The sequence below is a fragment of the Pleurodeles waltl genome, chromosome 9 (genome assembly GCF_031143425.1).
Source record: "Pleurodeles waltl isolate 20211129_DDA chromosome 9, aPleWal1.hap1.20221129, whole genome shotgun sequence".
Lineage (NCBI taxonomy): Eukaryota > Metazoa > Chordata > Amphibia > Caudata > Salamandridae > Pleurodeles > Pleurodeles waltl.
The window spans coordinates 447,620,188-447,764,366 of NC_090448.1; positions in this window are offsets into that span (position 1 = coordinate 447,620,188).

The following is a 144,179-nucleotide window of genomic DNA, read 5'->3' on the forward strand; positions in this document are numbered from 1 at the left end:
ATTCCCCTGGGCATGGCCATTGGGCAAGGGGGCATGACTCCTGTCTTTGCTAAGACAGGAGTCATTTCAATGGGGGTTTGGAGTAAATAAAAATGGCGCAAATCGGGTTGAGGCGAAAATTTTGCCTCAGCCTGACTTGCCCCATTTTTTGGCGCCCAAGCTCCATATTCCCCTACGCCGGCGCTGCCTGGTGTACGTCATTTTTTTTCACGCACACCAGGCAGCTACGCCGGCTAACGCCGGCTAACGTCATTGAATAAATACGGCGCCCGCATGGTGCTTCAGAATGGCGTTAGATTTTTTGACGCACAACTGCGTTGGCGCAGTTGTGCGTCGAAAAGTATAAATATGGCCCGAAGTCTCTGAAGTCCTCTGTTTCAAAATCATTGTCTTGCCGGCTTAGGTGAATCAGGAACAAAACTCTTGCTCGATTTGCAAATGTCACAATTTGGTGTTCATGGGAATGTAGTTGCTTTTACACACTTGTGGAAATGTAAAATTGCATTGTGCATATTCCCAAACGAAAGCCTAAATCACACTTTCTCAGCAATGTTGAATGAGCAGTCTACAGACACAGCTCCATTTTAGAAATATATGAGTATCAAGTGCAGCCACTTAAGATCTGCCTTCCTTAAGGAATCATTATCCCTTCATAAAGGCACACACACATTCTCTTTCTAAAAATTGGATGTTGAGTTTCCTAACATTTAAAAACGTGATCGGATATATTGAGCTGAATATCACGCATTATGGAATAACCACAGACACAATATCCTCTGTAGGAGCAGATTAAGTTAGCTCATTCTTTAGTGATGTGAAAAGAGAACGGTTTTTGCTCACTAGTATTTCTCAGCTCGTTTTCATTGTGAGTATTGAAATTTAACCTTTGATGTGCCTTAGGCCTATATTTAAATGAAAACTCCTGATTTTGCCTTGAAGTGTTTCATTTTTATGAACTTTTCATGTTTAATAAAATGTAGCTTCTTTGCACGTCTTTAATTAAACTTGCACACAATACTTTTTGTAGGAGAATTTTCAATTAAGTTCTAATTTTAGTAATCAAAAAAGTAGCGGTGCTTTCAATACTCCAGTTTTAATTTAAAAATGTGACATGACATTCCAATTAAAATGCTCAAGAGTTGCATTGTAGCAGAAAAAGTCAATTACGACTGATAATCAGTTGAACTCGACGACCCTACAAATGAGAGTGTCTTTTTCCAGGGCAATGGGTTAGGATTCTTCTCATCCTTAACAAAAATGAAATATTTATTTTAAAAAAATTGCAGTCATTTTGAACAAGAAAGGCTGCATGAGACTATTCAAAAGAAAGGCCTCGCTGCAGTATGTAAGTCATTTCTTAGCGTCTGCTGCACTTAATGTTATAACACTTGAATTTCAGGCAACCTTGTCGACCTGTTGCTGTGGGAAATCTAGTAGATCGTGCCTGCACAGGGTTACTCAAAAAATAAATCACTGACATACAAATTGCCGTCAAATGTATAGAACCAATCATTTTGAAACAACCAGTTCCTGCACCTAAGTGTAATGGAATAGCACAAGAAAAGTCCTTTTCAAAATCACACAGTTAGGGTTAGTGTATTTTTAAGGTCAAAATTGCTCAGTTGATGGGTGGTGGAAGATGGAGGGTGCAGCAATGTGGTGACTTTTTCACCATCATAAAGTTAGGATTAGGACAAGACAGGACGCTTACGGGCGTGTAAAATATGGTGAAAATTCAAAAGCCTGTAAGATTGTGGTATTCAATAGCATTTCGCTGGTACTTTCCATCCAGGGAAGCTCATGTAAAACTACTCTTAGTGTAAATACTTTTCTAGATTGGGAAAAGAAAGGGAGGGTATACATTAATTGATCAATTATAATGCTCACTGTTACCCCAGTCAGATCTCCTGGCAATATGCAAACCCAACGAGTGAGGAGCTTTAAGCATGGAGACCAATGACTTTAGATAGAAAATAAGTGACTTTTTAACAGTTCTCTGTAAATCCTGTGGAAAGAAATCAGATGAGGATAATTGGTGGCTAGTGATCTTTTAAAGAGGTGGGCCGTAAATATGGGCCTTGAACATGACCAAGCCATGTGAACTGTACTTTATCAGGTTTTTCACATAGCGGCGGCTCCTTACAGTGGGTATGGGGCTCTGTCCCTCCCAAATTTCCCCCCTACTGTTATAATCAAAAAGTGTCAGCATGTTACAAACAACGCAGGTAGTTCAGTAGTATAGCTGTTACTCTCTGACACCTGCTCTGAGCGAGAGGCAAGCAATCAGGCATATTTTATAGGCATAAGCCCTAGAGTGCAGGTTGTTTTTGGGCTTACCTCCTTCCAGCCTTGATCTTTCAGGTATGAGCACTGTTTGGCCATCCCTCCTGTGATGTATTGTAGCCGTGCTGAACCAAGGAGGCCTTTGGTGCTAAACGTAAAAGCCCTGTGCTAGCCGAAAGTTGCAAATCTGTCAGCAAAGACAAGTTCAACCATTTCCCAGTTCGCAACTGGGTGGGATGAGATCAGCAAAACCTGAATGACCATATCCGCCCAGTGCCAAGTCGGGAAACAGTGCTCATATCTGGTGTACAGATTACCTCGCGAATGAGAGGAGGATGGACCATAAGGCAAAACTGTTGTAAAGAAAGTGTGCACTTAAAAAATAGAAATATTCAGCTGAATAAACATGTCTGAATCTTTTTGGAAATATGGAATATTCTGATGTGTGCTTTTCTCGTTTATTTACGTAATTTATTATTCTTATCACTAGCAAAAAAAAAGAGTTTTGGTCAGTTTCTGTGTTAATACTTTTCTTGTACATACCTACCGTTTAAAGAAACCGAATGCAGTACCATGTTAATATGTCCATTTGCATAGGATGCTTGTTGAAATACAAGAAATACATCAATGCAATAGTTCTTCTGAGAAGCCAAGATAGCGCAGGTGTTTTAATTCAAAATATTAATGAGTGTTTATGTATTGTGAATAATAATTTTATGTAGAAAATAAAATAAAGTAGAAAAATATTGCACGCATTTGAAAATGTGATTACGAAGAATGGCCACCAATGTTAACGAAATTTACTAATCAATGATTTAACACTTATGTAATGTTGAATATATGTTAGATTAATGCAGTAATATGTCATATTAAGTGGTATGAATTAAGCTTTAGCTATATTTATTGTAGGCCTTAAATTAGCTAGTGTCTTGGCCTACCTGCCTGGCCTCATGTAAAAGCTGGATTTCTTAGCGTCTAATAAAATGGATGTTCCAGAAAGTTATACTGGGAATTTCTATTGTATTGTCTAATGTGCTCATAACAGAAGCTTCTCGTGTGGACTGACTGCTAGGAGAAGATGTTCTTGCTAATGAAACATGTTATGTGTAATGTGTGTGAGACTGACTTTCCCAGGACAGGAACAATGAAGATACTGACTAGAGTAGAAGTTGCAACAATATTGTTAACTGACAAGCCGGGTGATGAGGATATTGAATGACAAATCAGTCAACGACATGTGAACGGAGTAAAATTAGAATTGATAGACTTGAGATTTTAGTTTTATTGGTTAATGTGTAAACATACGATTAACTGACCAATAGAGATTTACGTGGTAGTTTTAACAGTTTTGACTTAACAAGAATTCACAGAGAGAAGACAGACTTTCACCCCGTACATTCATTCAGCCCATTTCCCATTTTCTTTCTGACTGAAAGGTTACTACTTTCTTATGCGTCTTGACAAGAGACGTGCTTAACTTTAATGCTTAAAGACTGTGCCTTTCTTGAACTTTGATGCTAAAGCCTGATGCCTTGCTGATCGACTGATGTCCTGAGGACAAAGACTGATTCTGCTTTGCTGATCCACACTGAGGATAGAGATAACGAAACTGTGATTATTATGCAGGTACCAACTGCACTGTTTTGATAGAGCCATAGTTAGATGTTTTTTCCAAATTTGTGTTACTAAATTGTTTTGCATGAAGCCCAACATGCTGATGCTAATTTGATGTTAGTTAAGGATTCTCACTAATGAATTACGATAACAGGGACTAATGCTTGGTGAATTTCTCTGCTAAACTTCATGTACATAATTACATTAACCCAGTTGACTTTGCTACTGATTTGCACTATAACCTTAGAATGTGTTGTTGTACAAGCTTTGATTAGATTACGTTTCTTCAGTCGCTTTGGACAGCCAGTGTTGTTTCTGTACGTGTTTCATTTGATATAAAGATTAATTTACATGACCTTAGCATTGTTAATATAGGGAAATGAACATTATAAACTTTTACTAAAAGGTGAGGTTATTCATGACTGGAAGATCATGGTGCGTGACAATTACTGACTCCATTGATTATTGATGTTATTGATTGCTAATGATTATTGAATATTGTGTATTGATTATCAATTATGTACTGGAGCTATGGTAACAGCATCTTAACTGGGAGTCAAAAGGTTCATCGACCTATTCACGTCCCCTTGCAAGCTTACTTATCAAGGCCAGACGCGCTAACAGACATGGCAGCAGACTGATGGTTAGTCTCCTTAGGAGCTTGCCATAGATGACCAGTACAGAGTGACAGGTGTTAACAGAGATAGTACCAGGATTGAAGGTCCCAGAGGTGGTAGCAGAATTCATTATTATTGAGATTTGGATTTTGTTTTTCAAGGATGATTATTGGAGAGAAAATGATGTTCTCTTAAGTCCAGAAATGACATTCCCAGATCCTGGATCCTGCTAATGGTTGTTTGAGGATGTTCCCGGCATTCTAGTGACAGTGTGAGTGAAATAGGTTGCGCTTGCACAGCGTATGCAAATCGCAGGTGAATTGTGAGGTCTGTGAGGGTTTTAAGGAGCTTGCGTAATCCAAATGAAGTTGTAGTAGGAGTGTGCGTACTCCGCAGTGTGAAAGTGGGGAAGTTGTTGAACTTCACATGTGTGTGGTGCTTTGTGCTAAAAAATGTCCACATAGTTGTTGATGTACATAACCTGCATGGTCTAAGACTCTGGAGTATCTTTAAAGTGTATGAGACACTTGGTTTTATGTTGTAATCTGTCTGGTTTAGTAGGTTGATCGGGCGTGAGCAACAAGTCAGAGTGTAAGTATAAGTGAGTGAAGAAGTAAAATTTCGACTGAGATTTGGCAAGACCTATGTGCACCAGGACAGACCCATTGATCAGCTGAGAGTAAAATTTGCAGGTCGAATTTTGCTTGCGAATCTGGGAGACTGAGAAAGAAGGAGTAGGTGTAAGTGCGGGAAGAGCCATCAGTGAAAAATCCGTAAGGTTTCTGAACCGATTGTGTTATCTTTGCTGTAGTAAACCAGCAGATTTGTTTTCAGTTTTTGGTATTTGATTAGTACTCTCAATTGTTGCATTAGTTTTGTGTGAATTGGAGTGAAGGAGGACAAGCCGCAAGACTTTGTCAGCTGCAGTATGTGTGAGTGTGACGTCATTGGAGCCGTGATGGGATAGGTCAGTTAGTGAGAAGGGTCGCGCTCGGATTGGCAGCTGTCCGTGAGAGGCAATTGGTTGAGAAAGTAGGTGAAAGGAATCTTGGCACTAGAAGTCGCTTCATGGTTTGATTTTGAATAACAAAAAGGTCGAAAAGATGACATTTTTCAAAGCAATATAAAGTGCCATAAGGGGAGATACATATATTACAATGAGTGTAGGCGAGGCTACACCACCAGAAGGTACAACGGCTTACATAGTAAAGGAAGAGAAGGGTGTCACGCATGTCTTTGGCTAAAGCAAAGGTGCAAATTGACAGAGAAAGATGGGAACTTAGCGTTTCCTACAAATGGGACATTCAATTTGAGGGTTTTGAAGGATTTACGCATGGTGCTATGTAAATCGAAGCCCCTTCGGAGACCAGCACAGTTTGAGTCATTAGCGATTTGGGAGCTAGTAGCCAGACAGCAACTGAAATTCGAGAGGAGGATGAGAAAGGCAGAGAAGACTCTAGTGGAGGCTAGATGGGACTGTGTTCAGAAAGCATGGAGGAAGGAGACTTTGCAAGGGATAAAGGCCCTGATTTATACTTTTTTGCAGTGCATTTGCATCATTTTTTTATGCAAAAGCAGCGCAAACTTACAAAATACAATTGTATTTTGTGTGTTTGTGCCACATTTGCGTCAAAAAATGATGCTAATGCAGCGCAAAAAAGGTATAAATCAGGGCCTTGGTTGTTTCCGGCAATTACACAGGAGAATGAGAAGGAAGGAAAGAAAGCTACTAGGAAAAGTAATAAAAGTCTGTCCGAGAGTAAGGAGGCTAGAAAGTCTTCAAACGAAGAGGAGGACTCAGACTATGATGAGTTTCTTGCACAGTTATTGAGAGATTGACCACCACCACATACAGTACATGAGAATGGCCGAAGTACCAGTGTTGATCCCACAGCTCCAAAACAGACCAATGGAACAGTGAGTATGGTGTAGGTTAATGCTAGCCTGACACAGAATGCGGTGCAAAGTGGTCTCAAAGTGCCCACCACTCCTGTAGTGCAGACCCAGGTGCAACCGCCACAGGTTCAGAGAATTTATCCTGATGTGACCATTATGGAAACATTTTTTAACTTAGTGGTGCCAACAGAACAGGTCTACTTGAGACCGATACTGGTTCAGACTGAAACAACTTCAATTTTACTGCCCCAAGTGCAGCCGCAGGTAATGCCAATATTTGCTCCAGTAACAGGGACACCGTCAGATATGACTCCGATGATGAATCAGAATATGGGAGTTACTCTCCCATAGAGCTAGGAGCCAGAGCAGCCCCAGATGCTATATCGCTACCTATTACTGTTGGTCCAGCTGTACCATTATTTGCACAGAAGAAGCTGACTGTAGGTGAACAGGTAACAATGTCGCAAAACCTAATGAGGGAAGGACATAATGAAATTGCTCAAATAGTCTCTCCTGAGGGACAGACTTTTGATGGATCAAGCTCATTGCTATACCTTAGTCCATTTGTTGCACTTCCAAATACGGTGACAGGGCCAAACGTTAGCCAGAGGTTGAAATTCTTGACAGCGCAGACTCCGAATACAGTTGCATAGCCTGTGCCACCAGTCTAAGCAAGTAACATCTCATTATAAGGACTGACAGCTGAGCAATTAACTGAATGGTTAGACAAGCTGAATACCCCACAGAGTGCCCCTAAAGGAGAGGAACATTTGAATTATACTAGTCTAAGCATGGAAGAGGGTGAACTCATTGAGGGAACAATGGGAGTGAATAGGTTAGAATCCTACACAGAGGCATAATTGAGATACTTGTGCCCAAAGATAACGAGAGAGGTGAGCAATGTGCATCAGAGACTAGCATCCTTGGCAGAGAAATACGGCATAGAAATAGAGAAAATGAAGCATCTGAAAAGGAGTTACAGATTAGATTTTGAGGGTAAAGATTTTGAACACATGAGATCTGCCGGAATAAAGGCACACCTTAAAGAACTGCTCCAAAGTTCACAGACCTGGTGAGCATTAGAGAAATGGGAAGGCAGATGGGTAAAAAAAAGAGACAAGAGAAAAAAGGATCCTTTGGAGCTGACTGAAAATGGGCAGCAGGATAAAGATCCTGTAAAGATTTTACCAATGAGAGAGATTCCAGGGGGGAATTTTGCTCATGTTCCATAGAGCAGAAGTGGCATTCTGTCATTTACAAATGATTATCCAAAATTGTGAGAAAAGCCAGTAGAGTGGTATAAGCAGACAGACAAACTTGTGAAACTTGCGAAGTGTTTGTGGGAAGACTTGAACACATTACTAGAGATAGTGGTTCAGGCTGATCTGTGCATCGAATGTAAGAGGAGTGTAGATTGGCCAACAAGTGAACCAGAGAGAGACAAGAATACACTTACACCATATCCTGAAGTAATGAAATATTACTATAAGGTGATTACGTTTCTGAAATCAAGAATTTCGTCCAAGAATATTGATTGGCAGAGGATTGACAGGACAGCTCAGGAAGCAAAGGAGTTGATTCATGCGTATTATGTGAGATTGTTGCACGCATTCAAGCATTACAATGGTACAGAAACAATTGAGGCAAAAGACATGTTTCATTTTGTGTTCAGATTTGTGGAATGACTGAGACCTGCAATTAACCAGATGATTAAGAGTCATTTGATTTGCTGGAAAGCAAAGCCGATTAATGAGGTGTTGCAGTATGCAAAATACTGTAGTGATGAGACTGAGTTGAAGCAGAAAAAGTTGAAAGAAAAGGTGATGGTGATGCAGATTAGGGTCACTCAAACAGGAGTGAAAGGGACTTTTCCTCAGCAGCAGGGAAACATGATGTTTCAGCCTCAGATGAGAGGTAGAGGTTGTAGAGAAAATATGAATCGTGCTCCAGACTTGAATACTGTAGTGGTTCAGAATGATGTGCAGGGAATGAAGAAGTTATTGCCATGTCACATTTGCGGATCCGTTGGACACTGGAAACAGGAGTGTCCAATGATGGTGCAGAAAGGTGTTGTCTAGCAGAGTAATTACATCAATGTAATCCAGAATGTGAGAGGACTGAGAGTGAGGGGTCCTAATCCAAATTTTCAGAATAATGTGAATCAAAAGCAACATTTTCAGCCCATGCAGCAGGCGCAAATGCCCCGTGCACGTCGCAGTTGCAGCCGATGCAATAGCAAGTTCCCATGGTACCTAGACAGCAAATTCAAATACCTCAAGCCCCGACGGAGCAGCAACAAATGATGCTTCCTCAGCAGGTCACAGGTCAGACGCATAACAGAAATAGTAACACAGTGCACCAATTCCCGTTACACAGTGAGAATGGAATAAATGATGAACGGACGAGTGATAGTTCAGATGAGGAGCCAGGTGTGCTTGCAACTTTCCTAGACGTAGACCAAAGAGGACCCTATGTGAAGGGAAAAGTTATGGGTCACAAGGTTTCATTCTTGGTTGACACAGGAGCTACACACTCTACAGTGAGAAGCGCAGACATTCCAAATTTGCCCCTTTCAGGAAGAACAGTGCAGGTTGTAGGAGTAGAAAACCAGTATGTGACAAACCCAATTACAGATCCAGTTCAAGTGGAGATTGTCAATTTTCAGGGATTGCATACATTTGTAGTCTGTGATTCAAGTCCGGTATCCCTATTGGGAAGAGACTTGTTGTGTAAGACGAGGTGTTTGATTACTTTTTCTAATGATGGAATTAAGATTCCGACGAATAGTAAAGATGAAGAGGAACAAGCCCTAGAAATAGAGTGTGAAGCTACAAATGAGGAGTACCCTTTGATTGAATTTTTCCCGATGTTCACAGTGAAAGAGCTTCATCCTGATTTGCAGGGAACTGTTACAGAGAAGGTGTGCGATTTGACAGACAAAGAAGTACGTTTGCTAAAGGGAGTGGAGCCAGTCAGAATTACTGTGTAGCCTAATGCAGTTTTTCCTCATCTTCTGCAGTACTATATGCTGCAAGATGTCCTGATGAAAGTAACCCAGTGTTGGAAAATGGGTTATTGGTAAGGGCAGGTAGGTACCTACACCTAGCAACAAGCCACTAACCTCCACCTAGGTACAGTTAGGTCTCAGTAAATTAATCCCAGCTCAACCCTTGGTAGCTTGGCAACGAGCGTCAAGGCTTAACTTAGGAGACAGTGTGTAAAGCATTCAAATATCACAAAACAGTAATTAAATAAAACACAGGAAACAGTTTAAAAATCCAAAACCAATTTATAAAAATAGTTTATATTTTTATCTTTAAAATGACACAAAAACGATTAAAATCGGTTCAGGGGAACCGGAGATATGAATTTTTAAAGTATTATTATTTTTCTAGCGCTTAGAAACAAAAAGCGCCAATCGGGTCATCTGGTTGCACCAGGACCGGGACAAAGTCAAAGTTTCAGGCCGACCGCGATGGAGCCCTGCTCGGCTACAAGTCGCGGGAGGCCTCGGTTGAAAAGTTACCTTCTGACTTAGGCCCTCATTCTGACCCTGGCGGTTCTCTACCGCCAGGGCCAACGGGGGCGGGAGCACCGCCGACAGGCCAGCGGTGCTCCCTTGGTCATTCTGACCGCGGCGCTTTGGCCGCGGTCAGAACGGGAAAACCGGCGGTCTCCCGCCGGTTTTCCACTGACCTTAGAATCCTCCAAGGCGGCGCAGCTCGCTGCGCCGCCGAGGGGATTCTGACCCCCCCTACCGCCATCCTGTTCATGGCGGGAAAGCCGCCATGAACAGGATGGCGGTAGGGGGGGTCGCGGGGCCCCTGGGGGCCCCTGCCGTGCCCATGCCAATGGCATGGGCACGGCAGGGGCCCCCGTAAGAGGGCCCCGCAAAGTATTTCAGTGTCTGCCTTGCAGACACTGAAATACGCGACGGGTGCCACTGCACCCGTCGCACCTTCCCACTCCGCCGGCTCGATTACGAGCCGGCATCCTCGTGGGAAGGGAGTTTTTCCCTGGGCTGGCGGGCGGTCTTTTGGAGACCGCCCGCCAGCCCAGGGAAAAACTCATAATACCCTCCGCGGTCTTCTGACCGCGGAGCGGTATAATGGAGGGCGGGATCCTGGCGGGCGGCCTCCGCCGCCCACCAGGGTCATAATGAGGCCCTTAGTCTTTATTTTGAAGTTTTTTCTTCACCGGGACGAACCTGCCAGTTGAATCCGACCTCCTGGAGCCCTTGTCCGGATACGCGATGTGGGTTTCCTCGGTGGTGATTTCTACCTTCGGACTTAGTCATTTTTTCGAGATGAAAATCCTTCGACCGGGGTAAACCTGGATCTTGATCCGACGTCCGTGGAGCCCTTCTCGGATACGATGGCTGGGAGGTCCCGGTCAACTTTTTACGTTCGGACTTAGTCTCTTTTTCGGATGTTTTTCTTTACCGGGAAGAACCACGAAGTCAGGCCGGGTCGCGGTTGAGGCAAGCCGGCTAGAATTTCCGCGGCGGGTCGGTCCCTCTCTGGAGCTTTTTTACAAAATTTGTCAAATCTTCTCCAAACTTCTGGGGCTTCACCCAGATGTTCTTTTAATGTTCTTTTGGGGCCCACAGCTCACCCCAAGGGTCCAGAAGTTCTGTGATGGTCCTTGGGGGGTGCGGACTTCAACTCCCAGAATGCACCTGGCGCAAACTCCTTTTTGGCCACTGGGCAGTGGTCAACTGGTCTCTTTTTTAGGAGTTGGTGCAGGGGACTCTGGATAGCAATTTTTCACCTGTAGCAAACAGGGAGTCCCTCCTTGAACCAGTTGAAGCCAGGCAAAGTCCTTCTTGTGGTGAAGCCCAAGTGTGCAGCTGGTGCAGTCCTTCTGAGTGCAGGGTCCAGGTGCAGGCCAGGGGTCCAGCAGGGCAGTCCTTCTTCTCCTTAAGTTCCTTCTTCTTGAAAGTTGGCGGGGATCTGAGGTGTGGGGGCAGGTCTGCCAGTTTTATTCTTGCTCCTGGGTGAAAAGCAGGGGGGCCCTGGTTCTCCAATCAGGTACAGGGTCGTCCCCCTGTGATGACCACTTCCTGGGAAGTGTGGCAAAAATCCATCCCAAAAGGCAACAGTCTCTAAAAATCCAACATGGCTGAATCTGATTTTTGGAGGTTACATCTGGCTGAGCCCACCCACTGGTGTGGCTAAAAATCATAAACACACCCCTCTCCTGCCCTCTCCTAATCTAATCAAGGGGGCACCTAGCTGTCTGGGGTTGCAGGATGTGGGGGTGTTGCTGGGTGCTCCAGATGTCCTTCTCTGCCTTTGAAGACTAGTTTGGCAGCCCTCCCCCTTCCTGCCTCACCATCTGCTGAGGGGAGATTCTCTCCCCCAAGCACATTCCTTTGTGTGAAGCCAGGCCACTTCACACCTCATCAAAGTAGCCTGGCAGAAGCTGCTGCAGGCTGGCCAATCAGAGCACAGCAGCAAAAACAATGCAGAGCTGAAATTGGCAACTTTTTAGGTAAAGTCTAAACTTTTTACCTGAACAAGTTATATTAAATCCAACAATTGGAAGTTGTGGGATTTATTACAACAATTAATGTGATACCAAATTCTTGGTATGTAACATTTAAGGAGACTTTAAAATTTAAAATAAAGTCTGCCCATTCTAGCCTATGAAGGCCATTTACTTCCATGAGGGAAAAACGAATTTGGCTGTTTTTACCTCACCAGGGCTTATAAATCTATTTTTATAAAGTCCCTGCTTATAGTTACATGGCACCCAGCCCTAGGGGCACATAGGGCACACCTTAGGGGTGACTTATATGTAAAAATAAGGTAGTTTAAGACTTTGGAAGTACCTTTAATTCCAAAGTCGAATTTGCATATAACTTTAATTTAAAAGCAGCCAGCAAGGCAGGCTTGCTTTTAAAATGACACTGGGCACCTCAGCAGTGCACCTAGGTGTGCACCACCTATGCTGTGGTCCCTAAACCTACATGCCCTACCATATACTAGGGACTTATAGGTAGGTTAACTTAGCCAATTATAATTAGCCTAATTTGCATATCCATTTTACACAGAGCACAGGCCCTGGGACTGGTTAGCAGTACCCAGGGCACAGCCAAGAGTCAGTAACCACCAGTACCTATCCAAAAAGAGTGGGGGTGATCAGGCAAAAAAGGAGGACTTTCCTACACCCAGATAATTGCAGACTTTGTAAATCAAGGGGTTCTGAAAGAAGTATTAAGCAGTCCATGTAACTCACCAATAATGAGTTTGAAGAAGCCCTGTGGGAAGGTTCATATTGTTAAAGATTTGAGAAAAATAAATGAGATTGTGGTCAAATGTTGTCCCGTGGTGCCAAATCCAGCTGTGATAATGTTCCAGATCCCCTGTGATGCCGAGTGGTTCACTGTTATCGATCTGTCATAAGCATTCTTTTCTGTGCCTTTTCATGAGGATAGTCAATTTCTCTTTTGTTTCAAATTTCTTGATCGAGTCTATTGCTGGTGCAGAATTCCTCAAGGGTTTTCAGGGTCACCTTCCATATTCAATCAGATCTTGAAAAGAATTTGGAGTAGTTGGAATTGCCTTTCCAATCGACCTTGGTGCAGTACATTGATGACTTACTGATTGCGTCAAAACAAGGGACGAGTGCAAGTATGATACGATTGCCCTGTTGAACCGTTTAGGAAAGAATGGTCACAAAGTGTCTCTGCTGAAATTGCAGTACTGTCAGAAGTATAGAGAAATTTGGGCCATCAGATTGACAAGGGTTCAAGAAAGATATCCAGAGAAAGGATTACAACCATATTGCAGATAAATCACCCGACAACACAGAGATGTCAGGATGTTTTTAGGGATGGTAGGTTATTGTCGCCAATGGATTCCGAATTTTTCAGTCATTTCAAGACCATTGCAGAAGCTGACTCATAAGGAAGTCATTGATCCCATAGTGTTAGACCAGGATGAAATGAAAGCATTCACTGAATTGAGAGTCTGTCCAGGACTCCAGCGCTGGGTATGCCTGGCTACACAAAATCTTTCACATTGTTTTGTCATGAGCGTTATGCATTTTCTTTGTCGGTCTTGACACAGATCCATGAAGGTGCAAACCTCCCAGTGGCACATTTTTCAGCTACTTTGGACCCAGTTGCAGCAGCCTTACCGGGTTGTTTGCGTGCAGTTGCAGCAGCTGGTCAGAGCCTTACACAGTGTGAGGGCATTGTGATGAGACATCCCCTAACTTTAATGGTCCCTCACTCTATTGAGATTCTACTCACAAGGATGAAAACCCAATATTTAAGTGGTGCGAGGTTGACTAGATATGAAACGAGTATTCCAGAGTCACCAAATGTGTCATTGAAAAGATGTACAGTGCTGAACCCGAAAACCTTACTTCCGAGTGAAAATGCTGAAATTAAAAGAGGAAGATGTTGAGCAGGATTGTCTTGAAGTAACTGATTTGTGCACAAAAACGAGACCTGACATTGGAGATACCCGATTGGAAGAAAATGATCAAATTATCTTTGTTGATGGTTCTTGTCTGAGAGACAATACAGGGGCACTGAGAGCAGGATACGCTGTATGCACACTTACAGGTACCTTGGAAGCTTCTTGGCTTCAAGGAGTGTATTCTGCTCAAGTAGTGTAACTGGTAGCCCTTACTAGAGCGTGCCATGTCTCTGCTCAGCTAAAAGTTACAATCTATATGGGTAGCCAGTATGGATTCGGAATAGCCCATTTGGTCAGTTGTGGTCACAGAGAGGTTTTCTGACCTCTTCTGGTTCACCAGTGAGAAATAGTGAGAGAATTAAAGAATTGTTACATGCTATTCAAATGCCTGAAAAGATTGCCATGGTGAAATGCAGTGCACATCTGAAGTCGCAGGACTACTTGTCATTGGGAAATGGATATGCAGATCATGTCTCAAGGTTTTGTGCACTGAACTGTAGATCGTTCAAGGACAAGTAGGAACTGTTGCCTGAACAAGATGAAACTTTGACAAGCTCTGCATTGAGAAGAACTGAAAATGTTGCAGAATAATGTTGACAGGGAGGAAAAACGTTCATGGAGAAAATTGAAATGTGTGCAAAGGCAAGATTAATTGTGGGTTTCAGAAGAGGGTCAATCAGTTTTACCAAATAGCCTGTTGTCTCAAATGGCGAGATACTATCATGGTCAAGCACATAGTGGGAGGGATGCAATGATTCGTTTGTTCAAACATGATTGGTTCAACCCAAAGTTTAGAAAAGTTGCTGAAGCAGTTTGCCATTGATGTGTCATTTGCCAACAAATAAATGCAGGGAAAGAGACATTGGTTGACTTGAGCCACACTGAAAGAGCAGGAGGTCTATTCAGCAGAACGCAAATGGATTTTATTGAGATGCCTGTGAGTGGAGGTTTGAGATATTTGTTGGTGATTGTTTGCATCTTTAGTCACTGGCTTGAAGCTTACCCTACAGGAAGAAATGATAGTCTCACAGCAGCGAAACTAACTGCTTAGGGAACTGATACCACGTTTCGGATTTCCGATCTCTTTAGAATCAGATAGGGGAAGTCACTTCAAGAATGAAGTAATTAAATTACTGTGTGCAACACTGAACATTGAGCAGAAGTTGCATTGTAGTTACCGCCCTGAAGCATCAGGACTAGTGGAACAGATGAATGGTACATTGAAGTCAAGAGTTGCAAAGATGTGTGCGTCCACAAATTTGAAATGGCCTAACGAATTGCCTTTAGTGTTGATGTCAATGAGAAACACACCTGACAGGAAGACAGGATTGTCGCCGCATGAGATCCTCATGGGCAGAGAAATGAGGTTACCAGCGGTGCCTGCTGTATTGCTACATACACTACGTGCATGCGGCAGCACTACATGCAAGGTAAACAGTGGTGCAGAGTGTGGACCATTGGCCTCTGCTTTCATTGGCCTTCGCTTCCATTTTGGTTCACGACTCCATTTTGTCGAGTCTGGTTCGGTGCGTAAGGCACTGTTCTGTGTTTTTCCACAAGCTTCGGCAAGCTGAAGGGTGGGGTGTTTTTCTGCTCAACTTCGCTCCATCTGCCTGGTACGAAGGGCGCTATTTACATTCCACGAGCTATCAGTTAGAACAACAGGGGGATGCGCCTGTACACAAGGAGGAATGCAAGCTTCACCTTGGAGTCCTCTCCTGGGAACTTGGCCCGTTCTGAGGAGACGTCTCGAAGGGTGAACAAGGTACCGCCGATTGCACAATTTGTAAAGGAGGGGGTCTTTTTCTAGAAAAGACTCCTGGGCGTTAGTAAATACTATAAAAGTTGGGGGCCTGGATGGGCTGGTTTAGGAACTCTCTCCTGGGTTGGACGCAACGCCAGGAGGACTGATTGTCCCGAACAGAGGCTCCCTGTGTCAGCTGATTTGGGTTCCCCAGCTTTGTGTACGGCGGAGGGATGCAGACGCTCTTTTCGGTGAAGCTTTTCAATTTATTAAGTGTATTGTGTGTGCACGCGTAATGTGTACTTATTCTTGCAGTCATTTTCATGCTATTGAGCATTGAAGTATATTGTGTGTGCGCGCGTAATATGCACTTACTCTTACAGTCATTTTCATGCTATTGAGCATTGAGGTATATTGTGTGTGCTCGTATTATATGCACTTACTCTTGCAATTATTCACAGAGTGCTTATATCTTTATCATTATTCTCATGTTATTCTCCTGATGTATATATATATATATATTAGTGTGGTTTAGTTTTGCTAGCTGAGAACTTGCCCCTTAAATAAACTTGATTATTCTACTTACGAAGGTGTTTGAGAGTGATTGCTTTACATTGTGCCTTAAAATATCCTGAAGTGCATAGTTTTGATATTCTGAAGAGTAAAGCAGCACAAATTGGCGTAGTCGGCAGGATTCAAAAAAAAAAAAAAAGGGGAAAATGCTTAATAAGATCAAAGCGAGCTCAAAAGCAGGTTCTCAGGTAGCAAATCCAGACATAGAGATACCGGGGTGGGAAATCGCTCCGTATAAACTATTAGCTCAGGAATGGTCACGTTGTGCTGGTTTGTGTGAAAATTGGAATGCGTGTATGTTAAATGTGGAACCTGAAGATCTTCTCATTTGTTTACGGAAAGTTTCGATTGACAAGGGAAGGGAGGTTTGTGCGTTGGGGAGGCGAGGCTGGATCTTGCTTTCTGCTAACCGAAAGTTGTATGAAAAATGTTTACAGTTACAAAAAGATCACGAGCAGCTGGAGAAGGAGTTAGTGGAAGCCCGAAATTCCTCTACCATGCTAGCTTGTCAAAATAAATTATTAAGTGATAAGTTGGAAATGTACCAACTGGTTGCAGAGAGAACGGCTGTTAGCGTAGCTAAATATAAACACAAGAAACGAAGAGGGAAAGTTAATAAAAAGAAGGTGCATTTAGCTATCTCTCAGGCAGGATTAGCCTTTGACCCTGAATTTTGGGATGGAAACATCTGGGATACATCTGATTTTTCAGATGGGTCCGGGGGCGATGACTGCCAAGATGTTAGACAGGAGAAGACAGAGCGCAGGAATGTTGTCCGTGCGCAGCCCATATATCGGCGAAAGTTACAGCATAGCCCAGCTAATCCTGGAGGGGTGATGTTGGATGCCCTGGAGGATTATACACAGCAAGAACTAAGTGATGTGATAGACAGATTTCGACAGAGGTCTGGGGAAACATTGCTTACGTGGTTGGTGCGGGTGCACGATATGGGGGGCCAGGGGGTCCAATTGGATCACGGCGACGCCCCGAGGCTTTGTATGTTAAGTACAGACCCGGTTATTCAAAATGAGTTTAGAACCTATCCAGGGAATGGTCCCATGACCAATTTGTTAGAGCTAGCGGCGCAAGGGTGTGCTCAGAAGTATCCGACAGAGTCAGACTGGCCGCCTAATGATAAACCTTGGTACACTTTGAGAGATGCAGTACAGAGATTGAAGGAAGAAGGGATGAAAACAGCTATCTTTATGGGTAATGCCCATGATTTGATGAATGGAATTTTAAGTGTGTCTGTGCGAAACCGGCTGATTAGGGCTGCTCCTCCTGCATATAAGCATGTCATCATGACTTTGTTAATTAATCAGACAGGTAACCCATTGTCTCAGGTGGTAGAAGCGGTGCGTGAGTTAAGTGATTTAGGAGAATGGGCTAAGCCAGAGAGGAATTCACGGTCTGAGAATCGTACTGATAACAACAGGGTGACAAGGCGAGACATGTTTCAGGCCTTGATGCGAGATGGGGTGACCAGGAATGAAATTGATGGGATAAGCACCAAGGACATGTGGGAAATGTATCACAAACGCGGTTTGGATAAAAAGGAGGGGAGTAGGAAAGGGAACAAGAAGGATAACAAAGTGGTGAACCAGAGAAAGGCAGGAGGGGAGGAGCGTGAGGGTGAAAAGGGAGAGAGAGGGAGAAAACCCCACAGTAGAGAGAGATCCCCAGAGGACGGAAATTGGGAGGAAGAGCACCGAAGCGCAGAGGGAACCCGGAGCAGGGAGAGAGACCGAGAACTGACAGGTTCTGGGAAAACTCGAGGAAGAGAGTGGGAGAGGGAGCTGGTAAGCTCAGAGAGGTTGCGAAGCAGAGACAGGGAGGAGGAGTTCCCTGAGAATTACCGCAAACTGTATCCAGATTTGACTTGGGCAGACTCTGATGTGCGCAGAGTGAAAATAGATTAGGAAACAGGCCAAACTCCGGTGCAGGGATGGGCTCGCAAAGATAACAGACCTCATGTCAAAGTAGAAATTTATTGGAAACGTGGAAATGTTCAAAAAGTTCGAGCCCTCGTTGACACCGGAGCGGAGGCCACTTTGATTCATGGCAATCCGAGAAAATTCAGGGGACAGTACTTCACCATTACGGGATTGGGCGGAAAAGAAACCCCGGCAGTGCAGATAGTGGTTCCCATGAAAATAGGGGGACTTCCAAAGAGAGAATACACTGTCCTGATTGTGCCCATTCCCGAATACATTATTGGAATTGACATTTTGAAAGGGATGACCCTACATTTGGAAGATGGATGTTATCAATTTGGTTCCAAAAGATTTATATCAATAGCCGCCGCAAGGGTGGGGCTGTTGAAGATTCCTCCGGTAACACTTCCCCAAGCTACTAAAGTGATTCAAATGAAACAGTACAGAATACCGGGAGGACATGAGGAGATTAGCCAGACTATACATGATTTACTAGAGGCCGGGGTAATAGTTCCCATCACCACTGCGTGGAATAATGCCCTCTGGCCTGTTCGTAAAAGTGATAACAGTTGGAGGATTTGCATTGATTATCGCCAATTGAATAAACATACACCTCCTCTGACTGCAGCGGTCCCAGACACCATTACCTTGATTGAGAACATACAGAAACACAGTGGGACTTGGTATGCAACCATTGACATTGCCAATGCCTTCTTTACGATACCAATAGCTACTGAGAGCCAGCCTCAGCTGGCATTCCAATGGGCGGGGCGTCAGTACACCTTCTGTAGATTACCCATGGGGTATTTACATAGCCCCACTATCTGCCACCGGCTGGTGGCAGAGCATTTGGATGAAGTACCAGTGGTTCCTGGAGTGCAAATTTCCCACTATATAGATGACGTGATGATGCAGGGAGAGACGCAAGAACAGGTGCAAATTCAGCTAGACAGGGTGGTGGAACATTTGCAGAATCAAGGGTGGGAGATTAACCCCGAGAAAGTGCAGGGACCGTCTCAGAGCGTGAAATTTTTGGGCATTCAGTGGAATCAGGGACACAGAGAAGTGTTGCCAAAAGTGAAACAAAAGATTAAGGAATTCGCAGTACCGCGAAATCGGAAGGAAGCCCAGAGTTTTATAGGACTATTCGGGTATTGGAGACAACATATACCCCATTTGTCTCAGATTTTGGCCCCATTGTACAAAGTTACACGAAAGAAAAATGCGTTTGAATGGGGAGAGCAGGAGCAGCGCGCGTTTGAATTGGCGAAAGACGCCATTCAGCATGCTTTGGATTTGTGGCCGATTCGAGAGGGAGACATTGAATTGAATGTGACAGCCCAGGGGCAGTATGCCAATTGGAGTTTATGGCAAAAACAAGGAAGAAAGAGGGTGCCCCTGGGATTTTGGACAAAGAAGTTACCTGAGGCAGGAGAGCGGTATACTCCCTTTGAGAAGCAGCTGCTGGCCTGCTATTGGGCCCTGGTTGATACTGAGCAAATTACACTGGGACACAATGTGATTTTAAGGCCTGAAATTCCCATCATGCAGTGGGTGATGAGTTCCCCAAAAACTCATAGAATTGGACATGCGCAAGAAGCCAGCATTATAAAATGGAAATGGTATGTCCAGGACAGGGCACGAGCGGGTCCAAAAGGGACCGCCGTTTTGCATGAGCAGGTAGCGCAGGCTCCAGTGGAGAATTCCGAAATGTTGCATGATGTACCTTCAGTGTGTGAATCCCCAGTAGGGTGGGGCCAGCCGTTCGCAGACTTGTCTGCAGATGACAAAAAACATGTGTGGTTCACAGATGGTTCAGCAAAATATGTTGGAGCGAAAAGGCACTGGAAGGCAGTGTCCTATAATCCTGTTACCAAGAAGCTTTTGACAACTACAGGACAGGGAAAAAGTAGCCAGTATGCAGAGCTTTATGCCGTGTATCAGGCTTTAAAACAGGAGCTACCCGGAAAATGTCACATTTATACAGATTCCTGGTCTACTGCCAATGGGTTAGCCACTTGGCTTCCCACGTGGCATGCACATCAGTACAAAATCCATAACAAAGAGGTATGGGGGAAGGAGTTATGGCAGGAGATCTGGGAAATGTTACCTCAAAGCACCGTGACTGTCTATCATGTGGACGCTCACTGTCCAACTGATTCATTAGAACGATGGTTCAATTGTCTTGCAGACGATCGAGCCAAGATTCAAGAGGCTGAAGTGGAGGCGCAGAGTTCTGATTAGGTGGGAATGGCTAAATGGGCACACCAGAAATGCGGACATCTTGGAGAAAAGGCTACTCACAGGTGGGCTGAGATTAGAGGGATGCATCTTCCCCTAGATTTGATTAAAACAGCGATCATTGAATGTCCCATTTGTCAGCATGCACAGCACAGACCGGTCCCACAGGTGGTGAGAGGCCAGCTAGGTAGAGGTAAATTGCCAGGACAGATTTGGCAGATTGATTACATTGGACCAATGCCAGTGAGCAGAGGGTGTCAGTATGCCTGCACCGTGGTAGACACTTACTCTGGTTATCTCATAGCCTTTCCCTGCAAGCGCGCAACTCAACAGAGCACCCTGAAAACACTAGATCTGTTGATTCTGTACTATGGAGTGCCACTCCAGATTCAAAGTGATAACGCCAGCCACTTCAAGGGCAGACTAGTGCAGGACTATTGTGCACAACGCAATATTGAGTGGATTTTTCACATACCTTACTACCCACAAGCAGCGGGACTGATTGAGAGAATGAATGGGTTGCTGAAAGAACAATTGCGTAAACTGAATGATGGGACACTGAAGGGGTGGAGGGATAATTTGTATGATGCTTTGCAAATTTTGAACAACCGACCCCTTACAAATGCTGAGACACCTCTCATGAGAATGCTCACACCTGCTTTACAGATTAATCCGTTTACAACGAGCAATACCATTGTGTATTGGGAAACAGCTCCAGGAGCTTTGGCCCCATATCGAGCTACACCAGAATCTGCAGGACTTGACTTACATGCTTTACACATGCATCGATTGAAACCTAGAGACATCACTCTGATTGAAACTGGGGTGGGAATTCAGATTCCCCCTGAGCATTACGGTCTGATCGCCCCTCGATCTGGGCTTGCCTTGAGGGGCATCCAAGTTTTAGGAGGCGTGATAGATGCAGACTACCAAGGCGAGTTGAAAGTCATTCTCTTGAACAGTGGTGACACAGACCTAGTGGTGCAACCTGGTGATCGCGTTGCCCAAATTGTCATTATGCCGGTTTATGGAGGTGTTGTTAAGAAGGGGAGCGCCCCAGCTCTTCTCACTGTGAGAGGCAAAGGAGGGTTCGGATCTACTGACAAGAACCCAGGGGCCAAAGTGTGGATTGAATCCCCAAATAACCCTCCTCAACCCGCTGATGTCATCGCCACTGGACCAGACAATGTCCTGGTAGTTATGCGACCTGGTCAAGACAAATGGGAACATGTTCCAGCTGACAAATGCTATCTGCGAGAATGATAATACGTGTTTTGTCCTTTGTTCTTTTCAGATCATCCTGTGGAGTGCCTGTGCCATGAGTGTGGTGTATGGAGCCCGTTCGGGAGACTCCACCGAGGAGCGGGAGGGGCTCATAGCCCAAAAATTCAACCGTCAGCCGCAGATGCCAACGCTGTTGCATCAACCGAACAATGTTTGGATTCATCTAGCGCAGGAAGTGCTGAATATATCTCACTTCTGTATGAGTAACATGCAAAGCGTTCAAGATTTGATTACCACTTGTCTAGTGGCAGTGCCCACTCCTGCTGCTGTATTATTACACATCTTTAACAATACAAACCAGGATGGAATGGTGGATGTGAGTGACGTTCGCTCCCATCTGTCACTCTATGAGTACTGCCGTCATTGCCCGGAGGTGGGCAGGCGGTTGTGGAGGAACATGACATCTATACTCATGTTTAACATCTCAAATGGGGATGTGTGCTATTCATTGACCTGTGATCCTATGAAAATAGGTAAATGTGCTCAGCTCAAATTGGAGAAAAGAGACAAAAACTTAACTGCTGCACAACGGATGTTGTGCCACTCACGGACTGACCTAACCTGTTTGAATGTAAATAATTCAATGTTTTGCCAACATGTGGTGCCTGCTGCCAGCCACATTCAAAATGTTAAGTTGCCTAAAGGTTGGCTCTTTTCTTGTGGTAACCTTTCTTTTACTTATATTCCAGCCAATCTAACCGGAGGGCCTTGTGCCTGGTCACGCTTAGGCTTTCTCATGTTTCCCATGGATACTGCTCTACACCCTCGCTATACCAGAGACACTATTCAATTACCTACGGACTGTGATTCTGAAATTTCATTGCTGTCCAAAACAGAATATGTTAGTTTAGCTAGTTCTATCGTAGGGGTGCCAGGACTTGCAGTATATAATACCAGAGTTATTAATAAACTTGCATGTTTAGTAGTCAAGAATATTAACTATACATCAGCTGCCTTAGCTGAGCTGTTATTAGATGTACAGGGAATTAGAAGAGCTGCTTTGCAGAATCGCGCTGCTATTGATTATTTACTGCTTAAACACAACCATGGCTGCAGTGATTTTGAAGGATTATGTTGCTTCAATTTATCCGACCACTCCATATCAATCAACTCCCACATAGAGGCCCTGCATAAGTTGGTGAAGGGGGTGCAGCAGGATGTTGACAAGGGGTGGTGGGATTGGGCTTTTGGATGGCTGCCTAATTTAGGCCAACTGCGTTATATCTTTGGTGTAATCATTATCATAACAGTTATTTTAATTTCATTATGTTGTTGTATTCAGTGTGTGCCTAATCTTCTATCTCAGTTTCGCCCAAGAGCATTGCCATTTCAGCTTATAGGATATACTTAGTTGTAAGTTGGCCAAATGGTCCAAGGGTGGAGATGTATTGCTACATACACTACGTGCATGCGGCAGCACTACATGCAAGGTAAACAGTGGTGCAGAGTGTGGACCATTGGCCTCTGCTTTCATTAGCCTTCGCTTCCATTTTGGTTCACGACTCCATTTTGTCGAGTCTGGTTCGGTGCGTAAGGCACTGTTCTGTGTTTTTCCACAAGCTTCGGCAAGCTGAAGGGTGGGGTGTTTTTCTGCTCAACTTCGCTCCATCTGCCTGGTACGAAGGGCGCTATTTACATTCCACGAGCTATCAGTTAGAACAACAGGGGGATGCGCCTGTACACAAGGAGGAATGCAAGCTTCACCTTGGAGTCCTCTCCTGGGAACTTGGCCCGTTCTGAGGAGACGTCTCGAAGGGTGAACAAGGTACCGCCGATTGCACAATTTGTAAAGGAGGGGGTCTTTTTCTAGAAAAGACTCCTGGGCGTTAGTAAATACTATAAAAGTTGGGGGCCTGGATGGGCTGGTTTAGGAACTCTCTCCTGGGTTGGACGCAACGCCAGGAGGACTGATTGTCCCGAACAGAGGCTCCCTGTGTCAGCTGATTTGGGTTCCCCAGCTTTGTGTACGGCGGAGGGATGCAGACGCTCTTTTCGGTGAAGCTTTTCAATTTATTAAGTGTATTGTGTGTGCGCGCGTAATGTGTACTTATTCTTGCAGTCATTTTCATGCTATTGAGCATTGAAGTATATTGTGTGTGCGCGCGTAATATGCACTTACTCTTACAGTCATTTTCATGCTATTGAGCATTGAGGTATATTGTGTGTGCTCGTATTATATGCACTTACTCTTGCAATTATTCACAGAGTGCTTATATCTTTATCATTATTCTCATGTTATTCTCCTGATGTATATATATATATATATTAGTGTGGTTTAGTTTTGCTAGCTGAGAACTTGCCCCTTAAATAAACTTGATTATTCTACTTACGAAGGTGTTTGAGAGTGATTGCTTTACATTGTGCCTTAAAATATCCTGAAGTGCATAGTTTTGATATTCTGAAGAGTAAAGCAGCACACCTGCAAATGCACTTAACATTACGGATGGTATGATGTTGGATTACTGCAAAGGTCTGGCTGATGTGGTTTGCTCTTTTTCTCAGCAGGTGGAAGCCACCACACTGCCATCGAACCATGACCCAGGACACAACCTGAGACCTGGGGAATGGGTTGTGATCCAAAAACACATGAGAAAGACGTGTTTGGAGCTTTGTTGGAAGGGACCTTATCAGGTAGTTTTGATAACTACAACAGCTGTGAAGTGTGCTGGAATTCCAGTCTGGATTCATGCAAGTCATGCGAAGAAAGTGGCATGTCCACTAGATCATGAAGAAGCGTTGTTGAGAGTACCAACAACAATGAGCGAAGTCTCAGGGCCGGAAGGAGAACAGGGTGGATCTGAGACCGGATCTGACCCTATTGAGAACGGTTCAGTCACTCCTGTGAGAGACGAGGGAGGAGACCTCCAGGAGGGTGACGGAGAGCCTATCTAAGTGAGGCAGCAGGAGAGCCTACTCAGAGGAGGGCTTTCCCAAAAGCAGACAATGTTGAGTGACAAACAGAGCATTTGCTAGACCTAGAAGGGGAAGAAATTGAGATGGATCAAAGTCAATGTGATCTGACTCCTACTGAATGGGTTGCAGGTCCATCAAGAGAAAACACCACAGAACAAGGAGAAGGTTCAAGTTCGACTCTGAAGAGAACACTGACAAAGGGCCCACTGAAAGGAGATAAGTGGCAGAAGTCGCAGATAGAAAAAGGGAAAGAAGTGGTTGTTGAACCAATAATCAAAGAAGAAATAGATACCACAAGGAAAGAAGATCTAAGTGAAGGAGATCTGAATGGTGATCAAAAATTGAAAAGAAAGAGAATAGAAAGTGAAGCTATGCAGGTCCTGAATGGGTGTATGCAACTACGAACGAATGACATTAAGAGGTTTTGTCTTTTTGTTTTGATAGAGAAGTTCCAGGTCAGTATTTTGGCATGTGAAGGAAGCTAATGAACTGAACTGTTGAAAAGATTTGAGAGAATTTTTTTAGAAAGGAAACTGTTGAAAGTAACCGGAAAAGACATTGATAACCTGATTTAACTTTTGAAACCTGATTTTGACAAAGCTGCCAACAGATTTTGACAAGGGATCCTGAAAGTGAAACTGAACTGCTGAAAGAAGAGTTGTCTATTTTTGATTTTTGCTGCAAGTTTTTCTAAATTTCTTCTGCTTTTTGATCCTTTACAGATCGTGAGTAACATTAGCCAACAAGGTAGAGATGCTAGGCGCTGTAAATACATGAGAATTGGTTTGGCCATTATGTGTGGGATATTGTTTGTGGTGTTGATTGTGCGTATGTCTGTTCTTGATAAAAGGGAAGCCACACATACTTCTGCTCTTGAGATGACTACTGCTCTAACTGCAATAGAGAAGTTTAGGTTAGATCAGAAATATTTGCATTAGGATACTAATGAGCAGGGAGAACTTTCTTCTAATGTTTTCTATCGCTTATTGAGTGAGTATGTTGAGACAATGGATGCGAAGGATTGCTTTGTGTGTATGTAGATTCCTCCATCAGTCGAGGAAGGAGTCACCTATCATAGTCTACCTTTAATCTACGTGATGAATTGTAGTCTGTTACTAACAAGATTTTATAACCAGGAGTACATTCAGTACTTTTGTTCGAATTACGATGTTGTATTTTTTCCTATAATTAGGTATTGGAGTAGAGTAGCTAAGGATAATGACATTGTAATAGTTAGAGGTTTCTTTGAACCTACATTGACGTTGGGACCAGCTTATGAACATAGAAATAATTTGACATGCTTGCTTACACCTTTAGAGAAAATCTTCTTAGATCCCACAGATGACAGGAGAAACGCATTAAAAGAGAAATTGGAAAAAGGTCTAGAGAAAAGAACTTACAAAAATGATTATACTTATAGTGCAATTAAAATGCAAGGGAAATTAGCTTTAGATGCACAACACATAGGGAAACTTTGTATATAGAGGCCTACGTCGTGCACTGACACTTTATCTGTGGGAACGAGTGAATGTAGGCGTGTGTTTTTGTTTCAGAGTAAATGGACGTTTATGTTGAATGGACAGGACCCTGCAAATCCAGGGATTTATTACATCTGTGGTCTTAATGCTTATTACCGTCTTCCAAGAGGATGGTATGGGACATGTTATTTGGGAATAGTTTTCCCAAAGATTTATCAAATGGAGGATCTGAAAAAGTTTCAGAAAGTGACTGAATTACATCAGAAGAGACAGAGGAGGGAGTCTTCTTCTGCTATAGTGGGAGATGTATTGGAGCAGTGATTCCTTCAGTGGGAGTCACTCTGAATTCGATAAAGATTCAAAAGTTGTCTACTACTTGGATAACATGCTGACAAATTTTTCAGGAGCCATACTCCTGATAGATACTGAATTAGCTGCTGATAGAGCTATGACTCTTCAAAATCATCTTGCTTTAAACATTCTTTCAGCGAAGGATAGTGGTGCCTGTAGAATTATTAATTCTAGGCATTGTTGTGTGTATATACCAGATAACAGTAAGGAGATGAGAGACTTACTTACTAATCTAACTAATGCAAGTGCTGATTTGAAAGAATTGAAAAAAACACGTGTTTGGGAAAAGGTTGACCAGGGGTTTGCTTCAGTGGGAAAATGGCTCAGCAACATTTGGAATGGGATTCTATTGAAAATATTACAGAGAATATTAATTGTTATGGTTTGTCTATTGGGGATATAGGGATTGTGTAAATTATGCAAAAGGATTAAATTGAAAAAGTCAAAGAATAATCAGAGGAAGGAAGAAAAGAAAAGGGAAAAAATGTATAGCAAAAATTCATAGGGAAAACAAAAGTATGAAGAGATTGAATTGTCAGAATTTTAGCTGGTACAAAAATTTGTGGGTAATAGTTAGTGTGATGACATATTTAGTCATCAGAGGAGGGATTGCTAGCACAGGTGTTTTAATAAAAATTATTAATGAGTGCTTATCTATTTTGAATAATAAGTTTATGTAGAAAATTAAATAACATAGAAAAATAATGCACGCATTTGAAAATGTGATTACGAAGAATGGCCATCAACGTTAACGAAATGTACTAATCAATGATTTAATACTTATGAAACATTGAATATATGTTAGAATAATGCAGTAATATGTCATATTAAGGGTTGTGAATTAAGCTTTAGCTTTATTAATTGTAGGCCTTAACTTAGTGAGTGTCTTGGCCTACTTGCCAGGCCTCATGTAAAACTGTATTTCTTAGCGTTTAATAAAATGGATGTTCTAGAAAGTTAAACTGTGAATTTCTATTGTATTGTTTAAATGTGCTCATGATGGTCCTGCTAATGCAACTTTTTATGTGTAATGTGTGTGAGACTGACTTTCCCAGGACAAGAACAATGAAGATATTGACTAGAGTAGAAGCTGCAACAATATTGTTACCTGACAAGCCGGATGATGAGGACATTGAAAGACAAACCAATCAACGACATGTGAATGGAGTAAAATTAGAATTCAGAGATTTGGGATTTTAGTTTTATTGGATAAAGTGTGAACATACAATTAACTGACCAATAGGGATTTAGGGGGTAGTTTTAACAGTTTTGACTTAACAAGAATACACAGAGAAAAGAAAGACATTCTGCCCTTACATTCATTCAGTCCATTGCCCATTTTCTTCCTGACTGAAAGGTTACTACTTTCTTATGTGTCTTGACAAGAGACATGCTTAACTTTAATGCTTAAAGAATTTGCTTTTCCTGAACTCTGATGCTGAAGCCTGCTGCCTTGCTGATCGACTGATGTCCTGAGGACGAAGACTGATTCTGCTTTGCTGATCCACATTGAGGATAGGTATAACGAAACTGTGATTATTATGCATATTTGCTTTTTCTTTCTAGGCACCAACTGCCCTGTTTTGAGAGAGCCATAGTTAGATGTTTTTTTCCAAATTTGTGTTACTAAATTGTTTTGCATGAAGCCCAACATGCCTATGCTAAGTTGATGTTAGTTAAGGATTCTCACTCATGAATTACGATAACAGGGACTAATGCTTGGTGAATTTCTCTGCTAAACTTCATGTACATAATTACCTTGACCCAGTTGACTTTGCTACTGATTTGCACCATAACCTTAGAATGTGTTGTTGTTCAAGCTTTGATAAGTTTACGTTTCTTGCACTGCTTTGGACAGCCAGTGGTGTTTCTGTGTGTGTTTCATTTGATATTGAGATTGATTTACATGACCTAAGCATTGTTAATATAGGGAAATAAACATTCTAAACTTTTACTAAAAGGTGTGGTTATTCATGACTGAAAGGTCATGGTGCGTGACAATTACTGACTCCATTGATTATTGATGTTATTGATTGCTAATGATTATTGATTATTGCGTATTGATTATGTACTGGAGCTATGGTAAGAACATCTTCACTGAAAGTCAAAAGGTTCATCAACCTATTCGCGTCCCCTTGTAAGTTTATTTATTAAGGCCAGACTTTCTAACAGCCTCATCAGTCATCATAAAATGGGAGACTCTCATATTTAGACCAGCAAAAGGTATATATTTCAACCTGGCACAAAGCTACAAGTGAAGCTACAAACATAATATAGAGCTATGGCTCACCAGTAACGAAAAAATGAATTTAAGCAGCAGGTAAGAAAAGGAATCATTATATGGCCCACCATATTTATTTTTCTTCCAGGTACACATCATGTCAGAGGTCTTCAAATTAGGGGGAACTGGCCATCTTCCTGGGGAGGGCTTAATGGATCAGAGGGAAGGGGTGGGGCCAGGTTCTGGCTAAGAGAAGCTTCATGCTGATGAAGTGCTTTACGTGAAAAGAATGAGTGGCAGTAATCCACTTTGTAATGGGCCATTACTGACACCTTCTGTCATTTATATCCTGGTAGGAAGTAGGGTCCAAAGGGAAGGGATTTCAAATATTCCTCAAACCTCACACCCACCACCCTCATTTCTGATAATCACACTGTCGATACTTTTACACTTTAGTAAAGCCTGGCTGGCCACAATTGTATGGTTGGCAATCATGCATATGATACCATTTTAAAAGGGGGTAACATAACTGAATTGAAATGTTTAAATATATTTGGACACATTTGAACATTGCTAATTTTATAGAATAATTGGGGAAAATCCTGGGGGAAGGGTGATTTTTTGTAATTACATGGAGCAGGACATTACAAAGTTTGAAGATCACTGCAGTACATGGTGGAAAAATTGCGGCCAGTTGTATTTCACCATCCCACACAATGGCTTTCACTTAAGTGTGACCCAAGTTGACAGGTCACATCCACTACATTTTTAAACAGAACATATGCCAGAGATCCTGTGATTATACACAGGGAACATGGATGCAGCCCAATCAGATCCCCGATTAGAAACCAGAAAAAAATGATCTGTAGTGCTGGTGTTAGTCATCCTATCATATTGATGACTGCTCTGCCTACTTCAGACTTTGAGAGGTTATGCAAGAGCAGTACTGATTCAGCTACTACCACACCAATTTGTGAATGGCCAAACTGCTGGCAATTATACTATGCCTATTATGACACAGCATCCATTCCTGGCAGCATCACCAAAGGAACTGCTACGAAATATAAAAATGTGTGACCCTTGTCCAGTTACACCCTGCTCTAGTCTTTATCCTGCTTTCCTTTTCTGTCTCTCTCTCTACTTCCACCCACCTCTCCTTCCCCTCCATGTCTATCCAGTTATCAAGAGAAAACAGAATGAATGACTCATAAGTATACCTGCACAGTAGTGGTCAATGGGCACTAAATGCAGACATTAACTGCACTCAGGTTCATAAAATATTGACAACATTTGCTTTAAATGGTGGAGTCATTGAATGTACACAAAGGTTGACTCCATGTACACATGTTCTAGAAAAAGGAAGCCCTCACGTACTACTGCATAACAAATACTGATAGTACCTGGAGGCATGTTTATAGTAAGCTAAATGTAATGAGGCTGTTAAAATACAGGTCATGTGGCTTGGTCATGTTCAGGGGCAGTATTTATGCCTCACCCCCCATAAAGATCACCAGCCGCCACTACTTTCACATTTAACTTACTATGAATTTGGCTTGAAGAGGTAAATCTTACTTCATTTAATTAAATTTGAAACAAATTTGAGATATCGGAGTAGAATCTGGGCGGTGAAACAGGTGGTGATAACACCTGGATTGAGCTCTATGTAGTCATCTGCTGAGCTTGTTTCTGAAGACCAGCGATCCAAATGTTAATGACAGCAGAAACATGCTTCTTCTTACATTACATTAGGCCAAGAGGTCAGGGCCTATTAAATGTTTAAAAACGTCTATAAGGCAAATGTCAATGCAGTGGCAGTACTTATTAACATGTTTAGATAGGTTTCATAGTGGCCTCTTTTGTTTATTCAAACACCTAGATTTTTATATGATTTAAACCTTTCCATGTTCTCCTTTTCGAAACACCATGTGCCGTTTTACTGATTTTCCAACCAAAGACAATAATTTTAGATTTCCTGCTGTCCGGCTCGTGGGGGTTAAAAGGGGCGGGGTGGCACGTGGCAGGGGATATTAATAATATAAAAATAGTTTTAAAAAAACATACCTGCCAAGCCGTGGCGTTCCTCCGTCCCCTCAGCAGGCCAGGCTTCCAGCCTGCCCTGCTGACAATCTTGTCTGGATCACCCATCCAGGGCGCTCCCAAACAGACTGGGGGCCTGTGCCTTTTCTCTCAAGCCCGGCAACACAGTGCCGGGTTGGTAAGAGCACAGTGTTCATGTGTGTTTGGCCTGCCCATGACAGCTGTCCAAACACACATGCGCACCTAGGGGAGCACTCACCCTCGTCCCCATCATCCCCCATGGCCCTGCCACTTTCACAACAAAACAATTTCATTGTTAAAAGTTTGCAGAGGCTGCTGTTGGCGGGGGGAAAGATCCAAGGATCTTTCCAAACCAGTAGGTGTTAAATCCAATAAGAGAGGACTATATAGAATGATTCTTCTGGCTATAAAGTCAAATCAAGGAGGTCACCCTGCAGAAGGTTTGTCTATTTAAATATGTAACCAGGTGGCTGTTGAAGTCTCTGTGGTAGCTGAAGGGAAAGGGGACTTTCTCATCCTTAAAGTGGCCTTCCTGCTGGGGAAGAAGGAGATGTCCTCCCACTTTTAAATGATAATATCTATATAAACCTTAAAGCAGATAAAAAGAAAGCCATATTTTAAACTGTACTGCCCATGGTCCGTCCACAGAGCCTCCTATAAATGGACATTTGGTTACTAATGGGAGATTTTAATCTGAATGTGATCCAAATAGTTGAAGATACCAACTGGCTAAATCTTGATGACTCCTTTTGGAAAATTCTGGCACTTAGGTATAACTATTTGATTAAAGATCCACAAGTCAAAATCCTGGCTGAGATAGTAGGCAGCATGAGCCTGAGAGTCCTCAATGGCAGAAAGGTAAACAAAGAACCAGCGGTCTGCGCCCATATATCACATCAAAGGCTAGCCACTATGGACTACATGTGGGGTTCTACCCCCATTACCAGCTGAATATAGATTTTGAGGTAGTTAAGAATGCAGCCAGTGATCATGCTATACTGGTAAGCACCTTGTTGACTAAGGGAAGCAGGCTGAAGTAGGTGAAATTCCTGGGAACCCTGGCAAAAGTGGAGCCCCTTAAAAGAGTAAAGTGGTTGATGGACAAATGTGATTGAGTGAGAAGTATAATAAAATAATACTTGGGCAATTGTGTAAAGATGAACAAGTGACCCCCCCCCCCCAAGGATGACTTGTCTATCTATCTAACATTGTTGTCACTTCGTTTAGTCAAAGATGGTAAAGCATGTGCCAAGGAAGCACATTACAATGACTGCAATGCCCTTGGGCCTGACATTTGGTTCCTAAGAAGGGACCTGAACAATGTCCTTAGACAATGACGGGCTACAATTCTGATACCTCTTTAAAAAAGGGAAAAAATGAAATCAGAAGAAGTTATCAGGCGATAGACGAAATTATTTATTTGAAGAAAACCAATGAGCAAGGCTCCATGAGGTAGTCAAGGCCACACAAGTCTGGACATTTTGGTCTTTGATCAAACAATTATGTAACAGGAACTTTCAGTCATCTGCTATAATGATCTCACTGCAATATAAGTACATCAAACAATTATATGTAATCATGCCTGTACCCACTCTTGAAGGCAGAGAAATAAACCTTCTGTTAAAGGTTCCCTCAGATGATCTACCAAATCCTTTACATCATGTTAAAAAGTTATGGATATCATCAAGTCGATTCATGAATTAGGGGTTCTTTGTCCCAATGCCATTTTTTTCTGTGATTTTCAAAGTGGTGGCACAAGAACAGGCAGACGTTCTCTTTCCACTCTTTAAGTACTGCTTACTCAGTATAATCATTACCGACAACTAGAGAGGCTCATGTTGCTGCACCGTCATTAAAAGGGTCCCTATAATCAACCAATTAAATAGTCTAATTGTCTTGCAGGACCCAGAAGGCAAGGCATTTTCTAAAATTGTGAGCCTGGAATTATAACAAAGGATGATAATAAAACAGCCCATTCCAGTCACCTAAACTGGTTTTGGAAAAGTATTCTCCATAGAAAACAACATCTTCTAGGCAAGCCCCGCAATTCTATGCCGCCTCCATAAATTTTACCACGCCCTTTAATAGAGTGGACAGCGGAAACTGAAGTGTAGTATTCTCTGGCATTTTATCAGAATGATTATTGGCCTTTATTCAGATACTTGGGTCAAGGTCAAAGTCTACACCAACTGGATTACAACTGAAAAATCAATACAAAAAGAGGGCTAAGCTTAGTGTCATGCTTGGGAGGGGGTCTGATCTGTACACCATGATCAATTTTATAATAAAAGTATGGAGACGGTTTTAGTGCCATAAAAAGACGTTCAGTCTCTGTGAATAGCAGAGAATCTAGAATTTTTACCTGGAGCATTTACTTAAAGAGGATCGCAAGAACAACTCCTCTACTAGGCATAAGCTCTCACCTGATAATTTTATAGTCCAGTGCCATGGCCACTAGAATATCCAGGTTTGTGCATCATGCTCACCAAATTTCTAAAAGTAGTATCACAGAAAACAAGCATTGGCAAAGACAATCTGTCTTGTTTTCCTAATGTTTGTAAGTTTCCGATGTTGGCTTTGACAAGGCAGTACAAACACTGGCAAACAAGCAGCAGCAGACAGTGTAGATGGAATGCTATTTTATATACGTTTAAGGTGGCCCTGACTTTGAATGTAGACATGTGGTGGCAGACATTTTACCAGTACGGAAATTACATTCTTGGATGGCCAACCATCATTTTGTATACTTGCAAGATGACTGCCGTACCTACCACATGAAGGCTATATTGTAAGGATAGAAAATAGCATTTCAAGATGGCTAAAATTATTTTCTATACTTTCAAAATGGATACCACATTGTGGACAGCTGGCTAGCTTGAGGAAACATAATGGCCAACATTCTCGTTATTTGCTTTACCATTGATTATAAAATAATATTGCACGCATAGCTAAGTCATTAGCAGTGAGCTTTTGTCATGAAATTATGGTCACCATGTTGCGTTTACTTCCATCTTGGCCAACGTGACAGCTGGTGGAATTCTACAAACAAAGCCAATAGTGGCAACGACAGACAGGAGACAGATATCAACATGTAACAGTGTTCAGTACCAGCAGTGAAAGGATTGATAGAGAGCAATACAGAGTCAGTAGAGGGAGGAAGGGGAACCGAAGATGATTGGGGAGGGTTTGGGGAAGAGAGACAGATGAGGAAAAGATGGAAAACTAGAATCACAAGGGAAATGAGAGACGTAGAGTGGATGAGGCATGACATGGACTCTCAGAAAGTACTGCAGTGCAAATAAACAAGACAAAAGCAAAAAGGTAAATAGTTAATTACGTCCAAAAATGAAAGGATGCAATTAAGCAATCAAAATATAAGATGAAAGCAAAATGTTACAGTTGCGAGACAAACAAAAGCATATTGAAAAAAAAAAAAAAAGAAAGTGAAACAGGAAATTCAAATAGGCAAAAAATCCATCCAGTTATGAGAATGGGACTAACACAAAGCCTAGTATGTGTTCAATTATTGTTCACAATGTGCTCTGCTTCAGACATCTAAACGCTACCTGTTGCAAGAGTGTGCAAACACTGAATAAAAAGGTATTTGGGCAAATACACATTTCCGCAGTATCCTCATACAGACACAAGCAACTAAATTTCCCTTTAAGACGTGTTTTGCCTAATTAGCAATATGAAGTGCCCGTCCATCGGCCAGTGAGCTCAGGATGCTGGGGGTATTCATTAAACCTAGGGCAACTCACACGGAAAGCTCCGAATAATATTTGGAATTTCAGATAGATTCACGGACGCCCGTCCAAGACAATTATTGAGGCATTCTTACTTTCACCCTTCAGTAGGGGCTTGTTCCATTCCAGTCTCATTTCAGATATCACCAATACCGGTCACCACTCCTGCTCTGGGCCTTTTGCTGCTCCCTAAGGTTTATATGGGCCGGTGAAAAGTTTGGCATATTCATGAATCAGTGTCAGCTTCATTTGATTGTTCGCCTTAATGCTTTCCCACAGGATGCTTCAAAGGTCACATTTGTGTCACCACGGGGTTAATGAAAGAAATGATAAAACGGTTTATGTAATACCCTCCTTTAAATAAATATGCATATTGCTTGTCATATTTTGATGCAATTCATGATTTGGTGCTCTACAACTTAACTTTCGGCAGGTTAGTGGTGAAAGAGAATTGGCCAGAGAAGAAGAGAGGTTCACTTTTTTAAACAACTGAAAGCAGTGTCATTACATGTAGTGTATCAACCTGTATCCTGTCTCAGACCTATAGATTTATTTGATTAATTAGACAGATTTCTATCAAGAAGGGTGGACAAGGAAAGAAATATTGATATTAAAGCACTATTTGTTAGTGAAAAATTTAAAATAACTAACACAGAAGATGAAAAAACTCAGATGCTGTAGTGGATCCTATTTAGTTTAAGTGGGAATCAGAAGTTTAGCTTAGCCTTCTGGCTTGCAGGCCTGTGCCTCCATCACCTAGTGACTTTTAACCTACTTAGCTTGCTCTGTTTTAGCCTATTTATTTAATTATTTTTTTCAGAATGGCTGCTATGTTTATAGTTAGTGAAATGTTTTGATTTTACGTTATCAGTGCCACTCTGTAAAGGTGTCACTATCATCATCAAAGTTAAGTGAGATACGTAGGTATTCACATTATGTCCCTGTTATGCTGCAGTGACTCGTTCTCAGACAAGACTGGATAATAAAATTCTGGCTGACGTGAAAGCCTCATCTGAAGGCAATCCTCTCACCAAAAGAATACCCTACAAAGTATTCTGACCACATCACTGCCCAGAATGTTTCCTTTGCAACAATTCCTGGGGTTGGAGATTGCGTGATATCCAACCAAGACCAGAGATTAGCTCTCATCAAAGCAGCGCATGATGTTGCATCTGCTCATGCTGGTGTTGCTGTTACAATAACACTCTTGCATGAATGCTTCTGGTGGCAAGGTCTATACAAACAGTTCTTTGCTGTGACATTTGCCAGCAAAGGGCTCAAACATCAAATGCCACCTGCAGACATCCCTCTTAGTGTCTAATAGGCCACTACTATGTGTGTACCTTGACCATTGTGGTCCCTTACACCCTGATAGTGCATACCAATACACCTTAGTCGCTGTTTCCTCTTGTTCTGATTTCTGTGGGTATGGTCACAGTGGTCAACTAATGCTTCAACTGTTATAGATAGCTTGCTGATCTTTATTGGTACATATGCTGTTGCAGCATTCCATTTGGACCAGGTCCTTGCTTTTGCCTCTAAAGCATTCAGGGACACCATGGGGACGATGGGTGTTGAGCTCCATTACTCCTCACCTTACCATCTCACAGGTAATTGAAACATGGAGAGGAAGAATTGAGATCTAAAGCAGTCCTTAATAGCTAGACTATTAGGTTCAGGCTACAGTTGGTTTCATCACCTAGATGGAGTTCAGAGAGCACTGAATAATCGGTCAAGATAGTTCTTGGGAGGACACACACCTTACGAGGTTTTCTTTCGGATACCTATGTATGTCCCAGATCTAGATGGCACTGGTTTGGTGGCAGTAGACACACCTTTTTACATAAATGAACATCCCACTGTCTTATAGAAGCCTCAGCAATTTTGTGATGAAAATTCATCTGCCAGTGCTGCTATCTTGGGAATAAGGGATTTGCCAACAACTTATACGAGCTGGATTCCTAAAGTCGGGGATCTGGTTTGTGAGAAGATTGCTGTGAAGAAGGAATTTGGCCCATCATACAGAGCACCAGCCTAAGTCCTCGGAATACAAGGTACCAGAACTGTCATTTTACCACCGCTGCCTGGTTCCAAACCAAACAGATTTGTCTACATTGACAACATCAAAGTACACCATGTGGCCGATGCTGCACACTAGACCCAGAGGTCTCTTGGGTAGTTCACAATCCCTTCTCACTACCCAACAGGACATACCTCTTCAAAGAAGAAATAACAACACTTCTGACTACACCAGCATGTACAACAATGCTACGAATGCCTCCTTGAGCTTGGGGAGGGTGGAAAATGAGCTTTTGTAGATTCCTGTTACACTTCACTGACAGCAATTGTTCAAGATGTGGCTGTCTTCTACTCCAACTCAACACAAACTGATGACGTTGATTACTATGAACCTCCACGCATAGTGGATCCATCCACCTGTAACGCATTGGCTCCTGTGTTTGCAGAAACTGCTTCTGGTTATTTCATCGACCTTGATAACTTTTTTTTAACTTCATCCATACCTGCAGCTGACAATGTTTCAAAGACACATAAGATGTACATATAGTTTAAAAATAACTATTTAGTTTATCCATGGAATTATCTGTGTATATTTCTGACATGGCTTGCTTTTCTGTAATGGATTGGTTTTGTGAATGTTTTCTTTCTCTTGATAAATGGTCATCATCTTCCTGAACACTCTTCTGTCGAGCCAGTGGATGAAGTTCTAACGTCATATCTTTCCTCATATAAGGTCAAAAGAGAGTTGTCCCTTGTGAATTTTACTGCAGTACCAATTCCAGATGGGATTGTGTGGGATGAAGTTCTATTTGAGATTTACGTGCCCATTGAGGTCATTCAAATTCCATATGTTTTCAAAATTTGAATGATTGATGTAATTGCACCTGGTGTTGTTTCTGATGACTGGGATGTTCAAACAGTTGATTCATTGCTTGCTGAGCTGCAAGACTACACTGTATTTGAAAGTGATGATGTGTACACTAACATAAAGGATTATGGGGAAATGTTCTGTTATAATATTTGGGGACATTACTACCTGCATGGAACAACAAGACACAGATCAATATTTAATTACACACAGTGGGAACACTATTCTACTCTACCTGTGGGGATCCCAAAGCATTTTTTAGATACATTTGCATATTTTTCTGGGCATGACATTATGAATGAAGGGTCATACTACTTCAAGTTACTATCTTCTAAAAATAGGAAGATTTTGCTAACAAACACTAAATTGATCTATTCAGATTCCTTTGTCTCCTGACCTGCAGTTGAAAGATATGAATACTGGAGAAACACTATTGAATGTATAAAGTGTATGGGGAACACAAGATTGCCAGATTCAGGGTAGGGAGGCTTTGTTTAGAGCATGCCCTTTTCCTGTTCAAATTAAGTGACACAGTTCAGCAGAAATCCTGCCTAGGGTAGCAAAAATGAAGGAAATGAAGGCGCACAGTATCCCCCTGCTGGCCAAATTCACCAATTGGCAATCCTTCCTAAATGTCACAGAGGAAGAATTAAATGCAAAGGGTCAGGATGGTATCATCACTTTCCAGTCCTGGCAGATGGTTATTGTGGCCAATGGACACAAATGGGTTTCAGACATGTTTTGTTAATTCCTTAGGGGGTTTTAATATTAGCTGGCCAGACCCTTGCTTCGTCTCGGGTAAACACTCGGGTATAGTTACCACATACAGTGTGGGTAAACTGTGCCAGCAATGGTTACAGACGAACAGCTCAGCAGCAGTTAAGAAACCTCTTCATTTCCTTTCAGAGGAAATGGACTTGCAGAAATTCTTGTTAGGTCTCAGGAAGCCCCGCTCTAAGAGATTCTTGTACGCCATAGACAATGAGATCTGGAAGCTTTCGCAAATAGAAGCAGCTGCACATCTAAGGCAGATAGATATGGAAAATTTGGGAACGTCTTTAGCTGTTGTTGATGATGGCATGAATATTCTGTCCAACAGAATATACACCCTGAATATTATAGTGTCATCTGCAATTGACATTATTCAGAATGACATGTCCCTTCCACATCATGGACAAAATCAGCTGCATTCCATCATACAGTTAAGTTCAACATTACAAATTCTGAAAGATGGCTATGTTCCATGGAAATACATTAACTGTACTGACCTGTTTGCTGCCTTTAATTTATCCAGGAAACAATGGCTAAAAGGGAAGCAAGTTTCACCATGCTTTATATAGAAAAGTTAGAAAAGCTGCCTTTCACGGTTGCAGAAAGTCCATCAACAATATGGCTAGTACATGGAATTATAAATCTGCCCATTTCCACCTTTCGTTTTCTGAAATGCTTGAAACATCTTGCTGTGGCAGATATGAGTGGCTAGGAGATAGCTATATTAAAGATGAGTGGAGTTGCCCTTTGAATACATATGTCTGAACAGCAAAACAGCAGTCTTTCTCAGCTGAAGCGAATGTGAGACTACTGTTAATCATTCTATGATTTGCAAACAGGTGTCCCTTCATGGCCTTTGCAATGCAGGGGTCGCAAACCTGGCCTGTGTTCTATAGGGTACTCCCGTCCCTTTCATTCATCCAATATTTCATATACTTTCAAATGGAAGTTATGTGATCCTGAACAAACTTGTTGTGGTATGAGTCCAGGAACTGCCTACGCAATTTCAGTCTGTAAGATTGTAACTTGTGGACATTTTCTATTCTCCCCACACAAGAGATAAGAGTAGCAGAAATGTGGCCTCACATTGATACTACTAATGTAAATTATGACAAGCTAAGCAGACTATAGATGCCACTCTTCCAGAAACAAGTTGCGTTGACATCGGCTAGAGAGAAATATGTTCTCCAGATAACAAAATCATCAGCAGAGATATAATCCTTATTAACTACCAACTTCACCAAGCACTTTGGAGAGCTGATTTCCAGGATATTTAACGCCTTGAGTACTATGGGGATTGTGCACTTCTTTAAGGCTGCTAGGTCTGGATTTGTTTCCAGCTTCCAGACTGTCTTCAGAGTCATTCCATCGGCTAGCTATTCACTATTTTCAAGCGTGTTTGGCGGCTTTCCAGTGGCTTTGGCACTGATTAGTGGGATACTGCTGCTGCTGTTCTTGATACGCAGTGGTTGTGCCTTCTCAGCTAAGCGGAGTGATGAAGCTACTACCTATAGCCCAGCTGTGCCATGATCGCATGGTGCAGTTCTTTGGTGCTCCATTGCTGGAGGAATTGAAGCATAAATGGTCATTGTCATTCCGACCCATCCAATGGTGCGTGCAATCTGTCTTCCATTGCACCTGGTGCCTCTTTGAATGTCTACCTTTGGTGTTCCTTGCTGTTCTGCCAGTGCCTCCTGTGGACCAAGAGTTGCTGGTGTTCCCAATGAGGGTTCTTTACAGTCTTGCCCCATGAGACTGAGGCTGATTCGCAAGGCCACCTATGAGCCACCCATTGTCAACAATCTGGCTCCTTCAGGCACTTTGGAGGGTACTGCCTTTGTGGGTGAATCTGCTCTTGAGGCTGCTGCGCACTGCTGCTCAGTGGACCTGTCTGCCAATCACGTCATTGATCTGACGGTGTGGAGTCATTCCTGGATGCACTTCCTTTCAATTACTTTGGAGACATTCTCCAAGATAATGACTATTGTTAACTCATTTGACCATTGGATATGTTCCAAAATTTCAAAAGTAGTATGCCAAATTGCCTTATTGATAAGATTTGCTTTGGTCTGATGTGCTGATCATTGTTGACTTTTTTATCTATTTGTATGTTTTTAGCTGTTTTAACCCATGTTTAATTAGTTCTAACATGTTTTTAGCTCAGAGCATTTTAGCTTGGACTCATCCACCTTCTCTGGCGTCATCACTGTGTCGTCATCCTTGTTCCAGCAATAGGGAGAGTGTAGTGGATCCTATTTAGTTTTAGTGGGAATCAGGAGTTTAGCTTAGCCTTCTGGCTTGCAGGCCTGTGCCCATGTTGCCTAGTGACTTTTAACCTACTTAGCCTGCTCTGTCTTTGCCTATTTATTTAATTATTTCTTTCAAAATGGCTGCTATGTTTACAGTTAGTGAAATGTTTTGATTTTCCGTTATCAATGCCACTCCATAAAGGCGTCACTATCAGCATCAAGGTTAAGTGAGATACGTAGGTATTCCCATCATGTCCCTTTCCCACTTACGTGTGACAGGAACATAATGTACTTTTGGAGGGAATTGTTTATATTATTGCAACCCAAGAATGCCTCCTTATTTATTGTTTGCGAACATGCCTGCAACAGGGGTCCTACATGACGCAGACTAGGCTATCAGATTGATTCCTACCACCTGCCATCGACACCATCTATGCTGCACGTCACCTCAATGCAGGCCCAGCCTTGGTGTCACCACGGAGTCTGATCTGGAGACCTCATTCCAAGGTAATGAGGGATGGGGGACACTTTTTATGGACATGGTACTGGCAGATTAGGTTTATCACATCTAGCTCTCTTTAGATTAGAGATTATGGTGGTCATTCTGACCCTGGCGGTCTTTGACCGGCAGGGCGGAGGACCGCGGGAGCACCGCCGACAGGCCGGCGGTGCTCCAATGGGGATTCCGACTGCGGCGGTAAAGCCGCGGTCGGACCGGCACCACTGGCGGGCTCCCGCCAGTGTACCGCCGCCCCATTGAATCCTCCACGGCGGCGCAGCTTGCTGCACCGCCGCGGGGATTCCGACCCCCCCTACCGCCATCCAGATCCCGGCGGTCGGACCGCCAGGATCCGGATGGCGGTAGGGGGGGGTCGCGGGATCCCTGGGGGCCCCTGCAGTGCCCATGCCACTGGCATGGGCATTGCAGGGGCCCACGTAACTGCACCCGTCGCACAGCTTCCACTCCGCCGGCTCGATTCCGAGCCGGCTTCATCGTGGAAGCCTCTTTCCCGCTGGGCTGGCGGGCGGTCTGAAGGCGACCGCCCGCCAGCCCAGCGGGAAAGTCAGAATGACCGCCGCGGTCTTTCGACCGCGGAACGGTAATCTGACGGCGGGACTTTGGCGGGCGGCCTCCGCCGCCCGCCAAGGTCAGAATGAGGGCCTATGTTCTCCAAGCTAGGGTTTTAAGATTATTTTACATTTAATGTTCTTGCAAGATGGTTGGGGTCTTTGTATTCATGACTCTGGTCTTTACAGTTCTGTGTTCTTACATTATTCATCACCCTAATCTTGCAGCTCAAGCATTTTACAGTAGATTTCAATCCTGTTAATAAACCTATTGAACACTTTACTGTATCTACTTCATTGCCTGTGTTAGACTGAGACTTATGTTTCCTGTGAGAAAAGGATACTTTTCGTTCCACCACGACTCCTCTGAGATATATCACTCTTGAGTCCATCCATAAAAGCTGCCAGAAATCACCTTTTACTGTTTGTGTTTTTGGTGAGGTACTGCTAGTGAGCCGCCGTGGTTGGGCCAACAGTTGTGACTTGTTGTAGGATTGGCCTAGTTGCCTAAAAACAAAAGGGCTGTCATCCTTAAACCAGCAGCCTCACTTAGGAGCAAGAGTCCAACTATGACAATGCCAACGGAGCTTATGCAGATAGTATGTATTCGTGGTTTTCATTCGTAAAGAGAAAAAAAGATGAAGTTGAATCAAATCAATGTTTTTATTGTAGAAAGGTGTTGTATAGCTCTTTTAGCCATGTTTTAGACACATTGTTTTAGCTTACCAGGCCTGCCGCAGTGCACCTTAATCCAGTTACATTATATTCAGCATTGCTTTATTTTTCTAGCAATAACCACATTTGTGGTGCTGTTTTATTTTCTTTAACTCATTGTACTTTCGCCTAGGAAAGCATCACGTTCCTAGCAGGAAATTTGTTTCGCTTTGTGCTTTCTCCAAGGCTACAGTCAGATAGGTTGCTGACAAACGTTGGTTGCTGTGTCTCCAACATTTACAGAAAACACACACTCATGTGTGGGGACTATTTCTTAGAATATCAGCTGTTTTATTATAAAAACACCCCTTTGTTGTAGACATGTTCGAGGGAGATTCCAGCTGGATGACCACAACTGTATGCTGATTGCTTTTCTGCAGCTACTTGCTAAGACGGCCGCACCCCTGATCCAAATGGGCACGATGTCTCTCTAGACTTCAGGTAGGAGGGATGCTGTACCCTCAGGGGGGAAACTCAATGGGCAGATTAGGCTTACTACGCTGTGCTCAAACATAGTGTAGGTAGGAGAAATATCTATCACTCCTAGTGACAGTATGGTAGGACTGTTCTTGTGTTTTACTTTGTTAGTCACCTGCTTGCTTTTATTGTATTTTCTCATCCTAGTTATTGCAATACATGCTTTTTTTTATCTAAGATGCAGTTCCTTCAATAACTCCTTATTGAACTATATTCTGCCTCTGTTGTCTTTGAACTGTATGAGACTTCTGGTAACTGAGAGAAAGGGATGGGATCTGATCGACCATGATTTCCCTGAGGAGTCTTTCTTGTCAGGCACCCAGTTGCCACAATCATCTCGGCCAGAGATGAGACGCTGCTAGTTAGCCAGAAAACCTGGAAAAGGCCGACAAGAGTCACGTGGTGTGGAATCATACTTAGTACCCACAATCCATGTCATCCTATCTCCCAAATCCCGTAGCCTCATTAGCATGATGAGAACCTACGTGACATGGCGCTGCGAACTTTTGGTCAGGCACTAATATTCGGATCCTCCTGAGTATCTCTGTCTCATCTCAGGCTAAAGACACCTCAATACTATATATGTAGACGTCCGTGGTATTGAGGATTTACTCCTCAGGTAAACAGGTATTACTTGTCTGAACATACATCTACTATTAAAATGGCGAACCCACAGTGGGTAGCAATTGCAGTAAATATGTGACCACCCCTTACGGATCATTTATTGGCTAATGGCCTAATGGCCCAGGGGGGTCCAGTCACATTGTGGAGGCTCATCCAGCCTATAGAACAGAACGTTTCTTACTCTTGGGTCACCTTTCCAGCAGTAGATGGGAACACAAATACATGTCACCACTACACACCTGCAAACCATCCGTGCAAAATACAGAGCTTATGCTTATTGAGAAATACCTTTATCTTATTAAGTCCATAATAACTGGCTTGATGGCGCTCAATCACATACAATATTACATGTTAGGTTAGGTCCTCTGAGCAATGATGGCCCGACCTGGCCTTTATTGGCCGCATATACACCACATCCTGATGCAGCAACCTTAGAGGTAGCTGAGGTTTACCACGTATATTTAGAACTCACAACAAAATACAGACTATTAGTACAGTTTGTTATGCAAACATTAAATACTAACCCAGCACATGCTGCCCCATTGCAACAACATCTAGTCATGCCAGGCATTAACCCTGCTTCTATACATTCGACCATGGGTAAGGTACAAACAAAGCGGGAGGAAATTTTGTTTTGGTTAGCTCAAAAAATAAATGCGCTGGAAGCAGTTTTTTACCATACAGGACCTCAGGACAAACAGAGAATTCTCACTATGTGCTTGCAATTCGGGATGGTTCCCACAGTTGATAACTGCAATACATGGGGCATGGTACTTGCCATGCACTATCCTCAATCATATTAAGCAACCTTAAAGGTGAAGCAGTTGCACTAGCAGTGTGCATCCCGCTCCAGGACATTCCTGTACAGGATCAAGAAAGTGAGCTACCAAAGATTATTGCAGAGACCTATTCTAGTATTGGTCGACCAGACCGATTAAACCACAATTTCAAGGCAGATCAAATAAGGATACTACCAAGCAAGTGCCTGAAGGTTCCAAAAAACACTGGGATAAAATACAACAAACACCTAAAAAAGAAAGGGGAGAATCTCCGCACGCGGAGACCCCACAAAATAGGTATAACCGAAGAAATGGGGATAGTATAAAAATGCCTGACAGATATCAATATACTGAAACACGCCAATCTTGTTTCTTTCAGGACTCACCGGAAAAACGCAGTGAGAGAGGTGGGCAGTCAGAGTAGAGAACTGAGTATGTGAAACCGAGAAAGGACTCACAACGCCTGGCTGAAGTTTCAGTTAAAAAAGAAGAGAAACTTCCCCAACAAAAACCCCAATTAAAAAATAAAAGGTGGCAGCAGGTAAAATCCGTCATGACACTCAAGAAGATGGCTTTACTGAAGAACAGGCAGTGGGCATTTGCACTGCTTGACAGTGCAGCAGAGGTCACAGTAGTTTGCCAGGATCTTCAGGTGCATCTGGAGGTGAAAGCAACTGATGACTTCTTAGAAGTTGAGACTGCGGGTATGCATGTCTCCTCAGCCAACAGGGTGTATAGAGTTACTATTTAGTTAGAAGGACACATTGAACGTAGGATAGACACCATCATTTGGAACCACGTTGTTTCTATTTATGATATTTTGCTGGCTAAAAAAGATTGGCCGCCGGAATTCATCCGTGATCACCCTAATGGAGAGGATGTAATTGAAAAATCCTTCTTGCCTCTTGTTCCCAGAAAGCTCGTTGAAATGCATGCAATTGATTGGGCAGTGACACAGGCACCTGTGTTATATCGCAAACATGTAGGGTGGGATGAAGATTTCCCCTACCACGTAATATTAATAAAATCCCAACCCCAACCTCAATACCCAATAAAATATGATACAAAAGCACCTATGAGGGAAATCCTCAACCCATTGGAGTACCAGGGTGTCATTGAACCCTCGGACTCATCTATGAACTATCCATTATTTCCAGTCGCTAAACCCAACCATTTATATAGAATAGTCTTAGACTACAGACATTTAAACAGTCACACAAAAACATTTGCCACACAAAATGCACACAGCACAGCCCTTGTGAACAATATAGTGCACAAAAAATACAAGACAACCATGGATATATCCAACAGGTTTTTCTGCCAAAACATTGCACCTGAAAGTAGGGACTTTACAAGTTTTAGCACCCTTTTCTCTACAAAAAAATCCTGCAGACTCCCACAAGGGTACAAGAACAGCCCAGGACTGTTCTCAGCTCGTGTAACATCCATACTACACAACATTGACCCTGAGGCGGTGTCATAGGTGGATGACACTTATCTCACAGACGACAACCTCATGCAACATTTAAGATGGGTAGCCCACAATGTTGTAGGAGTTGCAGAAATCGGCTACAAATTCAACTTCAAAAAGTGCAAACAGCCTTCCTCAGCGTCCTTTTCTGGGATATGAATTGATGAATGTGGGCAGGAGTCTGGTGCCCCAATTTTTAGAAAAATGCACACAACTACAACCTCCAAACACAATAAAAATACTCCAGTCAGTGTTGGGATTTTTAAACTTTGGCAGAACATATATTCCAGATTATTCACAACGCATTAAACCATTGTACAACTTAATATGTCCTGATTATACTAGCAAATTTTGGACAGTCGAACATACACGCATTCCAAAAGCTTTGCAAAAAGAAATGCTTAAAGCAAACCACTTGCACACAAGGGACAATAAAAACATTTGGTCATCAGGGTAATTGCTGGTGCCATAGATTTCACCTATGTGACATTTAATGAGGGTGTGACCGTCCTAATTGCATATAAATCACACTTATACTCTACAGCTGACCAATGCTTTGCTCCCACCGAGAAAATCCTCACTGCTGTTCATATGGCGGTCCTTAAAGAGAGACCTCTTGCCCAGGGGAAGTGCATTATTGTCATATCCCCGATTCCAGCCCTTGAGGCTGTTACCAAAGCAAGTGTTCCAAATGCTAAAGCATTACATCCACTTTGGATCCAATGGGCAACGTCTCTGACAGCCACTGATGTTGATTATGTATTTTGACTCTAAATTACAGACTCAAGAATTCTTACAATATGAACTTGAATACCCATTTCCAGCAAATACATTGCCTACTGAACAATATTATAGGATCTTATACACTTATGGTTCAGCCCAACCAGCAATAGGAACCAAACATCAGTCCTCTGCTGCTTGCGCAGTCGTGAGTGGTTACATGAAGGATGGCAAGTTCCATCCTCAAAATACTTACACGCAGACACTAGCAGATTGCACTGCACAACTTGCAGAGCTCAAGGCTCTGGTGATGGCACTGGAACATACGGATCCTGAGCAGGTGACTTTGATATTACGTGATTCGTACTATTGTGTCCCGTCCTTCAATGAATATCTGCATTACTGGCACCCAAATGGGTTTAGAGATTCAAACTCAATACCGTTAAACATACACTACTGTGGGGAAAAGTAGCAGAGCTGAAAGAAACACTACCAAATGTCCATGTTGTGCATACACTAGGACATCAGCATGTTGGAATACACATTGAAGGCAACACTCTGGCTGATGAAGCAGCCAAATCAGCAGTAACACTGGCTCCTGTTGCTGCAGTAACTCATTCTGAGCTGAAAGTGGATGATGAAACACTGGCAGCTGTGAAAGCTTCGGCTGACAGCAAGCCTTTACCTAAAGCAAATCCTGCTAAATATTCCTATCGGATGGCAGGCTTGTTTGATGCACCGGTAACAGTACCAGGTGTGGGAGTTCGGGTAATTCCCAATATAGACCTAAGACCTAAACTAATAAAAGCAGCACATGAGGGAGTTGCTTCTGCTCATGCTGGTGTGGCGGCTACAATTTCAATATAACAATCACGTTATTGGTAGCCAGGTCTCTACTAACAGACCAAGCAGTATGTCCTTTGTTGTGACATCTGCCAGCAAATAATGGGGACCACCGTGCACCTACGACACAGGGGAGAGGGAGGGAAAAAACAGTGACACACACACGCAATACCCCCAACCCCACCCTCACCCACTACAACACACACAATAATACATCATCACACATCACAGTTACACCCCCCCAACCCCTCCTGGAAGAATGCAAGGACAAAAGGAAATGAGTCGAACTATTGTGATATATTCAAAAACATGATTCAAAAATATTTACAAATATATACATTTATACTATATACAATTAAATACACCAAGAATACAAGTCCAAGGTATTCCACCATCATAGTCCGTGGATCACTGGGCCCAAAAGGCATGGGCGAGGCCCGCACAAGATACCCGAACAAGACGGAGAGAACACTGCAGGGGCATCAGATAGAAACAAAACAGGCACCTCAGGGGGAAAGGAAGGGGGGCACCTCAGCCCGTTGAGTGCACAACGCAAAATCCACAAGGGGGCCCCATGCCCACTGTTCAATCCTGGGGAGTGCAAAGCCACAGTCTCTTAAGTCTCTACAGTGGGTGGTTTACCCACTGTTCAATCCTGGGGAGAACAAAGCCACAGTCTTTCAAGTCCCTACAGTGGGTGGGTTTCCCACTGTTCAATCCTGGGGAGTGCAAAGCCACAGTCTCTCAAGTCTCTACAGTGGGTGGTTTGCCCACTGTTCAATCCTGGGGAGTGCAAAGACACAGGTGGTCATTCCAACCCTGGCGGTCAGTGTTAAAGCGGCGGTAAGACCGCCAACAGGCAGGCGGTAAAAAAAATGGAATTCTGACCCTGGCGGGAACAGCCAACAGAGACCGCCACTTTAACACTCCGACCGCCACGGCGGGACAAACAAACAGCGCGGCGGTCACCGCCAACAGACAGGCGGGAGCCAATGTACCGCCCACTCTATCACAACCCACCAATCCGCCACCTTTTCCGGGGCGGTAGCCCCGCCGATAAAAACACTGCGGAAACAGACATTACGAACGGAAAACGCTCACCTCTACACACTCCACGAGGAATCTGGACAGCATGGAACCCGAACTACACATCCTACCAGCTATTGTCTTCCTGCTCCTCTACCAGGAGCACGAACGCCGGCGCAGAAGACACCGGTGAGTACTGCACCTACGACACAGGGGAGGGGGAAGGCAAAAAATTACGGGCACACACATACGCGACACACCCAGCCTCACCCTCACCCACAACTACATACACATCAATGCAGAGCAACAACTCAGAGTGACACCCCCCAAACCCCCCGGAAGAATGCAAAGACAAAATAAAATGTTCATGAATTTTGAAGTATATTGAACGGCTAAGTTAAAAAATATATCCAACATCTATAACTATATATACAAATGTAAATTGTCCTGTGCAAATTGGGTATCAGCCATTGTTCGTGAGCCAATGGGCCTAAACACATGGGCAAAGCCCACACACGATACCCGAATCCATTGGAGAGAACACTGCAGGGGCATCAGATAGCAAAACTACAGGCACCTCAGGGGGAAGGGAAGGGGGGGCACCTCAGCCAGATGAGTCCACGACGCCAGATCCACGAGGGGCCTCCATGCCCACTGTTCAATCCTGGGGAGTGCAAAGCCACAGTCTCACAAGTCCAGACAGTGGGTGGATTGCCCACTGTGCCATCCTGGGGAGTGCAAAGCCACAGTCAATCAAGTCCAGACAGTGGGTGGATTGCCCACTGTGCCATCCTGGGGAGTGCAAAGCCACAGTCTCACAAGTCTCTACAGTGGGTGGATTGCCCACTGTGCCATCCTGGGTAGTGCAAAGCCACAGTCAATCAAGTCTCTACAGTGGGTGGATTGCCCACTGTGCCATCCTGGGGAGTGCAAAGCCACAGTCAATCAAGTCGATTACAGACTCCACTGGTTCTGGAGGAGGCATGGTGCCCAGAGTGCTTCGTGCAGCCCTGCCCGACACAGATCCGGCCCTGCCCCTTCTGCCAATGGGCCAGCGGTGCATGAGACTGCGGTGCCCTGTCCAGCGGTGCTTGACTTGAAGGGCCCAGCGGAGCAGTGCAGAGACGGCGGTGCCCAGCGGAGCGGTGCTTGACTTGAAGGGCCCAGCGGAGCGGTGCTTGACTTGAAGGGCCCAGCGGAGCGGTGCAGAGATGGCGGTGCCCAGCGGAGCGGTGCTTGACTTGAAGGGCCCAGCAGAGCGGTGCTTGACTTGAAGGGCCCAGCGGAGCGGTGCTTGACTTGAAGGGCCCTGTTCAGCAGTTCTTGAGACGGCGGTGCCCTGTTCAGCGGTGCTTGTCTTGAAGGGCCCTGTTCAGCGGTTCTTGAGACGGCGGTGCCCTGTTCAGTGGTGCTTGTCTTGAAGGGCCCTGTTCAGCGGTTCTTGAGACGGCGGTGTCCTGTTCAGCGGTGCTTGTCTTGAAGGGCCCTGTTCAGCGGTTCTTGAGACGGCGGTGCCCTGTTCAGCGGTGCTTGTCTTGAAGGGCCCTGTTCAGCGGTTCTTGAGACGGCGGTGCCCTGTTCAGCGGTGCTTGTCTTGAAGGGCCCTGTTCAGCGGTTCTTGAGACGGCGGTGCCCTGTTCAGCGGTGCTTGACTTGAAGGGCCCTGTTCAGCGGTGCTTGACATGTGTCTCCAGGGCACCAGATCCGGCCATGACATGGATCTCACTCGCCAGCCGACATGTGGCTGCCGTGCCCTTCGTGCACATCTGTCTTCTCGCTTGCAGGGCCCTCCTGTGCTGCCGTCCCGGGCCCGTGGGTGTCCTCCTTCACCCCTGGAATGGGGCTGGTGGGGCCCTCCTGGGCAGCTCGCCTGCTGCCGGACTTGTCGGGCGTGCTGCCCTTGCCACCCTTCCCTGCTCCTCTGTGGCCCTTTCCTCCCTTTGTCGGTGTGCCAGGTGGCACCCCACTTCCTGACGGTGCCAGGGTAGTGCCCTTGGAGCCTACTGTCTCTGGCCTCTCGCGCCGGGCACTGGCTTTTTTGGCTTTCTTTCCAGGGGGTGGGCTGGCTGTATCTTTACTGCTAGCCGAAGTAGCTGGCTTTGAAGGTGTTGGACTCCAAAATCCTTGGACTATTGTCCTTGTAGGTCCAGGTTTTGTGGTGGCTGAGGTGCTGGTTGGAGTCTTATGAGATGGAGGGGGTGGTCACGTGATGGAAGCAGTGGGAAGGGTAGGTGTAGTGGGTATGGGAGTGGAGGAAGAGGAAGAGGATGTGGTTGTAGGTGAGTCAAGTCTGGTGTCTTTGGGTGCAGGTGCTTGTGCTGGAGGCTGTCGTGAGGTGGATGGCTGTTGGGTGGGTGGCTGCCTGCGTTTGTGTGGTTTGGAAGAGGGGGTGACAGACACACTGAGAGAGGACACAGGGGACGTGTAAATGGTAGTGGGGGTGGTGACTGCACGTGTGCGGAGTGTTCTGGTGGGTGGGTGTGCTGGTGATGGACGTAGTGGCTGATGATGTTGTGCATGCAAGTGTGAGTGGAGACGTCACAAGGAGGGAGGAGGGAGACGAGGAGGAGGGGGACACAGAGGAGGCAGTGGCTGTTGGCATGTCTGCATGTGGCTGTTGCTTGGGTGAATGCTTGTGTGATGTGTGGTGCTTATGTCTGGATGAGCTTCCCTTGGGTGTTGAGGTGTGTGCAGGCTGGTCTGTAGGTGTGTCTGGGATAGGCAGAGGTACAGGGGAGTGGGACTGGGTTGAGGAAGTTGGAGGAGGGAGGCAGGAGACAGGGACAATGGCTGCCGTTAGTGCTGAGGCCAGAGCGTTGAACGATCGCTGATGGGCAGCCTGACCCGAATGAATGCCCTCCAGGTATGCATTACTCCGGTGCACCTCCCTTTCTACACCCTGGATGGCATTCAGAAGGGTAGACTGCCCAACAATGAGCGTCCTCAGGAGGTCAATGACCTCCTCACTGAGGGCAGCAGGGATAACTGGGGCAGGGCCTGAGGTGCCTGGGGCGAAGGAGATGCCCACCTTCCTGGGTGAGCAGGCACGGGGCAAAGGCTGAGGGGCTGCTGGGAGGGCGGAGCTGGTGCGCTGGGTGGCGGCTGTACCTGTTGTTGCGGTGGGCACGGATGTTGCCGCCACCACAAGGGAGCTCCTTTCCGAGGACGTGTCTGTGTCGCTGGTGTCACCACGTGTCCCCGCTGTGGAGCTCCCCTCGCCCTCCGTCTCACTGGTGAACTCCGAGTCGGTTGCATGGCCCTCCATGGCCATGTGAGATGCAGCTCCCTCGTCCTCCGATGCCACTTCTCCTCCGACTGATGATGCTAATGCACACATAAACAGGAAGACCACCAAAAAAAGGGGGGGGGAGAAATAAAGACATGTTGAGTGCATGCATTGGCGACACAGTTGGCGGAGAGGACAGACACAGAAGCCCCCTGCACTACGCCGCGCACTTGGGGTACACTACTCAATCCGTGGGACATGGCCTACAAGCCTATGGACGACAAATCCACACATAGGTGACACAGGGTCATGATTAGCTGTACTAGGCAACCTACAGAGGTGGGGGCGGGGACACAGGGCCATGCCTAACGGAGGGGCCTAGCCTATGGAAATCGCCCTGGCCTAGGGTTTGCCACAGCCCTCCTCCCCCACCCAGACACCTCCACTGCGCGCAAAGTCAGCAGAATGTATTTGTACTCACCCCCTTGTGTCTGCTGTGATGTCCTCACGCGCCCATCCAAATCGGGGTAGGCCACCGCCAGGATCTGGGACATCAGGGGGGTCAATTGACGAGTGCCACCCCTCCTACGTTGGGAGGCCATCCCCAGCAGAGCCTCAGCGGTCTTCCTGCTCCCGCGGCGGATGTCCTCCCACCTCTTGCGGCGGTGGGTGCCCCGTCTGTTGTGGACCCCCAGGGTCCGGACGTCCTTGGCGATGGCACGCCAAATGTCGATTTTCTGATGGGCGCTGACCTATGTGACATGTACAGGGGGAGAAAAATAAACAATCATTTTCTGCATGCTCGATGTGAGTGGCCCCCCATCACCACCCTTGCCATGTGGCACATGCTCTCATCTGTCGTTTGATGCATGCCTCATTCGCTCCCCTCCCCACCATCGTTCATTCACCCCACTCAACCCAGGCATTGTCCACAAAGCATGGTCCCAGTGTACTTACCTGTTGGTCTGGAGGACCGTAGAGTAGCGCATACTGGGGGAGGACCCCATCCACGAGTTTCTCCAATTCTTCAGAAGTGAAGGCAGGGGCCCTTTCCCCAGTCGCAGCAGCCATTGTCTCTTCCAGACCGAGGTCACAGCAGCACTTGCAGTATAGGTCTACTCCTGTGGATGATCAGGTATCGAGTGATTAAGCAGATAGAAAATGGCGGTCACGCCCACGGCGGTGCGTACCGCGACCGCCGGCGCACATCGTAATTGGCTCCTCAGACCCATAGGGTTCAATGTTAACCAATGCGGCTTTGCGCCGCGGTCTTCGACCGCCTCCCGCCACGGTGTGCCACGCCAGCGCATTGACCTCACATCCCACTGTCGCACTTCACAGGTCAGGCAGCCGCCATTTCAAGGGCCCACATGGCTTAAAATCTACTGCGTCACACATACCTAGGCCTTGCATCAACACTCATACAAGCCATTCAATGCATTGAGAATCGTGTACTGTGCAAGCTGTGGGAACGTACCTCTGGGTTGATTGCCTCTGTGCTCCATGTTGTCTTTCCTAGGCACCGTCTGCTGGGACTTGCGAGGAGATGGAGGAATCTTCCCGTGTACAGACCGCTGGTGGACCTGTCGACAATGGAAGAAAGACATGTCATACTGACATACAGGCTTGACAGAGACACTATACAGGAACTGTGTGCCCAACTGGAGCCAGACCTGATGTCACCCATCCGCCAACCCACAGGGATTCCCCCTCTAGTGCAGGTTCTGTCAGTACTCCATTTCTTGGCAAGTGGGTCATTCCAAACTACAGTGGCCATTTCATCAGGGATGTCACAGCCTATGTTTTCCAAGGTGTTGTCCAGAGTGTTGTCTGCCCTGTTGAAATACATGCGGAGCTACATTGTTTTCCCTGAGGTGGGCGATTTGGCTACGGTGAAGGGTGATTTCTATGCGCTTGGACATATTCCCAACATCATTGGTGCAATTGATGGGACACATGTTGCTTTGGTCCCCCCCAGCACGAGTGAACAGGTGTACAGGAACAGAAAAAGTTATCATTCCATGAATGTCCAGGTGGTCTGTTTGGCTGACCAGTACATCTCCCATGTAAATGCCAAGTTCCCTGGGTCAGTGCATGACGCATACATCATGCGAAATAGCAACATCCCTTACCTGATGGAACTACTTCAGAGACACCGTGTGTGGCTTATTGGTGACTCTGGTTACCCCAACCTGTCATGGCTACTGACCCCAGTGAGGAATCCCAGGACAAGGGCAGAGGAACGGTACAATGAGGCCCATGGGCGTACTAGGAGGGTGATCGAGCGGACCTTCGGCCTCCTGAAGGCCAGGTTTAGGTACCTCCATATGACAGGTGGATCCCTAATGTACTCACCAAAGAAGGTGTGCCATATCATTGTGGCCTGCTGTATGCTTCACAACCTGGCTTTGCGTCCCCAGGTGCCTTTCCTGCAGGAGGATGGTCCAGATGGTGGTGTTGTGGCAGCTGTGGAGCCTGCGGAGAGTGAAGAGGAGGAAGACGAAGAGGACGACACAGACAACAGGGACAGAGTAATACAGCAGTATTTTCAATAACATACAGGTAAGAATCAACACCGGAATTTACATTTACTTAAAGTCTCCTGCCTCTCTACTGTCTGAGTTTCCACCCAGTGTATATTCACTGAGTTGTGTCTTTCCCTTCCAATTTCAGAGATGTGGGCCCCACTCCGTGACCTCTGCTTTGTTTCCCCATGGACTACAGCTGTGTGACAGTGGTATGTTGTCATCACAATGTAACTGGACATTTTGGCACGGTTCTGTGTAATACATTTGTTCAAAAATACAGGCAGACTCCAGATTATTTTTGTGCAATAAGTGTGTTTATTAAAGTGTAAAATTTTGGGAAATGGTTGCAATTCGGTGATGGGTGATGGTGGAGGAATGTCCATGGCAGAGTCCAGATTTTCAGTCTCACAGGTGCATTGTCCATATGCCTGTGGAAGGTGGAGCTGGGGCAGTTTAAGGTTGGACAGGGTGACAATGTGGGACAGTGGGATGACAATCAGGGGGTATCTTTTCCTGGCGGGGTCTTGGCATCCTACTCTGTCTTCTTCCTAGATCTCAGGCACCGCTTGCGTGGTGGTTCTCCTTCTGCAGGGGGTGGGGTTCTGCTGGCCTGTTGTTCTTGTGTCGGGACCTCCTGTCCACTAGCGCCGGCGGAGGTGGTAGCCTGTTCTTGGTCCATGCTAGTGACAGGGGCCCTTTGTGGTGCCACATGGTCCCGCAATGTGCTGACTATCTGATTGAGAGCCACAACGATGGCCTTAGTCAATAAATGGTGGTCGTAGGGGTTTGTGGGTGATGTGGGTGTGTGTTTTATATTGTGTTGGGTGTGTGGGAGTGGTGTTAGTATGTGTATCAGGTGTGTGTGTTTCAAAATGACCAATGTGGCAGTGTTTTGGAGCTGTGTGTGTATTTTGACCGCGGCGGTGTGTACCGCCAATGGAATACCGCGGTTGAAAGACCGCCGCGTGGATTCGCGGATCGGAATGGAATGGGCGTATTTCTGTTGGCGTGATGGTGGAGGTTTGGTCATCGCCAGTTTCTCGCTGGCCGTTGGTGTGGTGGACTTTTGTGGATGTCGGGTTTTTGGCGGTTTGCCTGTTGCGGGTCAGAATGACCGTGGCGGTTTCCCGCGGCAGCGGCGGTGTTATGGCGGTCTTCTGACCGGCGGTAAGCGCCTTTTACCGCCGAGGTCAGAATGACCCCCACAGTCTCTCAAGTCTCTACAGTGGGTGGTTTGCCCACTGTTCAATCCTGGGGAGTGCAAAGCCACAGTCTCTCAAGTGGATAACAGTCTCCACTGGTTCTGGAGGGGGCTATGTACCCAGAGTGCTTCATGCTGCCAAAGACTGAGGTAGTGGATAACAGTCTCCACTGGTTCTGGAGGGGGCTTTGTGCCTAGAGCGCTTCATCCTGCCAAGGACTGAGGTAGTGGATGTAAATCTCCACAGGTTCTGGAGGGGGCTTGGTGCCCAGAGTGCTTCATCCTGCCAAGGACTGAGGTAGTGGATAACAGTCTCCACTGGATCTGGAGGGGCCTTTGTGCCCAGAGTGCTTCATTCTGCTCGTGCCGGCCTCAGTAGCGTCAGAGCTTTTGGCGCTCATGGGCCTGCGGTGCATGTGGCAGTGGTGACCTTGGCAGCGGTGCTTGTGGCGCTGATGTCCTTGGCAGTGGTGCTTGTGGCGGCAGTGTCCTTGGCAGCGGTGCTTGTGGCGGCGGAGTCTTTGGCAGCGGTGCTTGTGGCGGCGGTGTCTTTGGCAGCGGTGCTTGTGGCGGCGGTGTCCTTGGCAGCGGTGCTTGTGGCGGCAGTGTCTTTGGCAGCGGTGCTTGTGGCGGCGGTGTCCTTGGCAGCGGTGCTTGTGGTGGCGGAGTCTTTGGCAGTGGTGCTTGTGGTTGCAGAGTCTTTGGCAGCGGTGTTTGTGGCGGCGGTGTCTTTGGCAGCGGTGCTTATGGCGACGGTGTCCTTGGCAGCATTTCAGCTGCTGGCAGTCCTGTCTGTGGCAGTGGGGCTGTTGGCGGTCGCCTCCTGGGCAGCGGGGTTGCTGCTGGCGGTCCTGTCTGTGGCAGCGGGGCTGCTGGCGGTTGATCTGTCTGGGGCAGCTGGGCTGCTGGCTGTCGCTCTGTCTGGGGCAGCGGGGCTTTTGCTGGCGGTCCTGTCTGTGGCAGCGGGGCTGCTGGCGGTCGCTTCCTGGGCAGCGGGGCTGCTGCTGCCGGTCCTGTCTGTGGCAGCGGAGCTGCTGGCGGTCGCATCCTAGGCAGCGGGGCTGCTGCTGGCTGTCCTGTCTGGGGCAGTGGGGCTGCTGGCAGTCGCATCCTGGGCAGCGGGGCTGATGGCGGTCTTCTCCGCCGTGCCGATCTTCTCAGACTTGCTGGTTTTCTTGTGCCCTTTCCCCACCTTGGAAGGTGTCACAATCCCAACTGTACCCCTGGGAGCAGCTTTGGTGGCTGGTGTCTTCCCCCTCTCTCGCCAGGCACTGGCCAACTTTTGATGCTTGACAGGTGGGGGACTGTCCGTGCTGTGGCTCCTTGCCACACTGGCTGCCCTGCTGCCTGGTGCACTCCAGAATCCAGTGACTACTGGCACCACTGGTCCCGCTGATGTTGTGGCTGAGGTGCTAGGTTGGGACCTGGAGAGTCGGGCCCTAGGAGACTGACGGGGTGGGGGAGGTGAGGGTGTTGTAATTTAATAGCAATTAGATTAAGCATTAGCAGAAGACATCTTGTATTTAGCAACTATTGTGAACATTTCACGGAATCCGTTTTGTATTCATGGCAGCCATTTTCTCTGCCACATGTTGCCATGTGCTCGCCATGTGCTCTGTCCTACCTTTCTGTTAACTACTCTTGAAAATCTGTCTAGTGACAAGTTATATTTAGCATCTCCCACTTTCGCACATGCCCAGTAAGATCTGCAGCTGTTAGTAATCAGTAACAGACAGTAATGTGTCAACTAGTCCTTGAAACTGTTAGCCCCTCCTACCTGTCGACTGTGCATTTCCATATGACCTTACATGTATGTAAGTATTGCTTCTATAATTGTACCACCTTATTTTAGCCCCTGCGTGGGTATAAAAGGACCATGCTCTCTTAGTTCAGTGTGCTACTTCAAACATTACCGAAGGGTGCTGTTTGAACTGTAGTACCACCTAATGAGGTTTAATAAACTTTGGGGGTCATTACGGCATTGGCACCGCTGTGCGGCCGCCAATGCGGCCACACTCCTGCTGCCCCCATCACGTCATCCTCGATGGGCCAGCGGGCGCAAACCAAGTTTGCGCCCGCCGGCCCAGCGGGGATGAGGCCGCAACATAGGAGCCGGCTCCTAATGGAGCCGGCGGTGTTGCGGCCGTGCGACGGATGCAGTTGCACCCGTCGCGCTTTTCACTGTCTGCTATGCAGACAGTGAAAAGCTGGCCGGGACCCTGTTAGGGGGCCCCTGCACTGCCCATGCCAGTGGCATGGGCAGTGCAGGGGCCCCAGGGGCCCCAGGACACCCCTTACCGCCAGCCTCTTCCTGGCGGTGCAAACCGCCAGAAACAGGCTGGCGGTAGGGATGTCATAATCCCCAGGGCAGCGCTGCTTGCAGAGCTGCCCTGGGGCATTACATCCGCCGGGGCCACCGGTGCGACCGCGGCGCTACCGCCGTGGTCAAAATACGCCGGGAGGCACTGCCAGCCTGTTGGCAGTACTCCCGTCGTTTTGGCCCTCCGGTTATAATACCGCCAGGGTCATAATGACCACCTTTGTCTTTTATTTCAGTTTCTGTGCCAACTTCTTCCTATATGGTCTGAGGACTTTGTGCAGAGAAGGGCGAACCCCTTGCACTAGTAGGCCTTGCTGAGGCTTACTTCAACAAGGGAAAGAGGTCAGGGGTGGGCAGGAAAAGTTTCTTATGAACACTGGGACGGGTAAATGGATGGGGTTTGGGAGTGGAGGAAGAGGTAGTGGTCGTAGGAGGTGTACGTTTGGTGACTTTGGGTGAAGGTGCATGGGCTGGAGGCTGTCGTGAGGTGGATGGCTGTTGGCTGGGTGTGTGGCTGCGTTTGTGTACCTTGGGAGGTGGGCTCACAGACACACTGGGGGAGGACACAGGGGATGTGTGAATGGTAGTGGGGGTGGTGATTGCACGTGAGCAGGTTGTGGTGGTGGGTGTGCTGGTGAGGGACGTAGTGGCTGAAGATGTAGTGCATGCAAGTTTGAGTGGAGAAGAGACTGGGAGGGAGGAGGGAGACGTGGAGGAGGGGGACACAGTGGAGGCAGTGGATGTTGGTATGTCTGCATGTGTCTGATGCTTGCGTGAGTGCCTGTGGGATGTGTGGTGCTTATGTTTGCCTGAGCTTCCTTTGTGTGCTGAGGTGTGTGCATGCTGGTCTGATGGTGTGCATGGGATAGGCTGAGGTACAGGGGTGTGGGTCTGGGTGGAGGAAGTTGGAGGGGGGAGTCTAGAGACAGGGACAATGGCTGCCATCAGTGCTGAGGCCAAAGTCTGAAAAGCTCGCTGAAGGGCTGCCTGACCAGAATGAATGCCCTCCAGGAATGCATTGGTTTGTTGCAACTGCCTCTCTACACCCTGGATCGCATTCAAAATGGTAGAATGCCCAACAGTGAGGGACCTGAGGAGGTCAATGGCCTCCTCACTGAGGGCAGCAGGCCTGAGGTGCCTGGGGCGAAGGTGATGCCCACCCTCCTGGGTGAGCGGGCACGGGGCAAAGGCTGAGGGGCTGTTGGGAGGGCGGTGCTGGAGGGGGGGTGGCGGCTGTACCCGTAGATGCGGGGGGCACAGATGGGCCCTCCACCGCAAAGGAGCTCCCATCAGAGGAGGAGTCCGTATCGCTGGTGTCAGCTCCTTTCCCTGCCGTGGAGCTCCCCTCGCCCTCCGTCCCACTGGTGAATTCGTAGTCCGTAGTCTCGCCCTCCAGTGCCATGTAGGATGCAGCTCCCTCGTGCTCCGGTGCCACTGCTCCTCCGCCTGATGATGCTAATGCACACAAGTACAGGGAGAGCACGTTGGCGGACACGACAGACACAGAAGCCCCCTGCACTAGGCCGCGCACTTGGGGTCCACTATTCAATCCCTGGGACATGGCTTACAAGGCTATGGCCGATTTCTGCACACATGGATGTCACAGGAGCCTGACTAGGTGTAGTTGGCACTGTACCTAGGTGGGGTGGGGTGACACAGGGGCTGCCTGAAAAAGGGGACTTCACTAGCAAACTCGCCCTGGCCTAGGGGAACCCACAGCCCACCTCCCCCACCCAGACACCTACAGTGCACACTGAATCAGCTGAATGAGAGTGTACTCACCCCCTTGTTGCTGCTGTGCTGCCCTCAAACGCCCATTTAACTCAATGGTACGCCACCGCCAGAATCCTGAACATCAGGGGGGTCATGGTGCGACGGGCAACTCTCCCACATGGGGAGGCCATCCCCAGCTGGGCCTCCGCCGTCTTCTTGCTCCAGCGGCGAATGTCCTCCCATCTTTTCCAGCAGTGGGTGCTCCGGCTGTGGTAGACCCCCAGGGTCCGGACGATCTTGGCAATGGCACGCCAAATATCCTTCTTCTCGTGGGCGCTGACCTACAGGAATTGTACAGGGGAAAAAGAGAAGTTATTACCAACTGCACTGTCACAGTCATTGGCCCGCATCCCTACCCTTGCCATGTGGCACATGCACCATTGTTTCATGCACGCCTCATCCCCCCCCATCTTTCATCCACCCAACTCCACACAGGCATTGCCCATACAGCATGCTCCCAGTGTACTTACCTGCTTGTCTGGAGGACCGTAGAGTAGCGTGTACTGGGGGAGGACCCCATCCACGAGTTTCTCCAACTCCTCCGTGCTGAAGGCAGGGGCCCTTTCCCCAGACGCACGAGCCATTGTCTCTTCCAGACTGAGGTCACAACAGCACTTGCAGTTTAGGTGTAGTGATTGAACAGATAGAAAATGGCAGTCACGTCCGCAGCGGTGCGTACCGTCACCGCCGGCGTACAAAGTCATTGGCTCCTGGGACCCATAGGGTCCAATGTTAACCAATGCAGAATTGCGCTGCGGTCTTCGACCGCCTACCGCGAAGGTGTACAACGCCAGCACAGTTACCTCATATACCTCCTATCCCATTGACCCACTTTACAAGTCAGGCAGCCGCCATTTCAGGGTTTATTTTTTACTGCGTCACACATACCTAGGCCTTGGCTCAACACTCATACAGGCAAATTTCGGGTTATGTATAGTTTTCTGAGTAAGCTGTGTGTACGTACCTCAGAGTTGGTTGACTCTGTGCTGGCTGTTCTCCTCCATAGGTACCGTCCGCTGGGGCATGTGAGGAGATGGCGGCATCTTTGGTGTACAGACTGCTGGTGGACCTGTCGACAATGGAGGAAAGACATGTGATCATCACCTACAGGCTTGATCGTGCCACAATCCTGGAACTGTGTGCCCAGTTGGAGCCAGACCTGATGTCAGCCATCCCACAGGAATCCCCCCTCAAGTGCAGGTGCTGTCAGTACTCCATTTCCTTGCAAGTGGGTCATTTCAAACAACAGTGGTCATAGCATCAGGGATGTACCAGCCTATGTTTTCCAACGTGTTGTCCAGAGTGATGTCTGCCCTGCTGAAACACATGGAGAGCTACATCGTTTTCCTTCAGGTGGAGGATTTGCCTACAGTGAAAGGTGACTTCTATGCCCTGGGACATATCCCCATCATCATAGGTGCCATTGATGGGACCCATGTGGCCTTGCCCCCCCCGCAGGAGTGAACAGATGTACAGAAACCGGAAGAGTTATCATTTGATGAATTTGCAGATGGTGTGTTTGGCAGACCAGTCCATCTCCCATTTTAATGCCAAATTCCCTGTCTCAGTGCATGACGCTTACATCCTGCGGAATAGCAGCATCCCTTATGGGATGGGGCAACTCCAGAGGCACCATGTGTGGCTATTAGGTGAGCGCTTTGGCATTAAAATATTTAGAAGATTTACGATGGGAGGCTGAATCAAAAAAGCCCACAGTCATTCATAATCAAATAATCTTGTCAACAGAGGCTATCCAGGCTTACCTGATGAACGTGACAAACCCCCGCCACCGTTTTGTGCTCACCAGATTGAGGCTGGATACATTCCACCGACTAGTAACCTTCCCAACCATGAATGATTGGAGCACCACCTTGAAGGCCTGCCCCTGTGACGCAAAGGCACTACAAACCACAATCCACGTGGTTTTATTTTGCAAACTGTACGCCAAGCAAAGAAAGCGCCTAGTAGCCCCTCTCTTAAGGCTAATCAACCTCCCTCAGTGTCGTACTGCGTATGCTAGCCTCCAGGTTCTATCATCGATAGAAATGTGTGGAACCTTGGCCAATTGTTTATGCTCCGTACTAAGCACAAGAAAGCGCATGGGGGTAGCAACATAACTTGAACTATTTTAGACCTTTTATTATTGTAAATCATCAAGATTTTAGCCTATTTATTGTATCTATTTATTGTATATTGTATATTAAAATGTAAAATATCGTTACTTTTATGACTTGTTGAAAGTCGAATAAAGTCTTTGTACTACTACTACTATTAGGTGAGCACCTGGAACCAAATCAGTGGGAATATCAGTGGGACAAGGGCAGAGGAACGCTACAATGAGGCCCATGGGCGAACTAGGAGGATTATTGAGCGGACCTTCGGCCTCCTGAAGGCCAGGTTCCTTGTGCCTACATATGAGAGGTAGTTCCCTATTCTACTCACCAAAGAAGGTGTGCCAGATCATCGTGGCCTGCTGTATGCTTCACAACTTGCCTTTGCAACGACAGGTGCCTTTTCTGCAGGAGGATGGTCCAGATGGAGGTGTTGTGGCAGCTGTGGAGCCTGTGGACAGTGAAGACGAGAAAACAGAAGAAGAGGAAATCGACAACAGGAACTCAGTGATCCTGCAATACTTCCAGTGAGACACAGGTAAGAAGACAAACCTGCCTGCCACATGTACTTTAACACTACCGGGGCAGGTTGTTAAGTGCTCTCTGGACTCCTTATAGGTGTGTAAGTCGACTGCAACCTGTACCTAATACTCTAGCTGTTAAGGATTGCTTTAAATCTCAGTTTCATCACTCCACAACACTATGGGGGCATTACAACATTGGTGGTAAAAGCCGCTTACCACCGTGCAGAAAACCGCCAATACACCGCCATTATGACCCACAGCTCGGAATCCGCCAAAATGTAGACACCCACACAAGTCCGCCACACCAAAGGTCAGTGATAAATTGGTGAAAACAAAACCTCCACCGTCACGCCAACAGGAATATGCCCACACTATCAAGACCCACGAATCCATGTGGCAGTCTTTCAACCGCGGAATTCCATTGGCGGTACACACCACCGCGCTCAAAATACACACACATTTACAAAACACAACCAAATTGGACAATTCGAAATACACACAAATGATACACATACACAGACCACTCCCACACACCCAATACAATATAAAACACACACCCATATCACCCACAAACCCCTACTACCAAAATTCCGAAAGAAGGCCAGAGACAGACACCACAATCTACAAACAAGCATCCACAGGCACTCAACACCATCACTCACACAACATCCACGCACCTCACACAACACACCACTAAATATAACCCCACACATCACAACACACCACCCCATGGCACGGCAAAGACACCCCAGGTTCTCTGAGGAGGAGCTCAGGGTCATGGTGGAGGAAATCATCCGGGTAGAGTCACAGCTATTCGGATCACCGGTGCAGCAGACATTCATTGCAAGGAAGATGGAGCTATGGCGGAGAATCGTGGACAGGGTCAACACCGTGGAAAAGCACCCCAGAACAAGGGACGACATCAGTAAGAGGTGGAACGACCTATGGGGAAAGGTGCGTTCCGTGGTTGCAAGACACCAGATAGCTCAACAGAGGACTGGCGGTGGACCCCTACCTTTTGCCCCACAACTAACAACATGGGAGGTACAAGTCTTGTCAATACTGCATCCTGAGGGCCTGGGAGTAGTAGTAGGAGGGCTGGACTCTGGTAAGTCAATTCTCCATTACTATTACCCCCCTACCTGTATGCAATCACACAACCCCACCTCTACTCTCACTCCCATCACCCCACCACCTCACATACTCCCCGCCATCACAACCCACCCATCCCAATACCCAGCACTGCATGCACCACCAATGCATGGACATCACTCACAGCCCTGCATGGACACCCATCACCACAGCATGCACATTAGAGAGAGTACCCTAGCCCACAAAATCACTTCTCACACAAGGCAAAGCAGACAGGGCACTCACAACCATACAGGGCAACACACCCATGCACAAGATGCAACACGCAGAAACTTTAACACTGCATTTACATCCCCACAGGTCCCACACCCAACATCACCGGAGAGGAGGTGCCATCAACAACCAGTCCCCCCCCAGAAGAGGTCCACATTGATGACAGCAGCTCTGCTCACCTGGATCAGGATGACCAACCTGGCCCATTAGGGACCTCCAGACAGTCGGTTACCCAGGCAAAGTCCCATACCACCACACTAGCCTCCCCCCTCAGGAAACACCACCACAGCACCCACCCAGCGGGCCTATACCTCTCTCCCCAGGACACGTCAAGCAGCAGTGTGTCCACCACTACAGGGACCCCAGGAAACCCCACTAACAGAGGACTATCAGGGATCTGGGGTCAGTGGCAGTGGGCACACGGTTCAGTGGACAGAGGCACAGCACAACAGGGAAACTGGGAGGACTGCTGTGCGACAGGGAGAGGACAGTACAAGGGAACGGACTCTCCACGAGGTACTCACCAACATCGTGGGAGCATACCACCATTCCGAGGAGACGATGGCCCAGATACTGGCCAAGTTGCAGGGGACCCAGCAGCTGCAGGTGGGACAGTACCTGGGGATCAGGGAGGACCTGAGGGACAACCACACCACCCTGGTCACCACTGCAGGGGTGTTGGCAGACATGGCCAACACAATGAGGGAGGCAGTGGCACACCAAAGGGCCCCTGACACTAGCCACACCGATGAACGGCCCTCCACCTGTGCTGACGCTAGTGGACAGGAGACCCCATCACAGGAACAACAGGCCACCAGCACCCCTCCCCCTGCAGAAGGAGAACCACCCCACAAACGGTCCCTGCGATCCATGCAGAAGCCAGAGAAGATTGCCAAGACCCCTGCCAGGAAATAAGACTCTCCTGATTGTCACTGTCACCCTGTCCACCTTGAACTGACATTGCTCCACTTCCTATGCCCCCTTGGACAATGCACCTGTGATACAAATAGACTGTACTCTATCCTGGACTTTCCTCCACCATCACCCCAGCCCATTCCACTACCCCCTCTACTTATTAGCACTTAAATAAACACCGTTTGAAAAAATACAAGTATGGAGTATGTCAAATGATTTAATTATGTATTTCTTTAACAATCTGTAGACATTGCAATTAGACTGTACAGTAATGTATACATAGGCATGACCTGTATTGTGCTGCAGTCAATACAACAGGAGCCAGAGTAGGGCACAGATATCTGTGAATAGACATGCAAAGGGTACAGTAAGTGGCCATAGTAGTGGGAACAACAGCCTGCAAGTGGAGATTTACAACACAAAACTGCAATGGAAAGTGAAGTTACAGTGTCTTATCTGTGTGTCACTGGAAGTACTGTCGAATGATAGATGTTCTGTTGTCCACATTCTCATCCTCTGCCTCCTCTTCATCACTGTCCACAGGCTCCACAGCTGCCACACGCCCATCTCCAGCCTCATCCTCCTGCAGAAAAGGCACCTGGTGACTTAAGGCAAGGTTGTGCAACATGCAACGATGATCTGGCACACCTTCTTGGGTGAGTAGCACAGGGAACCACCTGTTAGATGGAGGCACCAAAACCTGGCCTTCAGGAGTCCAAAGGTTCACTCTATAATTCTTTTTGTTCACCCATGTGCCTCATTGTAACGTTCCTCTGCCCTTGTCCTGGGATTCCTCACTGGGGTCAGTAGCCATGAGAGGTTGGGGTAACCAGAGTCACCTGCAAATATCGAGGGATACCTGTTAGCCAGACTCTCACCCTTAGGGCCAACCCCACACCCATATACCAACATGCACTGGGTGGGGACCATGGGCTGACCTATTAGCCACACCCGGTGCCTCTGGAGTTGAGCCATCACATATGGGATGCTGCTATTCCTCAGGATAAAGGCATCATGCACAGACCCAGGATACTTTGCATTCACATGGGAGATGTACTGGTCTGCCAGTCACAGTCTCTGAACATTCATCAAGTGAAAGTTATTTCGATTTCTGAACACCTGTTCATTTCTCCAGGTGGGAACAAAGCCAATCTGTGTACCATCAACTGCCCCAACAATGTTGGGGATATGTCCCATTGCATAGAAGTCAGCTTTCACTGTGGCCAAATCCTCCACCTGGTGGAATACGATGTAGCTGCGCATGTGTTTAATCAGGGCAGACAACACTATGGTCAGCACGTTTGAGAACATTGGCTCTGACATTCCTGCTGCCAAGGCCACTGTCACTTGAAAGGAGCCACTTGCCAAGAAATGGAGCACAGATAGGACTTGCACAAGAGAGGGGATCCCAGTGGGCTGACAGATAGCTGATATCAGGTCTGGCTCCAATTGGGCACACAGCTCTTGGATTGTGGCCCTATCAAGTCTGTAGGTGAGGATAATGTGCCTGTCCTCCATTGTTGCCAAGCCTACCAGGGGCCTGTACATGGGGGGATTTCTCCATCTCCTAATCATCCTCAGTGGTTGTAATCTAGGGGGCAAAACGATGAGCAACTGGTCAGGTTCCGAAATGTCTTCAATGTACAATGCATTGCATGTTGTGACAGAAAAAGTATGTTGATGTTTAGTTCCAAAAAGTGCTTATGTCTGCTGTGACGCAGTTAGGTGCCATGGCCTGCCCCCCCTGAAATGGCTGACACCTGTCCTGTGTGGAGGGACAAGTAGAAATCAAGTAATGCTGCCGACATTTTCCACCGTTGTGGGAGGCGATTGAGTACAACCGTGCAACTCCTCATTGGTTATCATTGGGCCCTATGGGTTACAGTAGCCAATGGTGATGTACGCCGGCGGTGACGGTACGCACCGCCGCGGACGTGACTGCTATTTTCTATCTATTCACTCAATTGCTACCTGACCTTCAACAAGAGAGGAGGTACACTGCAAGTGCTGCTGTGACCTATGTCTGGAAACAACTATGGTTTGAGACACTGGGGAAAGGGCCCCTGCCTTTACCACTGCAGAGTTGGAGAGACTGCTGGATGGGGTCCTACCCCAGTACCGATTGCTGTATGGGCCTCCAGACCAACAGGTGAGTACACTGGGTGCACGATGCATGGAGCATGAATGCATTGAGTGCTGTGTTTGAAGGCCTCGTGTAAAGCGGGTGGTTGAGGGGTCCTGGGCAGCGTGCTACATGTATGGATGTATATGGTGGGCCATGAGTGTAACCGACCGTACGGTATGACTGATACAATTTTCTATTTTGATTTGTCTGCAGGTCAGAAAAGGGTTTATGGCGTGCCATCGCCAAGGACTTCTGCACCCTGGGGGTCTACAGCAGGCGGACCACCCACTGTCGCAAACAATGGGAGGACCTGTGATGCTAAGCAAGGAAAACAGCTGAGGCCCAGCTGGGGATGGCCTCCCAACGAGGAAGGGGAGTCTGTCGAACCCTGACCACCCTGATGTTCCTCATACTGGTGGTGGCCTATCCAGAGCTGGATGGGCGCTTGAGGCCATCACAGGAGCCACAAGGGGGTGAGTTCAGTTCCCAATATACTACTTGCACGTGGAGGGGTGGTCTCTGGGTGGGGGATGTGTGCCTGTTGGTGCCTCTAGGCCAGGCCGGACATTGCAGGGTAGGTTCCATGTTTGGCAGGGGCTGATGCAATCCACCCTCAACCAAGCTAATGGGCATCCACTACTGGGCAGGGATCTGTGGGTCTCAGGTATGCTGCTACTGGTGTTAAGTATTACTGTCCATGGCCTGGTGACTAGCATTGTGACTGGTAGTGCATCGCCTAGTGCGTGGGGCTGTCCCCTATTTGTTGTTGTCAGGAATCCCCAAGGTGCCTCCTGCGTTTTCTGTCAGCATCCCCAGGGACTAGGGTTAAATCATATCTCTGTTCTTGGTTAAACCTTCATGTTTCTAAGTTAACATAATGTGCTGTCTTACACAATTGGTTTTATCAATGCTTGTTTTACCAATGCTTGTTTGCTAATGTGATCAGGTCTAGACGTGCTTCTAATTGGGTGTGGTGTAGACACGTGCTTCTAATTGGGTGTGGTGACTCATCCACATGTGGAAACTCAACTGCTTTCCTGATTGGCTATAAATAGAAGAGTGAAGCATACCTCCCTGCTTGGCTTTGTTTTGTTTCCTGATCTCAGCATCTTATTTGGCAGTCCAGCCCCTGCTGTCATCCTTGTATTCAGGACTTTTGAGGCAATTATTTTCTTAGTCCCTGTACCAGCTGACACCAAGCATTCCTCCAGCACTCCGGAAAAGACTGCAGCTAAGTGACTAGTATTCTCCAGGAAGTTTGTTCTTTGAGCGCCGCACTTTCCTAGAGCAGCTGTTGTATTTCAGACCTCGTATTTTGGCTGAGTGCTTATCTTGAAGAGTCAAATGCATTTCTGAACATTCTACATTATTATTGTAGTTACTTGCCTACATGTGCTTCAGGAAATCTGCTAGAGGTCAGGTACTACAAAAAGTGACAGTGCAATTTTAAAAGAGCATTTACATGACTTTTCTTTCTCTAATAGCATAACTCTTGGACTTAAATTGTGCCATTCATGCCTGTGTTTCAGGTTTGAGGAATTTGCTTTTGAAGGGTTTTTCACACACACAGTGAAACCAAACCAAACTGTGCCACCCTAACTATTTAACCCCAGAGTGGACATTTGTAGTTCTTGGATTGTTTTTGTTCCTTTTAGTTTAACCCTACGCATGCAGGAAAGTTATATGTGATATAATGAATGTCCTTGTTTGTCTTTCTTGTGCATGATAAGTGCAACCACAGTTCTAATTGCAGTGTGCAACAGTGAATCTCTGTGAAGCCAGACCTAGTGTCACACTACTTATTGTTATTGTACTTAGTTTGGGTTTTTGGTAATGCAGTGTTAGTAATTGTGCCAACAGTTATTATTATCCAAGAAAAGTGCTGGAGCATCCCGCTGTTCTTCTACTGCTCCCGTGCCCATATCAGAAAGAGAGATTCAGGCCCGTATTTATACTCCGTTTGCGCCGAATTAGCGTCGTTTTTTTCGACGCAAATTCGGCGCAAAACTAACGCCATATTTATACTTTGGCGTTAGACGCGTCTAGCGCCAAAGTATGGGCAAATAGCGTCATTTTTTTGCGTGAACGCCTTCCTTGCGTTAATGAGATGCAAGGAAGGCGTTCCCGTCTAAAAAAATGACGGCGACGCAAATGCGTCGTATTTATACTCCCGGGCAAAAATCACACCCGGGAGTTGGCGGGTCAAAAAACCCCGCATTTGCGCCACTATTTAACGCCTGGGTCAGGGTAGGCGTTAAGGGGCCTGTGGGCTCAAAATGAGCCCACAGGTGCCCTCCCCTGCCCCCAGGGACCCCCCCTGCCACCCCTGCCCACCCCAGGAGGACACCCAAGGATGGAGGGACCCACCCCAGGGACATTCAGGTAAGTTCAGGTAAGTATAAATTTTTATATTTTTTAATTTTTTGGGGTGGCATAGGGGGGCCTTATTTGTGCCCCCCTGCATGCCACTATGCCCAATGACCATGCCCAGGGGACATAAGTCCCCTGGGCATGGCCATTGGGCAAGGGGGCATGACTCCTGTCTTTACTAAGACAGGAGTCATTTAAATGGCGTCTGGGCGTCGAAAATAATGGCGCAAATCGGGTTGAGGCGATTTTTTTGCCTCAACCTGACTTGCCCCATTTTAAGACGCCCTAACGCCATTTTCCCCCTACGCCGGCGCTGCCTGGTCTACGTGGTTTTTTTCCACGCACACCAGGCAGCGCCGGTCTGCTAGCGCCGGCTAACGCCATTCCATAAATACGGCGCCCGCATGGCGCTTCAGAATGGCGTTAGACGGCGCTAAATTTTTTGACGCTAAACTGCGTTAGCGCAGTTTAGCGTCAAAAAGTATAAATATGGGCCTCAGTTTCAAGGAAGTTGAGTGCACTAACTCTACTATCACTCTGTCAACAACAACCTGCCCCCCGAAGAAACAGGGTGCCTGGCTGGACTGGCAAGACGTGGCAGGTTTTTGTCTTTTTCTCTTCCACTCTCCCTTTCCTTTTGGGACACCTGCTGGGGTTTCAGTGTCCACCAGGAAGGGCCGAGAGATGTTCCAGGAGGTCGGGGCATACCATCGCCCCTGCAGACATCCTGCTTTTCAGGTGAGTGGCCCCTTTTCTCGACAGTTGTGTACGCCAACTGTGGTGTTGTTGCTGACATTGACCAAGTGTATGCTCTGTCTCTCCCCCCCTTTTTGTTTTGTCGCCCTGTCCTTCTGTGTATTATCATCTGGAGGAGGAGCAGGTGCTCCAGCGATTGAGAGAGCTGCATCCCACAGGGCCCAGAAGGCCGAATCCACTGACAGTGAGGGCACCAGTGGGATGGAGGGCGAGGGGAGCACCACAGCAGAGACTGGAAGGGACAGTTCTGAAAGTGATACCTCCTCCGATGGATGATCCCGGGTGGTGGCGGACACCTCTGTGGCCACCCCAACTACAGGTACAGCCGCCAACCCCTGTACCAGCACCGCCCTCCCAGCAGCCCCTCAGTGAGTTTCCCATGCCCACTCACCCAGGAGCGTGGGCCTCTCCTTTGCCCCAGGCCCCTCTGGGCCTGCCCCAGTTAGCCCTGCTGCCGTGAGTGAGGAGGCTATTGACTTCCTGCGATCCATCTCTGTTGGACAGTCAACCAAAGTGAATGCCATTGAGGGCCTGGCAGTGCATTTGCAACATACAAATACATTCCTGGTGGGCATTCACTCTGGCGCGGCAGCCCAACATAGTTAATTCCAGACTCTGGCCTCCTCTCTGATGGCAGCCATTGTACCTGTCTCTAGCCTCCCATCTCCAACTTACTCTACCCAGTCCCATTCCCCTGAACCCCAACCTATCCCAAGTACACATTCAGACCAGCATGCACCCAAGACAACACACAGGAGTGGCTCAGGCAAACACAAGCACCACACATCATCCCAAAGGCACTCACACAAACACCATCTAGAAGCAGACATGCCAACATCCACTGCCTCCACTGTGTCCTCCTCCTCCTCGTCATCCACCTCCCTCCGAGTAGCGTCTACACTCACACCTGCATGCACTACATCCTCACCCACTACCACCATCACGCCTATCTGTACACACCCCTCACTGGCAGTCACCACCCCTACGTCCATGTACACTTCCCCTGTATCCTATCCCACTGTGTCTGTGCCCCTTCCTCCTAAAGTACACAAACACAAGTACTCAGACACCCAACTGCCACCCACCTCACAACAGCATCCAGCCCATGCACCTGCACTGAAACACAGCAGACAGACACCTCCTACAACCACTGCCTCTTCCTCCACTCTCAAACCTTCTCGCTCTTCCCACCCGAGTGTCCCTAAGAAGCTTTTCCTCTCCACCCTTGACCTCTTCCCTACCCCTCCCCCGTACTTCACTTCGGGCTAGGGTGGGCAGAACCCACGCCAGCACCTCAGCCACCCAGTCCACGGCCACTGTAGTTTCGGCAGCTACTACAGGTGTGAGAGGCTCCAAGGAGACACCCATTAGCACTGGCAGGGTGCCTGCACCAGCTGCCAAGGGGAAGGGCAAGGAGGCACCACCAGCTGCCAAGGGCAAGGAGGCACCACCACACAGCAAGGGCAAGGAGGTACCACCGGCTGCCAAGTGCAAGGAGGCACCACCACACGGCAAGGGCAAAGGCAAAGGGCCTGCCTCTGCAGGCAGGAGGGACAGGAGGCCTGGTGCTGTGACAGGATCTGAGCCCCCACCCCCAACCATGGTGCTTTAACCATCCGAGGCTGCAGGGGAAGGGATGGAGCCTCCCCGACCACTGGCAGCACTGCCACCTGCACCGCCACATGCACAGTCACCAGCACCACTGCCAGCAGCAGCAGCCTCAGTGGGCAGCCGTCCGAGGCTGCAGGAGAAGGGCTGGAGCCTCCCTCCACCACTTGCAGCACCGCCACCTGCACTGCCACCAGCACCACTGCCAGCAGCAGCAGCCCCAGTGGGCAGCCGTCCGAGGCTGCAGGGGAAGGACTCGAGCCTAGCCCCACCAGTGGCAGCACCAACACCTGCACCAGCACTGCCACCACTGTGCAGCCGTCGCCGCCGGCGGATGAACTATAGTCCTGCCTCCATGGAGTGTTATGCATCCTATCTACTGCAAATCTTGTGGGTATGACACACAGGTGAGAGACTGTGACCTTGCATGCCCCAAGTGCTGCATCACAGGGCACAGAGCCCCCTCCAGAACCAGCGGACAAAGGCATCCACTCACCCCCTCCTTGCCAGGATGAAGCACACTGGGCACCAGGCCCCCTTCAGAACCAGTGGACGAAGGCATCCACTCACCCCCTCCTTCCCAGGATGAAACACACTGGGCACAAGGTCCCCTCCAGAACCAGTGGAAGAAGGCATCCACTCACCCTTCCTTGCCAGGATGAAGCACACTGGGCACAAGGCCCCCTCCAGAACCAGTGGAAGAAGCCATCCACTCACCCCCTCCTTGCCAAGATGAAGCACACTGGGCACAAGGCCCCCTCCAGAACCAGTGGAAGAAGGCATCCACTCACCCCCTCCTTCCCAGGATGAAGCACACTGTGCACATGGCCCCCTCCAGAACGAGTGGAAGAAGGCATCTACTTGAGAGACTGTGGCCTTGCACTCCCCAGGACCAAGCAGTGGGCAAACCACCAACTTGAGAGACTGTGGCCTTGCACTCCCCAGGACCAAGCAGTGGGCAAACCACCCACTTGAGTTACTGTGGCCTTGCACTCCCCAGGACCAAGCAGTTGGCAAACCACCCACTTCAGAGACTGTGGCTTTGCACTCCCCAGGACATCGCAGAGGGCATGTAGCCCCCTCCAGGACCGTTAGTGTTGTACCATCTTCCCGCTGAGGTGCCCCCCATTCCCCTTCCCCCTGAGGTGCCTGTGTATTTTCGACCTGATGCCCCAGCAGTGTTCTCTCCATGTTGATGCAGCAATCAAGTGGGGCCTAGGCCTATGTGATAGGTCCCTGTCGCCCACGGACATTATGGACTGGGCAGTGCACCTCCATTTGTATATCTGTAAATACTGTTTTTATTTTTGAGGACGTATTTTTAGTTTTTTATCTTATTACACTCACTTCAATCACTTCCTTTTGTCCTTGCATTATCCCTCATCCTCCTTGACCTTTCCTCAGCCTTCGACACAGTCTGTCACCACACACTCCGCACACGCCTCCACGACGCTGGAATCCACCAAAGAGCCCTGAACTTGCTCACATCCTTCCTCTCTGGCAGAACCCAAAGAGTCCGCCTCCCACCGTTCCTGTCAAAAGCCACCTAGACCATCTGCGGAGTCCCCCAGGGATCCTCACTCAGCCCCACCCTCTCCAATGTCTTCATGGCACCGCTCCCCAACATCGTCCGATCCCACGGCCTCAACATCGTCTCCTACGCGGCCGACACTCAGTTGATCCTCCCTCTCAAGAAGGACCCCGCAACCGCCAAGACCAGCGTCCACACCAGACTTCGCATCATCACCAACTGGATGGAGGCAAGCCGCCTCAAACTGAATTCAGAGAAGACTGAGATCATCATCTTCGGCTCCAACAAAGCAGCCTGGGATGACTCCTGGTGGCCTGCCACTCTGGGAGCCGCCCCAGCACCCACTGCCCACGCATGCAACCTCAGTGTCAACACCAGGGCAGTGGGCGCTCTATTGGCGACTAGAATGCAAAAACCCAGCACTCTCAAAACAACATAATTTATGCATTGTGTTGATATATTGTTGTTTAACCTTTTGCATTGCAGAGTTTAATCCTGAAGACTTATTTTTAATGTGTTTACAAATACTGTTCATTTGCAATGTATTGCTGCAGGCTTTCAGAGTGTGTTAGGGTGTGGTCCCTTTCCAGGGCCTTCCAGAGACTTTCCCTGCAGCATGCCTGGGTGTGGTTGTGGGCTGGGCCAAGACTCTATAAAAGGGAGTCAGCCCAGCTCCACGTGATCACTATTCAGAGGTCCCGGTGCAGAGCAGCAGCTACTTCCTCAGCTCCTGTCCCGTTGGCCTATTTGATCTTCCAGGCGTCTGCCCTTCATTCTTCATTGGTGATCCTTGTTCTGGGCGGTAAGACAGTGGTTGGGCTGGCCTCCCAACGCCGTTATCGAGAACTTTCATATTCTTGGCCTAATTCTTTAATGATTAACAGATTGCTTTGCGCGCTACCATTTCTTGACATTTATATGGTGCTTACGAATCGGCAAGACGCGCGATTCGTTTCATGTTGATTTAATCTTGTTATTCATTGCGCGCTACCACTTCTTGACATTTATATGGTGGCTTACGAATCGGCAAGACGCGCGATTAGTTTCATGATGATTTAACTTTGTTATTCATTGCGCTACCATTTCTTGACATTTACATGGTGGCTTAAGAATCGGTAAGATGTGCGATTTGTTTCATGGTGCTTTAACCTTGTTGTTCATTGTGCGATACCATTTTTTGACATTTACATGCTGACTAACGAATCGGCAAGACACGCGATTCTCTCCTCGAGCTTAATTCATGTTGTTCATTGTATGGCACTATTCTAAGACATTTATTAGGTAGTATTTGAGTTGACAAGTTATGTGATTTGTTCCCTGAATCCATATTGTGTTATTCATGGTGCACAATCCTTTTATGGTGTTTACTATATATATGAAAATCTTCAATGTGCGCAATTCATGTTGAAACATTTCAAGAGAACATAAAAGGCCAGAGTTTCTAGATGCAATATTGCATGGTCCTAATATGCATTCTCAAAAAAGGATTCATATGACTGGTTTAAAACTTATTCAGAATGTTTTCCTGATTCTCAATGAAGGAAAGTACTTACATTTTAAAGTTTCATTTAATCCATCTTGATTCCCTTACAGATATCCAGCCATCTTGAAACTTAGTCATTTTAAGCCTAATTCTTAGGTTGTTCATGTTTTCAGAATGACTAGGCTTAGAGTCATAGGGGGTTATTCTAACTTTGGAGGAGGTGTTAATCTGTCCCAAAAGTGACGGAAAAGTGACGGATTTACCACCAGCCGTATTACGACTCCATTATATCCTATGGAACTCGTAATACGGCTGGTGGTATATCCGTCACTTTACCGTCACTTTTGGGACGGATTAACACTCCTCCAAAGTTAGAATAACCCCCATAGTCTAGTATTGATTTTAATGAGATATAATTTTCATATTGTGTGTTTTAACCTTTTTCTTACTACAAGTCTCCTTCCCAGCTGTTCCTTTCCTAATCCCCTCTTCCCCTCTTGAACTCTCTTAGCCTCTGTGATTTATCTATCAGAGTCTTGGAGCTGTTCAGTGGTGGATGTGTTGGGAACGTGCGCAGACCCCGAGGATCTGGTGACTCTGACACTCGGCTTGATACTGGACTCATCGCTCACTATGACCCAGCAAGTCAACGCCATCTTATCCTCATGCTTTAACACCCTTTGCATGCTTCGCAAGACCTTCAGATGGATCCCCATTGAAACCAGAAGAACGGTCACCCAAGCCCTCGTCAGCAGCAGACTGGACTACGGTAATGCACTCTATGTGGGAACAACGGGCAAGCTCCTGAGAAAACGTCAGCGTATCCAGAACACCTCAGCACGACTCATCCTCAACCTCCCTCGCCATGAACATATCTCAGCCCACCTCAGAGACCTCCACTGGCTCCCCGTCAACAAAAGGATCATCTTTAAACTCCTGATCTACGCTCACAAGGCTCTCCACGACGCCAGACCTACATACCTCAACGAGCGTCTAAACTTCTACATCCCAACACACCAGCTCTGCTCCGCCAATCTCGCCCTCACCACCATCCCCCGTGTCCACGTACCACAACCGGCAGCAGATCCTTCTCCCACCTTGCCGCCAAAACATGGACCTCCCTCCCCATCAACCTATGTCTGACCCAGGACCTCCTGACCTTCAGGAAGCACCTCACGGCCTGGCTCTTCGAGCAGTAGCACCCCCCCCCCAGCACCTTGAGACCCTACCGGGTGAGTAGCGCACTTAACAAATTACTGATTGATTGTTTGATTGATTCCTGATCGGTCGGTGTGTTAAAGTGGCTGTCTGTGTTGGCGGTTCCCGCTGTGGTCATAATTCCATTTTTTTTACCGCCGGCTTGTTGCCGCTTTATCAATGACCACCAGGGTTGTAAGGAGGGCCTAAGTCATGTCCTTAGTCTGCACGTATCATCAGTAAATGTTAATTTGTTTTGGCTAGCTCACAGTACTGCATCCAAATCATCAAACTGAGCAGGGAAATAGATGTTTCTGGTAACCTCAAACATGAACACTGTGATACCCAAGGAATCCGTGGACATAAATCAAACCCTTTTGTTTTGTCACTCTTACATGCCCAAGATAACACAAGAAAGATACAAAATTGCGTTTTCAACACATTTATTGAAATGATCGTATTCTTGCAAAGAAAATAGGAGCTGTGATTTGTAGAAAGATGAGACATGTTACTGTAAACAGCATTATTGCAATGGATAACAATATAAATTAATCTTAGGTGTCAAGAACCCAGTCTCATAGTACAGATTATCTATCTTTGGAAAATGGAGGTCGGAATCAGCAGGGCTGCCTCCCAGTCACAGCTCATAGCAGGGTCTGTGATATTCAAGCATGAAATTCTCCTCTCAAATGGGATAGCGTGGAAGCTGTTTATATAGTAAAACACTTTCCTTATCGTACTGTGACAGAGGTGCAGAGCAGCTACTTTGGTTTGTGTAGCATAAACAAATTGTCTCCTAATGAGCACAGAAGGAGAAAACAAGGGCACCACATGTGATTGTTCATCCCTTGTCTGAATGTGCAGACTACAGGGCGACAATGCTTTCCAATGAATATATGTCTGTGCAGCACATTCTTGTGTTAGTGTAAAACTGTACAAAGAGTCACCTTTAGAAAAAGATGGCAAGCAAACAAATGAAAATCTAAAATAGAGCCCTAGCATGGGCCTTAAAACACCTGGTCCCTCCCACATTTACTACTAAATAGTAAACTTACATATGTGAGGATGTCCTCATGGAAAGCTTAGGAGAGGTGTAGGTGAAGAATTATACTTGTTACTTTGCTAACAGCACTTTATAGTACTTTAGTAATATTACAGTTGTGCTACTAAGTGTATGACAAAATGCTGTTTGTGGATAGGTCCCATAGTCTCCAAGAAAATTCAGTTCATCATAGCCTCAATCATATTGAATCCCATGTCACTCTCTCGGTATCCATGCAAACCAACAGTGTACCACTGGCCCAAAAGAAAACCAACACCCTTCAACACAGAATACAGAACAATAGGCCCAGAAATTACTTTTAACCCAATACACAAATGTCTGTCACCCAGTCATAATTAACTTGAACAGTAAAATATAATCGTAGCAACTGTGTTAGGGCCCTAAGGGCCTAATACACAAATAAATGCCTTAATCAGAAGGCTCTTTGGGTATGTGTACGTGTGACACCCTTGATAATAGAACCCCTTCTTCTCACTGTATTTTAAGAATAGTTATTATGGTTCGGGGGACAAAGCATCACACATCTAGTAATTAAATGTTATTCCAATATGTATCAGGTCGGGAAATAATGTCCAACATAGGTATCTTACGTAATATTATACACAGCTAATTGCATTCACCAGTTGGTTATATAGATGATCCAATTTATGATATTGGATGAATTTATTCCAAGTTCTACAGTTGAAGCAATACCAGCCAATTGATGCAGAAACAGCTAACACAAGTTTCGCCCTGCGACGGTGCACAGGCCTGGGGCCTTTTCAAGGCTGGAAAATATTATGGACATGAAGTACATCAGAATACATATAATAAATCTTCCTAGAATATCTCCAAATAAATAGAAATAACTGAGTGTGATTTCTGTTATCATTAATCCATACAAATGATAATTGTGCTGTGCACTGTATGAGTATGAGTCCTATAGGAAATAAATGCATAGAGTGGTAAAGATTCTCTGAAGGACAACACCTGAAGGTTATTATTCACCAAGAGTGATAAACCATGTAGATGAAAAATTAGAAGAAAGGTAACTTATAAAAGTGCCCTTGACAAATAACTTAGCAAAACAATAGCGAGAAGTATAAGATCAGCTGCATTACCTTGCAGGCAAGCTAGACAGTAAAGCATTTGCAAGGGCATGACCGATGAATTTGCATTGCAGTGTAATTGCCAGTGCTATTTCTTAGCATAAAATGCATCCTCACAACCATGTTTGGATGCAAGGGTGCACATTGAGATACATTGAGATACAGAAGTAATGCTAAACGCCCACTCTGCCTCATCACAGAACTCCACAGAATCTTGCAGAATTTGAATGTATTTCCACTGAATCCTGGAGAACTAAATTCTTTCCACATATTCCCCCTACCCCTAACTATGACTACCCAGCGGTGACTGCCAATAGTTTATATATATATATATATATACATATATATATACATATATCTATATATATATATATATATATATATTTTATCGTTTATCCAAATAGTCAGAGTCATTTTCTTAAAGGCTCACTCAGCTGCCGGTGCCGGTAATAAAGGAAACCACCCTCTAAAGATATTTTGTGTCCAAAAAGTAATTCACCACACTCCAAAGTTCCTTTAGGCATATTTATTGATAAGAACAGCAACCACCCAAGTTTTTTTCATACCACCCTTAAATAGTGTGATGTCATTGTTACCGCCCCATTGCATTCTGGTTATGGTAGTTTGACATTATACAAAAGCATATATGAAAGTGAAATTTAAAAAATAAAATGAAAAATATCACTAAAATTAGAATCCTAAAGTTAAAAGAATGTACAATAAAAAAACAAATTACATTACAATAATTACTTCTATATAAATGAGACTTATAACCAATATTATTTTCTGCATTTTAAATATGTTACCTCCATTTTTGCAATCGCTAAATTTTCAACATGAGAATGTTATATATATACCTACTTGCATATTTTTATATTTATGTATTTCTTTTTATATTCTTTTCATTTTTCATTTTTTGAGGATAGGATTATCACTGATCTTGTCTTACTCTATTATCAAACCATATATTACTTATGATGTTGTCTGATATAAATAGTATATCATAACATTCTCATGACGAAAATTTAGCGATTGCAAAAATGGAGGTAACATATATATATTTTTTTTACTTAAAGACAAAAGCCCAAATTACACCAAATTTGGCATAAAACTAGCATTCAATATGCAAATTACGCTTCCGCTAATTTGGTGTAAATCTGTTCAGTAGTTTACTAGACGTTAAAGAAAATCGAAATTTTTATATCTGGGCTCGCAAATAGTTGTGAATTTGAGGGAATTCGCAGGCAAATGGAAGTGCTGTAATTGGCTGGCCACAACCTGAAAATAAAGTTTTGGCTTACATTTTATGTTATGGGAGAGGGTCCCTGGGCTGAAAACCAAAATGAAAAGTAGCATAAGGGGTCAGGGTGGCAGTACCCTGACCCCAGGAGTGTGATATAGGGGCGTTTGTGGGTCAAATTATGGGTTCACACTGATATTTCTTCACCATGCACAATATTCTTGATTAATCGAGAATAATCAAGAATATTCATGAATGAGCAAAAACATTTTTTTTTTAAATCACACTTATTCAGGCACTAACTCATTCACTTCTACATGCACTCAAGACTCATGGGTCCACTCACTCCCACACCCACTCAGACACTCTTGCAACCACTCAGATCCACTTATAGACTCCCACACTCACTTTCAGAACCAGACACTCATGCATCCACTCACAGAGCCACTCAGACACTGGCTTACACACTCACTGACCCACTCAGACTCTCACACACCCACTCACAGACCCACTGAGACACTCATGCACTCACTTACAGACACAGTCAGACCCTCATGCATCCACTCACGGACCCACTCAGACATTGACGCACCCACTCACAAACTCACTCAGACACTGACGCACCCACTCAGACCCTCACGCACCCACTTACAGCCCACTCAGACATTGGCACACCCACTCAGACCCACACACACCCACTCACAGACCCACTCAGACGCTCACACACCCAGTCACAGACTCACTCAGACACTCACACTGCAACTCACAGACCAAACCAGACCCTCATGCACCCACTCACAAACCCACTCAGACACTGACGCACACACTCACCAACCCACTCAGACCCTCATGCACCCACTTACAGCCTACTCAGACATTGACACACCCACTTAGATCCTCACACACCCACTCACTTTCTGATTTATTCAATGAACTTTTGTTTTGAAGACGTTCCAAATCCTCTAAAACTAATTCCGAATATAAATCAATTTTGTTGCCTGGTGAAAGTATAGGACAACACTTTGATTTTTCTTTTAAGCCAGATGGTTTATGACATTTTGTATTTATGTCTAAGTGCTGTAATACTTCCGTTTCAGTGTAGTCCTCATCTTGTAGATTATGTGTCAAATCAAATAAAGTTTTATATATATATATTTATTTATCTTAGGGCACGATATATATATATATATATACTTATCTTAGGGCACGAGTTCTAGTTACTTGAAATAGCCCTAACTATAACAACTGGATAGCTATGGTTTTGAGCGTATAAAATCTGAACCTAACTACAACATCCCTGTAACCTTAGTTTTTTTATTGAATAGGTGTATAACCACACACACACATATATATATATATATATATATATATATATATATATATATATATATATATATATATGTATATTTATACATGTAGTTATAGATAGCTCAGCTGTTCCATAGGAAAACTGTTATTTTTTTGCTATTAACTTTGTCTCCATTTGATGAATCTTCAGGAAACTTTCCAAAAAGGTGCAACTGTTTGACTAGTTTGTGCATATAAAGTTTGGGGTGGTCCGTCAAGGGGGTCAAGATAAGAGGAGAGGTCCCCAAATTCCAAATCCCCATGCATTTTCTATAGATTTCTTTAGGCAGGGCTGCAGCAAAAACCGCTGAATGGAATGGCACCAAATTTTGGATGAAGCTAGATCTTAATCCACAGATTGTGCTTTTGTGATTTGGTGTAAATCCATTCATCAGTTTTTGAGAAATTAAGGTTTAATAATAATTGTATAGCTAGATGACTGGAACAGTGAGAGGCTTGAGAATCTCTCAGAGGAGCACAAATTAAAAAATGAAGCGTACTGATTGCCAAAGGGAGATTTTTTTCCCTTTGGTCATCTTTCTTCTTTAGGAGTCAGACTCCTGCATGAGGGAGTTCTCTGAATGGCTGCCAGCAACATGAGAAAAATATTATTGGCAGCCATGAGAGAAACTGGGGACTTAGATCCTCGTTACGAGTTTGGCAGTCCATACACCACCATGGTGGCTTTGGCAGATAGACCACCAAACTCATAATGAGGCCCTTAGTTCCCTGGTGCATAAGTAGCTGCTCCCTGCAGGAGGGAGCAATGCTGGCTCCCGCTGCATGTGGGGAACTGACTGGGGCTGCGAGGGCCCTGGGGCTCCTCTTGCAGCCCCCAACAAATATATGGTATGTACCAGAGGTGAGCACCAGCTCACCAAACTTTCAGTAATTTGGGTCCCGGAGGCACATAACAGCTGTGAAGGGGGGATGCTTCACCCACCCTATTATTTTAAGTAGTTGCCCTGGAGGATTAGGCCCTCTGGGCCTCATACGTCTTGGGGGGGCACGTGGGCCATTCCCCTTTCATTAAAAACAGGCCTGGTGGAATGGGGTCCACAAGGACTAATAAGGCTCAGGATGGCATGCCACACAGGCCCCTACCCTTTAACTTAAATCTTTAAAAAAGCCCTGCCGGATTGGGTCCCAACGGGCCTAATAAGACTCAGGGAGGGGTGTCATTGGCACCTTCCCTTTTGATAAAAACAACCCTGGGGGATGGGGTCCGCAGGGCGTAATAAGGCTCAGGGAGCGGGGCCATGCAGCCCCCTCACCTTTCATAATATAGGCTCTGGGGGATGAGTTTCCCAGGGTCTAATAAGACTCAGGGATGGGAGACCACATGTCCCCCTCCCTTTTAATGAAAAAAATGGCCCTCGGTGCAGGATCCCTAGGGCCTAATAAAACTCAGGAAGGTGGCCCACGTGGCCTCCACCCCTTTATTGTATGTTTTGCCTTGGGGCTGGTCTTTCAGGTGCCTATAATGCTCACCCCCTTGAAAATACAAAGGACCTTGGGAGATTGGGTCTTTAGGGGCTAATGAGCCTCACATTCCCCCTCCCTTTTAATTAAACAAAATGGCCATGGGGATGGGGTCCCCAAGGCCTAATGAGGTTCGGGAGGGGTGGCCAAGTAGCCACCCTTCCTGTTTAAAGAGATATAACCCTGAGGATGGGGTCCTGATGGCCTAATAAAGCTTGGGTGAGTGGCCCTCTCCCCTTTAAAAAATTTGGGGCCTGGTGTCCCCAAGTCCTAATGGACGTAATAAGGCTCAGGGATAGAGCCATGTGGTCCCCACCTCTTTAAAGTTCTAGTGGCCACACACCCCCGCCACCCACGGCCGAAGAGGTTGGCTTTACATATGGTAATAAAATATAAATTTCTGTTAAAAAAAAAAACTAGAAATTCACTGAAAGAAAACAAAAGTTAAAGTAATATTATAGTTAGATGCGATAAAAAGATCTGTTTGGGTAAAAAAAGTCAGAGGTTAAAGTACCATTATAGTTAGGTGAATATGACAGTGACAACATTAATTTTTTTAACTAAAAAACTGAGCTAACTATAACTTGCTCCCCCGCCCAGCATTGTTTATCACCTCACAAATTGCATCACTCATGACATACTCTTTGACATCATTGTTGACATCACTGAGAACATTTCAAATGACATAATTAATCACATTATTGATAACATCACTGATGACACCACCAAAGTTTCTTTTGTACACATTGCTCTATAAATCTATATAGCATTAGAGCTATGAAAGTAAGTGCAAAATAGTTCAGAATAATATGAAACATCATTACTGGTATCATACATACAACCCTCATAAGTAAAGCAAACATGTGTATTGTAGAACATTGACCCTATGCTATACACTTCTTGGGTAGCCGAGTTCATGTTGACTATGAACTGCAAATGAAAGTGTAACCTACCCTGCACATAGTGCTAGATCTGTATAAAACTCTACAGGGAAAACTAAGATCCTCCAGATACTGTAGCCCTGTTACATAACTAATGCCCTACTGCAGACAGTGTTTTTTAATAAACTTCAATTAAATAAAAAATAAATTAACCTTTTAAACCTGTATTAGAAAGTAACAGTTGAGTAAAAAATTGATTAAACATATAACCTTTAAAAAACTGTAATAAATAATAAATAAGATGTGAGAGAGATTGGGATTTTTTTTAATATAAATCATTATTTAACAATCATACTATATATATATATATATATATATATATATATATATATATATCTATATCTATATGAACATATTATTAAAGTAGCATTTAATTTGATGGTTTAATGTCCAAATAAGTAAAATGTGAGGAGTTGTACTTAGGTGCCCTAGTAAATATACACCTACATATTTACCTTTGTGAGTAGGCCCTGTAATCTGTTGGAGTAGAAACGTTTTCTGAATGACTGGCGTAGTTTCTTCCAGTGTGTACTTGCTTGTGTAAGCTGACACAGTTCTCCCTATTAAACACTCTCAGAGCTAAGTGCTACTCGAACAAGTGGGCAGTAAACTTGAAAAAATATAACTTTCACCTATATCATGCTTGGTTTAACGATTTTAAAGATGTTCTTTCCAAGAAAATGTTGCAATACACTTTCACAGAACATAACCCATGAAATGTAAGCGACCTCCGTATCTGAAGGTAGTACATTTGATTGTTACTGGTTTAATTAATGTGTTCAGGTGCATTACTGAATTGTAGTGTGATTGATAGATAGTAATTTGTTTGAAGAAAACATTCGTTTTATTACAGTGGATAGTAACTGATGACTCCAAATTAATTTGTATGCATCCATTTGGAAACCCCTCATCATTTAGAAGCCTACAATATGAAGCCATTATTACCAATATTATCACACGCCCATCATTCAAAGAGTAAAGGTTAACCAGGGAGCAAAGGGAACTGTGGAGTTTAAGGTCTTGACGCAAAAGTGGCGCAAACTTACAAAATACAATATTATGTAAGTTTGCACCACTTTTGCGTAAAAATATGATGCTAATGCGACACAAAAAAAGTATAAATCAGGGCCTAAATACACATATGCACCAGATGTATATATGTGCAGGATTCACAAAACCAAAGCTGCATAGTTACTATTTGCACAATGTCCCGCAAAACTGTAAAAGTGCAAAAATAAGTGCTGGTGCTCCGCATCGAAAACAACAAACACAAATTAAGCACTGCCATGGAGGCATATTTAAGAGCCCCTACTTGCATTCTAACACCACATTATTGTCATTTTTTTACACTAATGTGGCATAAGAAGGCCAACATATGCATGCATTGTGCCACTTTGTAACCCTTTACGCTATATTATGCCTGCGCCAGGCATAATGTATGCAAAGGGGGCACCCACCCATTATGCAGCGCCACTTTACTTAAATTTGCCCCATAGTTCTGTTTTTTGCAGCAGGCATATTAACCCTCTATGCTACTCTCTGTTGAGTCAAAGCAGCCAGTAGGCAAAACTCTGATCTCTCTCTTTAGCAGGAACATTAATCACAAGAGGTATCTTGACATTTTAACTGTTTCTTGAAGGCTAAACGCACAAAGAACTTTTCAGCAAGTGCTTTTAAATCGCAAGTAATTGCTATACACTGCGCCTCCCTGAGGTCAGCGCCAGTGCGATCGCACCGCTCACCCCCCCCAAAAGCCGGCCTGGTTATAGTTACCTTACGGCACGAGTTATAGTCACTTAAGATAACGCTAACTATAACAGGAGGATTTATATGGTTTAGTACGTTTAAAATGTAAGCCTAACTATTTAATCCATGTAACCTTTGTTTTTTAATCAATTTTCTTAGTTTTTAAAAATTCTATTTCCTAACTATAACGTCCTTGTAACCTTCATTTTTTTCAGTGAATTTCTATGGCTTTTTTTAACATAAAGTAATTTTCATTACGTTATTCCTACCACTACCGAGCACGGCCTTTGGAAATGTGTGGCGGTGGTTGGCCACGGCCTGTCATTTTGGATGTGCGAACAGATGTGTGACGGTGTATCTGGGGGTGAGAGTGGCTGTCAAACTGGCTGTCTGGGTGTGAAAGTGGGTGCATCAATGTCACAATGGGTGCATCAAATTCTGTGTGGCTTTGTGAGTGGGTGCATGAGGGTTTCAGTGTGTCTTTGAGTGGGTGTGTGATAGTCTGAGTGGGTCTGTGAGTGGGTGTTTGAGTTGGTCTGTGAGAGGGTGCATAAGGATCTGAGTGGGTGTGTGAGTGGGTGAAAGAGATTGAAAAAGAGAAACAGTGAGAGGGTAAGAGATAGAGAGTTTTTTAGGCTTTGGTGAATGATTTACTTAGAATTAGATATTTCTGGACACATTGAAAAGAAAAATGCATTTGTCAATTCAAAAGAGTGAGATCATCTTTCATTATGAACCTTAACCTTCTGAAGTAGAAAACAAATTGATGTAGGGAAATGACCACAGACACTCCTGGACTAGAACCCTCAACTTTCAGTGTGAGGGTCTGTGACTGTAACCATTATGTCAAGGGTGACTCCCTGTTGAGCTTCTTAGTCATTGCATGGAGAGACCATTGCAATGACTATATCTGTCTCTCTTCCATCCCATAATGGGTTGGAAGAGAGAGAGTGACAGGACTGCTGTGGGAGCTAGCATTGTTCCCAGAAGCTGGCAGCTGCTTTAAATAGCAGCTCTATGCATGTGAAGAAATCTTTACATCTGTCTTCCCGGCACACATATAGGCACCCTGGGACATAGCAGGAGCCAGCCCTGGGGGTGGTGGTCCCCAGGGCCATCAGAGGCACCTTCAGGTGGGCTGTGTGGCCCCTCTCCACCAATCATAGTCCTGGGGAGGTGGTGACCCCCAGGGCTAAAGGGGGTCCAAAGAGGACCACATTCACTATTGTTTTATGTATGCCCTGGGGAGGTGGTGATCCCTGGGGCAGTGGGGGGTCTGCACCCCCCATATTTAATTACAGCCCCAGGGAGTGGTAATCCCCGGGGCAAGGGGGGATTGTGGACCCCTGCATAAGATTTATTGATGGCCCGAGGGAGGTAGTGGGAGGGGAACACTTCCCCCCTCATATTTAATTACAGCCCTGGTGTTTCCTAAGGCAGCAGGGAGGGTCTCCCCCACAGTATTTTTAATCAAATGCCCCCCGGGACTTGGCCCACCCCAGGGCTTTATAATAACAAAGCACGGATGCACGCACTTCATTTTTTTGTTTGATTTTACAGCCGATCCTCAAATCCACCACAACTGCAGATGTAAAAATTTTTAAAGAAATGCTTTTTAGCCCCGGGGTTCCTTTTTGACCCCCACTACCAGAACTAAGGGGTCAGGGTGTTTTGTACCCTGGCCCCTTTTCTTTATCTTTTACTTTTTTTCGGGACTTGGCTTCAGCTGAGTCCAAAGATGGCTGACAGCACTTCAATGGCTTCTGTTGTTGAAGTCTTGTCAGCCAATCAGATCTCAGCACAAGGTCAAAGAGGGGTTGTGAATCTGTTGTGTCGCTATATATACAAATGTGTTTTCCCTTTCATTTCTCCAAAACTTTGGTGTAATTCCATTCGGTAGTTTCAGTGCTATGGCTGTTCAGAATACCTATTGAAAAATAAATGGGGAAAACGTGTTTTGGGAACCCCCTTTTTTCACAGGCCCCCCTGGTTGAATCACCCCGAATCTTACCACATAGCAGCTGACATGACTGGCACATTTTTTGGAGGTTTCATGAAGATTCGTCAAGCAGGCCCAACGATATAGGCAAGTAAAAAAACACTTTTTTATATAGAAACTAGGTCCTAACTATAACTCCCTAGTGGTGACCACCACTATATAAAATGGCCACTTGACCAGTCCAAAGCTGTAATACTGTGCCTGGAGTGGTAAATGGCTTTTGTCATTTTACAGCTCGGCAAGGATGACACTGTGTCAATCCTATGGTTAAAGATTTTGCTGTACAAATGGCAAAAGACTTTGGGCCTGATTACAACTTTGGAGGACGGTGTTAATCCGTCTCAAATGTGACGGATATACCACCTACTGTATTACGAGTTCCATAATGGACTCGTAATACGGTAGGTGGTATATCCGTCACATTTGGGACGGATTAACACCGTCCTCCAAAGTTGTAATCAGGCCCCTTGTCATTATCTAGCTCGGCATGGATAGCACTGTGCTGATCCAGTGCTTAAAAACTTTGCTAGATAAGCAGACATTTGAGGTGAGCAAATCTAGAGTGTCGCTGGTGTTGCAGGGTGCTCCTTACTAGAGCTGCTCTCCACCTAAATTTGGGAACTTCCCAGAGTTCTCCTTTGTTTTTTGTATAATTTATGCGTCACTCTAACCCTGAAAGGGCCTTGTTTTGACTTATACTGGGTGCTCCCTTGTGTCTGGACAAAGCTAAACCCCTCTGAAGAGCTCTAATGAGAGTGAAACACGTGTCAGGGGTTGCTTTACTTATTCCAGGTTTGCTTGGACGGTATTTGACCGGTCCAAAGCTGTAATATTGTGCCTGGAGTGGTAAATGGTTTTTGTCATTTTACAGCTCGGCGAGGATGACGCTGTGTCAATCCTATGCTTAAAAATGTTGCTGTATAAATGGCAAAAGACTTTGTCATTATCTAGCTCGGCATGGATAGCACTGTGCTGATCCTATGATTAAAAACTTTGCTAGATAAGCAGACATTTGAGGTGTGCAAATCTAGAGTGTCGCTGGTGTTGCAGGGTGCTCCTTACTAGAGCTGCTCTCCACCTAAATTTGGGAACTTCCCAGATTTCTCCTTTGTTTTTTGCATATATATATATATTTTTATTTTTATTTTATATATGTATTACCTACTAGTAGTCGCCAGTAGATAGTTATAGTCAGGGCCAAGGTTCCATGGGAAAAGCTTTCATTGACCTGCTATATCTTTGGTACCATTTGACAAATCTTCATGAAAGAAAAGTGTCTTGTTGGGTCTTCTTGTGCATGGAAAGTTTCAGGGTGAACGGTCAAGCAGGGGTTGAGAAAAGGAGGGGGTCAATAAAAATGTGTTTCCCTCATTAATTCCCATTAAGATGTTAGGCACAACTGCAGACTGAACCGCTGAACGGAATTACACCAAATTTGGCAGGAAGGTAGCTCTTGGTCGAGAAAGTATGCTTTCGTGTAAATCCATTCAGTAGTTTTTGAGATTTTAAAGAAAATTTAAATTTGTATATCTGGGTGCTCAAATAATTCGGAAATTTTCCAGATCTTGTGCAAAGTTCTGATAGGCTGCCAACACTTCAACCAGGAAATGTTGGCAGCCATTTTGGGACTTGGACTCAGCTGAGCCTCATGCAAACATAACAAATGTAGAAAAGGAAAAGGGGGCGGGGAACCCCCTAGCCTTGGTGCTGCCAAGGCAATATCACATTTGCAGAAAAAAAGTAAAAAAAAAAAAAAAACATGGGCCAGCTCCTGTGCTTGTTTTTAAAGAAAGCCACCTGGTGGGGCAATCTGCAACTCATCACAAATGACAGCATTAGAGTCACTTCTTTCACTTAGCACAACTTTGTTCATATCCTGAAGGGAGTCATAATACAGCCACTAGGCAAGGCTCCAATATCGACAAGTTGTTAGTAAGCACAGAAGAGGCAACAAAGGTGGTGATGTATCACATGTAGTGCATACAGAAGGGATTCAAATTTGGGGGTTGTGGTGCGGAGGGTAAATTGAAGAATAGAAGGGTTAAGCGATCGGGTTGAGCAGACCAGTTAATAAGACTCTCTCATTGATCTGGATTTGTCTAACTACATTCTTTTTTTTTTAATTTTTTTTTAAAAGGAAGAGAGATGATTACATTCATACATCATTGTCAATGAGCAAACAATTCGTGGGAAAAGAAGAGAAAAAGAAAAAAAGATTACACCTTCCCCTTCAATTGGAGAGGGACATTTCCCCCGTTTATCATCCCGAAAAAGAGCATTGAATTAGGACATCAATCATTAGCCATAAGCCAGTTCTGAAATTGTCCCCAGATAGCATTCCCTTTCCTCCTAGCCAATCTCCCCTTCCGTTCATACAGGGAAATCTCCAGATGATACACTGATAATAACCTGCCCAACCACTGCTGCCATGATGGTGGTTGTGTGCTCAACCATGCAGAAGAGATACATAATTGATAAACCGCCATGGCAAGGAAAATAAATGCCCTCTGTCGTCCCCTTGTTTGTTCAGCAACCCCTAGGACCATGATTTCTGGGGTAAGGGGCACATCATACCCCAATATTTCTTTTATCACAAGTTGCATACTGATATACTTGAATAGTTATCCTTAAATATTTCCGGGAGCGACGGATTATTCTTAATTAGGGTATAATAGTTAAATCTTCCGAGCCCATTCTTTATGCGCCACGGCCGCCAGCATTTATAGGCCGCCTCTAATACCTTGTACCGGGTTTTCTTATAATACCCTGGTTCATGGAAGGTTAACAAACACCCCTTTGAGGCAGAACCCACGAGCAGTTCGTAGATATTAGGGATATTGGGGATACCTTCCACCTCGTTCTCCCCTGTTCTTTTCCCCCATAATGGGCGCATATATTGAAATGCAGCTGCCAATTGATATAACTTCAAATTAGGCAAAGCCCACCCCCCCTTTTCGCGAGGTAGAGGCATAAGCTTAGCCGATCTTCTGCACTTGCCATATGCCCAGATAAATCACATAATTATCCGGTCCATATCTTCAAACCGAGATTTTGTAAAGTTCAAGGGTATGGTCCGGAATGAATACAATAATTTGGGGAGAAGAATCATTATGACCATATTACACCTCCCTATTATAGTCATATGCAAATTGTTCAATCTATGCATATCATTTTTAGCCTTTGCCAATATTGGATCTAAGTTCAGACTGATGATTTCTCCTATTCTTGGTGAGATACTGATACCCAGGTATACTGCATGCTCCACCCTCCGATTGTCCTGTGAATTTGTATATTGGTTAACCAATAGCTGAGTTTTGGTTCTATTTAACAAATACCCAGAAAATGTCCCAAACTTGGTCGTGACCTCTTCGATTTCTTTCAGTGCTGCATCCGGGTTGGAGGTTATAATGGCTATATCATCTGCATATGCCAGGACATTTGTATCCCAAACATATCTGCGTACCGGGATAATCTGCTTATTCCCTTCAAGCTGTCTGAGCAGAGGATCTATATATAAGGCGAACAATAGCGGAGAGCATGGGAATACCTGCCTAGTACCTCTCCCCACTTGACTGCATCCAGACTGTCCTCCCATTAATTGTATTCTTACTCCCGGGGACTTATACATGGCTTTTTTTGCCACGATAAACTTTTCCCGAAAGCCATATTTCTCCATAACCTGCCAAAGGTATTTCCAGCTAACTCGGTCAAATGCTTTCTCAGCGTCTAACAGGGCGACAGCCATTGGTTCCTCTGCCACTCTTGTTGCATCAAACAGCGTGATGACTCTTTGAATATGTTCTGCCGTATCTCTACCAGGGACAATTCCATGTTGTCGAGGTATTACCAATTTCTTAATTACCAAGGATAAACGGCCAGCGAATATTTTAGAATACACTTTAGCATCACTATTAATTAATGTTATTGGCCGATATGAGGCCGGAGTCTGCGGGGCCTTACCTTTCTTTAAAAAAACTACTATATTAGCCATTCCCCATGAAGGCGGGGTTTTTCCACCGTTCTGTACCTGGATAAACAGCTCGAGCATCAATGGACGTAACAATATTTAAAAAGTTTTGTAGAACTCTAACGGGATTGCATCAGGGCCAGAAGCTTTACCGGCGGCCAGTTCGCTTAATGCCTTGTCTATTTCTAAACTACCAATCTGACCCTCCAGTTGCAGATAGTCCTCTTCTGAAACTGTGTTAAACCTGATGGGGCTAAGAAATTCCTGCATCTCTATCAATGAAAATCCAGCTGTATCATTATAGAGGTCAGTATAAAATCCCTGGAACACCTTCCTAATATCATCCGTATCTGTCACTATTTGTCCCTGTTGGTCTTGAATCTCTCTAATGACCCCCGGTGCAGCTTTATGGCTTGCCCTTACCACCAACAGATGACCAGTTCTTTCGCAAAACTCATACCTTTCAGAGCGTTATGCAAGATATTTTCCCGCTACTCTTTCTGCGTTAACTTCATTTATTGCTGCCCTTGCTATAGCAATCCGCTCCTGGGTGTTCTTTTTGTCTCCCGCCCCTTTCTATGGCTGTAATCAACTGTATTTCTAAATCTCTGAGCTTCAAATGCGAGTCTCTTATTTTCCTTTGAGCCTTTTTTTGTTTACTCAGGCTAAAGCTCAAAGTTGCTCCCCGTATCCCTGCCTTCAAAGTATCCCAGACTATCTCTATAGGGGCAGACCCTATGTTAATCTCTAAGAATTCCACTATCCAATTCCTCATATAATTGAGGTATTCAGAGTCATAGAGAAGCCCCCTTTCGAAAGTCCACCTTCTGGTTTTATGTTCTAGACCATCTAACTCCAAGTCCAATACCAGTGGATTATGATCAGACATAATCCGTGGGCATAATTCCATGCTAGCCTGTGTTAACAGTTAAGGAGATGTCAAAAAGAAATCTAATCGGGCCAATTTCACATGAGGGACAGAGAAATAAGTGTACCCAGGATCTGAATCACATAGCTTGACCCAAGCATCCACCAAGCCTAACTCTTTCTGCAGACTTACCATTGCCTTGAATACTCGAGGCTTCCGCCCCTGATATTTCTTTGCTATGGGCGCTAAGAGATCCTGCAAGCCATCCCAAGAGCCATTAAAGTTGAAGTCCCCGCATTAAATATACGGGGACGGCCAGCCAGTTAGTTCTACAGCCATAGTATCCATTACAACTGGATCGTCCGATACTGCCCCATAAACAGAACACAACGTAAAGCTACCTTCCCCACATAAGCATTCTACAATTACCCATCTCCCATTCCAGTCAGCCTTCTGCCTGGCAAATTTCACTCTGTTGCTCCGATCCAATATCGCCACCCCTTTAGTTTTCACCTCTTGTTTTGAGCATACTATCATTCTTATACCAAGCGACCCTAAGATCCTACGGTTTCCATATTCCACATGAGTTTCTTGTAAACAATAAATATCTGCCCTGAGGGTTTTTAAATCTTCCATAACTTTCCTTCTTTTTCGGGGGTCATTTAGGCCACAGATGTTAATAGAAGCTATTCGGAGTCTGGTCATTTTTATTTCTCTTTACCCCTCCCCCCTCCTTCTCCGCCTCCCAGTCTTTTTGTTTGGCTTTTCATCCAGGCTATATGCAATCTTACATAGACTTTGCTTCCTCTCTCCTTCTCTGGTCCTTATATTCTGCTCCATTCTCTTTGTCCCTTCCTTCCCCTTCCCCCCTTCCCCCTTCTTTCACCCTCCCGACCCTCACCCTCCCCACAGCACACCCATCCACCCCCCTCCCTCCCCACAAGGGCTGGTTGGGGACCCCTCCTCCCAGCCAGCACCCCCCCTTCTTGTAGAGCAATCGAGCCCCCTTTGGCCCGAATGTTTGTGTAACGTGGATAAAGGGTGCCCCGCCCACCACCGAGATCCTTGACATCTGAAAACACGTCATTATTTTAGCCCCGTCAAATAGTCCTTTGCTTGAATCTCTGACATAAACCATCTCACTTTCCCATTCACAACTGTTTTTAGATGAGCAGGGGAGATCAAATAGGCCTCTCCTCCCTTATCAAAAAATGGTTTGATCAGCTGTCGGAGCCGCCATCTATGTTCCACAGTTGTATGACAAAAGTCTGGTTGAGTAAAAAAAAGTTACCCCTTCCATATGCCGCTGGGCGTTAGGGCGTGATTTGTCAAAAATAGCCTGGCGCAGCAAATAATTCCCAAAAAACACCAGAATAGCTCTAGGGTATTTTGAGGCAGCTGAATGTACCCCCTCCCTCCTGGTCAGGGGAAATCTGTGAACACGCTGAATCTCGTTATCCCAATCCCAATGGTTCAGTTCGGGAAATGCCCCTTGCAATAGCTTAATCATGTAGGTCCGGATGTCATTCCCTTCCAGCCCTTCCTCTATGCCCAAAAAGCGTAAATTGTTTCTTCTCTGCCGGTTCTCAAAGTCTTCCAGTTTCCACATTATGTCAGTCATTTGGCTCTCCTGCGTGGCATTCTGTTGCTTCAGCGTGTCGACATCCTCTTCACCTGCTACTATCCTCTCGTCCATTGCGCTTAACTTAGCTTCTATCTCTGTACATAATTTTACGACCTTACGCACTGTTCCTTGCCGCCGTTTTGTGGCTACCCTGGCTCAACGACTTTCAATCTGGGTTTCCGTTTGAAATTCTTTAATTGAGTTAAATATCGATTGTAGCATCCCAGAGTCAGTGCTTGCTGCGCATATATCGCTCTTCGTACCCCTGTTGTTATTCACCAACTGCTGACCGTCCATGGCAGACATATCTGTTGTGCGAGTTACATCTATTAAATTAATGCTGGAGTAATCCCATTTTAAAGTCTTACTCCCGCTTGATGCAGAAAATTCAGTACCCTCCTGTGATCCAGACCTTGCTTTAGTGCACTTGCGCTGCTGCCGCCTCTGCCGTACTGTGGGTTCGTTACTTGATGAAGCATTCCCCCTCTCGGAGGATATGCTGCCACCAGATTCGCTAGGGCTATGCTCGTCAGCACTACTGAAGTCCGATTCCTCTGTCAATGAGTATAATTTGTCCCCAGTGTCTTTCGCCCAGTCCAAGATTTTCATCTCTTTTTCATTTTCCTTATCACCCCCTCCTGGGCTCTGCGAAATATTTTGCACATCTGCGAAACCCCGTACAGGTTTTATATTACTTAAGTCTTCTCCTTACATTGCAGTCGCATACTGCTGTGCCGGGGGGCACTCGTGACTACTGGGAGGATCCTTTCCCTTCCTTCTTACCATCACGAAGCTGTCTGACCCTACTAATCCCCCACCATCAGGTTGGGGTGCTGCTTCCTTGACAGTCTTTTCACTGGAGGCCCCCCCAAGTGAGCTTTCTGTGGCAGTCTGACCTTCTCCCGGGGTGGAGGTTAAAAGCGTAGTTCCACTTTCTTGTGTCCCTCCTGCAAGAAAAGAGGTGACAGTAGCCTGGGTTTTGCTTTTCCCCCTATTTTCCGGAAGGGGGGGTTATGTTATCGTCCAATTTTAAGTCTTTGCCTTGGCCAGTTATGTTTCTCCCGGTTTGCCTACCCATTGTCGAAACTGGCCGTCTATTTGCCCCGATCGAGTCCCCTTTATCCTTTCCTGACCGCAATATTTTGGCGCTCTCAGCCTTGTCTCCAGGGTTCCGAGCCATTTTTGGCGCCATACTTATTTTCAAGAAATGGGGGAGTGTTCTACAAAGCCGGCTTTACTACTATCACATCATGTATCACGTCGTATATCACGCTTTTAATAACACCCGTTATAGGCCAAGGATGGTTGCAGGAGCGGTCAGTACTCGCCTCGGTGATTAATAGCATTGGGGGCACCCAGTTCTTGTTAATCTTGTGCACCATAAGACCTCTAATCTTCAGTTTTTGTTATAAAATAGATGCTCACAGAGATCAATAGGGTAGGTGCCCCCAGAATCCACACATCTTATATTAATATTTTAAAGTCTAGTAAAGTTTTTACCTGAAGAGGTGAAGAAGAGAACAAATCTTTGCTAACGTGTTTTCAAGGGTCTAAGTCAGTCATTTCAAGCCCCTTTTCCCCCTTTTGCTTACTTGGAATTTCCTTTCCTCCTTTTTGCAGAGTCCATAGTCAAAAGTGCAGAGCAGGCCAGGAGTGAGGGCAGCTTTTCTTGCTTGGAGTTTCTTTTCCTCTTTGGCGTGAAGTCAAGAGTAGAAAATGCAGAGTAGGTCTAGCGTGGGGGTAGCCTCCCAGTTACTCCCACCTCATCTTCCCCTGCGTTTGTTCCAAAAATTAGAGGGAAGCATGCTCCCCCCCCATGACTCTCGTTGGTGCTCAGTGCGCGTTCAGAGCCAGAAACGGAGCGTTCTCCAGCTCCGAGTTATGCCCATGGGCCAGCCCCCGCGCTTTCTTCCAGGCCGCCTTAAGTCACGGCATAACTCCGGTGTTTCGTGGAGGGGAGAGCTTCCCTCCGCTCTCGCTGCTTCCGCATCCGCGTTCGCTGCTGCTTTCTGGCGCCGGCTGGCATCAGAACCGGGGTGGGCGTGGCTGCAGAGCTGCACCCTCTCTACACGTCCGTCATCTTGCTCCGGTATTCTTGTCTAACTACATTCTAGCAGTGACATTGCAGGGATATTTGAGTTCTCACTACAGTATTATTTTTTATTTCCACTCTTTCCTAATAAAATATAAACCATTAGATGCTTTCCAATAAATCAGAACAAAAATATGTGGTCTAGGAACCAAGTACATCAAGTCAAATATTTATTTCAAAATGTTTTGCAGGGTTTTTGGTTTCCATTCATGTAGCTTATTATGTTTTGTCTGTTTTTTGTTGTGTAAACCAAATTCAGATGCAAAACATATTTGACGCATTTAGGTTTAAAGGTACTCTGTAATACCTGGGGCCATATTTATACTTTTTGATGCAAAACTGCACCGGCGCAGTTTTGCATAAAAAATTATACCGCCGGCTAACGCCATTTTGGTGTGCCGTGCGAGTGTTAAATTTATACTTTGACGCACGGCGGCGCAAACCACAGGTATGAGTCATTTATTTTGACGCACACCGCAGCGTCAAGTCGTAAAGCAAAACAACGTTAACGTGGCGGAAATGTCTGTGGGTCGATTTACGACCCGCAAACCGGATATGCAGCATTTTTGACACAATAGCGTAAAAAAAAAACGCAAACACTGCCATTTCAGCAGAGGAGAGCCAAAATGTATCCCCGATGCCTCTACAGACCCCAGGAAGATGACAACAGACCAGGAACCAGCCACAAGGTCCCACACAAGAACCAGGACACTTTTAAGAAGAAAAGAAAGTGTCGCTTCAGTGCAGAGAAACAGGAAATTCTGGTTAAAGAGGTGACGCAACACCAGCACCAACTGTTTGTCACCTCAAAATTGCCAATCAGTAGGAGAGAGGCTATATGGCAACAAATTGTCGACAAGATCAACAGTGTGGCAGAAGTACGCAGAACAGTCATTGAGTGCAAGAAACGCTGGCATGACTGCAAGCGCAGGACCAAGGAAAAGATGGCCAGGAACAGGAAGGCAGCACTGCAGACTGGAGGTGGGAGTCCAGCACACCAGGAGGCCCTGGACCACATGGAGGAGATGGTCGCAGCCATCATCCCTGAGGAGATCGTCACAGGGATTCAAGGACAGGACAACGCAGAGTACCAGGAGACAACACACATGCAGGGTAAGTCGCATGGGGAATTAAAAATGCACTAATGTCAACTACAACGGGGGGATACTGACCACAAAATGCATGGAAGTCATCATGTACATGGAGTGGCATGGGTAAAGAGGGATGGCATGGGGGCATGGCCTGCACAGACAGAAGCTGGGGCACAACATTACACTACACCAACAACAGTCCCATGGGGGCATGCGTCGATGGAGCAAAGGGAAAGCCACGCCACGAGGGAAGGGCACAACGTCAAACTGACATACCGGCACACGTCAGCCACCATACCCCCTACATTAACTAGGGCCCTATTAACAACGTGTAGCCATTCCGACAACTGGAATGTAACTGCGACAACAGTTGGCACTACCACCTCCGCTCTGTGTGCAGCTCAAGTAGCCAATGGCAGTAACCTCCCCATGGATCATACACACCTAAATTAGAGGGTTGAGGATGACAACTTCAACAACCCCCTGAAAAAAGACAAAGGCTCCAGTACTGTCAAATGTCAATGCCCATAGTTGTTGCAAACATCAGCCAATGTCAACAACAATAGGAGCTACACAGCACTAAGGACTCACCCATGCTGCATATGTCAGGGTCCATCCTGTGCCTGGGTCACAATGTAACATCCCAAATGTCATACTGCTCAGACAACAGCATTGAGAGGGAGGACACATGTAACTGGTCACTGGAATGCACCTGCACAGTCAGAGGAGGAAATAGGACACTGATACAATTATCAGGGCAATCCAATGTATCACACATTCCCAACATCAGCTGTACACATTACCAATGCCACCATCCATACCGTGCTATAACATTGCTATGCATAGGATATGCTACATGTCAACTACATTTAAGTGGATGTGAAAGATCAGAGACTGGGGCAGGCCCAGATTTTAAGTGTGCTGCCAGTGCCATCAGAACACCCACAGCCGGTGAAAGGCCTCGCCATTAGAATGGAAGTAGGGGGAGGGTTGAGTAGGACAAGAAGGTGGCAATTCACTATTTGGCCGAAAACTATACTAGAGGAGATGATGCAGAGAAGTCCAATAACTTAATACTATACATGTGACATGCAGGTGGGCCATAGGCATGTGAGAATGCCCATCTGAAAGACTGGAGCAATAAACACGAAACAAGATCACAATGTGAATTCATCACAAGGCAGGCATGTCACATCACTAATGCCACAACACACACACACTAATTGTACCCCGTTTTATTGCAGAAGAAGATGGATCTCCTGTGGATATGCCTGTCCCAGAATACCCTGATGACATGGATGACGAGCTGACAAACATTCCCCAGGAGACCATCCAAGAGGGCCTTGGAACCCTCCAGACCCAACCTTCAGTCACAAGGAGGAGCACAGAACAAGCAGCCATCATAGAGGACCCACCCACCACCCCAATTGTAAGACCTGCCAGCTCCAATACAGCTGAGGACTCAGATGACACAAGCACCAGCTTTGAGCGAACCGTAGTCGCAGTACAGCGGGAGCTGGCCAAGAATGAGCGGGTAGGGATGCAAACTATGGCAGCCAGCCTTGAGGGCGTGTGCTCGTGCATGATGTCATCTGCAGATCAGGCAGCAACTATGCAAGCGCTAACATCTATCTTGCAGGAACAGCAAAAAAGCCTGAAGGAAATCAGCACAGCTGTAATACAGTTGACCCAACACCTACAACAGCAATCCTGTCAACGCGTGCACAAATGCAACATTGAACCCCTCAGGGCCGACCTGGCTGCCTACCATCGTGATGTGGCTGCTATTCTTAAGAATCAGCAGATCCTCCTTGCTGCAGTACTGCCCTTAAGACCTTCACAGGTAGCAGCGACCGGGATGTCTGACTCCACGTCTTCTAACACTGAGGTGTGTGTTGCCCCTTCACAACCACCACCAACAAGGACAGAGGAGGCAACACACACAACAGAAGAAGAAGCCATGGAACAGATCACATTCACACGGAAAAGTACCCGGAAGCACTAGTCCCTGCCACATGGCCAACTATTACCAAGGTCCTGCGCTTTGTAACATGCCAGTCTTACAACAACTCTACTTAATGACTGTGCTGCTTACCACTGTATATCTTGTCAGCCTGCCCAGTGATTGTCTCTCTCTTACTCATTGGCAAATCCTGTCCCTCTGCACTGTCTGAAACATCACCCCAGCATGTCAAAAGCACTTCCTTAACCCCCTGTGTAGGATCACAATGTAAGATGTCACTATAATGGACTCACAATCATGGACAATGTACATATAGCACTACAGCACTTTTCAATAAATAGCACTTACACAACAAATCTGTCTCTGGGTAATGTGACATATCTGCTGTGCAGTCGATAACTGTAATGTGCCTACTGTCAAATTACGTAGCTTGTCAATACAACTGTCCTGATATTATGTAGTCAGATAAATCTGCACAGTGGCCATGATTACATCATACTCTGCCCTTCCTGAGGGACATATCTGATGAAGTGAGAAACCATACACCATCATGCTGTGTTGGACAGAATAAGGCTTCTTCAAGGGATATTTAAGTCATCAAATAGTGGCCGCAAAATGTTGTCACCATGCAATACTAACACATATAACAGTGCACACAAATCTAAGCAAACATTACAAAAACTGCAGGAATGAAGCTGTCTGAGTTTACATCCACATAGGTAATCATGCTGAACTGTGTCACAGATGATCAATGTAAGTCATGAAGACAAGAATACAAGAGTGCTTACGGGGAACTCATCTTATAAGGGTGTCCTTGAACATCACACTGCAGTCAGACCTAAAACTGTTCCCCCAATACTAGGTCTGGAAGCACTGTTTGTGACGTAGAAAACATACTTATCGACAGAAACACGTTGGGATCCATATAAACGGTGATTGCTGGTTGCAACGAATGGTGGAAACTTTGCAAGGTAGCTCCGGGTTAGCTGCCAATCTGACAGCTCAGTTGGGATTTGTTTGTTGCATAGGACACAAATGTAATAGAACAACATTCATGTACACTAATTCCAAGGCCATGATCAAGTAGCATTTAACACATACTATAAAGGGTGAACTATATATTTATTAAATGCTAATCACAGAAGAGGAAACTGAGGGAAAAGTCTTGCCTACCCTAATCTACCCTGACTACTCATTACCCACAACTGTCCCTAACTAACCTAAGCTAAACTTACTTATCACGTGTAACGAAACGTTCTAAACATCAACCCCCACCCTCCTTATGAGACGGGACACATGGAGGACAACGCATATTACCCTAAACACATACTATACTATCCTAAACAAATATATATATATATATATTTATTTTTTATTTTTTATTAAGCACACAAGAACCACAACATAGCCCACCACCTACCCACCCACACACTTAATAAGTAAAAATATAAAGGACCCCCCACCCACTAACACTAACTAAACTAACAGACTATACAAACCTAACACTAAGCCCCCTAAGCCCACTAAGTATGAGAACAAGGAAAGAGGAGGAAGGGGAGGGAATCATGTCCATTGTCACAACAGTCTAGAGGTTGGCCCTCCGGAGGGTCCTCTTTATGGACTTCACACGCCTGTTAATGTGGCAAACATCCTGGCTCAGATTGCTTAACTTCCGCAAGACACGGTCCATCTTCCGTTCTATTTCGTGGAATGCTGCAGGGTCAACTGATGGAGCTGGGGCAGTCTGGGTACTGGCATAGGAGGTCTGTGCGCGTGTGGAGCCAAGGCCAGTGGGCTGTCCTGCACCTGTTGGAATGCTGGGGCCTGGAAGTACGGCAGATATGGGGACAACAGTCCCAGCTGTGGGTGGGACCACCTGGCTTGAAGTGGTGGTTGTGCTGGTGGTGGCTGTGGTGGGCAAAGTAGGGCCACCCTGTGGGAAGGCCCTCCATGCCCCGGAGGCCCGTTCATGGCGGTATCGACGGTCCATCCTCCTGAATCCCTTCTCTACCAGCAGGATGTGCTGGTATCTCATGGCCCGCCGCTGGAACTCACGGACCTGGTCTGGAGTCATGTTTGCAGCTGTGAAGACAAATGCAAATAATTTACATTAGGAACTGCATTGTGTGAAATGGCACAAGAAGTCAATAAGACAATACATCTACTGTACTTGTAACAGCTCATATCACAATACAGATAATTGAATGTCCCTGAGTAACTACATGGCAGTCCAGCCTACAAAGGTCACATCACACATAGCACATCCAAAACCTACAAGATGGGTAACAACTGGCATTGACTTGCCATCTGAGTTCTGCCAGTTATCAGCTAACAATCATGCTGCATATCCTCCACCAATACCTGGGCTACAAATGTTAGTGTAAGGAATGCAAAACTAAAGCCACATGGTCTGCAAGTTGTAACAGGACTTGCCAGTATAGTACCCATGTGCCATACCTGAGTGTGTATACTAGGTTCCGACCAAACAGTCACTTATTCACATGTATGTGTAACATACTGGTAGCATCAGTCCTAGGTACCCTACTCACAAACCCATGCCTGCGTTTGAGGGTGGGGGGTGGAGAAACAACTAACAATTCCAAACAACATGGACACCGAGGAGTGTATAGAAAACTCCACACGTGTCTGGCTCTACACACACACCACAGGTAAGGTCTATCAACAATTTGGAGTCTGCAAACCCTTGACCAATCATAGCGCCACACATGTCAGGAAATGCAGAGCTTGGTACACAACATATACTTCCAGTAAGGCATGACTTACACCAGACACAGAGTTGCAAGAACACCCATGATCATGATTAGCATGCACACCTAGGCCATTGCACTCAAGTTCCAAATACATGTAGCACTACATGTGGAAGTCCATGCTGCTAGGAAGTTCTACCTACAGTTTAATAAGTACTTTGGTAAATAGGGAAGCAGAAGTCTGTTGGAAAGCAATTTGCTGTACCAATCTAGGAGAATGTGGGTCTGACAGGATGACTAAATCTGAGCTGACTTCCAGTGCAACTCTTGTTGATACAAGTGTCATCCACATGACTCACCCCAGTACTCACTGTGGGGCCTACAGGAATGACCTACAATCCCTAGATAATACAATAGGATACGAATTGGCCAACTCAAAACATTTGAGAAACTGAAATCCTACTCATGGAACAAGACAAATGATTGGCCAACGCATCACACCTTGCTATGCGTTCAACACACATGAGTCCATCACACGTAACCAGCAAACACAACACATAACAGACATATCAACACTTACTGGAGTGGTCGGGGTCCTCAAATGTAGCCACCTCTCCCACAGTGTAGGGTGCCGGTCCACCTGTAAGGCATAGAAGGAGGAAATGTGCTCAAAATCTGTGCACTGACCAACAATTTCAAAGACATATACAATGTGTAAGCTGAATAAGGAAATGACAGCCATTCTGACATGATGATACTGCATCTGATATATCACGGCCAACATGTACATAGCATGCGTCTCCTGTGACAGTTACACACATATCTGCACACATGCAGTGGCCCTAACTATCATGTGGTGGCAAACATGCCCCATCATTAGTGACCAGAAAAAAATATGGAGTGTAATTGTCTCATCATGTGCATCCAAGAGAGACATCCAAAGCCTGGTTACTTGAGGACTGCATTACCAGTCAAAAAGCCTATGTGGCTTGACACAGTTCATACACATAGGTACAATATACAGAGGGGCAGGGACTTTTGTAAGCCCTCCTGTTGTTACAGTTTCTTCATTTGATGTGGCCATGCAATGGTAATTTGTACCAACCATGGAGATGTGAAGCCATGTGCATACCTTTGGACTGCCATCCATAATTGGAATGTGGCACAACTCACTCCAAATACCAGTCTAAGATGTCAGCTGAGGGCACCTTAAAACATTTCACGATGTTTTCAAATCCAGATCTGACATGTATCCAAAAAGATGAAGGACCCCAATAATCCCTAACATTCATAGAACTTCCGTGCACGCTTTCCTTCCACATTCACCAGACTCACATGAGACATATGTCTGGGCCACTTTGCTATCATCAATTGACGTGAAGCCAGCACTCATTTTCTGCATCATGTAGTGATTCTAAAGTCAGTCTAGCTATTGCGTCAACAAAGTTAGCCAATATTTTAGCACATCTTTACTTCTCTGGCAAATGTGGCCTATATAGATATGATTGGCTCCTATTTTGTTTGTTTGTCTGACACAAAGGCAGCACCAATTTACTTAACGGAAAAGTATCCATTAAGTTTGCAGAGCACGTGCTACCTGACAGCTAGCAATTGTGATCCTTCCCATAGCGCATCAATTACCCTGTATGTTTCTCCAGCATTACAGCATTCCTGGCAGATATTGTACAAATCATCTGATGTCACTACAGAGCATTTAATCGTGCACATTTACATGATTAGTACTCACCAACAGTGCCACCAATCACGATTCCCAGGTGGTCCAAGAGATCCTGCTCCCTAGTGATGAGGTCAGCCCACCGGTGCTTCAGCTGGTGGTCACTCCTCTGGATGGCATACACATGCTGCAGGGGATGCAGCATCTTTCCCCACCGGATTCTGCGCGCCTCAGTGTGATACCCCTGTATCACCCTGCCTCGATCATCAGTGGCAAGAAATGGCACACAAGCCATATGAAGCCCACCAACTCCTCTTCACCCATCCTGCCAAGACGTGGCCTACCAGACATTGTGCAAATGAGAAGGGGAATAGGGGTTAAAGAAATAGAAAGGGGAAAACGGGGAAAGTATGGGTACAAAAACAGAAGAAAAGTAAACTTAGCCACTAAAAAAGCCCAACTATCCCCAAACTAGCACTACCCACAACAGACTGACACAAACAACAAAAACACTAGAAAACTGGACAAATGTACACAAAACACAGTAGGACACTATACACCAACAATATTTATTTCACAAATTGACAATTGAGACAGCACATAGGACACAAAAGCACAAAATCACTGAACACCACTCTCAACACAGCCACACAGTCTAGAAGATTCACAGACTGCAAAGTGAAAGTGAAAGTACACCCACTGTACATGATCTGTAAACCGGATATCCTATTACATCACTTCCTGAATAAAATGTCCACCGTTTTTCACATTATGCGGCATAATTTTTCACGCATACAGTTTGTGCGTCATAATTTTCAACGCACAGGAGTGAAAATTAGCCTGCATCTAAACAATAGTAAATAGTCTGTACAATTATTTGGATGCGGCTTAATTTTCACTCCTGTGCGTCAAAAAATATGATGCAAAATCTGTATTGGTGGAAAAAAATGACACATAACGCTAGCAACGTCAACATTTCAGCGCATGAACTGGTTTTGGGCATTTTTTCAGTTTTTATTTTATGTAACATTTGGGACACATCAGAGATAGGCTGATGGCACCCACTATGGTGTTGATGGTGTATGTTCACATGTGAGACATCATACTGCAGCGGACCATGACCCGCTACTTCCTTCACAGTATTTTGACGGTTGGCTGACGCACTAGATGGCCATATGTGTGGCCTACATATATGTATTGCACAAATTCGGCATGTTTGGCATCAGGAGAGGATAGCAATGTGACGCACATATGAACAATACCTCAATGCCTATGGCTCAATGTGGGTGCTGTGGCAACTAATGTATTTGTTGACCAAGTGTGTGTGCATCACATGTAGCATTATTGCACACATGCTTGTATGAATGTGAATTCAATGTGTCCAAACCTTAGATGCAAGTCATTGTGGAACTGAGAGAGGACATGTGTAAGTCATACATGTAGCAACATCCATTATGTGCACTACCAAGATTTAGGGTAACGTAGACACCACATATGACAAAGCATGCACCAGTTAGATGGCAGACGCTTGTTTATGTCAATGGTCCACATTTTCAAAATCCTATGTCCTAGATTTTTGGTAACAGCTTCCTAGGCACTTGTTGGTGAATCCCACAGTGAGTCAGACACATGCATTGAGGAAGTGGGTACCATGTAGTTGTCCCAGACAGCCAAAGGTGAACCACAAATGTATGATGACACCACAGTTGAGGTCACATAACTGAGCCACAACTCTTGAGTGGCTGTGGTGGACCAGCAGACAAGGCAGCACATGTCCACATATTTTCACTGATCAATTGCACATAGGTTTCTTTTTCATGTGTGTGGTACAATGTTGAGCCTGTATATTTTTTGGGGTGTAAATTGTCACAGTTAGGTCCAGGACTCATCATGAGTAAGTGGCAGCTATTCCTGTATCTACTGAGTATCCTTTGTTGATCAATGTGAGTAAAGTGGATGTGGACCTAGGAACCTACATGGGGATGGTCCCACCCTGTCACTGAAGACGTGTAATGAGACATTCAACAGGGCAACCTTGGTGTGCTGAGTGAGATAATGTCTCAGGTGTCATGTTCCAGCAGGTGTCATTACAACATTTGCACACAGGTTAGCATCTGCAATTCCCACTGCATCTGGGAACATCATAGCCTCTGTGCTGATTATTCTTGCAGCTATTCACCACACACGGCCCATCAATATGTTGTGAGCAATGTAATTCTGTGTGTGAACTGTCATGGTCCTGACATGTGTGGATTTTTCATGGACATTATCAGAGGTTGCTGGTTGTGCTGAAGGCCCCGTACCCAATCCCTGCATACAGCCCTGTGACACTGTCACACTTTGTCATTCATGCATAAATGAGACCTAGACAAGGGATGGGCCATGAATTTTGGTTTCACAGAGGATTTAACTCATATGGTACAGTTAAAAGGCAGATGATGCTATACAATGTATTTGGGTATGCATTGATGAAACACATGCCCAAATACCCTCTGAGGAATGAGAGGTTTGCTAACGCAAGTGTGGTACATATGTAGCCACAGGGAAACTTTAGTGTGACGCACAGACAGATGCCAGTCAGGCTGACAGGATGCAGTGTGATTCAGGATCCAGCAAAATAAACAAGTTACATAATCAGTGGTCTGACTAAGACTGTTTGGAGGACGAACTAGACAGTTGACATGTAAAACTGTGTATGTCCAGTGTTTTTGAAGGTGACAAATGAACCCAAGGGCTGTGTTACACAGCTTAATTAGTAGCAATGCTTAACGGTGTATTTGACAAAATAGCAACTCCTATGCTGTTCCAGGCATCAGCAGGGGCAGTGCTTGTTGAAATGGGTGGTGCGCATGGAGGTGAGCACAGGTGTGGGCTGCATCTGGTTCTCACAAGTCCTGTAGGTGAGATTTGCATTCTAATGGCCAACAGACATTTTCAAACGTGAAGCAATCTACAGGTGCTAACAGGGCTTGGAAACTAGAAGCCAGTGTATTAATTGACCTGACGTCCATGCAGTCAGATGTTCTATGACAATGGTATACCGTAGGAAAGGGTGTAGCACACTCGATTGCTATTGACAAGCTGTGTGTGTAGAGGAGGGAATATCAGGGTACACATCTTACTATTCCAGGGACCTCTTCAGACAGGTGGGTTGTGACCAGGTGCATGGGTGTGTCAGGAGTTAGGAAATGGGCTGACATGTACATGGAATGTCATGTGCGCAATGCTGCTCATATGTGTGGCACTTGTGCTGTCTATGTACTGCTTCTATGGAACTCTAGTCACAGATAGTCCTTGCAAATATTGGATGCAGTTGGACTTACTGCTGTTAAGGGTCTGGTCAGACATTACTGTTACTGATGTAAAAGCACATCCACTGCCTCATGTATGAGGCTTGTTTTCCCCTTATTGAGTGATGGTGTCTTAGTTGTGAGCCATATACTGCGATGAACCATGTTTTCAACATGTATGTGTGAAATAGGTGTGGTCCTCTGCTATTGTCCTTCAGCAGTGAAATGTACAGGATATATGTCATTTACTGTGTGTGTGTATGTGACCATTGTATGATACGCATCACATTTGCTCTGGGATTTTCAGTGTCCTAATCGGTATATCAGCAATGCTCCATGAGGCAATGCTCTTAATCTGATAGTTAGAGATGAAGGTGTGCAAAAATGAATAGGCAAACGATGATATGGTGATTATTATAGGTGTTTATTTAAATGAGTTCATAAAGTGTTGATGGTGATTATATTTAAAAGAAATTGTTCACAATATGTTGCCGCCTACATAAACCAGCGGCCGTGTTTTGTTGCCACCATCCTCCTCTTCCTCCTCTTCAGGTATGTGTGGCTCGGGTTCCAGGAGGGGAATGTTCCTTTTTATGCAAATGTTGCACAGAATAGCACATTTTAGGATGATCTTACAGAACATTTCTGGGGAATATAGGAGGCTACCACCAGTGATGTCGAGGCACCGGAAATTTGACTTGAGAATGCCGAAGGTCCTCTCGACTATGGTGCGTGTCCTCCTATGCTCTGCTGCAGTACTCGGGTTGCCAATAGGTGTCATTATCCATGTCTGGATGCCATATCCCTGATCAGCTGCAAGAGAAAATGAATGGGATCATGTTGTTGTAGCTAGCCCTATTGAAATCACCTTTCATGGCAGTAGTTGTCTTGTGTTGTCTGTGACTCTTTTGTGCTACTATGTCGCATTCTAGGCTAGTGGGATGTACCATCTACATTGTGTTGTTTCCTTGGCTGAATGAGTGTTTGGCTGCTAACCAGTTGTCAGCAGAATGTTTTGGGATTTGCAGTACAGTGTGCCCTCTCTAGCATTGTGACTTGTGATACAGGTGTCCCTGTGTCTTCACTGGGGGTGAGATGATAGTTCCATACACAGGTTAAGATTGACAGTGTTGTTAACACGTTCATATCAATGTACTCTGGACATCACATACCTTTAGACTTATGCAATGGATTAATGTAAACATAATTGAGACACTTACAATTTGCAAGGTGACATTTAGGCAACCCACTCCAAACGCTGTGATCATTGACGTCTTAACATTAGGCTGTACAGAAATTTTAGATGTGTGACAAGTTCAATGAGAAACATGGCTAGCGATGTCACAACCTCAGTGTGTTCCCGTCGACATGTTGCTGTTGTGGTGTACGTGTTGTGTGTCCTAGAAGGTTGCTGTGCAGTGTGTATATAAGTAGGTTTTTGTACTTATCAACAAGTAGTCAATTGCCATACCATCCATCCTGGAAGTGTTCATTGAAGGTGCTGTGACGGAGGATGAATGAGTCATGGACACTCCCAGGATATTTAGCCACGATGTTGGTGATCAATCCTTGGTCATTGACAATGGCCTGCACATTGATGGAATGTGTGTGCTTCCTGTTGCGGTAGAGGTGTTCAGTTGCAGCAGGAAGCACAAGGCGTACATGTGTGCAGTCGATTGCACCAAGGACGTGTGGGAAGCCACTAATGAGGTAGAACCCCTGTTTTGTTTCCTGCTGCTTCTGCAGTGTGTTAGGGACACAGATGTGGCAGGGTGTGAGTCCGATAATGGCATCCAGTACTTTGGGCAAAAAGGCAGAGAATGATGGCTGTGATATTCTGGCAACCAGGGCACCAGTTGTTTGAAAAGAGCCACTTGCCAGCATGTGAAGTACGGCAAGCAGCTTGGTTTCTGTTGGGAAGGTGCGGGGTGTCCGGAAAGTGGGTGCCAACTGCGGCTCAATGTTGCGCAGCAGCTGCTGAATGGCCTGCCAGGTCAACCTGTACCTCTGGATTATGTTATGTTCCCTGAGGTCATGAAGGGTTGTTCTGGGGCGGAATATCCTCTCCTGGCTTCTGCGCTGCCTTTAGGGTCCCTGCTGGTGTTGTGGTAGCTGCTGTTGTTGCTGCTGGGCTCTGCGTCTGCGTGCACACTGGATGAGAATCACCTCCATGTCTCCCTTTTGCTGCTCTGCTGCTCTGCTGTTGCTTCTGTGTGTTCTGATTAAATACAGGTGTGTTTGCCCCATTTTAACGCCTGCCCTGACCCAGGCGTTAATTTTTGACGCAAATCGGGCTGTGTGTCATTTTCCAGCTCCGCCTCCCGGCCATGTGTCATTTTTGCCCGAAAGCATAAATACGACGCACGGCCGTTTAAGTCATTTTTTGGATGGGAACGCCTACCTTGCATATCATTAATGCAAGGCGGGTTGCCGCATCCAAAAAATGACGCACACGGGTGCTCGGGAGTCAAAGTTTAAATACAGGGCAAGGTTTGCGCTGAATGTGCGTCAAAATTTTTGACGCACATTCGCAGCAGACGGAGTATAAATATGCCCCCTGGTTTTATAGGCAGTGCTATTATCAGGACATAGAACACATACCTTCTGCTACTATTGGCCAATCCTCTTTTCTGTTTCCAGGCTTTCAAGCATTTGCTTTTCAAAATGATACTGATGTTAATCTATAAAAAGGGAGAAATTCACATTTATATGCAATGTGAGGCATTTGTTGTGATTATGTTTTAAAATGCAGTCATAACATCGAACACTGCATGATCAGTATCTGGATGTTTTTCTCAGTTGCCATTCTAGCTTCATAACTTGATTTTCACAGAGGTAATTAGCCTGAATGCTGATGAGAATGCGGTTCATTTTCTTTGAAAATCTTAAAATTGTTCATTTTCAAAGACAACAACTAAATATATATATATATATATATGCATATATATATATATATATATCCCTAGAAATCCACTAAAAAAGGTTACAGGGACATTATAGCTAGGTTTAGATTTCACCTGCACAAAACCATAGAAATTCAGTTGCTATAAGAGTTATTTCAAGTTGTGTCCTAAGGTAACTATAACTTGCTGCAAGGACCATTTGTTTGTTCAATTATATGCTCCATCACTGCCCTCCTGCTTAGCCAATGTGCTTAGATTGCTACCCCTACCATCCTTCCCCCTGCCCTGCAATGTCTGTGAGCTTGCCTCTGTTTCCTCCTTTTTGCTCACCATGTTACCTTGACCTGCCACTATCCCTCCTATCTACCCTGAGCTTTCTGTTTAGCTGCAACTGCCCCTCCTACCTGCTTAGCATGGTCAGATGACTGCCGCCTGTCTCTGCCACCTCTACCCTGCCTGTCTGAGTTTCATACCCCATTCCCTCCCACCTATCTTCCATGGTTCATTCACTGCCCTCCATGCACTGTTGTACTGCAACTGCTCCTCCTGCCTACCCCGCATGGTCTGTTGTGAAGCCCCTCATTCTGCACTCTCTTGCCTGTGTCCAGCCCCTACCCATCCCTTCTGTCTTCCATGGCCCTTTGTGCATGCCCCCTGCCTCTTGCCCACCATGGCCTTCTGTGCTGCCACAGCTTCTCCCAACTGCCCTGTGTGGTCAGCTTGCTGCCTCTCTTTCCTCCCACCTTCCCTCTGTTGTCTGTGTGTATACCATTATAGTCTCACTGTTGGTGTGTTGTGCTTCCAGTGCCCATCCCGCCAGTCCTCCATGCTCAGCTTTCTACTCCAGCCTTGACTCCTTGCCCCCTTGCCCCCGCCTTCCGTTTTCCATGTGCATGCACCTATCCTCTCCCTCCTGCCTTGTCTGGTCCATTATCGTGACCCTGCACCCTCTCTCCTGCCCTTCATGGTGTGTTAAGTTGCAACTGTCCCTCCTCTCTGTCCAGTATGGTCTGCTTGTTGCCCAAGTCTCCTCTGCTCTCTGTTGTCCCTGTGCATGGCCCTGTCCCCTCCCTATTGCTTTCTATGTTCTGTTCTGCTGCACTACCACCCCTCTTGCCCTGTGTGGTGTATTTTCTTGCTGAAGCCACTGATGCCTACCCTGTAAGGTCAGTTGGTGCCCCTGTCCATCTCCTTCTGCCCTCTCTTATCCAAATCCATGTCCCTACCCTCAGTTATAGCATACTTGCCAACATTTTGAACTTAGTAAGAGGGAAATTTTGAAAACAAACTAGGAAACTGATTTTCTCTGTTGACTTACATTTTAGGCAGGAAATAGAAAAAATTAAAATAAAGCCCTCAGGGCTTAAAAACATTGGGAGTATCCTGTGTGAATCAGGTCAGTTGGTATGTATGGTTGTACTGCCACTGCTTCTTTCTTCTGCCCTCAATGGTCTGTTATACTGCCACAGCCTCTCTTGCCTAACCTGCATGGTTGGTTTGTTGCCCCAGTCTCCCTTTCTCCTGCTCTCCATGGTCTACTGTGCTGCCACTGCCCCTCCCACCTGCCCACCAACTTGTTGCCTCTGCTCTTTCCTCCCTGAACTCAGTTATCCAAGTCTGTGCCCCTGACATCTGTCTCTCCCCATATTCTAATGAACAACTAGATTGCTAGCATTCTATATTTATACAAAAGTGTGGGACACACGATGTCACCTTGATGTAATCTTAACTGTTATACCTTTAGAAATAATAAAAATGAAAATGCTGACAAAAATTTGGGGTCGCGCCATTCGTGATGATTTTCAGTACCAAGAGTTTCTCCTGTGCTGTAAAATCAGCGCAAACTGCAACATGCAGAGCGCCAGAGGACGCTAACTTCTTTCTGCCGCTCAGGTCGATTTTCTACTCAAGCGTCAGCTTCCTCAACAGGAGCGGCAACTTTCTAATCGCAAGCGGTTGTGGTGTACCACAACCACTCACAGAGTTTTTTGGAACTCTGCCCTCCATATGAAATGTGGAGTGGAGAAAACTCTGCAAACTCTGCAGGAGGAGTGGAATTCTTCGCCCACCCCTAGTCTTATTCCCAAAGAAACTATGGTTAGTGTTTTAAAAAACAAAGATGAGGGCATATTTTCTGAGTTCTCAAATAGCGACAAAGCACTTTTAAATTATTTGCTATCTTTATGTTTTTCATCCAGTTGATCACTTGATCATATGTTGTGCTTAAGGGAGAGAATGTGGCATTTGGGGTTGAGCTGCAGACTTTGTAAATGGGCAACCAGGCTTGAATTTCGGCGTCAGCTTGACATTCTGAGATTCTGGGCAAATCACTAAGGCCCTAATTATGACATTGGCGGTGTACTGACTGCCACTGTTAAAGTGGCGGTAATACCGCCAACAGGCTGGCGGTAATTACTGCCAAATTATGACCAGGGCGGTAAGACCTCCCATAGACAGCCAATGTACCACACCAATCACCAGGGTGTTAACACCACTGGCCATGGCGGTAGCCACCTACAGCCAGTCGGAAGTCAAGGTACAGCCCACCTTATTTTGACATAGCAAACTGGCAGGATTTCTGGGGTGTCAGCCTGGCGGAAGCATATTACAGAAAAGGAAAGACTCACCTTCAGGGACACAGAGGACTCTGCGGCCACCATGGAACCTGAACTCCAAGTCTTCCCGATGCTCTACCTTGCCATGGTCGTCCTGTAACACCAACGAAGACGATGACGGTGAGTACAGCTGCCTAGCACACAAGGGAGGGAGGAAAAGGAGAGTGACACACACACACACACACACAACACACACCATAAACACACACACAACGAGCTGCACAGTACGTCAACAGTTACAGGACCCAGGAGCAAAGAATGCAAGGACACATACCTGTAGTGCAACCACTGTAGTTTGCTGCCAACAGCCACCATAATGAATAAATATATAACTATGTACACGTCAATGTACAGATTGGGCCCATGGCCAGTCCAAAGACTAAAGGGCCACATGGCCACAGGGCATCGTCCAAGCCCTAACTTGACTCCTGACATCATCTGGACTCCACTGTTCAGGAGCATCATGTTGGAAATGTGCAGGCACATCACGGGAAAGGGGGGCTGGAGGGCACCTCAGCTGGTATGGGTATCATGCCCACTGGTTCTGGAGGGAGCTCCTTGCCGACTGCCCCTGGAGGGGAGTCTTTGGCCACAGTCTCAGAAGTGGGTATCATGCCCACTGGTTCTGGAAGGGGATCCTTGCCCACTGGTTCTGGAAGGGACTCCTTGCCCTCTGGTTCTGGAGGGGGCTCCTTGCCCCCTGTCCCTGGAGGGGAGGCTTAGGCCATAGTCTCTGGAGTGGGTATCATGCCCACTGGTTCTGGAAGGTGGTCCTTGTCCACTGTCCCTGGAGGGGAGTCTTAGGCAACAGTCTCTGGACAGGGGGCTACATGGCCTCTGGTGGTGGAGGGGGATCCTTGCCCCCAGGTGGTGGATGGGGTTCCTTGCCCTCAGGTAGTGGATGGGGATCCTTGCCCTCAGGTGGTGGATGGGGATCCTTGGGTTCATTCCTGTGAGGGCCCCCCTTGCCCTTTGTCATGTTACTTGTGTCCTTGCCTCCAGGTTTAAGAGGTGCCTCCATTGACCCGGTCCTCTGTCTCTTAGGTTCCACCACCCTAGATCTCTCTTTTTGAGGTGGAGGTGTGTCCTTGCTGGAAGTGGCTGCTGTCCCACTCAGGGGCCTCTTAGTGCCTGCAACAGATTTTTGGGTGGGAGCAGTAGCCGACTGGTTGGCTGAGGTGCTGGGCTAGGTGGTTGGGACCTTGCAATTACGGGCAGGGTAGGGGGTAGGGGTAGGGAGGAGGTCAAGATGGGTAAGGAAAACCTTGTCAGGGACTTTGGAGGGCATATGGGAGGAGGGATGGGAGTGGAGGTAAAGGGAGTGGTAGTAGGAGGAGTAGGTGTGCTAGATTTGGGTGCAGGGACAGTGTGCATGTGTGAGATGGATGGCTGTTGGGGGTCTGAGTGCGAGAGTTTGTGTTTCTTTGGAGGCGGTGACAGGGTGGGAGAGGACAAACAGGATTGTGGATGGATGTTGTGGTGGTGTCTGCAAGTGAGGTGGGTGTGCTGCATGAGGTAGTGATGGTGGTAGTGGTGGTGACTGCACATATGGTGTGTGGGGTACATGTCTGTGGGTCTGCTCTTGTGGTGTCTGTGGGCAAGGGTGTACATGTAGCAGGGTCTGGGACTGTTGATGCAGTGCATGCAGGTGTGAGTGTGGATGTGACTGTGAGGGAGGAGGGAGAGACAGTGGAGGCAGTGGATGTTGTTGTGTGTGCATCTGTCTGTTGTTTGTGTGAGTGCTTGTGGCTTGAAGTGTGGTGCCTGTGTTTGTCTGTGCCATTCTTTTGCGATGTTTTGTGCGCATGCTTGTCTGTATGTGTGCATGGGATAGGTTGGGGTTGAGAAGAATGGGACTGGGAAGTAGTAGGTGGAGGGGGGACGGTTTGAACAGGGACACTGGCTGCCATCAGAGAGGAGGCCAGAGCCTGAAACGATCTCCGTAGGGCCGCCAAGGAAGGCATTGCATTGCTGTATCTGGGATGCCAGCCCTTGGATGGCATTCACCATGGTTGACTGCCTCTCAGAGATTGATGTGAGGAGGTCAATAGCCTCCTCACTGAGGGCAGCTGGGCTCCCTGGGGTAGGGCCTGAGGTGCCTGGGGCAAAGGAGATGCCCAGCCTCCTGGGTGAGAGGGCATGGGCAACTCGGTGGGGGCTACTGTGGAAGGTGGTACTGGTATGGGGTGGCAGCTGTACCTATAGCTGGGGTGGTTCCAGACGTGTCCGCCACCACCAGGGAGCTCCCATCGGAGGAGGTTTCAGAGTCAGTGTTGTCACCTCCTGTCCCCTCCGTGGTGCTCCCCTCACCCTCCGTCCCACTGGTACCCTCAGCGTTGGTGGACTCTTCCTCCTGGGTCCCGTGGGCCGCAGCTCCCTCACTCGCTAATGCCCCTGCTCCTTCACCAGATGATGCTAATGCACACATGGACAGGATGACAGAAGCAAATAAGGGGGGGGAGCACTGCCTCAATTACAGCACCAACAGCACAAATGACATACACATCACCATAACACACAGGGACCAAGATTGAGCAGTATACATCACACTGGCATACCATTGGTTAGGTACCACAGCAGGTAAGAGCCAAACACTACCATCTGCACCGCTCCTGGGACCTACTAAGCCCTGTCTGATATGGAAAGTTACTTAGCTAGCTATCCAGATTTTGCTATTCACTCAATAACCCTGAGCTGGACCACACAGCAAAGTATGAGCTGGCATAAAGGGGCATCTACTGACTAAAACCCACCACCAGAATCCCATGCCAGGCAACAAAGATGGTTGTTAAACACTAGACTTACCTCCTTGTGGCTGCTGTGATGCCTTCAAGCACCCATCCATCTCTGGATAGGCCACTGCCAGTATGCAGGCCATCAGGAGGGTCAGGTTCCGATGGGCACCCCTTCCTCGTTGGGAGACCGCACCCAGCTGGGCCTCTGCGGTCTTCTGGGCCCAGAATCCCAGGTCCTCCCACCATTTCTCACAGTGGGTGCTTTGCCGGCTATAAACCCCCACAAGCCCTTCTTCTGATGGCCGCTGACCTGCAGGGAAAACACAAACAGAGGGACACCATGAATCCAAATATCCAGCCTGTCACACATATGGTGTTCAGACATCATTTGCCCCTCAACTAGCATACACATCACCCAGAGCCCTGCCTGTACACTACCACCAACCATACCCCCCACCTAAATGACACGCTGCCAGCACACACACACATCTCCATGCAGCATTGTCGCATGCAACGTCCCCTTGGTGTACTCACCTGTTGGTCTGAAGGCCCATACAGCTGTCGATACGGGGTAAGACCCCATCCACCAGGCACTCTCCCTCCTCCGAAGTGAAGGCAGGGGCCCTTTCCCCTGTTGCACGGGCCATGGCACGTTCCAGACACAGGTCAGAGCAGCACACGCAGTGGAGGTGTTGTCCTGTGGAAAGTCAGGAATCAAGTGATGTTATAGTCAGAAAATGGTAGTCACATCTGTGACGGTGTACACCGCCACCACCTGCGGTGATCTTCATTGAATACTGTACTCCATAGAGCCCCATGTAAGCCAATGAAGAATTGCACGGCGGCGCAGATCACCTATTCCATGACTCCCAACACCGGTGGAGTGAGATCACTTCTACCTGTCTCTACATACAGGACAGGTGGTTGTCATGTTATAGTGCTGGTACACAATTTTAGAATAAAAACATCGTCATTGGTGTTGATTGTACATACATACAATTTACAGTGTCCAGATACATACATGCTTTCTGTACACTGAAATGGTGGATCCATTTTTCATGTTGTCACTCCCTTCTCACTCTTCTGTCCCTTAGGTGCCTACTACTACAGAGGAATAGGAGGAGGAGGCACGGCTCCTCGTACAGACCCCTTGTGGACCTGGCTTCACTGGAGGACAGGCACATGCTACTCACCTATTCAGGGCCACAATCACAGAGCTGTGTGCTCAATTGGAGCCTGGTCTGCTACCTGCTATCTGTTGCACCAAAGTAATACCACCTCTTTTGCAGGTACTATTAGTGCTCCATTTCCTGGCAACAGGCTCTTTCCAAGTGACAGTGGGCTTGGCTGCAAGACTGTCACAGCCAATGTTCTTAATAGCGCTGGTAAAGGTTTTGACTGCCTTCCTCAAACAAGTGGACACTTACATCGTTTTCCCCCAAGAAAAAGATTTGCCCACTGTGAAGGCTGGATTCTATGCAATGGGACATATGCCAAATGTTATTGGGGCCACTGACGGATACATATAGGATTTGTCCCCCCACCCGGCCAATGAACAGGTGTTCAGGAATAGGAAGAGTTTCCTCCCACTCAATGTGTGCCTTGCTGACCAGTACATCTCCCACATCACTGCCAAGTATCCTGGGTCGGTGCATGACACCTTCCTCCTGAGGAATAGCAGCATCCCACAACTGATGGCACAACTAGAGAGGCACAGAGTGTGGCTTATAGGTTAGCCTGAGTCCCCACCCAATGTATGTCAGTGTATGCCTTCAGGAGTCATCCCCCATACCATTGTGCAAGGCTAATGTTTGTCCCTCACTTCTTGCCGGTGACTCTGGCTACCCAAACGTGTCCTGGCTCTTGACCCCTGTAAGGAATCTGAGGCAGGTGCTGAGATTAGGTACAATGTTCCTCATGGACGTACCAGGAGGATTATTGAAAGAACCTTCGGTCTCCTGAAGGCCAGGTTCAGGTGCCTCCATCAGACTGGTGGATCCCTCTGCTACCCCCTGAGAAGGTCTGCCAGATAGTTGTTGTATGCTACATGTTGCACAACCTGGCCATCAAACGACATGTGCCCTACCTGCAGGAGGAGGAGGGTGAAAAAGCTCCTGTGGCAGCAGTGGACCCTGAGGACAGTGAGGAGGAGGAGAAGGAGGAAGAAGATGAGGATGTGGACAACAGGACATCAGTTATACGGCAGTACTTCCAATGACACAGGTAAGACATTAGAAAGGACCATTCCTCTAATAAAGTATTTTTCTGTGTGGCTGTAGTATGATGGCAGTCACTTCCTTAGCATCCCAACTGACTGTCACCTATGCCTTTCCATTTTGCAGATGTTGGTGTGGTTACAACTGTGTACTGATGTGATGACTACAAACTGCTACAGGCCACTTGTTAGATGGAATCACAAAGTTCTAGACAATTGCACAGGATGATACAGTTCAATACAGCGCACATTTCTGTCAGATAAAGCACTATTACTCAATTTGTGTTCAAGGGTGTTTATTGAAGTGAAAATTATGAAGGAATAGTGCAATGGAATGGGGTGATGGTACAGGAAAGTCTAGATTAGTGGTCCAGTCTGTTTGTAGCACAGGTCCAAAATCCAAGGGGCCATAGAAAGGGGAGCAAAGGCAGTTAATATTGGACAAGGTGATACAGTGGAACACAAGGGGGACATTTAGGAGTGGCTCATTTTCTGGCTGTGGTCTTGGTCTTGGCAAGTGTCTCTGGTGTCTGCCTGGGTCACAGGGACTGTTTGCGTGGTGGTTCACCGTCTGCAGGAGAGGGGTGCTGGTGGCTTGTGGGTCCTGTGGCAGAGCCTCCCATCCACTAGCCACAGCAGATGTTGGGGGCTGGTCAGTTGACTGGCTAGTGCAAAGGGCCCGCTGGTGTGATGTGTACTCCCTCATGATGTTGCCCATATCACCCAGCACACCTGCTATAGAGACCATGGTGGTGTTCAGAGCCTGCAATTCTTTCTTGATCTCTTGGTGGTGTTCCTCCTGCAGCCGCTGGTTCTCCTGCATGATCTCTATCACCTGACCCATCTTATTGTTGTTAGGCCCCCAGGACATTAGTGAGTGCCTCCTGGGCAGTCGATTCCTCAGGCCTGTCCTCCCCCTGGCAAACAGCTGTCCTCTGAGTGTTCCTGGCCCCCTGTGCCTGTGTCCCCTGAACGGTGTGCCCATTGCCACTGACCCCAGGACCCTCATTGTCTTGCCTGTGAGGTGTGGACTGGGGTCCCTGTACAAGTGGGCACACTGCTGATTGATGTGTCCTGGGGACAGAGGTCTGGGGACATGGGTGGCTGCTGTGGTGTTAGATTCTGAAGGAGGCGGCTCTGTGGTGGACTGGGTGTGGGCTGGGGTAGCCGACCGACCAGTGGTCCCTGATGGGCCAAGGAGTTCATACCAGATCCAGAAGTCCAGAGTTGCTGTGTTGCTGTCATCACTGGGGGCATCTTCTGGTGGGGGACTGGGTAGCCATGGTACCTCTTCACTGCAGAGATTGTCTGGGTCACCTGTGGGGATGTAAGTGGTGTATTATGCTACATGTCTGTGACATATAATGCATCCCTAGCTTCCCCTATATCATTGTTGTTGCCCTGCCACCTTTGTTTGTGTATGGTGATATATTGTGGGATTGTTAGTTCTCCATTCTGTGCATGCATTGGTGGTGGGTGTTCATTCAGGGGTAGGAGGGATGTGCATACAGTGGGCACGGCATGCAGGGCTTGGCATTTAGGTTAGTTAATTGTGGTGGTGTACTGTGTGGGATGGAGTGCAGTAATGGGTGTCAGGGTGAGGGGTAGTGGTGGCATGCAGGTATGGGGGGATAGGTAGTAAATATTGACTCACCAGTGTTCAGTCCTCCTGCAACTCCAGTGAGTCCCTCAGGATGCCGGATTGCCAAGACTTGCTCCTTCCATGCCGTCAGCTGTGGGGGAGGAGGTGGGGGTCCACCACCAGTCCTCTAGATAGTGAGCTGTTGCCTTGGTGCTATGTAACTTACCTTCCCCCGTAGGTCGTTCCACCTTTTCCTGATGTCATCTCTTGTTCATGGATGCTGTTCCATGGCATGCACCCGGTCCACGATTCTCTGCCATAGCTCCATCTTCCTGGCAATGGAGATCTGATGGATCTGTGCGCCAAACAGCTGTGGCTTTATCCTGACAATTTCCTCAACCATGACCTGCAACTCCTCCACAGTGAAACAGGGGTGCCTTTGTGGGGACATGTGTGTTGTGTGGTGTGTGTTGTGCGAAGGGTGTTGAGTAATGTGGTGGAGTGTGGGGTGTGCAGTGTGGGGTGCGTGGCGGATGAATGGGTGGTTGTGGTGTGTGTGTGTGTGTAGTAGTCTCTGTGATTTGCGTGGCTAGTTATTACACTCTTTTCGTGTTAGCAAAGGGATGTGGGTAATGTGGGTGTTTGTTTTATAGTGCTGTTGGTGGGTGGATGTGGTGTGTGTATTAGTGTCAGGTGTGTGTTTTTGGTATTGGCCAGTGTTGTGTTGTTTTGTAGTTGGGCGGCCATTATAACCGCGCTGCTGTGTACTGCCAATGGTTTACCACCGTTGAATCTCCGCTGTGGTGATTCGTGGGTCATAATGTGGAAGGTGTTGTTTTGTTGGCGTAACAGTATGGGTGTTCGTACCGACAGTTTAACACTTACATTTGGTTTGGTGGATTTGTGTTTTACTCATTATTCTGTAGGTTTGGTGTGTGTGTGTCATAATATGGCGGACGGATGTTGGCTGCCATTACCACAGCAGTAAGTGGGATTTACCACCAATGTCATAATGAGGTCCTATATCTCTCCATGCCTAAAGACCAAAAGGAATATGTCCTTGTGTAATGTAACTGATGCTTGTGTAAAGCAGTCCAATACCTTTGGGTCAAGTCTGCACTATATAAAACTGCAAAAATACAAAACAAATGTACACTTCTGTCTATACTTGGGCTTCATTTGGGTGATATTTGTGCTACATTTGGGCTCTTTTTTTCACTGGCAGCCCACTTGAGAGACGTGGGGGCATATTTATACTCTGTTAGCGCTGAATGTGCGTCAAAACATTTTATGCACATTCGGCGCAAACCTTGCCCCATATTTAAACTATGGCGTCCGACCCCGCGGGCGTCAAAAAACCTCTGTGTGCGTCATTTTTTAGATGTGGGAACCCGCCTTGCATTAATGACTTGCAATGTAGGCATTCCCGTCTAGAAAATGACTTTATGGCCTGTGCGCCTTATTTATACTCCAGCCTGATGTGCGCCATTTTTTAACGTCTGGGTGAGGGCAGGTGTTAAGGGACCTGTGGGCTCACTTCCATGGTATCTGACTATGGAAGGAGTCCAGAGGTGCCCTTCCCTGCCCCCAGGGACAACCCCTGCCACCCTCGCCCACCCCTGGAGGACACCCATGGATGGGGACCCATCCCAGGTAAGTACAGGTAAGTTGAGGTAAGTATTTTTGTATTTTTTTTTAAAGTGCCATGGGGGCCTAATTTGGGCCCTCCTACATGCCACTGTGCCCAATGTCCATGCCAAGTGGACAGAAGTCCCCTAGGCATGGCCATTGGGCAAGTGGGCATGACTCCTGTCTTTGCTAAGACAGAAGTAATTTCAATGGGGGTTGTGCGTCCAAAAATGGTGCAAGTCCGGTTTGAGGCATGATTTTTTCCTCAAACCTGACTTGAACCATTTTTTGACACACAGCCCCTATTTTCCCCTACGCCAGCCCTGCCTGGTTTGAGTCATTTTTTTTAATTCTGACCAGTCCTCAGCACCCGCTAACGTCATTCCTTAAATAAGGCACCCACTTGGTGCGTAGGAATGGCGTTAGCCGGCGGTAAAATGTTTGACGCAATCCAGCGCCGGAACTGGTTTGCGTCAAAAAGTATAAATATGGGCCTTAGTTGCCATGAATCTCCCTAATCTCCCCATTTACTGCAGTATCCTCAGAAGAAAATGCTTTCAGTTTTCTACTTCAATTTCATCAAGATGGCGGTCAGATGTGCCACACTTTTGGCATGAATTCAAAATGTTAGCACTCTAGTTGCTCAGGTGAATGTGTTTTTACTGGCTGCCACTAGGTTTTATATACACATATATATCTATGCCCCCACAGAGTCCTCTTCATTAACTTCTGATATGGTGGCAGAGCACAGAACTATCTGCAGCCAGATTAAGGATGGAAGGTGATGATTCAGGGAACACCAGTTTTCACCATACATGCAAACAAACAATTTAAAAATAGTACAGCCAACGTTTTTCGGTTACACACCATCAACTGGTCCTCACATACAATTTCAAGGACACCATTTGATTACTTTGTCCTTTTTCCATTTCATCAGCCCCTGAGTACTATAATCACAACCTCATTCCAGAATATCACAGTTTTGACTCAATACATTATTCATTATTTACTTAATGATCCTGTTCCCAAGCACAACCAAGATCCTGTGTTTTGCAGCTTTTAAACCAATACACTTTTCCATCTAAAATATGGTGGTTTCACACATATTTAGCTCTCATTTCACACCACTTGCCCATGTTCTGACTCAATTCATGACAGTTCTTTTTTTAAATATATATACTGTTATCTTGATCATTATTAACTGTTATCGCCAGCAGGATGCATCATCCACAGAAACACACACATGAATGTTCATTTACAGTGCTCCTAATCCTCAGCACATAATTACTCAAAATACATGCTATTTATACATATGCATTTGCCCTCAATTCACCATGTATACTATGCACGCATAAACAGGCATATCCCAATAATTCAGCCAATACAACTCATTAACTTAGTTCAAAATTTCATTGCATATATACCTCTATTCACAATATTCTCAACCTAAATTGCATGTTAACATATGTGCATGGGCGAGTAGCTTCCAATGATTCAACTAATGCAACTTATTTCTCTAATTCCAAGTGCAAATGTACATATTTCTCCATTCTTTCCAATCTAAAGTACAAAATGATTAGGTGTAAGAACCTTGTGTCAATGCCTCTCGACAATTCGTCTGAGACCTAAAACACATAGGCCCTCATTACAACATTGGCGGTAAAAGCCGCTTACCCCCGTGCAGAAGACTGCCCACACACCGACGCGGCAGCGGAATTCCGCCACGGTCATTATGACCCACTGCTCAGAATCCGCCAAAATTCAGACACCCACCGAAGTCCGCCACACCAAAGGTTAGTGATAAACTGGCGAAAACAAAACCTCCACCGTCACGCCAACAGAAATACGCCCACTCTATCATGACACACGAATCCACGTGGCGGTCTTTCAACCGCGGTATTCCATTGGCGGTACACACCTCCGCGCTCAAAGTACACACACAATTACAAAACACTACCACATTGGACAATTCAAAATACACACACCTGATACACATACACACACCACTCCCGCACACCCATTACAATATAAAACACACACCCACATCACCCACAAACCCCTATGGCAAAATTACCGAGAGAAGGCCAGAGAGAGACACTACAAACAACTACCAAGCATCCACAGGCACATGATACCATCACCCACATAACATCCACGCACCTCACACAACACACCACTAAATATCACCCCACTTATCACTCCACCCCACACATCACCCACACCACCCCATGACAAGGCAAAGACACCCCAGGTTCTCTGAGAAGGAGCTCAGGGTCATGGTGGAGGAAATCGTCAGGGTAGAGCCACAGCTATTCGGATCACAGGTGCAGCACACCTCCATAGCTAGGAAGATGGAGCTATGGCGAAGAATAGTGGACAGGGTCAATGCAGTGGGACAGCACCCAAGAAATAGGGATAACATCAGGAAGAGGTGGAATGACCTACGGGGCGTTCCGTGGTCTCCAGACACCACCTTGCAATTCAGCGGACTGGCGGAGGACCCCCACCTCCTCCCCCACAACTAACAACATAGGAGGAGCAGGTCTTGGTGATTCTGCATCCTGAGGGCCTCGCAGGAGTAGATGGAGGAATGGACTCTGATAAGCCAAATCTTAACTATTACATCCCCCACCCTACTTGCATGCTATCACATAGCCCCACCCTCACCCTCATCACTCCAACTCCTCACAAATGTCCCAACATCACAAACCACACATCCTAACACCAAGTCCTGCATGCAACAACAAAGCATGGACACCCATCACCAAAGCATGGCCACTGCACATACCCTTACACCCCCCTAAACCTCATCACACAAGGACCCACACAGGAATGCAAGCATTGGGGTACACGGTCACGCACCCATTGCACACCATGCCACACACAGACGTAATAAACATCCTTTTATACCCCTGCAGGACCCCTACCCAACGTCACCGGCCAGGAGGGTCCACACATGTCCACACCACCAACAGAAGAGGCCCACAGTGATGACAGCAGCTCTGTCCAACTGGATCTAGATGACCAGCCCCGCCCATCGGGGACCTCTGGACAGTCGGTTCCCCTGACACAGTCACAGGCCACCACAGAGCTTCCCCCCATTGGAAACACCAGCACAGCACCAACCCAGCGGGCCCATACCTCTGTCCCCAGGACACGTCAATCAGCAGTGTGTCCACCACAACAGGGAACCCAGGCAAAACCACCACCCCAACAACAACAGGGACCTGGGGGCATTGGCAGTGGGCACATGGTCCAGGGGACGGAGGCCCAGGAACACAGGGGAACTGGGATGGCTGCTGTGCGACAGGGGGAGGACAGGCCAAGGGAACCCACTCTCCACGAGGCCCTCTCCAACATCATGGGAGCCTACCACCATTCCCAGGAGACGATGGCAACGGTACTGGCCAAGTTTCAGGAGACCCAGCGCCTGCAGGAGGAACAGTATTTGGGCTTCAGGGAGGAACTCAGATCCATCAATTCCACCCTGGGCACCATCATAGGGGTGCTGAAGGAGGTCCTCAACACCAGGAGGGACACTGTGGCACAATAAGGGGCCCCTGACACTAGCATGGACGATGAACTGCCCACCACCTCCGCCGGTGCTAGTGGACAGGAGGCACCGCCACAGGACCACCACACCAGCACCCCAACCCCTGCAGAGGGTGAACCACCCCGCAAAGGGTCCCTGAGATCCAGGACAAAGACAGAGAACGATGCCAAGACCCCCGCCAAGAAATGAGACCACCCTGAATGTCATCCTTCTGTCCCACTTTATCACCCTGTCCATCCTCAAACTGCCCCAGCTCCCCTTCCTATGCCCATTTGGGCAATGCACCTGTGAGACTAATAGACAAGACTCTGCCATGGACATTCCTCCACCATCACCCCTCACCATTTTACAACCCCCTCCACTATTGAGCACTTAAATAAACACCCTTGAAGCACATAACAATCTGGAATCAGTCTGTGATTTCGAAATTGTGTATTAGCAATTACAGTGTCAAATGCTCTTTCAAATGTAATGTCAACATACCTATGTCACACAGCTCTAGTCCAGGAGGAAACAAAGCAGATGTCCCTCAGTGGGACCCACATCTGTGAAATCATAAGGGAAAGTGACAGCTCAGTGACCATACACTGGGTGAAAACGACAGACAGTTGAGAGATAATAGTGTTAAAGTACATGTAGTAAGCAGGTTTGTATTCTTACCTGTGTCTCACTGGAAATATTGCAGGATCACCGAGTTCCTGTTGTCGATGTCCTCTTCTTCTGCTTCCTCGTCTTCACTGTCCACAGGCTCCACAGCTGCAACAACACCACCATCTGGACCATCCTCCTGCAGAAAAGTCACCTGTCGTCGCAAAGCTGAGTTCTGAAGCATACAGCAGGCCACGATGATCTGGCACACCTTCTTTGGTGAGTAGAATAGGGATCCACCTGTCATATGGAGGCACCTGAACCTGGCCTTCAGGAGGCCGAAGGTCCGCTGTATAATCCGCTGAGTTCGCCCATGGGCCTCATTGTAGCGTTCCTCTGCCCTTGTCCTGGGATTCCTCACTGGGGTCAGTAGCCATGACAGGTTGGGGTAACCAGAGTCACCTGCAAATGGCGAGGGACAACTGTTAGACACACACTAATCTGTAGGGATATCCCCAGACCCAGACAACCATTCCCACTGACTTGCTTCCAGGTGCTCACCTAATAGCCACACACGGTGCCTCTGGAGTTGCCCCAACACATAAGGGATGCTGCTATTCCGCAGGATGTAAGCATCATGCACTGAGCCAGGGAATTTGGCATTAACATAGGAGATGTACTGGTCGGCCAAACACACCATCTGCACATTCATGGAATGATAACTCTTCTGGTTTCTGTACACCTGTTCACTCCTGCGGGGGGGGACCAAAGCCACATGTGGCCCATCAATGGCACCTATGATGTTCGGGATATGTCCCAGGACATAGAAGTCACCTTTCACTGTAGGCAAATCCTCCACCTGAGGGAAAACGATGTAGCTCCGCATGTGTTTCAGCAGGGCAGACAACACCCTGGACAACACGTTGGAAAACATAGGCTGGGACATCCCTGATGCTATGGCCACTGTTGTTTGAAATGACCCACTTGCAAGGAAATGGAGTACTGACAGCACCTGCACTTGAGGGGGGATTCCTGTTGGATGGCGGATAGCTGACATCAGGTCTGGCTCCAGCTGGGCACACAGTTCCAGGATTGTGGCACGATCAAGCGTGTAGGTGATGATCACATGTCTTTCCTCCATTGTCGACAGGTCCACCAGCGGTCTGTACACCGGAGGATGCCGCCATCTCCTCACATGTCCCAGCGGACGGTGCCTATGAAGGAAAACAGCGAGCACAGAGTCAACCAACACCGAGGTACGTACCCACAGCTTACACAGAACACGATTCAGAATCCGAAATTTAGACTGTATGAGTGTTGAGGCAAAGCCTAGGTATGTGTGACGCAGTTAAAAATTAAGCCATGTGGGCCCGTGAAATGGCGGCTGTCTGACCTGTAAAGTGGGACAATGGGATGTGAGGTAACTGCGCTGGCGTTGTACACCGTTGCGGTAGGCGGTTGAAGACTGCGGCGCAATTCTGCATTGGTTAACATTGGACCCTATGGGTTCCAGGAGCCAATGACGATGTACGCCGGTGGTGACGGTACGCACCACCGCGGACGTGACCGCCATTTTCTATCTGTTCAATCACTCGATACCTGATCTTCGACAGGAGAGGAACTACACTGCAAGTGCTGCTGTGACCTCGGTCTGGAAGAGAAAATGGCTCGTGCGTCTGGGGAAAGGGCCCCTGCCTTCACATCGGAGGAGTTCGAGAAACTCATGGATGTGGTCCTCCACAGTACATGCTACTCTACGGTCCTCCAGACAAACAGGTAAGTACACTGGGAGCATGCTGAATGGGCTATGCCTGTGTGGAGTGGGGTGGATGAAAGATGGGGAGGAGATTGAGGCGTGCATGAAATGACGTGAGTGCATGTGCCACATGGCAAGGGGCCAATGACGGTGCAGTTGGTAATAACTTTTCTTTTCCCCCTGTACAATTCATGTAGGTCAGCGCCCACCAGAAAAAGGATATTTGGCGTGCCATTGCCAAGGACGTCCGGGTCTACCACAGACGGAGCACCCACTGTCGTAAGAGATGGGAGGACATTCGCCGCTGGAGCAAGAAGACGGCGGATGCCCAGATTAGGATGGCCTCCCAATGTGGGGGGGTGCCCGTCGCACCATGACCCCCCTGATGTACAGGATCCTGGCGGTGGCGTACCCGAAGTTGGATGGACGCTTTAGAGCATCACAGCAGCCACAAGGGGGTGAGTACACTCTCATTCTGCTGATTTTGCGTGCAGTGGAGGTGTCTGACTGGGGGAGGTGGGCTTTGGGTTTCCCTAGGCCAGGGCGAGCGTGCTAGTTAGGTCCCCTTGTTCTGGCAGACCCTGTGGCACCCCACCTGTGTTTAGTGCCAAGTACACCTAGTAAGGCTCCGTTGTCATCCATGTGTGAAGATTTCGGCTATAGCCTTGTAGGCCATGTCCCAGGGATTGAACAGTGGAGCCCAAGTGCACGGCATAGTGCAGGGGGCTTCTGTGTCTGTCGTGTCCGCCAACGGTAGCGGTAATGCATGCACCCAACATGTCTTTCTTCTGTCGCCCCCCCCCCCTTTTTGTGGTCTCCCTGTTCTTGTGTGCATTAGCATTATCAGGAGGAGGAGTAGTGGCACCGGAGCAGGAGAGAGCTGCAACCCCCATGGCCCTGGAGGGTGAGACAATGGACTCGGAGTTCACCAGTGGGAGAGAGGGCGAGGGGAGCTCCACAGCGGGGACAGGAGCTGAGACCAGTGATTCGGACTCGTCCTAAGATGGGAGCTCCCTTGTGGTGGTGGCCACATCTGTGGCCCCCGCATCTACAGGTTCAGCCGCCACCCCCCCACCAGCACCGCCCTCCCAGCAGCCCGTCAGCCTTTGCCCCATGCCCACTCACTCAGGAGGGTGGGCATCACCTTTGCCCCCGGCACCTCAGCCCCTGCCCCAGTCACCCCTGCTGCCCTCAGTGAGGAGGCCATTGACCTCCACAGGTCCCTCACTGTTGGGCAGTCTACCATTTTGAATGCCATCCAGGGTGTAGAAAGGCAGTTGCAACATACAACATACAAATGCATTCCTGGAGGGCATTCATTCTGGTCAGACGGCCCTTTAGCGAGTTTTTCAGACTCTGGCCTCAGAACTGATGGCAGCTATTGTCCCTGTCTCTAGCCTCCCCCCTCCAACTTCCTCCACCCAGACCCAATCCCCTCTACCTCAGCCTATCCCAAGCACACCTTCAGACCAGCATGCACACACGTCAACACTCAAGGGAAGCTCTGGCAAACATAAGCACTGAACATCCCGCAGGCTCTCACACAAGCATCACACACATGCAGACACACCAACATCCACTGCCTCCACTGTGTCCCCCTCCTCCTCGTTTCCCTCCTCCCTCCCAGTCTCGTCTCCACTCACACCTGCATGCACTACATCTACAGCCACTACTTCCATCACCAGCACACACACCACCACACCCCGCTCACGTGCAGTCCCCACCCCCACTACCATTTACACGTCCCCTGTGTCTTCTCCCAGCATGTCTGTGACGCCACCTCCCAAGATACACAAATGCAGGCACACACCCACCCAACAGCCATCCACCTCACAACAGCCTCCCGCGCATGCACCTTCACCCAAAGTCACCAAACGAACACCTCCTACAACGACAACCTCTTCCTCCACTCCCAAACCCCCTCCAGCTACCCGTCCCAGTGTTACCAAGAAACTTTTCCTGTCCAACCTTGACCTCTTTTTCTCACCTCCCCCACCCCGTCAGTGTCCTAGGGCCCGACTCTCGAGGTCCCAACCTAGCACCTCAGCCACAACATCTCTGGGACCAGTAGTGCCTTTAGTCACCGGAATCTGGAGTGCACCGGGCAGCAGGGCAGCCAGTGTGGCACGGAGCTACAGCACGGACAGTCCCCCACCTGTGAAGCATCAAAAGTTGGCCAGTGCCTGGCGGGAGAGGGGGAAGACTCCAGCCACCAAAGCAGCTCCCAGGGGTACTGGTGGGAGTGTGGAGTCAGCTGCGAAACCTTCCAAGGTGGGGAAGGGCCACTAGAAATTCAGCAAGTCTGGGAAGAGCAGCACGGCAGAGAAGACCGCCATCATCCCCGCTGCCCAGGAGGCCACCGCCATCATCCCCGCTGCCCAGGAGGCCACCACCAGCAACAGCCCTGCTGCCCAGGAGGCCACCGCCAGCACCAGCCCTGCTGCCCAGGAGACCACCTCCAGCACCAGCCCAGCTGCCCAGGAGGCCACCGCCAGCACCAGCCCTGCTGCCCAGGAGGCCACCGCCAGCACCAGCCCAGGACAGGACCGCCAGCACCAGCCCCGCTGGGCCAGACAGGACCGCCAGCAGCTGAGTCACTGCCAAGGACCCCGCTGCCACAAGCACCACTGAACAGGACACCACCGCCACAAGCACCGCTGAACAGGACACTGCTGCCACAAGCACCGCTGAACAGGACACCGCCGCCACAAGCACCGCTGCCAAGGACACCGCCGCAACAAGCACCGCTGCGAAGGACACCGCCACCACAAGCACCGCTGAACAGGACACTGCCACCACAATCACCGCTGAACAGGACACTGCCGCAACAAGCACCACTGCCAAGGACACCGCTGCCAAGGACACCGCCGCAACAAGCACCGCTGGCCCATGAGCGCCAAGGGCACTGACACTACTGAGTCCGTCACGAGCAGGATGAAGCACTCTGGGCACAAGGCCCCCTCCAGAACCAGTGGAGAGATACATCCACTACCTCTGTCCTTGGCAGGAAGAAGTACTCTGGGCACAAGGCCCCCTCCAGAACCAGTGAAGAGATACATCCACTACCTCTGTCCTTGGCAGGATGAAGCACTCTGGGCACAAGGCCCACTCCGGAACCAGTGGAGAGATACATCCACTACCTCTGTCCTTGGCAGGAAGAAGCACTCTGGGCACAAGGCTCCCTCCAGAACCAGTGGAGAGATACATCCACTACCTCTGTCCTTGGCAGGAAGAAGCACTCTGGGCACAAGGCCCCCTCCAGAACCAGTGGAGAAAGGCATCCACCTGAGAGCCCATGGCTTTGCACTCCCCAGGATAAAGCAGTGGGCAACCCACCCAATGGAGAGACTTGAGAGACTGTGGCTTTGCACTCCCCAGGAGAAAGCAGTGGGCAACTCACCCACTGGAGAGGCTTGAGAGACTGTGGCTTTGCACTCCCCAGGATAAAGCAGTGGGCAACCCACCCACTGTAGGGACTTGAGAGACTGTGGCTTTGCACTCTCCAGGATAAAGCAGTGGGCAACCCATCCACTGTAGAGACTTGAGAGACTGTGGCTTAGCACTCCCCAGGATAATGCAATGGGCAACCCACCCACTGTAGAGCCTTGAGAGACTGTGGCTTTGCACTCCCCAGGATGGAACAGTGGCCATCCCACCCACTGGAGAGACTATGGCTTTGCACTCCCCAGGATAAAGCAGTGGGCAACCCACCCACTGTAGAGACTTGAGAGACTGAGGCTTTGCACTCCCAGGATTGAACAATGGGCATGTGGCCCCCTCGTGGATTTGGCATCGTGCACTCAACCGGCTGAGGTGCCCCCCTTTCCCTTCCTCCTGAGGTGCCTGTTTTATTGCTATCTGATGCCCCTGCAGTGTTCTCTCCGTCATGTTCGTGGATTGAGTGTGGGCCTCACCCATGCCGTGTGAGCCCAGTGTTCCACGGACTTCAATGGAGCACTACCTGGACTACTATTCTTGGTGTATATATTTGTTTATAGTGTATATATATTTTTGCGTCCTGGATTTTAATTAATTACAATGGTTACACTCATTTGCTTTTGTCTTTGCATTCTTCCGGTGGGTTTGGGGGGAGTAACTGTAATGTATCATGCTGTATTAGCGTGTGTTGTAGTGGGTGAGGGTGGGGGTGTTGCGTGTGTGTCCCTGTTTTTTCCCTCTTCCTCCCCTGTGTTGTAGGTGCAGTACTCACCATTGTCTTTGCCGCCGGCATTCGTGGTCCTGGTAGAGGAGCAAGAAGATGAGGGCTGGCAGGATCTGGAGCTCGTGTTCCATGGTGTCCGGATTCCTCGTGGGGTGTGTAGAGGTGAGCGTTTTACCTTCAAAGTCCCGTTCCTGCCGTGTTTTTGTTCGCGGTGAATCCACCCTGGAAAAGGTGGCAGATTGGTAGGTTGTGATACTGTGGGCGGTACATTGTCCTCTGCCTGTCTGTTGGCGGTGACCGCCAAGCTGTTTGTTTGTACCGCCGTGGTGGTCGGAGTTTTAAAGTGGCTGTCTTTGTTGGCAGTTTCCGCCACGGTCGAAATTGCAATTTTTTTCCCGCCGGCCTGTTGGTGGTCTTACCGCCGCTTTAACACCAACTGCCAGGGTTGTAATGACCCTCATAATGCACATATGTATACAAACATTTATCAATGGCCATTTAGGGATGCTCATCCTAAACTACAGTTATGCAACTTACTTTTTCAAATGCATGCATATCCCCATTTACAGTACTTCTGATATAAAGTGCATAATACATATGTAAACAACCTTGTCTCAGTGTCTGTTGCGGTTGTCAAACTTATTTTCTCAGTTCAAGATGCAAGTGCATGTATATCCCCATTTACAGTACTTCTGATATAAAGTGCATAATGCATATGTGAACAACCTTGTCTCAGTGTCTAATAATAGCTCTTAAGATCTAAAGTGCTTAATGCATGTATGCAAACAGACCAGCATCGAAGATTATTTAGGGTTCATCATTCTAATATACGGTTAAACACCCCTTGCCGTACTCTGATATAAAAAATGCAAAATGTACCTACATAGGCAGCCTTTGTTGGTGAGCATTTACTATACTTCTAGAACTAAAGAGCAAAATGCATATATGTAAACAGATACGTATCAAGGATCATTCAGAGAGGATCATTCGTAAGTGTGATCATATATCCACTACAGTGATCTAATATAAAGTGCATGGTATGTTATACGAGCTACCTATTAGTGTACATTTAGGCCCATATTTATACTTTTTTTTATTGTATTTTGTAAGTTTGTGCCGATTTTGCGTCAAAAAAAGACGCAAATGCGGCGCTAAAAAAGTATAAATATGGGTCTTAGTGTATTAATAGATCTAAAGTGCAAAATATGTGCATGCAAGAATGAACATTACACAGATACTAAAAGGACCATCTAAACTGCAAATTCATAAATATGTTATCTACTACCCCCTGGACATACATTTTGCAATATTCCTACAAGGGTCTTCCATCAAAGCATCAATCGTTCATTTCATGGGGGGAAAGTGCAATGTGCATCCATCTCATATAACAAGGCATATATAACTACCATCATATCTCTTAAATTAAAACCCAGTTGCATTTGACATTCCTAAAAAGCTAAATAAATATATAGTTATCACAGTTAGGACCTAGTTTTCATACAAAAAACATTTTTTGACTTGCCAATATCTTTGAAAAAACCAAAGGTTATAGGGATGTTATAGTCAGGTAATAGAATTAAAAAACATAGAAATTCATTTAAAAAACCAAAGGTTACAGGGATGTCAGAGTTAGGTGCTTTATTTACATGCACAAAACCAGGGAATTTCACACACTCAAGACATCTTTGATAACATCATTGATAATATCAATGTAAAATTTTCAGTAAAACTATTGAGGCACAAACTGTAACCTGCAACCTTTGGTTCTTTAAGTGAACTTGTATGTTATTTTTAAAATTCTACATTCTAACAATAACGTCCCTGTAACCTTTGGTTATTTCAGTGAATCTTTATGGCTTTCTCAATTTAATGCAATTTTAATTACTGTATGTTAATCCAACCACCGCTGTGCATGGCCTTTGTCCATGTGTAGTAGGGTTGGCCACAGAGTTTGGTCTGCAGCCATGCCCTGCGACCAACCCCCCCATAGCCACCCAACCCCTTGCCATGCACCTTTCGCCATGCATTAGGGGGTCGCCAGTGTTCAGGCCCGGTGGCCAACCCTCATCTCTTCCTTCCTTGCGCCATGCACAGCCTCCAGCCATGTGAGGTGGGGTTTGGCCGCTGGGCTTATTTCTCTGGGTGTGAGAATAGGTGTAAGAGGGTGTCTCTGGGTGTGAGAATGGGTTGAGAGTGTCGGGTGCGAGGGCATGTGTGAGAGGGTCTATGTGGGTATGAGAGTGTCTAGATGTGAGTAGGTATGAGAGAGTGTCACTGGGTGTGACAGTGGGTGTGAGAGTGTCTCTTTGAGTGGGTAGGTGAGTGTCTGTGTGTGTCTGTGCGTGGGTGTTTGAGAGTCTGAGTGAATCTGTGAGTGGATGTGTGAGTGTCTAAGTGGGTCTGTGACTGGGTGGGTGAGTCACTGAGTGGGTCTATGAGTTGTGTGTGAGTGTCTGAGTGGGTCTGTGAATGGGTGCGTGAGTTGCTGAGTGGGTCTGTGAGTGGCTGCATGAGTCACTGAGTGGGTTTGTGAGTGGGTGTGTGAGTGGGACTATGAGTTCTTGCATTATTGTGTGAGTGACTGTGTGAATGTATATTTTGAAGAAAAAATTCAGCAAAGTTTGAGACTCTGTTGCGGTGTTCCACGGGAGACATGCTGAGCATTGCAAAGGAGTCGCAACTCCATGCACATAAGAAAACTGTTTTTGGCTTTTTAAAACTCATAAGTGGTCTCTCAGAGACCCCTACAATGCACCTGAGGCATCAGGGTACCACTACACTAAACCCTTCTATTGTTTCAAATCTTTATTTTTATCTCACAGGACATTGTCCCGCTTTAGAAAATGGCAGCTGCAACTTTCTTCACAGGTTTGCTGCCCACCAATCACAGCACTTTTCCTTGTGCGAGGGTTTGCGTAGCTCTGCATAGGCATTGCAAATAATCTGCATCCCCATATATACAAATTTGGTTTTCATTTAATGTCTTGAAACTACCAAATGGATTTACACAAAATCACACAAAAAGTATTACCTGGGCCAAGTTCTAGCATTCTGCCAAATTTGGAGAAAATCCACCCAGCAGTTCAGTCTGAAGTTGTGTACAAAAATCCTATGGAAATTAACATAAAAATGTGTTTGGGACCCCCCTTTTTCTCAGCTCCCGCATGAAAGATCAACCCGAAACCTTCCGGACAGTAGCTGAAGTGAGCCTCAAATTTCTTTGGAAAGTTTTGTGAAGATTCATCAACTGATGTCAAAGGTATAGGTAAGTCAAGAAATGCTTTTCTTATGGAAACTAGGTCCTAACTATACCTACAGGTGAAAAGGGGGCGTCCACAACATAAACTCCCTCCTTACCCCCTTTATTGACAGACCACAACATGGACACAATGCTGTGGCAGCACTTACAGGATTCTGGGATATGGTCCCCATTGAAGTTCGATGTAGTGAATGGCTGGCTTTGTGAGTCACAGAAAGAAGTATGTATAATGGGGGGGTGGTAACAGATTTTGAATACAAATGAAAATATTTGTTGGTGGTACCATCCTAATTTTAGGAACTGTGGTGTTTTCTAAGGTGATTTTACAATGTGAAAAATGCTGATCCTCTTTTGGGATTTGATAGAATTTATGGAAGGTGCTCAAGAAGCTAAAATAAGAGCATATATAATTTGTAAATTTACACTATCTACCTCAGCGATGTGAAAGTAAAGTCTGACATTCTCAGTAAAACATACTTCTAACAGGAGGAGCCTGTTAGTTGATTCCCCTGTGCTCTACTGTAGCCTCCCAAATAATGATGAACTAGAGCTCTACATTTCTTACTTATGACAAAAGTGTGGCACACCTGTAGTCTTCTTGATTGAATCAAACTGGTAAAATGTAATACATTTCATTTATTAGGAACAAAATGAGGGGTTCATTTTGTAATAGAAATTATGGTTAGTGCTGTAGAAAGCAAAATTAGGACACATTTTAAATGAGTTTTCTTATATCTTCCTCATCTATTCAATTAAAGCACTCCAACACACAGACCAAAACATGCACTATCAACACCAGCAGCAAACTGCCATTTAACTCTCAGATGATCAACTGCATCTTTCCCACAGTGTACTAATGATCAACTAGATTTCTAATATTCTGAATTCATGACAAAAGTGTGGCATCTTGATGGAACCGATGTGGAAAACTGAAAGCATTTTCTATTGCAGAACCCACAGTAAATGAGAAAAACAAGGAGCTTCACAACAAAAAAGTTTCCCAAAATGGCCACCAGAGAAAAAGAGCCCGAATGTAGGCCAATCATGACCTAAATCTAGCCCAAATTTAACCCAATGACAGAAGTGTGCAAAATGATTAATTTTTTTGTTTTTTTTTTTGCAATTTTATGTAGCACAGAAATGACCCAAAGGTATTGGAGTGCTTTACATGAGAAAACATTCATTTTGTTCTAGTCACGGGAAGATTAAGGAATTTGCCCAGAGTTACAGGATGTTGAACGATGCTCAAATTCAGTACTAAAACTCAAACCTGGCTTGTCAGTTACAAAGTCAGCAGCTCTGGCTGTAACACCACGTCCTCTCCACGAAGTGCAACAAAATAATCAAGTGATCACCTCAATGAAAAAAAAAAAAACATTAAGATAGCAAATTATTTACAAGTACTTTGTTGCTATTTGAGAACTAAGAAAATGTGTCTTCACTTTAGAGTTTTAGAGCACTAACCATAATTTAGTTGAGAAAAGACACCCTAATTTTGATCATTTCTAAAAACAATGCTTTAGGTTTTACAGTATTGATTTCATCAAGATGATTTCAGGTGTGCCACACTTTTTAATAAATTCAGAATGTTAGCGATCTAGTTGTTCATTAGAACACTATGGGATCCAGGTCTGAAGCAAGGTTCTGCAAAGTCGGTCCTGGAGAGCCGGGTCCATGCCAGATTTTGAGCATATCCACATTTAGAAACAAGGGGGCATATTTATACTCTGTTTGCGCCAGAATTGCGTCGTTTTTTTTTACGCAATTCCGGCGCAAAACTAACTCCATATTTATACTTTGGCGTTAGACGCTTCTAGCGGCAAAGTCCATGGAGTTTGCGTCATTTTTTAGCGTGGACACCTACTTTGCGTTAATGACATGCAAGGTAGGCGTTCCCGTCTAAAAAAGTGACTCCGAGGCATGTGCGCCGTATTTACTCTCCCGGGCAAAATTCACACCCGGGAGTGGGCGGGTCAAAAAAAATGACGTACGGCCGCTTTTGCGCCGTTTTTTAGCGCCTGGAAAAGGCAGGCGTTAAGGGACCTGTGGGCTCTGAAGGAGCCCAGAGGTGCCCCCCCATGCCCCCAGGGACACCCCCTGTCACCCTTGCCCACCCCAGGAGGACACCCAAGGCTGGAGGGACCCATCCCAGGGACATTAAGGTAAGTTCAGGTAGGTATTTTTTTTTATTTTTTTGGGTGGCATAGGGGGGCCTGATTTGTGCCCCCCTACATGCCACTATGCCCAATGACCATGCCCAGGGGACAGAAGTCCCCTGGGCATGGCCATTGGTCAAGGGGGCATGACTCCTGTCTTTGCTAAGACAGGAGTCATTTCTATGGGGGTTGGGAGTCGAAAAAAATGGCGCAAATCGGGTTGAGGCGAAAAATTTGCCTCAGCCTGACTTGCCCCATTTTTTGACGCCCAAGCTCCATATCCCCCTACGCCGGCGCTGCCTGGTGTACGTCGTTTTTTTTCACGCACACCAGGCAGCGCCGACGCCTAACGCCGGCTAACGTCATTGATTAAATACGGCGCCCGCATGGTGCTTCAGAATGGCGTTAGCCGGCGCTAATTTGTTTGACGCAAAACTGCGTTAGCGCAGTTTTGCGTCAAAAAGTATAAATATGGCCCAAGATGTTTCAGAAATCTAGATTTTTCTAAATGTGGTTATGCTAAAACTCTGGCATGGACCCGGCTTTCAAGGACAACTTTGCAGAATCCTGGTCTAAAGGCATAGACTCAGACATTAGAAGATAGGGAGGAGGGAGCAGAGGCAACAATTTGACCATGCTGGGCAGGTGGAAAGGGCAGTGGCAGCATAATGGACCATGGAGGGCAGGGGAAAGGGTTAGGGGCGGCAAACCAAACTGTGCAGGACAGGCAAGAAAGTCTGTGGCAACACATTGGACCATTGAGGGTAGACAGGAGAGTCAGTGAAAGAAAACTCATACATGCCAACAGACCCAATTCGGGAAGGAGACGTGATTTGTTTAAGCCCAAAAGGGCTTTATTTTAGCCATCTCCCCACTAAACTCTTCTCTTTTTCAATGTAAGTCATTGGATAAAATCAATTTCCCCGATTTTATTTTCAAAAGCTCCCTCTTACCATGTTTGAAATGTTGGCATGTATGGGCCATGTAGGGCAGGATAAATGGGGTTGGGAAATGGGCTTGGACAATACAGAGAAGTGACAGGGGCACTAAATTGAACTTGGCAACAAGCTGACTGTATAGGACTGGCAGGAGGAGCAGTTGCAGCACTATGGACCATCGGGGAGAGGAGGAAGGGGGCAGGAGCATGCCATGGGACAATAGAAGGCAGAAGGGAGGGGCCCACACACTGACAACAGAGGGCAGGGGGTAAGTGGGCATGGTGGGAGTAGCAAGCTCACCCTGTAGGACAGGCTGGATGGGTGCTGGAAGCACAACACACCATGTAGGACAACAGGGAGCCTATAAAGTCACACATACAGACCATGGAGGGAAGGTAGGAGGAAGTCAGAGTCAGGAAGCTGACCACTCAGGGCAGGTGGGAGGGGCAGTGGCAGTGCAAAAGACCATGCCTGGCAGGCAGGAGGGTTAGTGACAGCATAACGGCCATGATGGGTAACAGTGAGGGGGCAAGGGCATGCACCAAGGACCATGGAGAGCAGAAGGGAAGTATAGGGGCTGGACACAGAAAACAGAAGGCAGGGTTAAGGGGTAGAGGCTTTGTAACAGACCATGAACTGTCTGCATGGGGAGCAGTTGCAACACAACAGAGCATGAAGATAGTGCCAGCAACATGAGGCATGGAGGGCAGGTGTGAGGGCAGGTACAGGCAGCAGCCATCTGACCATGCTGGGCAGAGAGGAGGAGCAGTGGCATCTCAACTGAATACTCAGAGTAGACAGAAGGGGCAGTTGCAGTCCCATGGAACATAGTGGGCAAAAGGGAGGGAGCAGGGATATGCACACAGATATTGAAGTGCAGCTAAAAGCAGGGAAGGAGCAGCAAGCTAAGCATAGAGGCACATAGGAGGGAAGTGAAAGGGGTATAGACTCGGGCAACGGATGGCTGGAGGAGTGGGCAGGGACAGCAAGCTAAGTGGAGGCAGCGGAAGCACATCAGACTCTGCACTGCAGGATGGAGGTGGCAGGTTCATGGACTCAGACAAAGGGCAGGGAGAAGGTGGGTACAGGCAGTAAGTTGAGCACGCAAGGTAGGCAGGAAGGGCAGTGGCTGAATAACTGCCAAACATGGCTAGAATGAAAGGGCAGGGGCATGAACTTTGACAATGAGGGAAGTAGGAGAGGGCAGGGGCAGCTAGCCTTGGCAGGGACAGCGCAACAGACAATCCCAGACCAGGCCCTGCGTCCAAATACCCCACAGTGCTTTGTGGTGGGTATCTTACTTTATGTTAAAAACCTCCGGAAATTGTAAAACTATCAAACTTTATATTAAAATAAAACTTTAGAAACTCACTGAAAAAAACAAAGGTTATAGGGATGTTATAGTTAGGTGAAAATGTTACATGAAACATACCAGTTGAAACTATCAAAACCACTGAAATTCACCAGTTAGGGTTATCTCAAGTAACTATAACTTGTCTGACCTCCCAGGATATTTTAGCATTGATGGGCAAATTTTGTGACAACAAAATAGAAATTTAGCAGCATACAATTTTGTTTTTACAGCATTTCTGTGGCACTTTGTTGCCCCAATTCTGGTTGTCCTGTACCTCAAAAGAACTGACTATCCAGCTAATCCATTTAATATGTTTGCCCAGCAGTCCTCATTCAGAAATGAGCAGGAAGGCAGACTTTAAAACCAATGTGCAATGAAGTGGCCAGTGAGAAAGTGGTGATGAACAATAGCAAACCTCCTTATTGTCACACTTGCCTTTCCCTTTTGTATAAGCTTACACACTTGAATCATGAGTTAGAGACTGCCCAGACCCCAGAACTTATGCTGTTTGTCTGCATGAGAATTCCACAGTCTTTAGTGTCCTTCCACAGGCTACCTCAGCAAGACTTTTATTCACTTCCCTCTGCCTCTTTCACCTATGTGAAAATTCTCACAACTGTTTCAGCACAAGTATTCTATAGGGGAGGGGGTTCATGAGGCTTTCTGTTTAAAAGCGTAGCATGCACAGCAAGAAAAGGTTCAGTTGAAATGTATATTTGCATTTGTTTATGTTATGAAAGTGGTTTTCATTTGAGACAACACTTGAGGCATCTAATGGCATTCCTGTGGCACAGAGTTGGAAGTAAAAGCATAGCTATTATTGGTGCAGTGGCATAGGAGTTCAATAATGGAAGGAGTCCAATGATTGCTGATTCTGAATAGCCTTCCAGGGTCAGATCTGTATTTTTCCTCACTATTCTTCTTTAATTTTTTAGTGTCACATTTCTTGTGGCTCTCTGTTCTCTTTCATCTTCCCACCCTTCCCTGTTACGAGCACTTCAGCAATACATTTTTTGATCCCTTACTTACCCATCCATCTCCCTTCCTGCACTCTGCCCATCCCTATCGCTAAGAGATATGCCATACTGTACTCCCATTATGTCCCTCATCAAGAGGCCTCAGAGTGTTGGGTACATCACATTGTGTGTGGCAGGTGAATTTAAGTCACACATGTGAGATGGAATTTCATCCTCAAGAATATTAGCTAAAGATTCTTCCCCTACCACTGTAAAGCACTTCTTTAAACTATTGGCAGGTGGGGTGAGAGAGGGGGCAGTCAAAAACACTCCCAGTTCTCTCATGAACAGATCCAGTTGTTTTTTTTAACTGTGGTAGCTGCAGCTTACATTTTGGCAGTGGCTGCAAGTGTTTCAGTACATATTTCTGGGTGGGAGCATTTATTTTTTTATCATCAGACTTTGACTGAGAGCAAAACATACAAAGGCAGAAAAAGATGACAGGAAGAATAGAAAGAGAGTAAAACAATGCTGTCAAATGGTAAAAGTATGGATAAAAAAAACCTGCAAAAGTAAGAGAAAGAAATTGTCGAGTGATGTTAAGTCAATATTAGACTGCGTTATTATTTCCAAACCGCAGCATATAGCAGCAAAGGTGGCCCACATTTAGGAAAAATCCTGGACCCCAACACCTATTTTTTTAATTAGTCATTGAGCCTCTGTGATTGTTTCAAATGAGTGGTGTTTTAGATTAGTGTGTTTGGGTTTGTTGCTGCATGCATTGTTCTCCCTCTCCCCTATTCCCTCTGAACCGCCAGCCTACTATCACCCGCCAGCCCTCCCCGACCGGGGCTCTAGTTTGCACTTAAGCTCATAAACATGTGGGAATGAGGTGTTTGAGTTGAAAATGCATGCATCAGTACATAATTTTCATTATCTTCACCTTTTGTCCAGTATTCACGCTGTACTTACAATGTACAGTCCTTGAGAGGTGTCTTGCAATATGAAAAGCTTCACAAGGTTATTTTCAAATCAGGCATTGGTTTCCTTTTTTATTGTTACAAACATGGACACAACATTTTTTAACAACGACCTATTTTTAGCTTAAAATGTGCTCCCTTTTAAAATGAAAGTTTACATCTGGTAAGTCTGATTGTACATGTAAGGAGACAAGATAATGAAAAGAGTTGTGGGGCATCCACGCTCTCTCCTCAAAGCAGTTCCTATATTATGGAGGTGAGGAGAAGCCAGGTGTCTTTCCCTGGGAACAAACATTTGAAACTTATTGCTGCCCGTCCTCTGATTTCTCAGGCAGGCAGAGGCTGAATGCATGTAAGGAAAGGAGAAGTGAAAGACTGCTCTGGGGTCAACAAGAAGGATTCCCTGAAACTACACACAGGCATGTAATGAAGTACAGCACAAAAAAGCAAAAAGAAAAGCATCACTTTATGACTACACGGGAGCAAGAGAATAACAAACAAACACAGCAGGTAGGAAATGCATGCCAGTTTTATTTTTCACAGCACGTTAATTGAAATATACAGGCGCTGCAGGAATTCACCAATATAGCGGCAAATTTGTGAATCATAAAATCGCAAAAGGCTGGAGGGTCTGACTTTTGCTGTACAGCAGCTATAACGTGCACATCCGCCATGCACAGTATTGTCAGCAGTGATGGGATTTCAGATGTGATTAAGGGTACTATGAATGTAGTCAATGAGTGTGTCATGAATGATTTAATATGCAAGGGTAAAAGCACAGGGATGGGGGTCCCTGGGGTCAATTAATGGTCCTGGAGAGGACCTTGTGCTCCCTCCCCTTAATATATATGTTTTGGGCCCACGGGATGGGGTCCCCGGGGCCCGAAAGCCAGCCCAATGCTGCACCCAACCAAAGACAGTGCATGGTGCGGAGATTGCAGCCTGCTTGGGGTTTGGCCATAGGGCCTGCCAGTAGGCCAAGCCCTATCACTAACATCCCACTGCACATGGCCAAAGGATGTGCACAGCTTGGGGTTGGCATCCTGTGGGAAGCTGCAAGTGGAGAATGGCTACAAGACAAGCCATGCTGCTACCCCCACGCCATGCACGACCAAAGGATGTGCGCCTGTCTGCAGTTGGCTGCCTGCGTTGAACCGTATGCTGAGTGCAACAAGAGGGCTTGCATAGCACGGGGTTGTCTGCCTGCAGGGGGCTTGGAAGCTTTGCAGTGGGTTAGCAACATGGTTTGGGCGCATGGCAGGCCCTGTAGCTAACTCCCTGATGTGCAAAGCCGGAGGTTGTGTGCAGCATGGGGTTGGCTGCCTGTGGGAGGGTCCTCCTCAGGACCTCATCACAGGCTAGGCCGTGTGACCAAACCCCCTCCGCTCATGGCTAAAGTCTGTTGGAAGCAGGAGGTTTCTTTACTCATGGTAATAAAATATTACTTTGCATTAAAAAAACCTAGAAATACTCTAAAAAAACAAAGGTTAAAGTAACATTGTAGCTTAATCAGATAAAAAGGTCTGTTTCTGTTTTACAAAAAAGCCTTAGAAATTCACTGAAAAAAACAAAGGTTAAAGAAATGGTATAGTTAGGTGAACATTTTCAATATGTCATTGACAACATTAACATTATGAACTCAAAAAACCACAGCAATTTACCAGTTTTTGTAAGCAGAGATAGCTATATCTTGTGCCCCCACCATGAAGAGCTTATGACCTCACATATTACATCACTCATGGCATGTTCTATGACATCATTTATGACAACACTGATGGCATCTTAAATAACATAATTGATGAAATCATTGATGACATATTCCAAGCTTCTTTTGTACACATTGCTCTATAAATGGGTTTGGCATTATAACACGTAAGATAGGTACAAAATAGCTCAGAAGAATATGAGGCATTATCAATGACATCACAGAAACAATTCCCTGTAGAAAGCATGGATTATGTGCCACCTTGACCTTATATCATATACTTCATGGGTAGCATAGTTCACATTGACAACTAACCACAGATATATGGGAAACCTTCCTTGCATGTAGTGTTCAATATGTGTACAACTGTTCAGAGAAAGACAAGTTCCTAAAAATACTGAATGTCTGTTCCAAAAGTATGTCCTAATACAGACAGATGTTATACTTATCAAACCCCTGGCAGTCACTGAACCTACATTGAGAATTAAAGTTGATATACGTAGAGAAATGAGTACTGTAAACATTATTCACTCTATGGAGACAATCTACCCTGTATCAGGCTGTTTTCAGACAGTGAACCTTTCATGAAAAATACACTACAGCATATTAAAAAGTTTGCACTAAGAACAGTGTACACTCTTGCAACAATGAGCAAAAAATACACTATTTACTTAAAATAAGAAATGCCTGAAGGTGCTAAAGATTATACTACCTGCAGCCTTAATAATGTGGTGACAACTTTACAGGGAGCCCATCTTCTGAACCAAAATAAGTACATTGTATGTAAAATCTTTGCCCTGCTGGAAACGTTTTCTGCAGTACCAAACAAATGTGTGGAAAGCATACTGAACACAATTTGTCAGCTGTCACCTACACACAGAGTTACTTTTCAATACAAAGATTTATAACATGTTTACTACCTCTACACGCCTATGATGCACTGGAAGCACCTGTCTTTTGTAAGCGTTTACACCCAATAGCCGTACACAGACTGTAAAGCTTTAGGTAGAAAAGTAATATGGTACTTACCCGCCACTATGTAAACTATAACACAAATTGCCAAACTCATTGGATGATGTCATCAGTGATGTCATCAACAATGCCATTTGAGATGGCATCAGTGATGTCATAGAACATGTTATGAGTTAGGAAATATGTAAGGTCATAAGGTGAATGAATGGCAGGGGCACAAGTTATAGCTAGCTCTGCTAATTGTAACTGGTGAAGTTCTGTGTTTTTTTAGTTCAAAATGTTAATGTTGTCACTGACACATTTCACCTAACTATAACTGTTCTTTAACCTTTGTTTTTTACACTAAATAATAAACCTACTTAGCCAATATTAAGAAATGAAATGGAGTCTACGAAAAATAGAAAAACTATTCTAACTCCTGTCTGTGCAACAGTAGGGAAAACGCTGGACTTGTAAGGGATAAGATTTACTGTTCTCACTCCAGTTTGTTCAACAGGAAGGAAAACGGTCTTTAGATGGGTTAAATTTGCTATTCTCCCTCCATTCTAAGCAACAGAAGGTAAACTACTCCACTTCAAACACAGTACATATTAATTTAGAAAAAATAAAACTGTTAATATAAACATTCTTATATATTAAAAAAAACAATTAACCAATTTACAATATTTATAAACAAAGTAATATTTTTTTATTTTTTTAAATGGCTATTTAATTATTACTTAATTAACTTGCAATTCTATCACCCTACAAACCTAGCAGCCCACTCCTAAAATGTAACTAAACTAAATAGGTATAGCACAATTTACATAATTGATAATCAATTACATGATTAATCAACAATTAATAATTAATTGTTAATCAATTATTATTTAATTAACTTCCAATCCTACTGCCTAACAAACCGAGAAGCCCACCCCTAAAGTATAAATAAATACTTAATTATCACAGAGTTTACATAATTATCAATCAATTAAATATTTCAGTATGCATTAACAATTCTGAGGTGCTAATTATTACTGAATGTACGAAGATTGAAATATTCTGTTTTGGCACATATCACATGGACGTTGATTCACCAAAATGCTTGGAGTAGCAGAAGCAATATTAAACTCCTGGACCATCTAATAACAATACAGGGCTAGCCCCTTGGTCCGTTCCTTGCCCCCCAACATCCTCTGTATTCTAGTGTGGAGCTAGAGTGAAAAGCGAGGAGCTGAAACTGAAACTGAAACAGGGTGCTTAAAATACCCTTTACTTTATGTACCTGCAGTTACTTTTCCGACTCATAAGACCTGGGGTAGCAAATGCAAGGTTAAGGTAGCAAAGAGAAGCCAGGCATAGACGTTGCTAACCCTGGCTACACTTAAATGACATCTTTGATAATAGTCTTGCCCTGTTAGGCAGTTCTGCAGTTGATTTATGAAGACTCTTACATGTTTTTTGTAACTTAAATGCCCAAAATTGCTTTACTCCGAAATTTGTTAAAACCAAAACAATGACCATGCATGGTGCAATCTTCAGTGGATACCCCATCAGGAATGTAGGGATGGCATTCATTTGTAAGGTACTTGCTAGAAGTCATATGGTTTTACTGCTTACTGCTGTCTCTTATTCCCCACTGCTAAATTTGTTTCTGACAAAATGAATTTGATTTTAGAATAGTTCATCGTCGCATGCAGCAAGAAGTGTGATAGTAAATTATGCTTGCTGAAAAAATCCCCGAACTTCGTCTTCTATTGAAACTGTGGCGCTCTGTGCCACCAGCTGTATTTAGGCTTGCACTTGGAATAGTTGCTATGGGTGCGAAAGCTGAATAACTGTTTCGAACAATGTTCAAATTCCCTCCCTGTCAGTGGCGTAGCGTGGGTTGTCAGCACCCGGGGCAAGGCAAGTAATTTGCGCCCCCTAACCCGTGGATTTTAGCACTCACGAGTGCGAGCGCGCCCCCCCCCAGATGTTGCGCCCGGTGCAGCCTGCCCCCCCTGCACCCCCCACGCTACGCCACTGCTCCCTGTCATCAGCCAAAAACATTTAGGAAACTGCTAGCATTTCAAGTACTAATTGTAGAAAGCTTGTATGTGTTTCTGTTGCAGAGAAAGGTTTTTTTTGAGTCAACGCGCCTTGATTAAAGGACACTGCTGCTGTGCTGACTGTCTGAAATAAATAAATAAATAAAAACATGCAGGGAGAAATCTCTTATCTTAGGAGCCTGCTGATTAACAGAGTTGCAAAATACTAAGGGGCATATTTGTACTCTGTTTGCATCGGATTTGTGTCATTTTTTTTTACGCAAATCTGGCGTAAACTTAACTCCATATTTATATTTTGCACCTAGACTTGTCTAGCGACAAAATATTGGAGTTAAAAGCATTTTTTGCCTGTGAAAAACTACTTTGCGTCAATGAGATGCAAGGTAGGTGTTTCCGGGCAAAAAATGACTCCAAGTCCCGAGCACCTTATTTATCCTCCCGTGCAAAAATCACGCACTGGGGAGGAGGGGTCAAAAAATGGTGCAAAGCTTGCTTTGCACCATTTTTTAACACCTGGGTCAGGGCAGGCATTAGAGGACCTGTGGGCCTATTTCCATGGTGGAACACCATGGAATAAGCCCACAGGAGCCCTCCCCAGGCCCCAGAGACACCCACACCAGAGGGGCAGCGGAGGATGGGGGACCCTATCCCAGGTCAATATAGGTAAGTACACGTAAGTATATTCATTTTTTTAAAGTGCCATTGGGGGCCCTGAAGTAGGCCCCTCTACATGGCACTGGGTGCAATGGCCATGCCCAGGGGATCCTGGTCCCCTGTGCTGGCCACTGGGGTGGTGGGCATGACTCCTGTCTTTTCTAAGACAGGAGTCATGTGTATCGATGGTTTTGCATCAGAAAATGAC